At 40.7% G+C, this 144,179-nt stretch overlaps 2 protein-coding genes and 1 pseudogene across 2 annotated transcripts; 2 read left to right on the forward strand and 1 right to left on the reverse strand.

The window, feature by feature from the left end:
* Nucleotides 1-29,982: 29,982 nt before the first annotated feature.
* LOC143407815 (serine/threonine-protein kinase PAK 2-like) lies at nucleotides 29,983-65,840 on the forward strand. The gene is made up of 17 exons (XM_076866999.1): nucleotides 29,983-30,060; nucleotides 30,821-30,990; nucleotides 31,426-31,531; nucleotides 36,147-36,217; nucleotides 36,540-36,678; nucleotides 40,868-41,015; nucleotides 44,157-44,188; nucleotides 44,520-44,620; nucleotides 46,013-46,134; nucleotides 48,211-48,274; nucleotides 49,800-49,848; nucleotides 50,328-50,440; nucleotides 51,961-52,078; nucleotides 54,857-54,956; nucleotides 57,127-57,323; nucleotides 65,183-65,320; nucleotides 65,754-65,840. Exons 1-17 carry the CDS (start codon nucleotides 29,983-29,985, stop codon nucleotides 65,838-65,840), a joined length of 1,833 nt encoding a protein of 610 aa, XP_076723114.1.
* A 572-nt stretch (nucleotides 65,841-66,412) lies between these two features.
* LOC143409010 (M-phase phosphoprotein 6 pseudogene) lies at nucleotides 66,413-66,843 on the reverse strand (annotated as a pseudogene).
* A 15,874-nt stretch (nucleotides 66,844-82,717) lies between these two features.
* Nucleotides 82,718-91,368, forward strand: LOC143642176 (palmitoyltransferase ZDHHC19-like). Its single transcript, XM_077110335.1, has 7 exons — nucleotides 82,718-82,751; nucleotides 83,246-83,385; nucleotides 84,135-84,304; nucleotides 84,740-84,845; nucleotides 90,110-90,180; nucleotides 90,494-90,632; nucleotides 91,312-91,368. Exons 1-7 carry the CDS (start codon nucleotides 82,718-82,720, stop codon nucleotides 91,366-91,368), a joined length of 717 nt encoding a protein of 238 aa, XP_076966450.1.
* The last annotated feature ends 52,811 nt before the right edge of the window (nucleotides 91,369-144,179 follow it).

A 144,179-nucleotide genomic window follows, 5' to 3' on the forward strand; every position in this document is an offset into this window, starting at 1 on the left:
GTATCCACAGTGCTCATTGTTCTGGGAAGAAAAGGGCTTGGTGGCTTTGTGTGTGCTCTCCCCTCCCCTTCTGTCATGAATCTTAAATGTACCCCAAAGGCCCATATGCTAAAGGATTGGTTCCTGGCCTGTGGCCTGCTGGGGCTGTACTAGTGATAACACCTCTAGGAATTGGAACCAAGGAGAAGGAAGTTAGGTCACTGGGGGTATCCCCTGGGAAGGAGATATTGGGACCCTGGCCCCTTCCCCTCTCTCTCTTTTTGCTCCTTGGCTGCCATGAGATGCACAGGTTTTCTCTTCCATATGCTTCTGCCAGTGTATACTACCTTACCACAGGCCCAACACGACAGGGCCAGTGACCATGGACTGAAACTGCTGAAAACAGGAGCCAAAATAAGCTTACCTCTAAGTTTATGTGTCTCGTGTGTTTGTCACACAGATGGAAAGTGGACTAACACCTTCTTACACCTCTTTGCTGTTGCATGTCCAAGTCCCCTATCCTTGGACATGACTCAATAGCATACCATCATCTAGGAACTCAGAAATTCTCTTTCTTTATGCTCTCAAAGACCTTATCCTGACTCTGGCAGAGCCCTTATTCCTGGGCTAAATGATGGTTAACAGCATGTGTGTCTCATCTCTCTGGGCCTTTCCAGTGCCCAGGGCCTAAAGTGACCTTTTGCAGAGGGTATTCAGGATTCTTGGCCTTTCAGAACTCCCAACCCTCCTGCCCAACTCCTAATATTAAGACAAGACTTGTTCTCTCCCAATCCCTTGTCTAGGATTGTTTAAGTGACTTTGATAACAGAAGAGCTTCAGGTAGAAGCAGAGTAGACATGCATTACTTGGAATGAGCAGGAGGTGGCCTCAGAGTGGGCAGAAGTCCTACAGTGAAAGTCACGAATTTCTGCAGAGGAAGGACAAAGAGATCCAAGCTGAAGAGGGTGAAAGTGCATCTCAGGGCTCAGGGTAAGAAGGAAGGACCAGGGCGGATGCTGGGGAAGAAAGACAAACATTTTCATCATTTCTTCATTTAGTCTTCTCATCGACCTTTGAGGTAGGCATTGCTATTACCTTAATTTCAAAGATAATTAATTGGAGACACAAGAAAGGTTAAATAACTAATCCACAACCACACAGCTAGTGGATGGTCAAGCCTGAACTTGAACCCACTCTCTTAGTGCTTAAAACCTGTGTTCTTATCCACAATGCAATTAGGGCACCTAATTTAAAACATCTACTCACATAATTTTTGCCCCAACATAGACTACTCCTACACCAGATATTTTCTTCTAGAGCTGTTTACTGTTAGAGATGAAGAAAAAATTCTCTTTTAGGGGAGAATTCATATCCTTGAAGCTCAAAATAATAATTTTTTGGAGTAATCAACAGGAAAAAAGTCCTCTTCAAAGGACAACCTAAAAAGACTGATACAAGCAATTAAAAATAATTGCATCATCTATTCCAATTATTTCTGAAGGTTTATTACACTGCAATTCATTTTTTTCTTTATTTTACATTTACTAGGACTCAAGTAAATGGGGGAAAAATGACCAAATTTCGTTTGATTGAATGGGAGATACAGAACAATAAAATAAATGCCAAATCGAAAGTGACCTTCAGTCCCACCTGAATGCAAGGAACATGTTTATTCACATCTGCATAGATATTAAACTCATTTTTCTTGAACCTATCTCCATGATCTGAACAGAGGCTGTAAATCAACAGTTGTACACAATCTTTGAAAAAATGAATGCTTTCCTGCCTAAGAATGTGGCTTGTGTATTGGCAGTACATGGAGTTGGGATGCGTCCAGCTGCAAATAATAGAAAAGCCCTGGCTCAGATAGTCTTAAACTAAGGACACATATTACCTCCCACAACAGGGAGCTCAGAGGAAAGGAAAAGCCCAAGCTCAGCTACATCAGCAGCTCTATAGGGTAGACAAGGACCCAAGTTTATTTCAGTCTTTCTCTTTTCAATTTTGTTTGGATGCTAAGATGCCTGCCAGATAGCTGCAGCAGCCCTGGATGTGACATCCAGAAATGACAAATTCCAGGGCACTGAGAGGTGTCTCTTTGAGAAGTAAGAAAATCTCTCCCAATAGGAGCTGGGGACATAGCTCGGTGGTAGAGCACTGGCCTGCCATGTGTGAAGCCCTGGGTTCAATCATCAATACTGCAAAATAAATAAATAAATAAAACCCTAAACTAAAACCAAAAAAAGTCTCCCAGCAGATTCTAGTTGATTGATTAGTTGGTCTGAGTCAAGTGCTTATTCCTAAAGCAATTACCATTTCTTCACCCCATAGCAAACCTTTAATAGTCCATAGAAATAAAATATTTTAAAAAGATAAAACTCCAAAATTTCATAATAAGAGCAGGCATCCAGATTCTCCGGATGATGAATTGTCTCTATCACCTCAAGGATCACCTTGCTTTCCACAAAAACAACGGATTCTAAAGATTGTGAAATATGGCTTTGCTAACCGAATATTATTCTAGACACAACACAGCAGCTGGCTTTTTAAAATAACTATTTGGAGAAATTCTTTTTGATGACAAATGATCAGAACTTCATGTAAAAATGATGTATTGAATGTACACATTCATCTCCTCTTCATCCCTAAACATCACTTAAAAAATGAGAAGTAATCACACACAAGGCACAGGGCGTAAGGACAGAGAGCTAGAAAGGAGCTGTCACCAGCCTTACAGCAGGCAGCAGCAGGGGGAGGAGCAGCAGAGCTCAGAAAGCTGAGGTCTAAGACAGCCACCAGGATCCAGGCGGTAGTTTGCTGCATATTGAAGAGCTCTCAAAAGACTGAAAACATTGGTGGCACTGAGTCCCTCTGGAATGTGAAAGATAGCTCCACTAGGAGGACTGGTTCAAAGTGTGCACCAGGAGTGGCTGTACCTGCTTTCCTCCCCTACTCCACACAGTGGGGACGACCCCTGAGGAAGCCTGGCATTCCCTCTAAAAACTGGAACAAGACAGGGATGTCCTCTGTCACCACTACTATTTAACATAGTCCTTGAAACTCTAGCCAGAGCAATTAGATAGACGAAAGAAATTAAAGGGATACAGATAGGAAAAGAAGAACTCAAGTTCTCGACAGATGCTCAGCCCTGGAGGAACACAGGCGATATCAAGGATAGGAGGATCATCCCCAAAACAGAGCAACCCAGGAAAGCTTGCATCCTGCCTGTGGAGATCACCGACTTCCTTCTCCCACCCATCCCAGTACACTAGAAACCTAAAGGGTATATTCCTCAAGCAGGAAATCAAATAGTGTTCTTTGGGGCAGCTGATCAGAAAAGATCAAAATATATTGATGCTAGAAGTCTCTAGATAGATCACCCTACAGTGAAAAATCACAATTAAAGAGGTCCCTGTTTCCTGAGTTTCTGACTAGTTGTCTTGGTCCATTTCTGTTACTATCACTGAATACCACAGATGGAGTAATGTATAAAGAACAGAGGTTTATTTGGCTTATGGTTCGGGAGTATGGGAAGTCCAAAAGCATGGCACTGGCATCTGGGAAGGGCCTTCTTGCTGCATTATAACATGGCTGAGGGCATCATGTGATGAGGAGAGCAAGTGTGTGTCCTCTTCTCATAAAGCCACCAGTCCCACCACAGGGTCCCACCCAACAACCTTATCTAGTCCACATTCTTTTCAAAGGCACCACCTACAAATACCACCAACATGTAAATTTGTTCCCAGCACATGAAATTGGACACATTCAGACCATAGCCATTGTTTAGGCCTCTCTTTTAAATGTGTTTGGACAGAAAAGGATCATCAACATGGGCAGAAAGTCCTCAGTATTAAAATGTCCAAAAGCTATCTATACTAAGCCCCAGGCCAACATCATTCTAAATGGAGAAAAATTAAAAGCATTCCTTCTAAAAACTGGAGCAAGACAGGGATGTCCTCTGTCACCACTACTATTTAACACAGTCCTTGAAACTCTAGCGAGAGCAATTAGATAGACGAAAGAAATTAAAGGTAACAGGAAAAGAAGAACTCAAATCAGCACTATTTGCCAACAATATGATTCTATACTTAGAAGATCCAAAAAATTTCACCAGAAAACTTATAGAACTAATAAATGAATTCAGCAAAGTGGCAGGATATAAAGTCAACACCCATAAAACAAAGGCATTTCTGTACATCAGTAACAAATCCTCTGAAAGAGAAACTAGGAATATTACCCCATTTACAATAACCTCAAAAAAAGATAAAATACTTGGGAATCAATGAAAGAGGTGAAATATGTCCACAATGAAAATTACAGAACACTAAAGAAAGAGGTCTTCTTTGAGACCTTAGAAGATGGAAAGATCTCCCTTGTTCTAGGCAGAATTAATATTGTCAAAATGATCATACTACCAAAAGCACTCTACAGATTTAATGCAATTCCAAGCAAAATCCCAATGACATTCTTCATAGAAATAGAAAAAGCAGTCATGAAATTCATCTGGAAAAATAAGAGACCCAGAATAGCCAAAGCAATCCTTAGCAAGAAGAGTGAAGCAGATGACATCACTATATCAGACCTTAAACTATACTACAGAGCAATAGTAACAAAAATGGCATGGTATTGGCACCAAAATAGACTTGTAGACCAATGGTACAGAATAGAGGACACAGAGACAAACCCACATGAATATAGTTATCTCATATTAGACAAAGGTGTCAAAAAATATATATTAGAGAAAGGATAGTCTTTTCAACAAATGGTGCTGGGAAAACTGGAAATCCATATGCAATGAAATGAAATTGAACTCCTATATCTCTCCATGCATAAAACTTAAGTCAAAGTGGATCAAGGACCTAGGAATTAAACCAGAAACCCTGCGCCTAATAGAAGAAAAAGTAGGCACAAATCATCATTATGTCGGATTATGCCCCAACTTCCTTAATAAGACTCCTATAGCACAAGAAATAAAATCAAGAATCAATAAATGGGATGGACCCAAACTAAAAACCTGAGATGAATAGAGAGCCTACAGAATGGGAGCAAATCTTTACCACACTCACATCAGATACAGCACTAATCTCTAGGATATATAAAGAGTTCAAAAATTTTAGCACCAAAAAAACAAATAACCCAATCAATAAATGGGCCAAGGAACTGAATAGACACTGCTCAGAAGATGATATACAATCAATCAACAAATATATGAAAAATGTTCAACATCTCTAGCAATTGGAGAAATGCAAATCAAAACTACTCTAAGATTTCATCTCACTCTAGTCAGAATGATAGCTATCAAGAATATAAGCAACAATAAATGTTGATGAGGATGTGGGGAGAAAGGCACACTCATACATTGCTGGTGGGACTGCAAATTGGTGCAGCCAATATGGAAAGCAGTATGGAAATTCCTTGGAAAACTGGGAATGGAACTACAATTTGACCCAGCTATCCCACTCCTCGGTTTATACTCAAAAGACTTAAAAACAGCATACTACAGGGACACAGCCACATCAATGTTTATAGTATCACAATTCACAATTGCTAAACTGTGGAACCAAACTAGATCCCCTTTATTAAATGAATGGATAAAGAAACTGGTATATATGCACAATGGAATATTATGCCCTATGCCTTGTGTTTGATTACTTCTTATTTTTTAAGTGATATTTAGGGATGAAGAGGAGATGAATTTTCAGCACTAAAAGAGAATAAAATCATGGCATTTTCAGGTAAATGGATGGAGTTGGAGAATATTATTCTAAGTGAGGTAAGCCAATCCCCCCAAACCCAAATTCTAAATGTTTTCTCTGATAATGAGGATGCTGATCCATATGGGGATGAGGGGGAAGCATGGGAGGAATGGAGGAACTTTAGATAGGGAAAAGGGGAGGGAGGGGAATGGAGGGGGAGTGGGGGTATGAAAGATAGTGGAATGAGATGGACATCATTACCCTAAGCACATGTATGAAGACATGAATGATGTGACTCTACTTTGTATACAACAAGAGACATGGAAAATTGTTCTCTATATGTGTAATATGAACTGAGATGCATTCTTTTGCCATATGTTACAAAATTAGAATAAATAAATTTAAAAAAATTTTTTAAAACATCCATAACAAACAAACAGAAGTAAAATGAACTAAAGAAATTATATAAGCAGAAAAATACTGTCATTAATAGCATCACAAAAATAAGGTTCTCAAGCCCTCTGCAAGTACTTTTCTTTAGATAACTCACATAATATAAAAGATACTATCCAATTAATATTATCTGTACATTCCACCTCAAAAGACTTCCAAATTTACAAAGAAATGCCCATTTGTAGGCCACAAATCAGAACGATGACACTTTTAAATCTTTTAATCTGTGAAATAAGAATTTCAGTTAGGTATAAAAATTTCTATGATGATGGATGGTGCTCCAGCCATGTTTGATTAAAAAAAAATCTAGATTTTAATCATGACTACAATTATAGAACAAGAAACACATGTTTTGTTTATGAAAATAATTTTCATGTAAAGTATCATGCATATAATTGATCTGCTTATTCATTGAACCCATGCAAATATGTAAACTATTGCCAGTTTATGGAAATGTTGAAAAAATAAAAGATGATGAATTTAATAATCTTGTGTTCTTTGCACATAATGAGCACTGGCTCATTGGTTGAAGGGTAGAAATTTTTTACAAAGATTTGTTGCACTAACTCCAAATCAAGATTTTCTCAAAATAAAAAAAAAGAATTATTGCTAAATATTAAATAGTCAAAGAAAAAATATAGCACTATCATATTATATATGAATGGGTTAAATCTAAAGTTCCCAGGAAATAATTTATTTGTGACCTAAAAATAGAGGTAAGAAAATTTATACTGATATTAAAACTTTTCATAATAAAAATTGGTATTAATGATTATGTACATTTTCTAACATGAATCAATGTGAAGATTTCAATTAAAAATAATAGCATACTAAAACCAAAGTAAACATGCTTTGTTAGTATTGGAAAATTTAGAATTTCTTTTCAATTTATATATCTTAATTCTATGTTAATAAGTTGAATAGAAGTAACTTTGAATAGAAGTTACTTGAATAGAAGTAACTTTGAAACTAACTTTAAAATTTTTTGCTTGGAAATTATGTTGATTCTTTAGAAAAAGATGAACCAGTTTTGTTGATGTAAATATGAGTGTTTAAAAAGTAACTTTTTAATAACTGCTTCCATAAATGGAAACCATTTAAGTGTTTTTTTTTGAAACAACTTGAGCATAAGAATCTCTGTAAATGTCATCAAATTTAAATTCAAATAAAATATTTCCAGTAAAAATTTAGTGCCAAATTAAGATATGCAGTGTAAAAATGCATGCTGGATTTGGTGACTTGGTACCAAGAAAAGTATAAAATGTCTTATTTTAGTTAACTTTTTGTTGCTGTGACTAAAATACCCGACAAGAACAATTTAGAGATGGAAAAGTTGATTTGGCTCACAGTTTTAGGGGTTCCGTCCATAGATGGCCAATTTCAAAACTCTGGGCCCTAGCGAGGCAGAGCATCATGGCAGAAGGTTGTGGTGGAGAAAAGCAGCTCAGAGCATGGCAACCCGGAAGCAGAGAGAGAGAGCTCCAGTTCACCAGGGTCAAAAAATAAACCCTAGAGGCATGGCCCTAGTGTTTCACTTTCTCCAGCCACATCCTGTCTGCCTACAGTTACTACCCAATTAATCCATATCAATGGATTAATCCACTAATTAGGTTATACTTCTTATAATCTAATTATATCATCTCTAAAAATTTTTGCGTTATCCCACATGAGCTTTTGGGAGACACCTCATATCTAAACCATAACATATCTCATTACTATTTTTTTTTTAATTTTGAGAACATGGAAATGGTAATAGATGCATTTTAGATATATTGGATTAAATGTATTATTGAAATTAATTTCATATCTTAATTTTTAATTTTTTAATGTAAGTACCAGAAGCTTTAAACTTACATCTGCACTTCACATTATCATGCTATTGGATAGTACTAGTTGCTGTATTTATTCATCAAGGTTTGTGTCTTAATAACCACAATATATATTAATACATGTTGTATATCAGAAATTGTGCTGAGATTTACAAATACATTGAACCTCAGAACAACTCATTTAACCTCAAAACAACAATGAAATAAGTTTACTGATTAGAAAGTTGCGACTCAGATGTCAAGTCGTTTTCCTAAGTTCACACAGCTAGTAAGTAATATAACCAGACTTCCAACTCAGGATCCCCAAACTTGTCCCTTTAATCACAACTGTGACATCTAGGACAAACCCAATAATTGTGTTCCCATGTAGAAATTTCTTCCCTGCATTTCTTGGGAAATTTATGCTTTCTAAATTCCATATACCAAGAAAAATCAAGAAATTGAGAAAACAGAACAATATATTGTAATTCTTCTATGAGAATCAAGATAACGACTTAGAGACATTTTTGGTGAAAGGTGGTCACTGATGTCAAGTCAAAAGCAGGAGCTGTTAAATACTGAATTTATGTTATTATACTGACTACATTCAAAATTCTCCAATGATAGTTATATTTTCAATTCTACTGTCTATGATGGTAACTTTGTTTTATTTTCTAAGTCCTCACAGGAGATTGATTAAAATATGTAATTTGACACTGCTTTTATCCAAATTATTTCTGATATTTTAATAAAACGATACTATCAAAAAGTCAAAAAAAAAAAAAAAAGCAAGAGCTGAAAGCACAGATTGATGGGAACTCGAAGGAACATGCAGGACAGAATTGACGGTAGCTTCACTGGTCACTCGCTTGAGGCTCTTGACTTGTTATAAACATCCTGCAATTGTCTTGCAGTCTTTGCAGCTAACAGTGAGTGATTCTTTCAAATACAACAAATGTAAATGTGTTTAAAATGTACAGTGAACATCCAACTTCTTTGGGTGGGATTGAGAGAAGGAACAAGCATTGGAAACCATAAGTGACATGGGCTGTTAACCCAGCTAGGAAAGGTAGCGCTGCATTCTTCTATACTACCCACTGCTCTTTGCTGGCTATTTCCAATGTTTGATATTTGCTATAAGCTACAGTTCTTTACAATACTACCAAAATATAAATGCTTTTTAAAATATTGTCAAGTATAAGTATTCTTCAAAGGTTGCTAAATTTAGTATTTCATATTCATTAAATAAAAATTTATAGATATCCATAATAATGAATGACGAGCATGAAAAATATTGGAAAGTGTTTTAAAATTAAGTTATGATTGGAAACTTTCTGAGAATTCCCAAGAATTTCAACGTTTTTAAAAAAATTCCCCAATCCCAAAGATTAATAGCCATCAGAAATTTGGGAATATTTCCCAGCATTTTAAGCCTTTAATTCTGCTCGTTGAAGAAGAGGAAGAGGAAGTGACAATGAGTATCCACAACACTGGGGTGATTCTGACACACAGGTAGGAGAGAGAAGAAGGAAAGAACTGGACTCCAAAGAAAATAAATCTGTAACAGCGGAAAGAGAGATTTGTTTACAGCCTCTTTCTCTAGTAAATTGAAAGTGAGGGCCATTTGCTGAGAGGGGAGCAGGAAATAGCCAGCAGAGGGTCCTTAGGAGACTTTAAAGGTTTGCAATTGCCTGGAAGGGGATGAGAGTCACTGGTGGGTGTGGGGGTGGCCCCTGGAAGGTTTATAAGGCACCCCTGAGCTCTCAGCTGGACCCTGAGTGCTCACTAGAGGGGGAAGCACACAGGGCGGTGGGCTTCCAGGGCTTCAGAACCTGTTGGATTTTCTGAGAGGGCAGACTGAGTACAGCCACAGTCTCTCATAGGCCATGTACAGAACAACACGTGGCTGTCATTAACAAGCTGCTATGCAGCATACACATGGCCCTGTAGTGAGCTGCCACTCAGGGGTGACAGGGGGGAAGTCAGTGTTAACCTGGATGGTCTGCCAGGAGAGAAGTCACTGCAAACATGACTTGACATGAGTGGGGGTGAGGGGAGGAGGAATGTTCCAGCAAATACGGCATTTTGGAGCAACTTGGTTTTAGTGCCAGGAATGGCAGCTTTAGCCACCCCTGCACTCACCCTGCATTTTATCCCTTCCCTACAGGGAACCCAAATTTAGCCCCTTCTCAATGAGGTAAAAGCCAGGTGACCTGGTTTCCAATCCCAGCTGGAAATGAGCTCAGTAGCAATGCTGGGCTTCTCTGGGGCCCGGTTTCCCACTGAATGACCTGGTGAGTGGGCCACTGCTGCAGCCTCCCTTGGTGCTCTGTTGGCTCTTTGGTGCAAGGAACAGCTCCATCAAGTGATGGGGGCTGTTGTGGGAAATCAGAATAATGAAGGAGGTGAGAATCACAGATGAACACAGGCATGGGCCTCAGCTGACCCCAAGGAGCTTGCACTGCAGTTTTGTACCTAGAAGTGTTTAGAGTCCAAGAAGTCCTTGGGTTATTATCCACGTGCAGCCTCACAGGAGCTCACCATCCTTAGCTCTAGTGTTCTATCCTCACATTGGCTAGTTCTGAGTGTGTGTGTGCACAGGTGTATGTATGTGTGTATGTGTATGTATGTGTGTGAACATGTGTGTATGTTTGCTTCTCCTTGGATACCTGCTTGCTTCTGTCTCTTCTGGATCACTCAGAGAGAGAGAATCTAATTGGCTCAGCTAGTCCCAGCTAAGCACCCATCTGTGTGGTTTGGATTAACCTTTGAGCCTAAGCCGTCTCACAGATCAGCTGCCCTCAGCTCAGGTTCCCAAAGCAGCCCTCTCAGCTATGAGCTTGGAAGGCAGGGCCACATGACAGAATGTGGCCACTCTGTGCTAATGACTGGAACAGGCTGCTCCCTCTTGGGGCAGTGAGCTGGCAGTCACACTCCCCCATTCTCCCTCAGGCTCTGGCACCTAAGGAGACTGACCTCTCCCAACCCTAACTCCACCTCCTAACATTTTGTCGTTTAGCCTGATGGTGACAGGCTGAGCTGGCTGGCTTACATTACCCCAGGAAAGGATCTCAACACTTGTCCAAGTTACAGACATTCCTGTCTTTATATAGAAACAGTCTAAGACCAGTAAGGGAAGGACACCTGGATCATGAGTGGTAGAATCAGGGATAGAACATAGGTCTCTGAACCTTCTTTCTTCCCTGCTACCCCATTTCTCCTTGCAAAATCTTTATAAGCAATTTTCCCCTTGGGCCATGAGTCCCAAAGAACAGTTATTGATTTGAGAAGGGCAGCCAGGATGGAATTCTGTCAGCAATCAGGCCAGTCTACCCTTCCAGGGCAACAGCTGGGCCATCACCCAGAACCCACCACAGAAGAAGCCAAACAGCACGTCCCCCTCCAGGCACGACTGGAGGAGCAGAGGAGCAGCCTAGAAATAAATTAAAACAGATGATTATTCTCTGGGTGTAGTTTAAACTGTATCAGAAAAATTGCCTATAAATAAAATTGGAAAGCAGTCTCGGCAAACCAGTGCAAGTAATTATATCAACTTGATGGCAGTAATTATTTTTCATAAAATTCAGTTGCTTCCCACCTCCAATAAATCTACCCTAAGATAATTCTGTAATATGTATTCACTGTACATAAAACCAGGAGTCATTACCAAGTGTGCTATGAATATGCACTGAGTTTCATGCCTTTTTCAAAGACCTTGAACTATCTGCGGTTCCTGTGGCCCATTGCAAACAACCAGGCCTCAGAGATGCCATGATGGTCTTTGGCTAGGACCTGGGGGTTGTGGCATGGCAAGATGTCAACTTTCTAACACTTCTGATTTTTTATTTTTTTTTTGAGAGAGAGAGAGAGAGAGAATTTTTTTTTAATATTTATTTTTCAGTTTTCAGTGGACACAACATATTTTTATTTTATGTGGTGCTGAGCATTGAACCCAGCGCCTCGCGCATGCCAGGCTAGTGCGTTACTGCTTGAGCCACATCCCCAGCCCATGATTTCTGATAAGAAACTGGCAGTGTCAGGGAGGACACACTAATAAGGTGGTGGTAGAAACATTCAGACTCTTAGGAGAGTCAGACAAAGCAAACTCCTTCCTCTGGCTGCCCTACCCTCCAATTCAGGTCTCTCTGCTTAGGGATAGTAAGTGGTGGACCTATAGAGGTCGTTCCCTCCTTTAGGGGGCAGGAGGCTATGAAAGGGTCCCAGCCGGCCAATCATCTTGCCTTGTGACCTTGTTAAGCCTCATCATTTCTTTGGGCATCTGGTACCTCATCTATGGAGGTAAGAATTACAATACTTACTTTTTTATATTAAAAAAGTTAATGACTTTATTTTAAGAGGAATTTTAAGTTCTCAGCAAAACTGAGCAGAAGTTACAAAGATTTCCCCATGTACCTCCTGCCCTTGCACATGTACAACTTCCTCATTATCAATATCCCCCACCAGAGGATGAAATTTGTTATAGCTGATGACCCTACTACCTTGACAATAAATATCACCCCAAGTCCATCATTAGGGCTCACTCTTGGTGATGTATATTTCATGGATTGGGACATAAGTATAATAATGCGAATCTATCATACAGTGTGTTTTCATTGGCCCCTGGATCATCTTACTCTACCTATTCATCTGTCTTAGTCTGTTTTGTGCTGCTATAACAAAATACCTGAGATTCTTTATAAAGAATAGAAATTTATTTCTCACTGTTCTGGAGGCTGAGAAGTCCAAGATCAAGGTGTTGGCAGGTTTGGTTATCTGGGGAGGGCTGCTCTCTGCTTCCAAGATAGCTACTATTGCTGTGAACTCTGGAGGGGAGGAACACTGTGTCCTCACATGGCAGAAGGTGGAAGGGAAAGAGAGTCAACTTTTATGTGAAGCTTTTTTTTTTTTTTTTTTTTTTAAGAAGGGTTTTAACCTCATTTGTGAGGGAAGCAGCCCGCATGACCTCATCACCTCTTAAAGGTTCCATATCTGAATCATCACGTCAGTCATGGAGTTTCAACACCTGAATTTTAGAGGTAACATTTTCAAGCTATAGCATCACTTCTTCCAAAATTAATTAATTTGGTTTATGTGGTGCTGAGCATCAAACCTACTGCCCCGCGCATGCCAGGTGAGTACCAATTTTGTGCCAGGCCCTGTGTGCAGCATTGCAAGTGGTACTTAAGACAGTCCTCAATTTCTTGATTCTTACAGTCCAGTGATGAATATAAACCAAACTTGAACAGGTAATTACAGGTGTGTTATTACTACAATGGAGAAACACAGGGTTCAACAGGGGAATGAGTAACCTAACCTAGCTTGTTGGGGAGGTAGTGACACTTAGGTGAGGGAAACCTGATAGAGTGACACGAAGGTGATACTAAAGCCAGATTTCAAGATAGGTAGTCAGTGTAGCTAGGTAAATTGGGTCTATTTTATACTTCAGCATTCAGGGAAGCAAGGACTCGTCACTGTAACCAGTATTGATACCTAAAGCAGAAAGGAGAGCTCTGTGGCAGTGGAAAAGTGCAGATGGCTTAGCACAAGGAGGTGGCTACCCCCAGACCCTGGCACTCATGGAGGATGAGAATACTGTCTTGACTTCTCCATAAGCCCTGGCTGGAAACTGATAAGCCTTGGACAGGTGTGTGCTGGGCAGATGTCCATCCCTGAACCCATTACAACCCGTGAAGCAGCCACTGTGACCTAGACAATACAGACAGGAAGCTGGTCCAACCCGATAGCCTGCTTTTAGTGGGGCAGCATCTGCCAACTTCCAGACCAGTGTTGTGTCCAGATGCGGGGGTCAGATGAGGTCTGAGAGGCAACAGGAGGTTAGATGGAAGAGCTGCTGAGCTCATGAGAAATGGTGATTCTCACTTCCGTGGCTTTCCTCTGAGTGGCAACCACTGGACCTTTTGCTCCTGCAGCAGCTGCCCAGGTGCCCTGTTTTCTGCTTGGATGTGATTCAGAGCATGGACTTTGCACTCTCATGCTTCCCTTCTCCATCTGTTTTAGTCAGCTTTTTTGCCGCTGTGACTGAAAGACCAGACCAGTACAATTGGAGAAGAGGAAAAGTTTATTTGGGGACTCACAGTTTCAGAGGTCTCAGTCCATAGGCACCAGACTCCATTCCTTGGGACTCAAGGTGAAGCAGAACATCATGGCAGAAGAGTAAGGTGGAGGGAAGTGGCTCACATGATGATCAGGCAGCAGAGAGACTCCACTGGCCAGATACAAAATATATACCCCAAAGGCATGCCCCCAATGCCCACCCCCTCCAGCCTCGCCCTACCTGCTTTTAGCTACCACTCAGTTATTTAATTGATTGTGTCAAGGCTCTCAGAACCCAATCATGTCTCCTCTAAACCTTCTTACATTGTCTCACACATGAGCTTCTGGGGGACACCTCACATCCAAGCCATAACCCCATCTGTGCCTGAAGGGACAGTTCCAAGGAGCAGTCCTCCTTCATGAGGACCAAGGAACTTGCCTGCTTCTCTAACCTCAGACCAGGTTGGGAGGAGTCTCCCGATCCCCACATCAGACCCTCCCAGGAGCTGCCAGGCAATCTCATCAATTGCAGGCAGAAGCATATATTTCCATATTAGTTGATGATTTACCATCCACTTAAAAGACTGACAAATCCCAAACAGAAACACATTATCTCAACTCCATAAACAAAGGTGGCCCTACCATCTCTTTTCAAGTTTGAGCTGGCACTGACAGCCATGCCAGGGGACCTCTACTGAGATTTTAAAGCTTATTATTTCAGAGAAAGTTCCTCTGGTCTTGGATCTTACTTGAAACTAATCTCTCGTCCCTGAAGACCCTCACTACCACCTTCCCCATTTTCCAAGCCAGGGGAACAGAGCATTATTTGAGACAGGATCCAGAGGGAGTTATTCTTTTCCCCCACATGACCCAGATTCTAGACAGACTGTGGCTGTGGTCACTCTCATGTTACCTGTGGCTCTTTCTCTGTGCTACTTGGTGGGTCACAGTGATCTTACCAAATCCAGAAAAAAGTTCACAGGACTGCCTTCCTGGACAGCCCTTCCACGGTTCTCCACTTAATTGTCCCAGTTCTTACAGAAGGTTACAGGCTCCTGTGTGAAAGTAAAACAATATTGAAACAAGGACAACATAATTGATGATGGGGCATTTAGATGATTATGTCTGAAAACCCACATCAGTCAAACTTACGGCAATCGCCTATGAAACAAGAACGTCAGAGAGTCCAGCTTATTTAATAAAAGGTATACAAGGTGAGTGGAGAGAAAAATGCCACTTAAGACAGGATCCATTAAAGTATTCAGAGTTTGATTTGTGGTCTTTCAATGCATTTAGAAGACAGAGTTCCCAGATTGCTGGGTTTCATTAAAACTCTGCACAATACACTGCTGTGTTCCTTGTTCACTTAATTCCAGGCTGGACCACTGTCCTTAGTTGGACTTTTCAAGCCAAGGAAAGAATCAGAATTAGCTCAAACTTTAATGAAGTGACAAAAAAGCTGTACTACAAGATGTGTGATTTTATCTAACTCCTTCCTCTGAGCACTCAGCGGTCAGGACATTGGCCAGCCACTGGTAAGGAGAATATGCTCTAGGGCCAGAGATGGTGTGATCCATCCTCCACCCCTGAGCATATGGAAAAAGGATGGACACTGCCAGCAAAGAACACCATCTCCAAGATCTCCTCCCCCTTGTCCAGGGATCTCTGCAGAGCACAGAGGGTGGAGGGGAAGGTATGGGGGAAGTCCAAGAGGGGAGGAAGGAGTGTTGTCAAGACTGGCCATAATTTGCTCAATCTTAGAAGAGTTGTTTCACTGATTAGGTTGAGGCTTAGAAGAGTCAGGGAATGCAATTCCCGAACACTCAGCTTCCTTGAACACGTTACAGACAAAACTCCATACCATCTCTGGGAGGAACAAACCCAAACATTTCCTTCTCCTGAGTTACAGTGTCCACTCATTTTGCTCCTCCCAGAGAATGCTCCTGTTAAGGCATTCTTCATTAAGCTCCCGTGGGATTTAGTATCACATTGGCATCTGTGAATTTCACGGCCACTTTATTATTTTTTATTTATCCCCCTATACATCTGATAGTTCTCCTTTTAGACACATTCCTAGCTTTTTGGTTTTAGTCTTCTTTCCTCCCAACCCCCTACAGGGGACTGAACTCAGAGGCATGCTATACTACCAAGCTCAGTCCTTTTTATTTTATTTTGAGGTAAGGTCTCCCTAAGTTGCCCAGGCTGACCTCAGATTTGTGATCCTCCTGCCTCAGCCTCCAGGAGTCTCTTGAGATTTTCAGGTGCTCACCACAGCACCTGGCTATTCCACCTTCTTTGATCTCCAGCCCACCAAATCTTTCCAAGAATAGAGGGAGTGAACTTGCACAAAGTTCCCTAATCCATGACTTTCCTCGTCGTGTTTTAAATATGTCTTACAAAGAGCTAAAGTTTGTAATTTTGAAGAAGACCAATATATTTATTTTATTAACTTGTGAAATGTGCTTTCTTGGCTCCAAAAAATATTTTCCTACTTCTAAGGTTGTGAATATTTTCTCCTGAATTTTATTTTATATTTTGGTCTGTATAGTGTGATATAATGGCTAGTATCCACTTTCTCCATAGACATACCCATATAATGGGAGCACTATTTGTTAAAAAGACCCCCTTCCCACCTTGAATTGCATCAACCTTCTGTAGCACACCAATCCATCACGCACATGGGGTTCTACTTCTGGATTCTGTTCTTTGCCATTGATTTCTATGTCTGTCTTCTCATCCATGTGGCACTGTCTTACCTGGTTTTATAGTTAGTTTTAAAATACGATAAAGTCTTACAAATTTATTCATTTTTTAAAAATGACTTTTTAAAAGTTCCTTTGCATTTCCAAATAAATTCTAGAATTAGCTTTCCAATTTGTGCTTTTTAAAATCCTAGTGGAATTTTTATTGAGATTGTGATAAATATGTAGATCCACGTTTTTTTTGGTACTGAGGATTGAAACCAGGAGTGCTCAACCACCGAATCACATCCCCAGCTCTTTTTTTAATATATATATTATATAAATATAATATATATAAAATTTATTTAAATATATTTTTATTAAATATATTTAATATATATATATTATATATAAATATATATTATATATATATAATATATATATTTTGTTGTTGTTGTTGTTTAGAGACAGGGTCTCACTGAGTTGCTAAATGCCTTGCTAAATTGTTGGACTGAACTAGTAATCCTCCTGTCTCAGCTTCTCGAGCCTCTGAGATTACAGGCGTGCACCACCATGCCTGGCTATGTAGGTCACTCTGGGGAGAATTGCCATCTTAACAATATTGAGTCTTCCCATTCTCGAACATGTTGTATCTCTCCATTTATTTAGGGCTTCTGTAATTTCTCTCATTAATTTGTAATTTTCGGTGTATAAGTCCTTGACATATCTTGTTAAATAAATACCTCTGTGATTTATAGCTATGGGGCACGATCATTAATAGAATCATTTTAAAATTTCATTTCCCAGCTATTTGCTGATATTGTACAAAAATGTAATTAATTTTTGTATATTAGCTTTCTGCCTTGAAACTTTGCTAAATCCATATATTAGATGTTACTATGTAGATTCCTGAAGTATTTCTGTATAAACAACCACATCATCTGCAAACAGGGATAGTTTCTTTCCAATCTTTTTGTCTTTAGTTTGTTTTCCTTTTCTTGTTGTAGTATCTAAAACCCTGAGAACAGTGTTCAATCAAGGTGGTGAGAATGAGAATCCTTGCCTCGTTCTCAATCTCAGGGAAAATATTTTGTAATTATGATGTTGGCTTTAGTTTTTCACAGATGATCTTTACCAGTTTGAGACAGATCCATAGTCTTCCTAGTTTCTGAGAATTTTATAAAAAATGAATATAGATTTTTGACAAATGCCTTTTTCTATTGAAATGATCATATGATTTTCTCCCTCTTTCTGTCAATAAATAAATTACATTAATTTGTTTTCAAATGCTCCACTAAACTTGTATTTCTGGGGAAAAAATACTTGCTATTGCATACATCATATACTGTTGGATTCAGTTTTCTATTATTTTGTTAAAGATTTGTGTGTCAATCATGATGGGATGGGTTTCTTGTTTTTAATAATGTTAACGTCAGGTTTGGGAATTAGGTGAATGCTGGATTTATGAAAATACATTGGGCTTGATCCCTCTTCCTCTGTATTCTGAAAACTTTATGCATGATTGGTGTTATTTCTACCTTAAATATTTAATAGAACTCAATAGCGGGAATATCTATACCTGGAATTTTCTTTGTAGAAAGATTTTCATTAACAAATTCCATTTCTTCTGTAGATTTAGAATTATTAGATTTTTATTATATATCACCAGCCTTTTGCTTTGTTAATTTTCTCTATTGTCTATCTTTTTAAAAAATATTTTTATTTTTAAAATGTTTATTATTTTCTTATTTTTTTTTAAACTTGGGGTTTAATTTCCTCTTCTTTGTCTACCTTCTTGAAGTGGAGCCTTAGGTAACTGATTCGTGTTCTTATTTTTAATAGGAATTTAAAGTTGTGACTGTTAGCTATATCCCACAAATTTTGGTCTATCACATTTTATTGTCATTGGGCTCAAAATACTTTGTATCCTTCTTTTTGATCCTTGAATTATTTAAAGTGTGTTGCTTATTTTCCAGATATTTTGGGTTTTCATCAATATCTTATTATTTTGGACATTTTATTTTATTCTATTATGGGCAAAGAGTACGTTCTGTTTGATATTAGTTCTTTAAAACTTAAGTAATATTTCTTTTTTGGCCTTTGACTAAATGACTTCATTCTCTTTATCCTATGTCATAAACAAAAAAAGCAGAATGAAACAAATGAAAATAGATTTCTTCTCAGTTTTTGAGCCAGCTTATAACTTGTGACATATTATTTTATTTATATATTTTACATTTTTAGCTATTTATTTATTTTTAACTTTTTAATTATTTAAATTTTTTCTGATTTGTTATACATGACAGCAGAATGCATTTTATTTCATTGTACACAAATGGAGCACAATTTTTCACTTCTCTGGTTGTACACCAAGTAGGGTCATATCATTTGTACAATCATACATGTACCTAGGGTAATGTCCATATCATTCCACCATCTTTCCTATCTCCATGCTCCCTCCCCTCCTCACCCTCCCCTTTGCCCAACCCAAAGTTCCTCCACTCATCTTATGGCCCCCACCCCGTAGTTTGGATTAGCATCCACTTATTAGAGAAAACATTTGGCCTTTGATTTTTTGGGATTGGCTTACTGTACGTAGTGTGATATTCTTCAACTCCATCCATTTACCTGCAAATGCCATAATTTTATTCTCTTTTAATGCTGAGTAATATTCCATTGTGTATATATACCAGAGTTTCTATATTCATTCATCTATTGAAGAGCATTGAGGTTGGTTCCACATTTTGGCTATTGTGAATTGGGCTCTATAAACATTGATGTGCCTGCATCACTGTAGTATGCTGATTTTAAGTCCTTTTACCAAGGAGTGGGATAGCTGGGTCCAATGGTGGTTTCATTCCAGGTTTTCTAGGGAATCTCCATACTACTTTCCAGATTGGTTGCACTAATTTGCAGTCCCACCAGCAATGTATGTCTTTTCCCCCACATCCTTGCCAACACTTATTGCTGCTTATATTCTTAATAATTGCCATTCTGACTGAAGTGAGATGAAATCTTAGAGCAATTTTGATTTGCAGTTCTCTAATAGCTAGAGATGTTGAACATTTTTTCACATATTTGTTGATCAATGTATTTCTTCTTCTGAGAAATGTCTGTTCAGCTCCTTAGCCCATTTATTGATTGGGTTGTTTGGTCTTTTGGTATTAAGTTTTATGAGTTCAAACTAAAAAGCTTCTTCTCAGCAAAAGAAACAATGAGGTGAAGAGAGACTACAGAATGGGACCAAATGAATTCCATACTTACTTTTTCTATTTCTATGAGGAATGTTATTGGGACTTTAAATGGAATTGCATTAAATCTGTATAATGCTTTTGGTAGGTGTGACCATTTTAACAATATTAATTCTGCCTATTCAAGAACATGGGAGATCTTTCCATCTTTTGAGGTCTTCTTCAATTTCTTTCTTTAGTGTTCTGTGGTTTTCATTGTAAAGTCACCTCTTTTTTTAGATTGATTCCCAAGAATTTTATTTTATTTTTGTGAAGCTATTGTGAACGGGATAGTTTTCTTAATTTCTCTTTTGGAAGATTCATTATTGATGTATAGAAATACTTTGATTTATGGATATTGATTTTATATCCTGCTACTTTGCTGAATTCATTTATTAGTTCTAGATGATTTTTGGTGGGATTTTTTGGGGTCACCAAGTATATAATCATGTCATTGGCAAATAGTGATAATTTTTTTTTCTTTTCCTATTTATATCCTTTGAATTTCTTTCTCCTGTCTAACTGCTCTGGCTAGAGTTTCAATGACTATGTTGAATAGAAGTGGTGAAAGAGGGCATCCTTGATTTGTTTCATTTCCTGGAGGGATTCTTTCAATTTTTCTCCATTTAGAATGATGTTGGCCTTGGGCTTAGCATAGATTGCTTTTAGTGTTGAGGTATGTTTCTACTATCCATAGTTTTTCTAGTGTTTTGAGCATGAAGATGTGCTATATTTTGTCAAATGCTTTTTCTGCATTTATTGAGACAATTATATTATTCTTATCTTTAAGTCTATTCATGTGAAGAATTACATGTATTGAATTCTGTTGAGCCAATTTTGTATCCCTGGGATGAACACCACTCGATCATGATACACTATCTTTTTAATGTGTTTTTGGATGTGATTTGCCTGAATTTTACTAAGAATTTTTGCATCTATGTTCGTAAGGGATATTGGTCTGGTTTTCTTTCCTTGATGTGTGTTTGTCTAGTTTTGATATCAGGGTGATACTAACCCCATAGAATGAGTTTGGAAAGGTTTCCTCCTTTTCTATTTCATGGAATAATTTGAGGAGTATGGGTATTAATTCTTCTTTGAAGGTCTTTTAGAACTTTGCTGAGAATTTGTCTGGTCCTGGGCTTCTGTAAACTGGTAGGCTTTTGGTGGCATCTTCTCTTTCATTGTTTGAAATTGATCTGTTTAAATTGTGTATATCCTCCTGATTCAGTTTGAATAGATCATATGTCTCTATAAATTTGTTGATGCCTTTGAGATTTTCTATTTTATTGGAGTTTAAATTTTCAAAATAGTTTCTAATTATCTTCTGTATTTCAATAGTGTTTGTTGAGATATTTCCTTTTACATCATGAATTTTAGTAATTTGAGTTTTCTCTCTCCTTCTTTTTGTTAGGGTGCAAAAGGGTTTATCAATTTTATTTATTTTTTCAAAGAACCAGCTTTTCATTTTGTCATTTCTTCAACTGTTTCTTTTGTTTCCATTTCATTGATTTCATCCCTGATTTTAATTATTTCCTGTCTTTAACTACTCTTGGTGTTGAATTCCTTATTGAGTTCTTGTTGGCTTGGATCACAACAGTGACAGAATGTTTTGGCTATAGACAGGAGAAAGCAATACATATATCATGTCTGACCTTCAGAAAAGTTTTGGATTCTATGATAAGTGCTACTTCACTCAGAAAGCCAAAAAGCTAGTTGTCTTCATTACATAACAGATGGAGGGCTCAGGAGGTCTCACCTGTTTGCTTCCAATTCTCATAATCCTGAACCAAATAGTTGGGTCTTCTGAATATTTAGGGGCATGGGACATTCTTGTTGATGTCCTTTTGGCTTTCTCCTTACACTGTGGCTTTTCTGGCTTATCTGTGAATGATCCAGATATGCTTTTCAGCACTGAATCTCCCTGGTGTTTTCCCAGATATAGCATTCATTTTTATAAGTTTCACATAAGTTTTTCCCACAGAAAATATGAGTATAGAGTGGTGGCAGAAGATAAAATAAATAGGAAAAATTTAAAACTATGAAGACAAGCTCAGTATCTCAATGTCCCTGGAAAATTAACTCAACAACTTAAATTCATAAGTTGATAATCAAAAATTTTGTCATTATCTCGACCTGCAACTAAAGTAGTCCTCTTTGATATCATTTCTGGTCCAAGATAGATTGCTGAGGAGCGATACAGGTGACGTATTAAATAGAGACTTAGTACACCAAGGTTATGTTACTTATGTTGAATTGGTGATTAGGCAAGTTTCCAGTTTTCAATATTTTATTCTTCATTTGAACAACATACATTGATGCACCACATAATTTTCTAAGCAGTTGACAAATAAAGGAGTTGACTTTGAAGACTCTAAAGTTCTTTCTCTCTATCTCTCTATCCCTTGAAAAGTGAATGCTTTTTGGCCTTTCTGATATTCGAGGCTAAAGAAGTTGCTTGGCATCTTCATTTCTTTTCCGGATTTTTTTCTTTTCTTTTATTCTGACATGTTTCATTCTGCAATAATCACAGATTCTAACTAAACATGTACTTTTAAAAGCTTAGTTAATTTACATAGGTTTTCTTTAACTAAAAAGAGATATGTGCCATTTACCATTTCCCAGTACATCTTGCACATACAATGCTCTGAGTAAGAAAAGTTTTCACTTTTATGTTCTTAATATTTAATGATCACAGATTTTACGGTTTGGATGTGAGGTGTCTCCCAAAAGCTCACATGTGACACAATGCAAGAAGGTTCAGAGAAGAAATTATTGGATTACGAGAGCCTTAACCTAAGCAGTAATTTAATCCCCTAATAGGGATTAACTGAGTGGTAAATGAAGTGATAGGGTGTGGCTGGAGTGGGTGGGAATTGGGCATGGCTTTGGGGCATATATTTGTATCTGGCAAGTTTATTCTCTCTGCTTCCTGATCATGTGAGCCATGTCCCTCTGCCACACTCTTCTGCCATGATGTCCTGCCTCACCTCGAGCCCTGAGGAATGGAGCCAGCCTTCTATGGACTAAGACCTCTGAAACCATGAACTCCCAAATAAACTTTTCCTCTTTTACAGTTGTTCTGGTTGGGTCTCTAAGAAACAGCAACAAAAAAGCTGACTAAAATAACAGGTTTACCCCAAAAGTTCATGAGGGAAATTATTATGTCTTAGGCTTCTTGACAGCCATATCTATACTTTTTGTATATACAGTCCATTTTGTATTGGTCTTATTCAATAGTCTAAGGGTACAGCAGGATTTGAAAGCAGGCTGCTGGGACCAGAGTTCTCCCATCTATATGAATGTCTCCCATTTATAGATATATTAAAAACTTTTGCCCTATTATGAGCTGAAGAATGAATTGAAACTTTTTCAAAATTAGTGCAAATTATAGTACAAATAATTATCAAGAAAAACAGAAGTTTTGAACTCACAAAAGTACAAATGTGATGGCAGAGATTTTTTGGCAAATTTAGATTAGAGGCTGTTTGCTATTCTACTGGTTTTTTTTTTTCCCCCTAAGGATAAATTTAGTACCATGCGGGAAAAAAAATGCACATTACACTCTTTTGATGCAATAATATCTCACAAAAATTTTATTTGCACGAAGTCAATATTGTAAATAAAGCATATATATTCAGTTTCATTTTTTTAAAGTGATGAATAGCACTTCTTGAGCTTATTCAAGTTTCTTGGATTTAAAACTTATATAATAGGATAAATTAGCAAGATGTGGTGAGACATGATGGCGGATGCCAGAGAAAATTAAGTTTTTGATGGGCATAGAAGAGAACTCCACATGTAACATGGAAATAAGAAAAACCATAGATTTTCAAATAAGATGCTAAACTTTTTTAAAATTTTCATTTATTTATTTATTTTTGGTGGTACTGGGGATCAAACCCAGGGCCTTGTGCATGCAAGACAAGCACTCTACCAACTGAGCTATATCTCCAGCCCAAGTTGCCAATCTTATTCTCTTTGTAGCCACTCTGTTTATCCTGACCTGAAATTTTTATGATGTTCCAGTTTTAGGTGTCACTAAAACAAAGACTGGCAGAATCAAGAATCCTATCATATTGTATTATAGTTCAGTTAGGCAGAAAAATGTTTATAAGGGAATAAGATAAGAACTGAGAAAGATACTTTGAAGAGGATTCCTAACCGAAAGGCACAGAATGGAAGTCAAACCTAAATAATTGTGTCTAGTGTGTGTAGGTATATGGGAAGAGAGAAGGAAGAAGAAGAGAGAGTGGGAGAAGATTTATTGAGAGACAAAATTGAGAGGGGTGAATGTAGATAAGTATGCTTCAAATAGATTTGATCTAGAGGCTAATACTGAGAGCGCAATTAGAGATAGACAATGAGCACAGTCATGAACCTTGTTTCCTTACTAGTTAAGCAATTTGTGCAAATCCAAGAAAAGTACTTTTTGTGCTAGAAAAAAATCACAAAATTGTTAAATTTAGAATTTGTGCTTATTAAGAAATATATACATATATAACTCTTCATGTTTCAAAAAAGAGAAAATATAGGTTCTGAAGTATATAAAGATAATAAAAAAATGTAGAAACCAGTGATTAAATAAGATGACTTTGTAAACCAAATAAAAAGAGCTTTATGTCTCTCTCATATATTCTTAACCAGTGTTCTCTGATACAAACACATGAGAGTATAATTGTCAAACTATCAACAGTGAGGGTTGTGGTTCAGCCCAGCATGAGTGAGGCATTGGGTTTTATTCTCAGCACTGCATATAAATAAATGAATAAAATAAAGGTCCATCAACATCTAAAAAATTTTTTTAAGTCAATAGTTTCTTTAAACCAAGAAACAATATATTTCATTCTTTCTATCCAAAAAATAAATTATTGTGTTTAAAAATATAGTAAAGCAGGGGCAGTGGTGCATGCCTGTAATCCTAGCAACTTGAGAGGCTGAGACAGGAGGACCACAAGTTCAAGGCCAGCCTCAGCAACTTAGTGAGGTCCTCAGTAACTTAGTGAGACCTTATCTCAAATAGAACATAAAAAGAACAAATAAAAAGTTAAGAAAAAAGAACTGGGGGGATATAGCTTAGTGGCAAAGAACTCCTGGGTTTTATCTCCAGTACTACTACTACTACTACTAATAATAATAATAATAATAACAAAAGAATGGATTAAATTCTCTTCATTACCCCATTTGACTGCTGAGGTAGTGTTTAGGGAGGAACTTTTTAAGAAAGCAGGGTAGTAGAGTGTAAGAGCAGATAAGGTAGCCAGCCATTTAGGTCCCACAGTGGCTTGAATTTAAAAGTGATGTTTTTTTTTTTCTTTAGGTCTCAGACCAGTCCTCTGCAAGACTTGTAAGTCTTGCAAGCTCTGCATTCTTTAAGCCTTGGATAGATAGAGATCTGGCAGAAGCTAAGAAGCAAGGGAAGCTACTGTTCTGAGCTTGAGAGGCAAAACCTCATTCACAGGACATTTTAACCATTTTTTCTTTTGAAAAATCAGTCTCTTAAGGTGTGGTCTTAAGGAGCTTATCCTAGTTTAGTTTATGTTTCCTCCAGAGACAGTTTTCATTCCCCTAGTTGATAATCAGGCCATGTTTGAAGCAGAACATTATTAGACATCTCCTTTTTCCAACTGTGAGTAGGTCATTTCCCAGGCCTAGCAGCCGAATAAAATGAGGTGCTTTTTGAGCATCCAGCTCCCAGAGACTCTAGCAGCCAGCAATTTCAACCCCTCTTTTTTGAAACAAGAAAGACTCTTCTCTGAACTGCATGAAAAAAATCCCATTTTTTTTTTCAATAGGCTAGTAGTGAACCAAACATAACTATTGGGAATGAAGCTCTCATCTGAATATGAGAAAATAGAACTCAGGCTCCTGTGCCAGAGAAAACTCCATTTTTTCTTTAGGCCATAAGAGCTTCTTATAGCCAGCAAACACTTCTCTCACCACGTGGTTCTGATAAATCTATTGCTGGCATCATTGGCCAAGTGAACAGGGGCCTTCATTTGGCCTCATGCCAAAGACCCTAGAAAGTTCAGACTTAGAGGCAGGACTGACCTCTCCTGCCACTATAAACTTTAAACGTGATAACCCATTGGGAAAAAAAAAGACCTATGTGTGGTATATTTCTCTACTCTGTGGGCCAAAGGAATCTCCAGAGGGTAAGGAGGGCATCTAATGATGGTTAAATGCTTAATACCCTTTTCCCAGAGGAGTTTAAGAAGGGGTGCATTGAGAATGCCTCCCTTTTGCAGCCAAAGAAAACTAGTGGAGGACACAAACAACAATAGGGAGAAGCCCTACAGGCTCATGAAGGCTTAGAAGGGATCCCAGGCATTTCTGTAAGAACCACTCCATGTTAAATGTCCCTCTCTCAGTGACTAGAGTCTGATCAGAGAGAGGAGGGGACTGCTTGGCAGGAACGAGTATGAGAGAGTGCAGTTCAGCTCACCAGGAAGTGTGTGTCACTGGGGTTTTACACAGTAAAATTGACCAATCACCACAGGATACCCCATAAGGGCGATCAGGAGAGGAGCTGGGGGAGAGATCTCTGTGGTTTTCCCGGGATGTGGCCCTGGCTAGAATTTCAAAGTTATTCAGAACCTTTGTCCATCTCCACCCATCCAAAGGCAGACTGGGACTAGGGACACTGGGTACTCATGCCAGACATGCTCTGAGCCTGGATAGGTTAGTGAGAATCCAACTTGCCCGACCTGCAGGACAGGTGATTAGGAGTCACCTAGGCCATGAATCCTGCCACCCAAGTCTTGTGGAATGGCAGATTGCACTAACTGCATTCAATGAACTCATGGGTGCCCATTTTTGTCCTCAGGAAAGAAAGGTGCAACTCAGAAGGATGTGAGGTGTGGAGGAACTTATCCTAGTAATCATTCCTGCAGAGCCCCATCTGAAATCGGTCTGAAAAATCAGGATCAGGTCCTATCCACACACACCCCCCCACCACCACCCCGTGTTGAAGATTAAACACCCAAAAAGCACCAAGGTAAGAGCAAGAGAGAGACCTCCCGAGAGGAGGGATTCCAGTGCTGGTGCCCAAGAGAGTGGGGGTGTCCTGTATCTTTTATAGATTTCAGGTTTGCTTTCTTCTAATGTCTCTCTCTTCTGATCCTGCCTATATGGCCAAACAGAGGAAAGAAATCATCCAGGGGGTACTTCTCCCTATTTTCCGTATCTGCCTAGTAAGGCAGAAAGGGAACCGCCCAGGAGGTGCTCATTAACAACTCTTTCTTGGAGGCAGAAAAACTTGGCAGCAGGTTGGAGTAGGGAGAGGTGCTCTGGAGATACTGGCATTTTATTTAGTTTTGAATCATCACCCATATTCCTGACCCGAACAAACATTATCAACACGACTGTCCTTTTGCCACAATCTCAGTGCCACCCACCCCTGATCTATTTTTAAATGAATTTAATTTTCTTGGCCAGGCATGATTGGCCCATGCCTGTAGTCCCAGAGGCTTCAGAAACTTCGAAAGGAGGATCGCAAGTTCAAAGCAAGCCTCAGCAACTTAGTGAGACTCGTCTCAAACTAAAAAGTGCTCAGTTCCCCTGGGTTCAATCCCCAATCCAAAAAGGAGGCCGGGGCACTATATATGGGCATTGGACATCTGTGCAGCTGCTACTTCTCAACACAGACTTCTCAGTCGGTGGGAACAGTTCTAGAGTAAAACTGATGTCACCTGGATCACAGGCCTCTGTAATCCTGTGAGAGAAGCCACAAGTATCTGCCCATTTTCAGCTCCAATTGGGAGCTGTCCATCCCTTACTAAGACTTATGGTGGGAAGAATTCACCAAACACAGAGGGTTTCAGGTGATCAGTGGTCAATACAATCTCACACGTCAGTGTAATAGAAACCCAGTTAATTTCTCATAATACACAGCTCAGGGGGAGACTGTTGAGGGATAGAACAGAAACTCAGTCATTTCTCAAGTTGTATCTGGGTAGCATGACATGTTGCCTAAAGGGTCCCAGGTGGCACCCCATCCAGCAGGTCTAGCTTCAAAACAAAAAGCTCTTTTCTTTTAAAGAAAAGGTGACAGCTTTTCCAGAAGTGCTCAATAGACATTTACACTCATCTCTTTAATCAGGATTGTTTCATAAAGCCCACCCTAGAAGGAAGGGAAACTAGGAGGTTATTTAGTTGGTAGATTGCTACGTCCTTCCCCAAACTGGAGCTCTGTTAAAACAAAAAGGAAGAAGTGGAGCTAGGATAAGCGAGGAGCACTGCCTACTTCCATTAGCACTGGGCCTGAAAGGGGGATAACTAACCATCACCAACCTTCTCCCCTAAACCATATGACATCGTCTCTGTATTAGCTGCTTTCTGTTGCTCTAACAAAATACCCAAGAATGGGTACTTTATAAAGGGATGAGATTTATTTAGCAGAGTCCAACATTTGGCAGGCCCTGAGACTGATCTTTGGTGACAGTGATCACAACATGGTGAATGGCATCATGGTGGGAGGATATGCAAGGGGTCGAGACTTAAAGGCCAGAAACTGAGGAGGATGAGTCTTGTTCTCTTTATAACACTCCCCCCTCACAGGAACTAACAGGGACCCATGAGAAGGTCATTACTCCCTTCCAAGGGCCTCATCCCCAGTGGCCAAATTACCTCCCACTAGGCCCCACCTCTTGCAGTTCTACCCCCTCAACATGGCTGCACCGAGGACCTAGCCTCCAGCCTATGAACCTTTGGGGGATAAACTACATCCATCCTCACAAGCTCCAACAAAGCCACCATTGTAAGAGCGGGATATCCCCATCCAGAAGTGTGTATGTGAGGGCAGGGGAAGGTTGACATCAGTGGGCACAGGAAGCAGCCAGAGCCCCCATTCCGGAACCTCTCTGATGTCACACTTGTAGTCATGGTACTCTGGGGGCCAACCCAGGAGAAGGAGCGGTTGGCTCTCATTTGTTTGAGAGCAGGCATCACAGCATGGCTGTGTCAAACAATTTATTGTCCCCACCCCCACCCCCAGCCAGATCCTGGCTATTTTCAAGCCTCTGGGCTTGTCTCACAGTAGCAGGCCTGGTGTGTCTAAGTGCTGTGTTCTTTACATTTCCGTGAGTCTCCGGGCCAGCTGTCGGGTTCTCACCAAGAGAAAGAAGGGAAATAGACAGTGAGAGTGCAGAGGCAGGGAGGTGGACAGAGGCCAGGAGGGGAAGGAGGATATTTAGTGGGAAGCACAGAGATGTGGGGAGGCTGAGGCTTTGGGGGACTGTGGGAGGCTGGTAATGCTGGTGACATTTGGTGGAGGGAATGGGGTCTGTCTCTAGCCTGGATATTCAGATCCGTCCTTAAGGTGTGTGGGTCTGAGCTCAGATGAGCCAGGCCTCGTAGGCGCTCAGGGTTCCCCCCAACTAGAACTGAGTCTGGCTCTGATTTCAGAGGCCGAGCACTGGCGCAAGATGGAGACTGGGCCTACCCAGTGGTCTCCGGACTTCTCTGAGTCCTGAGTTTCTATAGCCTCATTGGCATGAATTTTTCGGACCCAGGAATTTTACATAGAGGTAAGGCCTCAGACTCCTCGGAGAGGGAGGTGGCACCCCAAGGACTGGTGCCTACAGGGGTCATTTGTAAAGGGCTGACCCCACCTGTGCCTCAGGATCCCTTCTTACCCTGTCCTTATTACTTGGGCCCTGGCACTTCATTTCCCAAAGCACTGAAGTGTGAACAACAGAATCCTGGAGGTTTTCCAGTTGCTTTAGAAGGGAGGACCCGGCAAGAGAGGCAGCAGGCTCTTCCAACCACGCAGTTCACCTTCCTCCTTCCCATTTCACACCCGACTCCAAGCACAAGGAGGAGCTCCATGTAGAGCTCCTGTGGCTGGACAGCCCTTCTCTCTGACTGCCGCCCATCTGAGTGGTCAGCTTGCTCAACAGGGACTGGGGTTCCCCTGCCCACCTCCTCCCCACTTTCTGATGCCCAGTGATGCTATGGGGCTGCCCCGAGCATCAGAGTGATACAAGGGCCTCCTCCACTGCCCACATCTCTCCCCCTGCCAGGCGCCTTCGAGCAGGACCCTGAGGCACCATACATGGCACGAGTGAATGGCAGGTTGTATCACATGCCGTGGTGTCCCACGTGTTATTTTCACCGCCTGCCCCGAACCTTCCACTGTGAAAGGTGTGACATCTGTGTGGAGGTGAGTGCTCCTCCTCCCTGTCCACTCACCAACCTATCTCCGGGCCCCTGGCCAGGACCAGGAACCTCACATCATGAGTGGGCCAGGTGGGGGTATCAGACCATGTTTCCAGAATGCTTCAAGTGGCTCTCAGCCACTGTTGGTCACTTACATATGTCATCACCTCTGTGTCTGCACCTGTCCAGGGAGGCTGGCCTTGCTTGCAAAGGTGCTGACATACAAAGGGCATCCCATCTGTGCTGAGCCTGGTGGAGTCAGGGGGAGGAAAAGCAGTGACTGTCCCTCCCTGGCTTGCTGATACTAGATCCCCAGCCCTTTAGGCTGACTGCTGCCCTGTCCTGGGAATCTTTGCCTGTCTTGGTCTGGGTGTCCCAGTTGGAGGGTTTCCTGGTTCTGAGTGTGTTTCTCGGATGTGCCCACCCTGCTCGGGTTCACAAGTGCAGACGGCTGGTAGGGGAAGGGCATTTTTTTCATCCTTTTCCAGTACTTGAGGAAATGGAGGCCCAGAGTTTTCATGTCCTGGTCCAAGTGACACCAGGCAGGTCTTGTCTCTAAAGACCTCACTCAGGACAGGTGACCTGATGAGCCATGGGTCCTAACTGTGCTCTCACCATGGAAATGCCAGGTTCTCGCTGAGATGGGAACCCTTATGTAAGGTCAAGAGCAGGCGGCCTAGAGGGCTGCATAGGGGAGGCCTCAGGATTAGGGGGTGATGGAGGCCATTCCAGAAGGACCCTCTGACCTGCCTGCTCTCCCCTAGGAGTTGGACCACCATTGCAGGTGGGTGAATAACTGCGTGGGGCACCGAAACATCCGGCTCTACCTGCTACTCCTCGTGTCTCTGTGCCTGTATCTGGGTACCGTGCTGGCCACCTGCGTGGTTTTCATCATACGCAGGAGGAACATGGCGTTTTTGGACAAAACCATGACGTATCCACACAGTCCCAAGGGCCCACACTGGGAAGAGCTGGGATGGTGGGGAGGGAGGGGCAAACAGCCCAGGAGGGTCAGGATGACAGGGGAGGGGCTGACGTGGGCGGGGCTAGAGGGAGAAGTCACTTGGCAGGACCTGTGAAGGACATTTGGAAGGCCAGTGGGGTCAGGGACATGGGCGGGGTAGGATGCCTGTGGAGTTAAGAATCTAGGAGCCCACAGAGTAGGGTAATGAAAGTTGAAAAGGGACAGCTGGGAGGACAGTGTGGTGGAGGGAGGCTTCCCTTGGGTGTACTGGACTGTCCAGTCCAGGGAGGGAGAGCGGTGGGCGGTGCTAGCTGGGGCGGGAGGGAGGGAAGGAGGGAGCAGTGGGGTCGAAAGCGGGGCCAGGGAGGAGCTCTTCCATGGCTTCCCTTCTTAACCTGTGCACAGCATCCTAGTGGCTGTACCCGCTGGGGCCCTCCTGGTCCCACTCATCCTGCAATTGTTTATTAAGGCAGTGGCGGTGGGCACCGCCAGGCGACCCTATGAGGAGAAGGTAAGCGGTGAGGCGTGTGCCCTTGGCTGTGTGGAGGCATCTTGCACCTCTTCAATTAGACACTTTGTGCACTTTCTCCACTGCCTTTGGCCCTCATGATGCCTCATGAGTCCTTCCAGACCCACCTCTGAAGATGCAGCTCAGATATTTCTATACCCTGGAGCTTGGGGCCATTCTGCCTCCTGGGTGCATTGCATTGCAAGCCTACTGTGTGCTGGGAGTGCTAGGTGGTGGTTATTTGAGGGATGGGTGTAGGGGTGAGTAAGCACATCATGCACTTGTGTTGATAAGCAACCTGCCACCAGAATAACACCGGGAGACACCAGGAACACTCTGAGAGAGGGGTCAGTCCTGAGTGGTGTAGCGGACTGGAAGAGACGGGGAGTTTGGCGAAGCCCACACTGTAGAGGAGAACATGCCACCCTCTGTGTCCTAGGTGTGCTTTTGGAGAGGCAGACAGGAGGGCATTGACTGTGAGAGGTACAATTTTGTAGAAAGGCACAGAAATCTGAAAGTAGGGTGTTAACAGAATGATGAAGAAATGGATCCTATTTCAAGCACAAGGTGACATGGGCAATGAGGTTGACCCCATGGGGGTCAAGATGAGAAAGGCCCAGAAAGCCAAGCTTGGAATTTTGTTTGGAAGAACTGGAAACCTGGGAGCCATGAAAAATTTTGTGAAAATGTCATTCATTGAGGGGTAATTACAAACAGTAAATTCACCCTTTCTCATCTATAGTTAGGGATTTTGACAGATGACATTGTGTACTCTCCACCAAGATCAAGGTTAACCAGTTTCACTACCCCAGAAAATCCTTTCATCTCTTGTTGTCATTTTCTCTCCCTGAGTCCTTGTGGTTTTTCTCTTTCTGGAATAATGCATAAATGGTGTTGTGGGCTTTCTAGTCTGGCTTCATTCACTGAGCACGATGCATTTGAGATTCATCTATGTAGTTGCTCACAGCAGTAGTTTATTCTTTTGTTTCTGTGTAGTATTGTATTTCCCTACAGACCATTTGTACATTCACCAATTGAAGGATTTTTAGTTTGCATCTAGGTTTTGGCAGAATTTTTGTTTTGTTTTTGTACCAGGGATTGAACCCAGAGGTGCTTAACCACTGAGCAACCATCCCAGCCTCACCCCACCCCACCTCCAGCACCCTTATGTTTTCTTTTTTGAAAAATTTTTAAAATTTTGAGAAAGGGTCTTACTAAGTTGCTTAAGGCCTTGCTAAGTTACTACGTTACTGAGGCTTTGAACTTGCCACCCTCTTGCCTTAGCCTCCCAAGCCATTAAAGTCATGGGGAACTGTGCCCAGCCAGTTTCAGGCAGTTATAAATAAAGCTGCTACAACAACCATTGATGCATAGACATGTGGACATAAGTTTTCATTTCTTTTGGGTAAATTGTTAAGGGTAGCATTGCTGAGTCATAAGGTAAACATGTGGGACGTTTTAGAAAACAACTGTACTGTTTCTACTTTGTACCAGCAATGAATGAGAATTCCAGTTGTTCCACATCCTCACTAGCATTTGACACTGTCATTGGTTACTGGTTTTTTTTTTGTTTTTTTTTGTTGTTGTTGTTGTTTTCAAATTGTAGCCTGTCTAATAAATGAGTAGTAATATCTCATTAGGGCTCCAGTAATATTTTCCTAATGACTAATAATGTTGAGCATATTTCATGTCTTATCAGCCATGGGTATATTGTTGGTGAAGTGTTTGCTCCAAACTTTTGCCCATTTAAAAAAAACTGAGTTGTTTTCTTATTGAGTTTCAGGAGTTCTCTGTACTAGATTTAGATTTATGTGTTTCAAATTTTATCTTGCAATTCATGGCTTGTCATTTCATTTTCTTGTCATAGCATATTCCAAAGAGCAGGAGTCCTTAGTGTTGATGTTTTTCCAGCACTGGCGATTGAATCAGGGGTGCTCGATCACTGAGCTTCTTCCCCAGCATGCGTTGTTGTTCACTCTGAATGCAACCTCATGTCCTGTGTGAGGAACAGTTTCATTGCTTTCTTCCCCATTGTGTCTTTATTGCTTTTTCTTTGAGCATCCACTAGGAATGATAGGAGTGGGCATCTTTGCCCTGGTATTCCTTTAGTATGGCAATCACTTGACTAAAGGCTCTTTCAGGAAGACTGGTGGGCAGCATCAGTCGGGGAGGGGAAGCTGCAGACCCTGAGACAGCTGAACAGAGAGAGGAGCCTGTCTGCTCATCACCTCCCATCCTTTTAGTCAGCACCCCACCACTGCCATATGTGGTTCCCTCCCACCTGTGACTCCTGTGCTTGGCCCTTATTCCTCAGCCCTGTGGTCTGCTGGTCTCCTCCTCTCTCCAGCTTCTAGTATCATCATTGAGTTTGCCTGACAGCCTTTTCCCTTCCTCCATCCTGTGGTTCTTCCAGCCCTAGGTCAGACCATAGGCCATCGCCCTTCCTCCTCTGCTCAGAGTGAGGCCCTCCAAGTCCAGGATCCCCAAGTCTCAAGGGACCTAAATGTGGTCTGCCCTCTAAGATTCACCAGACAGGGCTCCTTTCTATTCTTGGCTGCACTAATTTCAGGCACTGATCCCATGCTCCAACTTTCACTCCCACTGAAAGTATTCTGGCCATGCTGTTTGCAGGGTGCTTTCCATCTCCAGTGCAGTGATGGGACTTTGTTTTTTTGCTAATTGGTATTAAACCCAGGGGCACTTTACCACTGAGCTACATCCCCAGTCCCTGCTACTTTTTATTGTGAATCAGGGTCTCACTAATTTGCTGAGGCTGGTCTCAAATCTGCCTCAGTTTCCCAAATCACTGGGATTACAGGTGTGTGCCACCATGCCTGGTTGGACTGAAGCATTTTTGATGCCCTGAAATATTTCTGATGGGGGTGCATCTCAATGTGTGCTTAGCATGTGCAAGGCCCTGAATTCTTTAATTGCCAGCACACAGAGAAAAGATCTCTGAATCAATGAGTTAACCAACAAGCAGAAGAATCAACATTTGGGGATAGAAGAAAAGAGGAAAGGAACCAAGAGAAGCCTGGTGCCCTGACCCCCCAGGATAAGGGGAAGAAGGAGAGGCAGCAGGAAGTTGGGCAGAAGATGGGGCAAGAAGAAGGTGCAGCTACATTTTGGTCCTGTGGAGTGTGAGGGTGTTTGAGACACAGAATTGGAGCAGGAGCCCCAGGAGTAGAGCCAGAGCGAGATACTGGTCTGGGTGCCTCAGAGCTGTTGGATTCTAGTGGTGTGTGATAGGGTTCCATGTGGGGGCAGGATGGTATTCACATTTACTGCTCAGTTCTTAGAAATTTACTATCATTCCTTAAGCATTTTCTATACTTTATGTACAATCAATATTTTCTATACATGATATATATCTAATCAAATATTCTTTCTCTAAGTTTATGGATTCTATAATTTTTTAATGCTCCGCTATTAATTAATTTATTTCTTCTAGTACTAGGGATTGAACCCACAGGTGCTTTAACCACCAAAGCTGCATCACTAATCCTTACTGTATTTTGTTTTGAGATAGAGTGTCACTAAATTGTTGAGGGCCTTGCTAAGTTGTTGAGACTGGCCTTGATCTTGCGATCCTCCCACATCAGAATCCCAATTCCCTGGGATTACAGGTGTGCGCCACTGTACCTAGTAATATACTCATTTCTTAAGAGCTGTGAACACCTTAAAGGAGGCAGAACCTCATAGAAGACATTGATTCGAGTTGCTTTTTGGACATATTCCAGAGCTGTTCTGATGTGGAATCGTCTTTCCTTCTGAGGGAGAAGAGTGTTGAAGATGAAAGTCTTCATGTGTAGACCATCAGAGACTTGGGGTGGATAGAGGTGCTCTGGGCCAGTTTCCATTATAACAGAGTATTTGCTACCTAACGCTCATGAAGTGGGGGTGAAACTCAACCTGGTCTGGAAGGAGGAGGGGTCGAGGCTGATAGATGGACTCAGGAGAAAGAGAAAGTAGAATAAGGGAGAGAGGAGAAGCCAGTCAGTGTCCTGGGAAGGTCATGACCTTTGAGCTTGACCTTTCCTTTTGTGTACTGAAGGTCTTCAGCTCAGATTTTCCTGGAAAATCTGATTTTTAATTAGGGAAATATGTCTGGGCATCCTCTGCTGGCACTGGTCTCCCAGATAGTGAAATTCAATGAAGGTAGATTTTTAGAAAAAATCGAGAGGTAAGATAGTCAAGTGGGAGTGGGGTGGTGACACCGTCTTTGGATCAGTTGAGCAGAACAGCATGAGACAGACCTTAAAAGGTACCTGGAAGGATGAAGTGAGAGGACAGGTTTGGCCAATGGAGACAGAGCAAGGATCCTGCAAAGGGAAGCACTAGGGGTTGAGGAGCCCTGAGAAGGCAGGAGAGGTGGGTGCTGGGTCAGCACTGTCTGGGGACAGCTGCTCACAAGTGGGTCGAGGGAGATCACTCTTCCTGCGAGCCTGGGAAGGCAGGAGGCCCTGGGCCTCTCTTGGGCACCCCTGTACCTAGAGCCTGGCCACAGGCCCAGGTTGAGCCCTGGCTTAACTGACCAACTTAGCGAGGGTCCCTGGGAGATGGCCTTGCCCAGTCCTGCTGATACTGAACTTCTCTTCCCTTCCTCATCTCCCTCCAGTATGACAACGCATTCAATGAGGGCTGCCCAAGAAACTGTTACATCGCATTGTGTGCACCCTTGGGACCCAAGTAAGTTGGTAAACCAAGGGCTCAAGTGGTGGACCCTGGGGCTGGTGGGGTGGGGGTGAAGAAGCTGGGTCTATTTCCCTGGTCCCTGTCCCCATCTCCCAGCCTTAACACTCCCTGTTCCTTTCCTTTGGGGTTTTCTCCAGGGCACTCTGGGAGTTTCTGGGAATTTCACTCTTCCGTGCTCCAGGGGAATGGCAGCCTGGATAAGGCTCCTGGATGAGAGCCCTGGGCTCTGTGCTTTCCCAGCTGAGGGGTGAGAGTGGTCAGGGAGACCAGGCCAAGGTGGGTAGTGACTCCTTGCATTTGGCCTGTTGCTTCCCAGGTACATGTCCGAGGCAGTCTGCCTTCAGGTGGAGCAGGGGACCAACTGGGGGCCAACACAATACTTTAAAGATCTCCTTTGGCCCAGGTCCCTCACTCAGGCCCCCCCAAGGAGTGGCAAGTCCGCACCTGTACAGAAGGTAAGGAGTATGGGGTGAGCTTTGAACCATGGGGGTCTGTGGTTGCACATGTGTTGGGGGAACCCCCCATGTTGGGTAGACCCTGAAGCTGAAGCACTTGGAGCATAAGGAGTGGGATTATGGACCTGGAGAGTGCAGGGTCCAGGTCACAGGGCTTCAGAGCACACCCAGGTGTCCCTGGATAGAGAAAGAGAAAAGACTGAAACACTAACTTTCTGATTGGCTTTGGGCCAGTCCTTACTTTTTTGGTCCCCAGTTTCCTCAGCTATTAATGAGGACTGAGACTACTCCAGTGGTTTATGTTTTAAAGAAAATTCTGTTTCTTTTGTGTGTGTGTGTGTGTGTGTGTGTGTGTGTGTGTGTGTACATATATAAATATCAGTTGTAGATAAATACATATATTTATTTTGTTTATTTTTATGTGGTGCCGGGGATTGAAGCTAGTTCCTCATGCATGCTAGGCAAGCACTCTACCCCTGAGCCACAACCCCAGCACCCCCAGATTCTTTTTATATGGAAATTTTTGATGTATGATGTGAAACATTTGTGTGAAACATTAGGTGTACAGTGGGGTGGGTAACCCACAGTGTTCCCCATGGTCCCTTGCAGTGATGTGGTGCCAGCCCTCTCCCTTATCCTGCTTCTAGTCACCCTGTGACTTGACTGTGAGCTGTGGGGTGGAGGTTAGGGAGAACCCCATGTACTGACTCTGTGTTTAGCTTCTCATCAGCCCAGTGGTGCATTGGGAGGCTTCCAAGGGAGGCTTGGCCTCCTATTCTCCCTTCACACACAGCAATGACAGGACACACACCAGAAGTCCATCTCCTGAGCCCATGTGGGGGTCTCTTGTGCCTGAGCCCTCACTCCCCTGTTGAGAGTGCCAAGACCCCCACGTCTGTTATATACACATATTTTTTCCTGCTTCCTATGGCAGCTGTGCCTACGTGTCCTAGGTTCAGGGAAGTGTGGGTGGAGGCTCAGAGGGGCTGGGACAGAGCCCTCCTGGAAGGGAAGATCCTTGCTCTCTGGAGACTGAAGCTCGTGAACCAACACTGCCTGACTCTTTGCCCTTGGGCAAGACATTCAGCATGTCTCTCATCCTTCAAATGTGGCAACAGTAATAACCACAGTGACTGACCTGGCTGGCTTCCTGGCAAGGGCTGCAGATGGACAATACCCACCAGCCTGGATAATACCAAGTGCGCCGGAAAGGATTCCATATAATAGGAAGGGAACTTGTTTATTATGAGTCCTAATAGGCTAGTAGATTACTCAGAAATTACAAAGTTTCAGTTAAACATGAGTAAGTTTCGGAGATACAATGGTCAATAAGGTTGTTACAGTTAATTTACTGCACACTTGAAAACTGATAATAGAGTTGGGTACAGGGGTGCCCATCTATAAGCCTAGCTACTCAAGATGCTGAGTCAGGAGGATCACAAATCAAATATCAGTAACTTAAAGAGAATTGTTTTCAGTATATATATATATAAAGTACTGGGTATGTAGGTCAATGGTAATACACAGACGTGGAAAAGGAAAGAAAAATTGACCATCAGTTTTGTGGGTTTTCTGTTTGTTTGAGGTGGAGTTCCCAGTATGTTGGCCAGGCCAGTCTTGAACTTCTGAGGTCAAGCAAACCTCCTATGTCAATGTGCTGAGTGCTAGAAGGCAGGTGTGCACCACTGGAATGGCTAGAAAAGGGATTATAAACTGGGTTTGGTGACACAACCAACTTAGGAAACTGAGGCAGCTTTAGACCACCCTCTGCAATTTAGCAAGACTGTATCCCAAAATAAGAAGAGCTAGTGATAAAGCCAAGTGGTAGGATGTCCTTGGGCTCAACCCCCCAGTGCTAGGGGAAAATGTGTGTATACACACACACATACACACACACACACACATAGATATAAAGATATATACACACATATATATATATATTTCATTATATAGAAGGATTTGGAGATTTTAGATTTCTGCTTTGGGGCGAGTCTGAATAAGCATGAAAACTACTGTCCTTGAGCATGCTAGGCAAGAGCTCTACCATTGAGCCACACCAGAGACCTTACATTTAAATTTGGGTTATTTTCTCACTGTTAGTTATTGGAGCACCCCACTTTTATCTTTTTTTCCCATTTTCTTTGGACATGTTTTGGGGATTCCTCTGATTCCCACACTGGTCTCTAATTTGTGAGCTCCAGCGACTCTCCTGCTCCTGCCTTCAGAGCAGGGGAGATTACAGGTATATGCCACCACACTTGGCTGTGCAATCTCATATTGATAAGACATTTTACATGTGATAGGAAACCCAGAATAAAAAAACAGCAATTTAAGATGACTAGGCATAGTGACTTCTGCCTATCATCCCAGCAGCTCAGGAGGCTGAGGTATAAGGATCATAAGTTTGAGACCAGCCTGGGAAGTTTTAGCAAGACCCTATCTCAGATTTAAAAGGCTGGGAATGTAGCTCAGTGGTATAATGCTCCTGGCTTCAATACCTAGTACTTCCAAAAACAAATTAAAGAATAAAAACATTAGGCTGGGGGATTTAGCTCACTGTTACAGTGCTTGCCCAGCACGCATGAAGCCCTGGGTTAGAGCCTTAGCACTACATAAAAATAAATAAAGGTATTGTGTCCATCTACAACTAAATATTTGTTTTAAAAAAATAAACATGAAAGCTGGGCTTTGATGGCACATGCCTGTAGTTGTAGCTACTCTGCAGACTGATACACAAAGATCACTAGAGTCCATGAGTTTCAGATAAACTGGGGGGAAATGGTGAGACCATATGTCTCAAAAACAAAAACTAAATAATAACAATAATAATAATAATGATTTGTGAAGCCAAGCACTTTGGTTCACGCCTGTAATCCCAGAGGCTCCCGGTTGAGGTAGGAGGATCACAGGTTTGATGCAGGTGTTGGGGTCTTAACAAGACTCTTGTCCCAAATTTGCAAAAGGGTGGGGGGACTGGGGATGAAGCTCAGTGTTAAAGCACCCCTGGATTCAGTCCCCAGTACGGGAGATGGGGGAGGAAACAAGCCAATTTGACTCCATATCATTAAGACCTTGGGACTAGAGGTAACTTGTGGTAGTGTTTAGCAGGTGCTTAGCAGTTTAAGGCCCTGGGTTTAATCCCAAACACCAAAAAACAAAACAAAACAAGACAAAACAACAAAAACAAAAACAAAATTTTAAAAAACCCTTTATGTATATATCCCAAATCACAAATGAATATGTTACTTTCACCTATTTACCTTCTGACCCAGAAATGTAATTTTTAGCATGTGTGTCCTAAGGGAACCATAGAACAGCATGGATTATGGGTTTTGTCCCATTATTTAGATAGCAAAATGTAGAAAAAAAATCAAATCAAATATCATTAGTAGTAAATTGGTTAAAAATAGGGCATGACCATTTAATGTAGTAGTAGATTATTTTAAATGGATTTAGGGGGGAAAAAAAACCTGTAATATATTGCTGGATTCAGTGGAGCATGACTGTAATTCCAGAGCTTGTGAGACTAGTTTAGGAGGTTTGCAAGTCCAAAGCCAGACTCAGCAACTAAGTGAGGAACTAAGCAATTTAGTGAGACCCTGTCTCAAAAAATAAAAAGGCTGAGGGTATGGCTGAGTGGTTGAGTGCCCCTGAATTCAATCCCTGGTAGGTACTCCTCCTCCTCCCCGCCTAAAAAGATCTGAAACAGTAAACACTATATGAAGTGGGTTCTTGGTTTCAAAACCCTACATTTGTATTCCCTGAAGTGCTGAAGTTGGAATGGGCCTGCCGCCCTGTGCTCTCTGTCTAAAGCCTAGAGCAGAGCCAAACATAAGCAAGCATCCTTCTTCCTGTTTGCTGTCCCCTAACTTTTGCTCTTGACTTAAGCCTTTTCAATTAGGAGCTACTCTGGTGGGTGATGAACAAGAGGAAATACAGGTTTGACACTTCTGTCCATCTCCCCAAACAAACCTAGCACTCCATTCCATTCCTCTGTTTGGATCTTTCCTGTTGATTTGCAAAATAAATATGGAAAAGTAGAGTTTTAGAAAATGAGACCACTTAGAATTTAGTCAAATCTAAAATTATGTGTATGGGTTTGTTTTATGTATGTTGATATTTATGTCTGAAAATCGATAGTATTAGAGCAATTCAAACCACAACTCATTTCTGAATTTCTCTTTGTTAGGGCCTGCCAGAGCAGCGGGCTCAGTTGCCACAAACCTTCAGGGTCCTCAAAGGAAAGCCAACGGAGCATCCTCTAGCTGTGCAGGGTGTCAACAAGTATTATAACGCCAGCAACTTGAGGCAGAAAAATCTCAGATTTCCTCCATCTGGTGACACATCAGACAGTGGTAAAAGACTGAATCCCATGGAAACTTGTGAAGCACTGATAGATAAAAAGATCATTCTGGAAACATAAAAGGCTAAACTGTATTGTTCCTACTTTCTCCTACATAGATAACTGCTTTTTGTCAACTGTCGGGATGGCTCTTGAACATCATCTGGAGACTGAGGATTTCATTGATTTCATAATTTTGTTAGAAATGGAATTGGATGTGTTACATTTTTTCCCATATTTCTTATACATAATAATTCAACATGGTAGTGGGATTCACACTTGTTCCATGTTGTTACATTTACTTGGGTTTTTTTTTTTTCCTCCTCACGGATTTAAATGATTTTCAGTTTAGAAGGAAAAAGTGTGGATTTCTAGACATGTTTATGCTAGAGATATGTTCATTGTCAGTGGCCTAGAAGGAAGTTTTGCTTTACAAATGCAGAGACCTTGAAATAAAAAGTATTTTCTATTCAAAAATTACATGCAAATACATAAAAATAAACCTTATAACTAAAAGGATTTATTCCTCAGAATTAGAATCTAAGTGGGTAAGAATTGGAATATACTGGATTTTTATAAATAGTTTGTGTAAGGCAGTATTAGAATGAAGTCCACGTGGTGCAGTTGGTTGAGCGATCCCTGGAATGTCTTTGGAGATTTAGTTAGACTCTCCTTCCCCACGCTGGTTCTCGTGCTTTCTCTTCTTTGCATTGTACATTAAAAGATGCAAAATCATTTCTCCCATTTCTCTCCGTGTAGATTTTGCCCATTACAACCACAAGATCTATAATTTTTATTTAATATGTTTTCCGTCTCTAAAGTCATATATATAGTTTTCAAAAGTAATCTATGTATGCAAAAATCATATGTGGTTGGATTAATTGTATTTAGTATTTACATCATCCCAGAGATAAAGGCTATGTTCAAAAAAAGAAATAGACTTCTTTGCAAGTAATACTGATCTTGACTTTTTCTATAAATAACTTACCTGGTATCCTTAGGAAAAGGTTAGACTTTTACCTAGAACTTCTGTGTCAACTAGTAAGTTGCATTTTACAAAGAAAGAAACCATGTCAAAAATAATTCTTTTCCCAGTTGCCATGTTTGGTGGCTTTTATATCCTTTTGCTCTTTGGTAGGCAATTCTCTGGAGAAAGTATCTTAAACAAGGAATGTTTTATTTTAATACAGCTTGAATGGGTATGGTGTTCATTACACTTTGCTGGGGGTGGGGTACCAGGGTTTGAATCCAGGGGGGCACTCAACCCCTGAAGCACATCCCCAGCTCTATTTTGTATCTTATTTAGAGGCAGGGTCGCATTGAGTTTCTAAGCACCTAGCTAAATTGCTGAGGCTGGCATTGAACTCAAGATCCTCCTGTCTCTGCCTCTTGACCCACTTGGATTATAGGCATGGAATTATCAGGCCAGGACTCCATTATATTTTAATAACTTGATTGAAGTATAATTTACTACCATGAAATTCAATCATTTGAATGATCAACTCAGGTTTTTCAAAATGTATTTTTAAGGTTTCACTAAGTTTATAGATGGCTCTTGAACATCATCTGGAGACTGAGGATTTCATTGATCTCATAATTTTGTTAGAAATGGAATTGGATGTGTTACATTTTTTCCCCATATTTCTTATACATTATAAGTCAACATGGTAGTGGAATTCACACTTGTTCCATGTTGTTACATTTACTTGGGGTTTTTTCCTCCTCACGGATTTAAATGATTTTCAGTTTAGAAGGAAAAAATGTGGATTTCTAGACATGTTTATGCTAGAGATATGTTTATTGTCAGTGGCCTAGAAGGAAGTTTTGCTTTATAAATGCAGAGACCTTGAAATAAAAAGTATTTTCTACTCAAAAATTACATGCAAATACATAAAAATAAACCTTATAACTAAAAGGATTTATTCCTCAGAATTAGAATATCAGTGGGTAAGAACTGGAATATACTGGATTTTAAAAAAAGTTTATGTAAAGCATCATCACAATGAAGTCCACGTGATGCAGTTGATTGAGCGATCCCTGGAATGTCTTTGCAGATTTAGTTAGACTCCCCTTCCCCATGCTGGTTCTCCTGCTTTCTCTTCTTTGCACTGTACTTTAAAAGATGCAAAATCATTTCTCCCATTTCTGTTCGTGTAGATTTTGCCCATTACACTCCCAGGATATAATTTTTATTTAATATGTTTCTCTGTCTCTAAAGTCATATATCTAGTTTTTGAAAATAATGTAATTATGCAAAAATCATTTGTGTTTTGTATTAATTGTTTTTAATATGTTACATCATCACAGAGATAAAGGCTACATTAAAAAAGAAGTAGACTTCTTTGCAAGTAATACTGATCTTGACTTTTTCTATAAATAACTTACCTGTATCCTTAGGAAAAGCTTGTACTTTTACCTAGAACCTCTGTGTCAATTGGTAAGTTGCATTTTGAAAAGAAACAAACCATGTCAAAAATAATTCTTTTCCCAGTTGCCATGTTTGGTGCCTTTATATCCTCTTGCTCCTTAGTAGGCAATTCTCTGGAGAAAGTATCTTAAACAAGGAATGTTTTATTTTAATACAGTTTGATATGGATATGGTTTTCTTACACTTTAGTGGGGGCAGAGTACCGGGGATTGAACCCAAGGGCACTCAACCCCTGAACCACATCCCCAGATCTATTTTGTATCTTATTTAGAGGCAGGGTCACATTGAGTTTCTAAGCACCTAGCTAAATTGCTGAGGCTGGCTTTGAACTCAAGATCCTCCTGTCTCTGCCTCTTGAGCCGCTTGGATTTTAGGCATGGAATTACCAGGCCGGGACTCCATTACATTTTAATAACTTGATGGAAGTATAATTTATATACCATGAAATTCAATCATTTTAATGATCTATCCAGGTTTTTCAAAGTGTATGTTTAAGGTTCCATTAAGTTTATAGAGTTAGTAGCTGAGTCTTTTATAAATTATTATTTCTATATTACTATTTCTATCATATTTCTACAGAAGTGATTCTACTTAAAATGAAATCAGCTTTAAGACATTTCACTTGCTCCAATTTTATATTATTTTTCTTTTTGTCATAGAAAAGTTTTCTCTGTGAATTGTTAACATTCCTTTCTCTTTCATTTTCAGAGAAGGATTGCTTCCCTTCTGGAACACCAGCAGTAAGTTGACTTATTTCTTATAGTTCTTGTTCTAATTAAGGTAACCAAAAGAAATCATTTTTATTTTGCTTTCTAAAATAAGAGCTAAAGAACTATTTAATGTTTCTAAATAGTACTCAAGAATATTTATCACATATGTTTATTTACTTTTCCATATTTCAGAAAATCACCTTTACTTTTTAATTGATTATATTGGAACCAGTGAGGTTTAATCATTTAAAAGTTAGCTATTGAAGAAATAGCTTCTTAAAGTTTGTTTTAAAAAAAGAGACCTGGTCCCATTTTAATCTTTGACTTTTCCTGGCTTGTCTTCCTTTGCTCCTGAACACAGCTGAACACCAAGAGGCTGGAAACATCAGCAATAGTAATGGAGGAAGATGATGGTGATGGAGAGGTCCAGCCTGTCACTGCCCCACAACATGATCATGCAAGACCAGTGAGTGACTAATGACCTGGTGTGCACATCTGTGCATGTGTGTTCGAAAAACAGCTGTTTGTGTTTGACTTTCAGAGATAATTTCAAAAAGCCTTCAAGTTTAAAATATTTTACTATGAGAAAATTAAAATTAAAATAAAATTTTTACCTAAAGAGTACTCATCAAAAACCATTTTTTTGAAAAATAAAAATCTATGGCTTCTTTAAAAGTTAGAATACTTAACTCACTGGGTTTTTTCTTTCCATGTTTTGCCCCGTTTTCCAGAGAGCTCATCTATTGCTCTGTTTTTTCTCTGTTTCATAATGTGGGTAACTCTTCTACCTAAAACTTAGATCTTTCCTCTTCCCCAGATTATGTACTTCATTTCTCTCATTTTGACATTTCTCTCAAAGCCTTGATGGCATTCTAAAGACAGTTGAGAGTGAAATTCCTCCCCAGCTGAGGAGAATTTCAGCAGTAAAGAGCTCAGATGGAGCCAGGGAGAGAAGTACTAAGGGGACTGGACAGTGATGTGGTGGCTCCTAGGACTGCCATTGTATTCCCATCTCATGACAGATGGCTATGTTTTCTATATTCCTTACAACTGGCTCTTTGAAGTGAGAGAGGGGGGAGGGTAGGCATTATAGTTGTGTAAAATGTTTTGTGGAAATTAGTTATTTCAACGTCAAGATTTCTAGTCTTTTGCATTTTATCTTTTTATGAAAAATGTTAGTTTTAAAGTGTGCTGCTATGTTGTTTTACTATTTTATCTTTTTAACTTTAAAAAAATGTATTTCGTTGTAGATCGACACAATACCTTTGTTTTATGTAGTTATTTTTTCTGTGGTGCTGAGGCATGAACCCAGGACCTCACACATGCTAAGCAAGCACTCTACTACTGAGCTACACCCCCAGCCCCTGTTATACTATTTTATATCTGGGCACACAGAGATTTTATTCATAGACCTGCTATTTTGCTAGTTATACTTTTTTTTTTTCTTTTTTCTTTTTTTTTTTTTTGGGCACTGTGGATTGAACCCAACGACACTTAACTACTGAGCCACATTCCCAGCCCTCTTTTTTATTTTTTATTTTGAGACAGGGTCTCGCTAATTTGTTAAGGCTGGCTTTGAACTTGGAATCCTCCTGTCTCAGTCTCTCAAGTTGCTGGGTTACAGGCATGCACTGCTGCATCCAGCTGCTAGTTATACTTTTAAATAAGTTCATGCTATGGCAAAGAAAAATGTTGCACATATTTTTTCACTATATGATTTTTGTAAGTCTGAAAGTATGGCTTTCTTTAGAACAAGAGAAATAACTTAGTTTTGGTTAAAAATTAAGAAATTCTGAGTAGTGTTAGAATATTTGAAAATATTTGTTTTAAATCTCATTCATGAACAATATCTCTGCATATTTCCACACAGTCTATAACTGATACTCTTCCTGCACCTCTTGGTGATGGGACTGTGGGCAGTGGTGCCAAGAGAAAGAACACAAATTTGACCGATGAGGAGATTGTGACAAAAATAAGTATGTTATCTACTTTTCATATTATTTATGAGTTAACATTTCTTAAAACATTTGACCCACGTCTGGGGATAGAGCTCAGTAGCAGAGCACTTGCCTGGTGTGTGCAAGGCCCTGGGGCCTTCCATAGCACTGCAAAAAAAGAGACCCAGTTGAATTGAAATATATACCTTTTATTTTAGCTTAAGGCAGAAAGACTGTTTCTTATAAAAGTAATTGCTTCAATTCAAATGTAGTGAGCTGGGCATGGTGGCACATGAATATAATCCCAGCAATTTAGGAGCTTGAGGCAGAAGATTTCAAGTTCAAGGTCAGTCTGGGTGACAGTGAGACTCTGTCTCAAAATAAGATATAAAGGGCTGGGCATATAGCTCAGGGGTAAAGTGCCCCTAGATTTAACCCCCAGTACCACCCTCAAAAAGTGAAGGCAAAATATTATTCATTTTGTTTGCTATTGCATTTGAAATATATTATGCATTGATAGTGAAGTCAGTCCCTTCGGGAGCAATAATATTTCCTATGAGCCAAATGTAAAGGGTACGAACATGGACATAGTTGGAAACCTTATCAAAGGAGGTTTGTATATATTTGTCCAGACCTATAGCTTTTCAAAATAGAAACATTTAGTCATAAAATATATTCCAAGGAAAAACATGTTTTCCATGTCTCTTTTAAATCATTTACTATTGTAAAACATTTTTTCCATGTCTCTTTTAAATCATTTACTATCAGTAGCCCGAATCAAGCATTATAAATAATGTAAACAGTTCAAGGAAGGGGGTCACAATAATGTCTGATTACAAGCCCCCAGTAACTATAGTTATAAAGAACAATGTGATGAAGTAGGCTCAAGGAAAAATACTTTAGAGAAGATAGGTGTTATAAGCACTTACGTATTCAACGTTTATTTGTTCTGGATTTCTCAGTATTTTCCAATGTAAAACTGCTTTAACTGTGACATCCTAGGGATATTTGTATATAATAATCTTTATCTTAGGAAGGGCTGCTGCTTTAAAAAATAAACTAAAATTAGTTTAGTGTGACTATTCATTTGTGACCTTTAGTTATCACATCCCCTGTCTTTATGCCCTTAGCTTCTTGGCTTGAATCTTAGTAGCTAACTTGAGATTGAATACCTACATAAGATTATTTATGTGAGTTTCCTTACATGGCCCTGTCTTCGTTTATCTTGAGGTAGTGAAATTTTAATGTGATTTTCTTATATTTTGACTTACTGGTCGTAAGAATTCACACTAGGTTTTTATATCCAACCTCCTAATTTTACCATTTCGTCGTCATTACTTTGAACATTGCTAAAATAGATATATGATTATTCCATAGTAGAGTAATGTCTGTAGTAGGAGGTGGTTTCCTAAATATATTGAAAAAAGATATCCTGGAATAGTCAGAAAAGTCAGTTAGGATTATTCATTTGACTATCACTCATTTATTATTACTGATAGTTGTTTCATAATTTATCAATAGTATATAATACATGCAGTGAGGAAGAAATGTAGAGTGTGGAATTTCCCATGAATTGCCAAGTTGTTGTTTGTTTTTGATCCTAGGGATTGAACCCAGGGGTGCTGTACCACTGAGCTACACTCCAAACCTTTTCATTTTTTTTGTTTGGAGACAGGGGTCTCACTGAGTTTCCAAGACTGGTCTCCAGCTTGTGATTCTTTTGCCTCAGCTCCTGGTTATTTGGGATTTCAAGCATGTGCCACCATACCCTGCTGGAATTGCCATTTGGAAAGCTGTACATCCTGAGAGTCCCCTTAATTCTCAGGCAGACTAGAACATTCAATTGTTCTGAAATGTCATGATGTTTGCGAAAGTGATTAGTTAGGAGTCCCAACCTAATGGAGAGTATGTATCTTCTTGTTTCGAACACACTTTTGCTTTTCTTAAGTTTCTTCAGAGTTTTGTTTGGAACCATTTATTGTTGAAACTTGATGTGTTTGAAAACCACTGTTTTAAAATCAGTACTGAGTTTATTAAAAGGAATCATGATACTAAAATTAATTTGTTTTTAAAATTCTTGACTGAAAGAATTCAATGTTGTTTTTGTTTAACAAGGAACTATGGTGAGCATTGGTGACCCTAAAACAAAATATACAAGATATGAAAAAATTGGACAAGGGTAAGTGTTTATGATTGTATTGTTATAATATTCACTACTTACTGGGTATTCAGCATGAGCTCTCTTCCCTCCCCACCAAGGACATTGAGCACTTACTGTATTCTATGAGTGGTACTTTAGGGGATTTGTGTAAATGCATAATGCAATTGTTCAAAAACCTTACATGTTAACAATGACTTTACATCATTGTTTCTTCTTGAACGTTATTTCTCTTAGATGGTAAGGTGTTATTAGATGGAAAAGTTGCCCATGACATATTTAAAAGCCAACTTTATTGCAGGATTATAGGCCATCAAAACTCTTGACTTGGGGCTGGGTATGAAGTTCAGTGTAGAGCATGTGTCTGAATTACATGAGATCTTGGCTTCTGTCCCTGGCATTGCAAAAACAAAAGCAAAGCAAAGCAAAGCAAAAACCCACACATTGATCTGGGCTTGCTGGTGCACATCTATAATCCCAGCAACTCAGGAGGCTGAGTTAGGAGGATGGCAAGTTTTCAGCCAGCCTCAGTAATTTAGTTAAAACCTAAGATAAAAAGGACTGGGGAGTTAGCTCAGTGCTAAGGTACCCCTGGGGTTCAATCCCAGTACTAAATAAATAAATACACAAAATGTTTTTGAATCCTATTATTGAGTATTGATCTTTGAGTCTGCCACTCTGATTCAGTAATTTGTTTTTAAACTATGCTAAGCTCTTTCCTTTATTGCTTGAGAGTAAATGAACATGAATTTTTATTGTTACTAATCTCTAGAAAATGTTCTGTGAACTTAGAAAGAATTAGTAGGATTTAGAATGAGAATTTTTGGAAACATCCTGAATTTCTTTTTTAACAACTAAATTCAGTTCAGTACTGATTTTAATACTAACAAAAAATTGAAAATCAACTGAATATTTTGAACATGATAATATGTTGGATAATTAATAATGAGTGAATAAGAATCATACCTATGTATGTGGATAAGTATCAGAAATCCAGGTGAATTATTTATTAGTTTGTTTGTGGTCCTGGGGATTGAACCCAGAGGCGCTTCACCACTGAGCTAGTTCCCCAGCCCCTTTACAGGTGTGTGCCACCATGCCCAGTCAGATGAATTTTTAAAAGCAAATTGCAGAGAAATACCTGAACATTAACTTCATAATTGAAAGTATAGGAAAGCGCTTGGAAAGTCGCACATCAAATACAGGATGAACACCCAATGCAGGTTCCCTGAGGTGGAGGGAGAACGCTGCAGGCAAGGGCACACCAGAAACTTCCAGGTGCAGTTGTTTGTTTCTTAATCAGGGAACTGTCAGAATGAGTGTCTGTTATTCACTCTTTTCTTTATCTTTTCCCCTATATTTTTGTAGGTTTGAAATATTTCAAATCAAAGTTTTGGCTACAAGGATTGCCTCCTCTTTTCCCTTTCCTTTTCCTGTTTTTAAGATGCTAAATCTAAAAATTAACCGTGAGAAGGGAAAGTCTTTGGCTATTATAAATGGCAGTGATTTAAAAATCTGAATTCTGACTGTGTCTTGTTTCCCCTAGGTTTTCTGGTACGGTTTTTATTGCTATTGATGTGGCTCTGGGGCAAAAGGTAGCAACTTTTTCATACTTCTAGATGTTCTATTAGATTTTTGTTTAGGAGAAAAACTAGATAAAGCTCAGCATAATCAATAGGAATATACTTTTTAGTTGGATATGTTGTAAAATTAGTCTATATAATTTTATAGCCATTCTCACATGACGGTGAACAAAGAAGGAATTATGTCATAAATAAGCAAATATTTTTTTAAAAAGTTTTCCCAGATTGGAGTGAGAAAGGGTTAATTCCTGGCACTGGACTGATCTGAGGTTGGTTAATCAACTTCAAAATAATTCTGAACATATTTAGGGTTCAGGTAGTATAAAACACTGAGCATAGTCAGTGTGCAAGTGAAAATACTAATTATTTGTCAGTTGTAATCTCACTATGTAATATCATGTGCTACTATAAATTAGTGACTGGTTGGTGTTTGTTACTTTGTAAGAGAACTAGAAAAACCATTTTTTTTTTCAATTCTGTTTCCATTATAGGTTGCGATTAAGCAGATTGATTTAAAGAAGCACCCACAGAAGGAACTGATCCTTAATGAACTTTTGGTGATGAAAAAACTAAAGAATTCCAATATAATTCACTTCTTGGACAGGTAAATATGTTTGAAGTTCTTTTAAACATTAGGATAAAAATATGGAAATTTATATAGTCTGGTGGTTCAACAGAGGCTAGCCACTTTGAAGTGTCAATAGTGAAGAGTAAACTTAAAAGAGAAAGAGGAGAGGTGAAACTAGCCTACTCCAAGTTAGAAGGTCCTTCTGTTACAAGGATATTACTTGTCAAGTGAGAGAAGGCAGCTAAATGAAGTACATTGCAGATGATGTGTATATTCGTGCAAATGACCAGAAGCAGAAACATTTAAGAAATGGTCAGCTGGGATTCATGTCTTAATCCACAGAGCTGACTAGCAGTCAATTCTTCAACATTTAGAAAATCAGTTTTTATTTCAAATGCTGTTCTTTGTGTACAAATTGTATATGTTTATCAAAAGCTCATGTAGGCTGTGTGTGTTGGTCCATGCCTGTAATCCCAGTGACTGGGGAGGCTGAGTTAGGAGGATAATGAGTTCAAAGCCAAAATTTAGCAAGGGCCTAAGCAACTCAGTGAAACCCTGTCTCTAAATAAAATACAAAATAGAGCTGGGGGTGTGGCTCAGTGGTTGTGTGCCCTGAGTTCATTCCCTGGCACCCCCCCTCCCCCCGCCGCACCAAACAATAAAAAATTCATATATATTAGCAATTGATGTTAAAAAAAGAAAAAACAATGGAAAATTAAGTATACTATTAATTTTTTTAAAGAGAGAGAAATTTTTTAATATTTATTTATTTAGTTAGTTTTCGGTGGACACAACATTTTTATTTTATTTTTATGTGGTGCTGAGGATCGAACCCAGCACATAGCATGCCAGGTGAGCATGCTACTGCTTGAGCCATATCCCCAGCCCCCTATTAAATTTTTTAAAAACACTTATAAAATATATGAATGAAAGACAACTGGTAAAAAATGGTAATAGCAGTTGTATTAGAAGGTTACAGGTGATTTTCTTCCATATATAAATTTGTTTAGGATGGAAAAATGATAATATATTTTGAGACTTTAGCCTGAATCATGGGATCTGGGGGTCTGCATTCATGGAAATAAATTTTTAGGTACATTTCTCTGCTTTTTAAAATAATATTTCAAGTCAGCATGGAATGCTAGTTAAGATAAGCCATAGGCATTGTAATCGTTAGAATTTGACTTCAGATGCTGATTCTGTTACTTTCTATGTGATTTTAGATGAGTTACTTCACCTCTCCAAGCCTCTGTCTCTGTATCTGCAAAACAAAACCAATAATCCTTATGTGATAGAGTTATTTTGGTTGGAAAACTCCAAAATATACACCAAGACTACTATTATGGGCCAACTATGACTTAAAAATCATAATGAATATCATAATGGCCCTTGGACTTTTTTGTGCTGTTACATAGTAACTTTCCAGTGTTTTTCTTGGCTCTCAAACTATCAGCTCTGTAGTTTTATTATTATGGCGCTTAACATTTGAACTCTTGAACAAAGAGTGTCATATGTTTAAAAAAATAAAAGGTATGTTTTGTATGTTCTCTTTTTAGTTACCTGGTCGGAGATGACTTGTTTGTAGTGACCGAGTACCTTGATGGTGGGCCACTCACTGATGTTGTAACCGAAACCTGCCTGGATGAGGCGCAGATTGCTGCTGTGTGCAGAGAGGTGAGTTTGCTTTCTTTGAGATAAAACAGGGTGACGTGTGGTCAGCAAGAGATGAATTAAAGGAAAGTTGTTCTGCACAGGGAATTTTTGTTGTACACATCCTCTGCAAGTTATCCCATATTGTTTCATCTCAGATGAGCATTTCAGGCCTTCATGTGTAGGATACATTGGGAATGGGGTTTAGGCCCTTTTTTATTTATTTATTTTTTTTTTTTGCAGAATTGGGATTGAATCCAGGGGTGCTCCACCACTGAGCTACATCCCCAGTCCTTTTTATTTATTTATTTTTTTATTTTGAGACAATCTCAAAAGTTGCCTAGCTTGGCCTTGAACTTGTGATCCTCCTACTTCCACCTCTGGTGTATCTGGGGTTACACGCATGCCTGGTTAAGGTCTTTGAAGAACTAAATTCACCTGCAATCTCCTTATAGTCATCACGATAGTTTATCATCCAGACAGTGCACTTTTGAGAACAAAGTGGGGTGCTTTTAAAAATATACCACTCATCCAGGTGTGGTGGTACATGTCTGTAACCCCACTGACTCAGGAGGCTAAGACAGGAGGATTTGCAAGTTCAAGGTCAACCTCAGCAATTTAGGGAGGCCCTAAGCAACTTAGTGAGACCCTGTCTCAAATGAAAGTGTAAAATAGCTGGAGATGTCGTTCAGTGGTAAAGTCTCTCCGGATTAAATCTCCAGTGTCCCTTTTCTGGCATCCACCCCTACCCGCACCCCCCCTCCCAAAATAAATTGGGAACTAGAACTGTCACAGACAAACAAGGCACATTTACCTTTAATATCAGTAAGTCTGCCTCTGGCTTTATTGAGCTCACGGAAGGTGAAGGAACTGGTGGTTTCTTTATGTTTTTTAATTAATTTCTTTTTGCTGAAGCTAGTAAAATTTTCCAAATTGCCTAAGTCTAAGCCAAAAACAAGTTCCATCTGTTTCTCCATAACTTGTTCTGTAGAGGAGACTGGGGATAATTGTTTGTTTATTGTCACTGAAACTGATACTACTTTGACCTCATGTCACAGGATCATTTTCATAAATGACAAAATTATAAAAGTTTATGATGGACTATAGTGTAAAACATAGTGAATTATAAACTTTGTATAATATTTTCATTAAGGTAACATTCTTTGAAAATTTAATTCTGAGTTGTATTTAACTGAAGTAATTAAAGGAAGGAAATCAGAACTCTTTCATAGTTCTGAATATCACATCCCTTAAAAAAGTTTATTTGGTCACTAGAAATCTAATCACATCTTAAGAATTCATTTATTTATACTTAATTGTTTTTCTCAATTTTTCATAGTTGATATTAAAATATATTTTAGAAGTTCTAACTGTATTCACTTAGGTGTTCTTTTATGTGCCCCAAATTTAACTTGAGACTATAGTTCATTTCTCCTTATTTGTATAAGTATTTTTCTGTGGCTTTAAAAAATTCTTTCCAAGAATCTGATTAAATGCCTGGTAAATATAACATGATAATACCATTTATATGCTTTTCTTTGTATAATAGTATAATATTTTGAATGGTATTTTTATTGGTTACAAATAATGTACAGACTTTGTTGTTCTACTCTGATGGGAATGAGAATAAAAATACAACTAACTTTCCCCAAGTGTATAATTTATGTTATCAGTTTGTATTCAAAAATCATAGAGCAAAGAAATTTTTTAAATCTCATTTTATTCTTGTTTTTAAGGAAGGGGGGGAATTTATCCTTACTTTTTAAAAAATATTTTTAATTGTAGATGAACACAATAATGTTATTTTATTTATTTGTTTTTAATTGTGGTGGTTATTTTGTTTCTTTGTTTCGGCTCTGGGGATCAGACCTACCTCAAACATGCTGGGCTCTACCACTGAACTCTACCCCTAGCCATATATTTTCCTGGTTGGTGTCAGGCTGTGAAGATAGCTTGACCTAAAATCTACCAGAGAAGAAATGAAGAGGACAGAACATTATATTGACAACCCCCCTCAATGCAACCAGACCACCCTCCATCTTGCCTGCTTCTCTTAGTGGCTCACAATGATGAGACTTCTGAGTACCTCAGGTTTCAAATGCAAATAACCACAAGTTTATCCTCTACTGTGGAAATAATTTCTAAAGAATTTAGGCTCGTTTACCAAGTGCTGTGTACTACTAGGCATTTAAACCTGAAAAGGCCTAGAAGGTTTATGGACTCATTCTTCATTTTATAAGAAATCATTGAAGACTAAGTTTTAAAAATCCATGGTAGAGACTGGGGATGCAGCTCAGTTTGCCTAGCATACACAGTGCACTGGGTTTGATTCACAGCACTGAAAAAGAAAAAAAGAAAAAAAAAAGAAGAAAGAAAAGGAAAATAATCAGTGGTGGATGAGTTGGGCACAAGACAGGTATCTGCAGTCTTAGTATCTGCTTAGAAAGCTGAGGCAGGAGGATTGTTTGAGGCCAGCCTGGGCAACATAGAAAGGCCTTGTCTTAAAAAAAAAAAAAAAAAAAAAATCATTGGGAAAAAAAGGACTTAGTAAGACATTATTTAATAATGCCTCTAGATGAGATCAGAGTGTGGGAGGGGATCTTCTTACTAATTAAGGTATTATGTCTTCAGAACTCTGCATATGAGGGATGTTTTTCTTTATAAATGTTAAGTATTGCAGGGTCTTTGGCTAAAGACTACAGACAGTGCTCAGGCCACAACTACTGCTGTAATGACTCTGTGTGAGCTTGTGAATGGAACTTTCCAGGACTGTTTCATTAATATGTGTTTTCTTGTGTTCAGTGCTTACAGGCATTGGAGTTTTTACATGCCAATTACGTGATTCACCGCGACATAAAAAGCGACAACGTACTTTTGGGGATGGAAGGATCCGTCAAACTTAGTGAGTAACAAGTAAAGGAAACGCATTCATTGTTTATCTTTTATTATGCTTTCTTCCTTTTTAAATTAAAAAACCCTTGTCTGTTAATATTTTTGAAAATTAAAATATGGAAGGGGCTAGAATCTAGTGGTAAAGACTATGAGCTAGGAACTGAACTGGGTTTAAATAGCAGAGATGCTACTACTTGCTCAATAATTTTGGGCAAGTTAATTTCTTTGTGTGTCTTTTCTCATTTATTCACTGAGGAAGATAATGGAACCAATCTCAGGATTTTTTTGGAGGTTAAACATGTAAAGGACTAAGAAGCAGTGCCTGGGCCTGTGCTAATGTGGATGCTGCCTTAGAGATCAATTTGCATTTGTTTCCGCCGTCTGTTAGTTTTTCTCGTGGAACTCTTCAGCATTCTCAGAGTTTTACTCAGGATAGCCTTTTCAGGAGAGGGCTGTATGACCCTGACCTCAGGGATGACAAGGAAAACATCCGACTTTTCCAATGTTCTTCTGTATGAGACACAGCAGAGTCATGCAAAACAAGTGAACTTCGTTCCCCTGTGTCCATGGGTTTCTGGGTTTCTGCCATGCCCTCTGGAGGAGTCAAGCAGAGCTATTAAAGTACATCCTGTAAAAGTTATCAATCAGGTCATCAAAATAAAAGATTCTACCTTTAAATTATCTTAGTGGGCAAGTTGGGAATAAATAATCACATTGTTGGTGGAGACATATGAAAATGGAATTAGATTTTTTTGGATCATGTTTTGTGGTGACTCTGCCACTTACTAGATAAATGATCTTAGGTGAATTAACTAAAAACATATATGCCTTGGTTCCCCTATTTGTAAATGAGAATAATTTAAACAGTAAGCATACCTGGGGCTGGGTTTTATGGAGCATGCCTATACTAACTACAGCGGTTTGGGAGGCTGAAGCAGGAGGATCACAAGTTCAAAGCCACCCTCAGCAGTTTAGCAAGGACTTCAAGCAACTTAGTGAGACTTTGTTTCAAAATAAAACATTTAAAAAACCTGGGGATGTGGCTCAGTGGTTAAGCACCAGTACAAAAATAAATAAATAAATAAATAAAATTTTTTTAAAAAGGAAATTACCCAGAACAAATTTTTTAAAATTTACCCTATCTCAAAGGGTTATCATGAGGATTACATATTTTTACAAGGTACTTGAATAGTACCTGAGTTTTATAAACACTCTTTTTCATTATAAATATTATTTTACATAACAGTTGCTCTTTTCAGTATTCACTCCTATAAAATTACTAAATATATGCACCATAATTAGTAAAAGGATATTCTATGCAACATGGTAAAGAAAAACTAAAACTATCTTTAATGTCAAACAGTAAAGGAATAGTAATCTGGTATGTTAATACACCATAATATATTATAGTTTTTAAAACAGGCAGATAAATGTATTATTATGGAAGGATCTCTTCTATTAACAGTTTACAAAATATCCTAGTTAGGTAAAACAAACGAAGCTTAATATTCACTCTTATGCAAATATCAAACAGTCTAAAGATTACAGACCTGATACCCGTAGTTACATAAGTACTTGAATGGCTTTAACAATAGAAGGGAAGAAAAGATTATAAATTCTCATCTTAACCTTTCCACAAAATTAACATCAAGTACTAAAGTTTTCTGTTTCTTAGTTATAGTGGAGATAGTTGGAGTAGATGAAGTCTAGTAAGTACCTTGTCAGTATAATTACACTCAAATGTGTTCGTTTTCTAAAGTCCCTGCTAACTTGTATGCTTAGTATAGCTTCTCTTTATTTCATTTAAAGTAGTTTCACTGACCTGATGTTTGCCTGATTCATTTCATTTGGGTTTGATATCTACCTTCAGTGATTTTCTCCCCTTTTTGGACCTCTTTCAATTTTACTAAAACTTTTAGGATAAAATATGTATTACTGAGAATAAAAGCCCACCTAATAATCTGCACTCTGTTGTAGGAAGAAGAAGCAAAAAGTGGCAGTATATAACATCACCAAAGTATTCTAATCCCAGTCTGGATAACTTTATTATTAAATTCTTTTAATAAAATAAATAAGCCCAAATAGTCCAAATATGAGTATGTCATCTGAGGTGAACTCTTCTACAAAACCATATCTAGAAGCTATTAACTCTAGATGTTTTGTTTTTGTTTGTTTCTTAGCCAACTTTGGGTTTTGTGCTCATCTCACCCCTGAGCAGAATACATGCACTGGCATGCTTGGAACACCCTACTGGATGGCACCAGAAATGGTGCTGGGGAAAGCTTATGGCCCTAAAATCGACATCTGGTCCCTAGGGATCATGGCCATTGAGATGCTAGAAGGAGAGCCTCCATACATGAAAGAAGATCCCACACAGGTAAGACCAGTGTAACACCAGCTTCACCGCAAGAACAATACTTTCCCTTAAAGTGTAGTCGGAACTTCCTTGTGTTGTTCATTGGCCAAGAATTTAGGATCAAATCTTGATAAAATCTAACCTCTGCCCTTACTTTGTATCTGCAAGTCACACTGCTTCTGAGTTACAGAGCTGACCATGTTAGCTAAGGAGTGTAGGAGTTTGTTAGTCGCTGTGTGGTTTCCTGTTTGGGGTGTAAGTAAGCATGGACTCACCTTTCTACGTAGTTGAAGTCTCCTAGGTATGTGCCTCTCTCTACACAGTGAAGGTACTTTTCTTACCCATTTAAGTACCCTGGATATAGAAACCAGGTTATCCACTTTGAACTTCAGTCTCTGATCCCCAAGGTCCAGAAAAGAGGAAAGCAAGAGGACTCCTCTGAGAAAGCTGTATCACTGACAGTGTTCAAGCCCATTTTCAAACAGAGTAGACTTTGAACAAGTAAATATTCTTGCAACTGAGGTGAATTTCAACCATCCTCCCATCTCCTTTTCAACGACCATATGTGGCCCAACTCCATTAGTAATTAAGGAAATACAAATCAGAACCACGGGACACCTCTTTACACCTAATGTCAGACAATAATCAGTGCTGGTAAGAATGTGGGAAAATTGGAATTGTTGGCCAGGCAACAGTTGTAATCCTAGGGATTTGGGAGGCTGAGTTAGGAGGATTGCAAGATTGAGGCCAGCCTGGGCAATTCACAAAACTCTGTGTCAAAACAGAAAAACACCGTGGATGTAACTTAGAGATAGAACACTTTTGACTTCAATTCCTAGTACTACAGAAATACAAATGAAAAAATTATTGGAACTCTCATATATTGCTGGTGGGAATGGAAAAGGTTGCACTGCTTTAGAAACAACTTCACAGTTCCTCAGAAAGTTAATATTGGGTTACCATATGACCTAGCAATTCCACTACTAGGTATATATCCAACAGAATTAAAAGCATATGTCCAAGGCTGGGATTGTGGATCTTGGTAGCGTGCTTGTCTTGCATGCATGGGGCACTGTGTTCGATCCTCAGCACCACATAAAAAAAGAAGATTAAATAAAAGAAATTTTAAAAAAGCATCTGTCCATGGAGTGGGAGATGTAGCTCAATGGTACAGTGCCCAGCAGGCCCTGGGTCAGTTCACAGCATTGCCAAAAGAAAAAAAGGCAATAAAAGCACATGTCCACACAAAACGAGCACAAAGTGTTCACAGCAGTGTTATTTAGAATAGGAAAAAGTAGAAACAACCCAATTATGTGTCACGTGATGAGCAGTAGAGTATTATTTGGCCATAAAAGGGAAGGAAGTTCTGACACATGTACACATTGACATTTGAAAGTATTATACTTAGGAAAACAGGCCAGACAACAGAGGGAATTGGATTTGCATATTCTTTCCTGAATGCGTTTTGCCCCATTGCCAAAGATTCCAGTTGAAGTAAGCAGTTAAAATAGTTTTAATAGGAGATTTGTTTAGAACACTTTTCAGAGCAATTTTCAAAACCCTTTCATTTCATATATTTATTTAGCCAATATTGAATTAAGTCCCTGCCTTGTGCTAGGCACTTGTTTAAGTTGCTGCCTAGAGAACCCACAAAAATTCCTGCCCTGTAGAACCTACATTCTAGTGGAAGGAGAGAAACCAGAAGGGAAATCAGAATACTACACTAAGTAATGGATTCTTTAAGTGCTGGACTAGCAGGAGAGAGAGCGTCAGGGGTTTGTTTTTAAAAGGGTCCTTATGGAGGGCTTCACTGAGGTGACATTTGGACACAGGATGTGGGAGTGGTGCTTATTTACCTAGGGAAGAGCAGGGCAAGCCGAAGAAACAACAAATCCAAAAGCCCTGAGGCAGGAATGTTCCTGGAGCAGTGAAAGATCCTGAAGGGCTTTAGCAGAGTCACAGTGCACTGAGCAAGCAGTAGGCGGTGAGGGTCAGTGAGGGGAGGCCCTGGGTATTGCTTTATGGGGCTTCTGGCTTCCACAGAATGGGAAAACCAGTGGAAAGTTCTGAACAGAGGCGTCAAATGGTGTTACTTAAATTTTAAGAGGCTCACTCTAGTCAATTTGTTCAGAAGAAATTCTCAAGGAAGGCCAAGGCAGAAGCAGGAAGACCAATTAGGAAGCTGTTGCAATAATTCAGATGAGAAATGACAGTAATGTAGACAAGAATGGCATCAGTGGAGGTGATGAAAAAAATAGTTAGATTCTGGGTGTATTTTGAAAGGAGCATCTATGTAAAAAAGGAGTGAGGAGAGTTCCAAGAGTTATGGCCTAAGAATGGGAATGATGAACTTGAAGCTTCCCTTAGTTGAGATGGGAAGGACTGCAAGAAGGGTGGAGGGGTTGGGGTGAAATTGGGAGTTTAGTTGACAACATTTTAACTTGTTTTAGACATGTAAAAATGAAGACACCTAGAAAGATGTTCAAGTGGATATGTTGATGAGGCTGTTGGGTATGCAAGTCTTGGATCCAGGTTAGAGAGAGAAAATTGAGGCTCCTTAGTTACAGATGTTTCCTACAGCTGCCAGGCAAGATGAGGTCACAGGGTCAAGTGGGTATAGATGAACAAATATACCTGGCATCCTGACACAATCTATAACTAAGAGTTGATGAGGCAGAGCAGCAAGGAGACCAAGAAGGAATGGCAGGAAAGACAGGGAAATCTAGATAAAGATACACCCTGAAATCTATAGGCAAGAAGTGAGGGAGAGATCAGCTTGGCAGAAACCATGGTTACACTGAGACTTGATCAGTTGAGATGTAATGTTGGTGAAAACTTGATGAATGGGCACATCTGCTTTCTAACAAAATAAAGTAACAGGGACCAGATTAACCCTTCTTGCTGGAAACGATACCAAGGAACTAGATTATATGAAACAGTGATTTTCAAGACACTATCAGATTTTGAATGAAGGACAGTGATGTCAGAAAGTGAGTACTAACTGAAGTGAACCCTACCACTGCCCCAGTTTCCAGGCCATGTACAGAGAGGGACAACCCAGATGGGACATTGCTGGAAAAGCTGTGAAAGAGGAAAGATGGAGACTCTCGAGATCTTTGGAGGCCCCCCTTAAGCATTCAACAGAGATTGGTGTGAAGAGCCACTATAAAGACTGAGGCTTTACAAATCTGATAAGATTGGCAAGAACTGGGCTGAAGTGTAGTTCAGTGGCAGAGTGCTTGTCTGGCCTGCACAAGGTCCTCGGTTCAATCTCCATCAGTAGGAGCAAACCCTGGGGCTGAGCATGATGGTGCACAACCACAGTCCCAGCTAAGTTGGAAGGTTGAGGACCAGTTGAGCTCAAGTCTGGGCAACATGGTGAGACCCCCAGATCAGAAGAACAAGATTGGAAGGAACAGCACCTGCCACTTATGTAGGCTTGGGAGTAGTGCCTGTTTCTATCAGCCATCGTGGAAAACCTTATCACTCACAAGAGATTGTGTAGAAGACTGAAAAGAGTCTTGTCTCAATGATGGGAAATAATTACCCTTAACACTGTTTCAGTTCCACCTAACAAATCTTACAAATAAGACCCAAATAGCTTAAAACTGTATCCCAGAACAAAGCTCAAGAATATTTTTAGGGCCACAACCACAACCAAAGTTCTACTCGTGCCTCAGAAGGGGCTTGTCTTCAGCGTCCTCTGCTGTGGATCTGAGGAGACTCCAGTGAAACCAGCTATATCCCAAATGGTGCCAACTATCAGTAGATCCAGAAGGTGATCAAAGATGGGCTGGTCATCCATGAGCTTGCTACTGTCTATTCCCTGGGCTCAATCTGGAAAAACACCTTGGCCTGCAGGTAGAGCAGTCACATGAGCATAGGCTAGAATAGGTAACCTGGAGGAGAGGGTGAGAGTTGTGCACCAGGTTCTCATAAGAGACCGTGAATCTAGATATTTCCACTTGTACCAGAGCCTGTACCTGGAGATGAAGGAACATGGCCCCAAACAAAGCAGATTCTCATGGAGCATGTCTACAAGCTGAAGGCAAATAAGGCCTGTGAGAATCCTGACTGGCCCAGCTGAGGCCATGGGTCTGACATCAGGGAAGACAACCACCTTTGTGAAGAGCATCTCCAGGCCAAGAAAGGAGGAGGAGATCATCAAGACTGTCCAAAGATGAAGAGGCCCAGAAATGAAGCTCTACCTCCTGTGTGGCCTTCTTACTTACATAGACCAGTCATTCAAATAAAAGAAGCCTTGATCTGTGTGGGGAAAAAAGTCAGAGAATATTTATAGGAATCCAGAAGTGGCCAGGAGCCAACAGGCACCCAGACCTCCAGTCAAAGCTTTAACAGAAAGACAAAGGGGTAGAATAATTAATGTCGTCCATAATGAGGAGAAAATATTCAGGTGAAATCAACCCATACCTGACACAGATAAAAGAATTAGCACACGAGGTCATGAAAATAATTTTTATAATTATGTTTCAGGCTTTAAAAAGTTAGACATATGGAAGGCATATTTTTAAAAGACCCAAATTAAGCTTAGTTATGTGTTGTGGTTTGGGTGTGAAGTGTCCCTGAAAAGCTCATGTGTTAATGCACGGATATTTGTAAGTGAAATGATAGGATTGTGACAGCCATAACCTAATCACTCTCTCCTAGTTTGAATGAGCGAGGTGGTCACTATAGGAGTGTGGCTGGAGCAGATGGGACACTGGAGGTTGCCCTCAAAGGGTTTTTTGCCCTGTACCCCTTTTCCCCTTCTCTACTTCGATACTTCCTGGTCACCTTGAGCACAGCTCTCCTCCACCATGCCCTTCTGCCATGATGGTCTGCTTCACTTTGAGCCCAGAGCAGTGGACTAAACCTCTGAAACTGTGAGCCAAGATACCTATTCCTCTAAGGTTTTCTTGTCAGGTATTTTGGTCACAGTGACACAAAGCTGACTAACACTCTATGGAAACTATAATATTTGAGACTGGATTAATGATAGATTACTGTAGTGGAAACCACCACAGTGAAACATAAAGATAGAAGTGAAAACAACTTTTAAATGCAGTAGCATCAGTGAGCTGTGAGACAGTTTCAAGGGTTTTCATGATGTGTAATGAAGTTCTGAAAGAAAAAACCAACCCAGAAATCTATCTCCCAAAAGCTAAATAACAGCTTCCTCAAATACAGTAAAGTCAAAAGTAGTTCTAACTATCTGAATAAATAAATGTCGGTCTGTTATAAAAATATCTTTAAAAGATAAAACCATTTAAATAAAAATAACAGTGGAGACAGGAGATATGCATACATAAAATGACAATAAGAGCATCCGGGTCAAGAACAACAACCCTAAGATTCTTGTCCTGTGTGACATGGTGTGTCATGTGATGGTCGAGTGTGATCACTGAAAGATGCAAACATTCAATAATAAGAGGGAGTCTTACCTAATCACTAAGGAAAGGGAATAATAAAAAAGTGAAAAATGAGAGATGGAGCAACAGGAACGCTCCTTCTTTGCTAGTGGAAGGCTCCATTCCAGAAGAGGGTTTTTTCAGTTTCCCACAAAATGAAACATGACCTTACCACATAACCCAGCAATGTGTTTCCAGGTATTTACCCCATGCATTAAGACGTGTCCTCACAAAAACCTGTGCAAAATTTTTATAGCATCTTTATTCATATTTGCCAAATCTGGAACCAAGATGTGTTTCAAAAAGTGAATGTGAGGACTGTGTGTAGCTCAGTGGTAGAGCACATGCCTAGCCTGCTGAGGCCCTGGGTTCCATCCCCAGCACCACAAAATAAACAAAGGAAATCCAATGTATGTGCTACATCCATACAACAGAATAGTATTCATGGATAAAAACTGAGATATCATAACACCAAAAGGCATGAAAGAATTTTATCTATTTATTTATGACAGGGAAATAACATGGATAATTGATACATGCCTATGGTGTGGGCATATTATTCTCTGAAAGATCTTTAAGAGCATAGTGCTTAGTGGTGCCCTTCCATCTAAAGGGGCTAGATGCTCTCCAATTGCAAGTGTAGCCTGTGGGCTAGAAGTGTTCATCCATGCTAGGGCACTTGCCTAGCATGTAAGTTTAGGACATCTCAAGTATGAGGAGTTTTAAAAAATCATTTAATTGCAGGAATCAGGTAGTAGTAAGTTTTTAGAGCAGTGAATTTATTCACTATGATGTTATAATGGTAGATACACAGGACAATATTCATTTTTCAAATCCCATAGAATTATGTAATCCAATACAAAGAGTGAACTCTAATGTCAAGTGTCAGCTTTGGATTAATAGAAGTATATTCGTATTTGTTCATTTGAGGTAGAGTGCTTGCCTGGCATGCACGAGTCCCCATGGTTCAAGCCCCAGCACTGCTAAAAAACAACAAAAGTGTATTAATATATAGATATGTATCCACAATAGGTATCATTGTAGTAAGTATACTTCACTGTAATGCAAGATATCAATAAGAAAAAGAGGGGCCAACATGGGAACATTTCAGGATCCACATTTTAAGACCCAGGATGCATTTGGAAAAAGCATTTGCAAGGCTATCTAGTTGTCTTTTCAGTTTTGAAGAAGGTCAGTGAGATCCCTTAAAGTGTTCTTCCTGTGTCACAGGCAACTCAGCGAGGGTCCCTATTGTCTGCTCACTTTTAAAACCTAAAATTTATACTAAAAAATCCATTAATTAGAAATAATTTCACTTCTAGAAACTTAAAGGTAATAATCAAAAGTTAAAAGAATACAAAGATTTTCTAAAGGGGATTGGTTAAATTATGAAAACACCCATATTAAGGCACGATTGAAGTTAGCCATTAGAATCATTTTATGGTCAGTTCTTAGGAATCATGTAACTGGTACATAGCTTTTGAAGGAAAAGAGTTTCAGTAGATCCAAATTGTTTTGAAATGTGACTTTTAAAAAGCTTGCGAAGGTTTAGTAGGTAGAAGGATTGTCATCATTTTTCTTTATACTTTTATGCACCCCAGGTTGATTTTGTTTTCTTTAAGCAAATGTATTGTATTTATACTTTACCCAGAAAAGATGAAGCTGCCAGGCCTGGGGGCACACACCTGCAATCTCATCTTCTGGAGAGGCTCAGGCAGGAGGATCTCAAATTGGCGCCTGCCTGGGCAACTTAGAGATACACTGTCTCCAAATAAATGACAAGAGGCTGGTGTATAGCTCAGTGTAGAGCACTTATTTGCCTAGCATATTCCTGGACTCAATTCCTGCACCACCCCCTACAAAGAAAGGGCAGGGGGGGCTTGGTGAAGAAAGGAGTGAGGGAGGGAAGTCAAAGAAGGAGGAGGAGGAGGAGGAGGAGGAGGAGGAGGAGGAGAAACAATAAAGGAAGGGGAAGGAGAGAGGATACAAAATTCAAGCAGGAAGAGATAATGATAACCTCATTTTACTCACTGTAGTATTTATAGTGATTGTCTTTGTAGAATTCAGAGGGGCTGGAGATGTTGTTCAGTGGTAGAGTGCTTTCCCAGCATGCACAAGGCCCTGGGTTTGGCTCTAACACCACACACACACACACACACACACACACACACACACACACACAAAATAGTTCCATAAACTTGATAAATTACATTATAACTTGTTGAGCTACCTTAAAAATGTCATAAATGCCATACCCAATGGTTGCACACCTGTGATCCCAGTGACTGGGGAGGCTAAAGAGGGAGGATCACAAGTTTAAGGCCAGCTCAAGAATTTGGTGAGACCCTATCTTAAAAATTAAAAAGAAGGGTTAGGGATGTAGCTCAGTGGTAAAGCCACCCTTGGTTCAACCCTTAGTATTCCACCCCCCCCCCCATAAAAAGAATGTCACAGATGTCGTTCTATTTTTAGGCCTTACACCTCATTGCCACCAATGGAGCGCCAGGACTTGCGAACCCAGAAAAAATTTCCCCGGTTTTCCTGGACTTCTTGAATAAATGTCTTGAAATGGATGTGGATAAGAGAGGTTCAGCCGGGGAATTACTAGAGGTAAATTTGGAAATGATGTGATTTGGGGGAAATATTGACTCTTTTTGAATAACCAACAGAAAGTTTTCATTTCACTATTCATTGATCACTAGCAATAAGGCAGCTGCTACATTTTAGGGTTTCATCTGCCAGGAGTAAAAGTTTAATTTCATGATAGTTTGTTGTGGTATATTATCAAATATCAGGTCCATTCAATGCTGGTGTGAGTATATTAATGGGCTGTTTAACTGTCGATCTTTAGAATTTAGAACAATTAAAAACAACTGTTTTCAAAACAGCTTATGAAAGTTTTGGTTGTGACTTTGAGAGTTTGGGCAGGTATTAAAATTTGGGTTGTTTAAGTCAATTGTATTCATAAGTAGTCTTCAGGCCTTAGTTGAAAGAACATGTTTTGCTTCTAAATTATGCACTTTTTGTTTCCTTTCTTTGGCAGCACCCATTCCTGAATATGGCGAAACCACTCACAAGTTTAACGCCACACATCTTGGCAGCCAAGGAGGTTCTCCAGAAAAACTACTGAAATGCCATTCTATTCTTTTTTGTGTGTTTGGAAACAGATGTTTATTAACATACCATTTTTAAAAAATTAAATGCCTTAAACAAAAAACAATACCATAAAGTGAAAGACCTGGTAGCATGCAAATACTTCAGGTTGGAGAGGCATGTTTGCTCTTGATGAATGTACATATAATAAATTCCTATGACATTTGACTCCAAAATTAATGTATGAATCAGTTGGACATGATTATATGACTAATATTTTAAAGTAAAGCATAATCTTAAAGGCAATTTAAACACTGGCATTAATCTACACTGACCATTCAAGGTCAGTGACTGGAGAGCTATATAAAAAGAACGCTGTGCCTATGTACATCTGTAAGATTCAGGCTCAACTTCTGCTTTTGACGAACCTGATTTGGAAAAGGATGTATAACATCCATTACACACCTGTTTAAAACAGAGTCTGTTTCTAAAATTACACATCTCTTTGCAAATAAAATCAACTATTAATAGCTAAAAGAAGCCACTGGGATGGGCTCTGAAGTCTGCTGTTCTCACTGCCACCCCGAGACATATTTTAAGGCACCATTTTTAATCTTGGGGCTTTAAGAACATCTTCTTTGCTTTAACTGGTTCTAGGTCTCCAATTTCATCTTCTTCATAATTGGCATGGTCTCCTTTCTTGGCAAACTTTTTTCCAGTTGTCCCCCCAAGGTCTCATATCTTCTAGCCATTTCCTCACCTGACACATCAAGCTCTACTATTTCATCTTCATCTTCATCTTCGGCTTTCTTCTTAGCATTCCTCTGAAGCATCAATTTCTCAACTTCAGGATTAAATCCTCTGAATGACATTCCTCCACACAGATCTTCACACTGCTCCTCTGTTATGACACTTTTTCTCTTTAAGCTCTGGCAAATCCAAGTTCCAGTGCTCTTCACTGATGATCTTTTTTCTTCTTCCTCTAGTTGTTTCTTGGTTTCCGAGTCCAGTCCCCTTTGCATGAACTTCATGCGCAGCAGGTTCTTTCATGAAGTTGGTCTTGCGCTCAGCTGCTGTGCTGACTGCAGCTGCCGGCATCCTATTCTTTAATTTTCTGAAAAGAAAATTTTTTAAAACTTTATTATAATAAAGTGTTCGTTGTTGTAAAAGACTTGTACCATAAAATTTGCCATTTTAGCCCTGTTAAGTGGACAACTCAGAGGCATTCATTACACTCACAATATTGTACAACCTTCTGTTTAAAGAACAGTTTTGTCCCTCCAAACAGAAGCTCTGCCACCATGTAAGTAAGAACTCCCATTCCTCCTCCTCCACCCCCTGGCTGCCACCATTCTTTTTTTTCTTTTATTTGTTCTAATTAGTTATACATGGCAGTAGAAGGCACTTTGACACATCATACACAAATGCAGTATAGCTTCTCATGTTTCTGGTTGTACGTGATGTAGAGTCACATCAGTCATGTGGTCACACATGCACCTAGGGTAATAATGTCCACTCTTCTTCGTACCCCATACCTGGCTCCCCTCCTTTCCCTCCCCTCTGTCTAATCCAAAGTAATTTTATTCTTCCATAGCCACGCTCCTTATGGTGAATTAGTGTCAAAATATCAGAGACAACATTTAAACTGTGGTTTTTGGAATTAGGCTATTTTGCTTAGTATGATATTCTCCACTTCCACTCATTTACTGGCAGATGCCATGACTTTGTTCTTCTTTAAAACTGAGTAATATTCCATTGTGCATATTGACCACATTTTCTTTATCCGTTCCTCTGTTGAAGGACACCTAGGTTCGTTCCATAGTAAAGCTATTGTGAGTTGAGCTACTTTATAGCATTGATGTGGCTGCATCTCTGTAGTATGCTGATTTTAAGTCCATTGGAAATAGACTGAGAGGTGGGATAACTGGGTCAAATGGTGGTTTCATCCCAGGTTTTCTCAGGAATCTCCATACTGCTTTCCATGCTGGTTACATCAATTTGCAGTCCCACCAGCAATCTATGAGTGTGTCTTTTCCCCCACATCCTCACCAACATTTATTTTTGCTTGTCTTCTTGATAATTGCCATTCTGACTGAAGTGAGATGAAATCTGAGAGTAGTTTTGATTTGTATTTCTTGAATTGCTAGAGATGTTGACCATTTTTTCACATATTTGTTGATGAACGTACATCTTCTGAGAATTGTCTGCTCAGTTCCTTAGTCCATTTATTGATTGGGTTATTTGGTTTTGGGGTGTTAAGATTTTTGAGATCTTTATATATCCTGGAAGTTAGTGCTCTATCTGATGTGCGTGTAGTAAAGATGTTCTGCCACTCTGTGGGCTCTCTCTTCACATTATTGATCATTCCCTTTGTTGAGAAGAAGCTTCTGAGTTTGAATCCATCTCATTTATTGGTAAGGAATATTGTTTTATGGCCCAGAATATGATCTGTTTCAATGAAAGTGTGAAGTGCCCTTAAAGGGAAAGGAGTTCTGTAGTTGTTGGGTGTTGTATTCTATAACGTCAGTTAGGCTGCGGTGGTTGATACTGTTCATCCAACCTTCTATTTGCCCATTTAATGTATTTACTGAGAGACAGGTATCAAAATCTCCCACGATGGTTGGTAACTGTTTCTCCCTTTCATTCTGTTGATTTTTGCTTTATATATTTTGAAGTTCTGTTATTAAGTGCAGGAGCATTAATTATTGTCGTATCTTTCTTCAGGATTTCTATTTATGGTAATACTTTTGCAGTTTATTTTATCTGATATTAATACAGCAGTTCCAACTTTTTGTTATTCATTTTTACATTATTGTTTTTCTGACTTTTTAACTTTCAATCTATCATATATCTTTAGATTTTAAGCACATCTCTTGTAGACATGATTAAGTCTTGATTTTTTTGACCCATTCTGATAATCTCTGCCTTTTAACTGGGTGTTTAATTCTGTCCAATGTATTACTGATATATTTGGACTTAGACCTCATATTTTGCTCTTTGTTTCCTGTTTGTACCATCGGACCTTTGCTCTTCTGTTTTTCCTTTTCTGTAATCTTAAATTTTAACCATCAACTTAGAGTTAATGTTTTTATTTAAAATGTAAAAAACTTCTAAGACCATCAATATTACTTTATTTTTTTAATTTTTTTTGGTACCAAGGGGGTACCCAGGGGCACTTAATCACTGAGCCACATCCCCAGCACCCCCCCCTTTTTTTTAATTTTTAGAGACAGGGTCTCAGTACATTTTTTAGGGCCTTGGTATGTTGCCGAAGCTGGCTTTGATACTCCTGTGTCAGCCTGAGTCTCTGGGATTGCAGACACATGCCACCACACTCGCCTAGTCCATACTAATTTTAACCTCCTATTATATGCTGCAGTTCTGACAAGAATTCCATTTCCATACCTGATAAATCCCACCATACGATGCTGTCATTTTTCTTTAAACTGTAGGATATTTTTAAATGAATTAAGAGAAAAAGTGATAGTTTGAAACTATGCTCCTGCATAATTTACATAGTTACCATTTCTGACACTCAAATCTTTCTGAGGATCTGATCATCTACTGGTACCACTTTCCTTTAGTCCAGAGACCTTCATTTAGTGTTTCTTGGAGTACAGATCTGATGGTGATGGGTTCTCCCAGCTTTCCTTTATCAGAAATTGTCTCCATTTTCTCTTAATACTTTATATATGTATTTCAATATATAAAGTGTATACACATATAAAGTATATACATATATACACACATTGTATGTATTCATGTTAATGTAGTCATTTGGTTTTTTTGGCTTGATATAGAATTCTGGTTTGACAATTTTTCCTTTCAGCTCTTGTTTAAAAAAATAAACTTTTTTATAGAACAGTTTTTTATTTAAAGAACAATTGCATAGATATAATGACATAGTTCTCCTATGCTCTACACCCAGATGGCCTTATTATTACACCTTTTGTTAGTATGGCACACTTATTCAAATTGATGAACCAGTATATTCTGGAAGAGAAGATGGAGAAATAATACACCATTGAGGTCACTTCTTTTTTCAAATTTTTCATAGAATTCACCAGCAAAGCCAACGAAATCCGATGTTTTCTCTTTTAGAAGGTTATTAGCTTTTAATTTATTTTCCTTAATAGAAACTAACCTATGCACATTGTCTATTTCTCCCTGTGTGAGTTTGAGTAGTTTGTCAAGGAACCCATCATTTTAGCTGAATTATCAAATTTGTGGGCATAGAGTGGTTTGTAGTAACTTTTCTATTGTTTTAATTTTATTGATTTTTCTATTTTTTTTTTTTCCTTTTTGCTTGCTTTAGGCTTAAATTGCTCTTTTGCTTTGGCTTCTAAAACCTAGATTACTGTTTAGCTCCCTCTTCTCTCGTCTGTGTCTTCAGTGCTATAAATTCCCCTAAGTGCACTAAATGCTTACACAGTTCATTGGATAAATTGTGTAATTTTGATAAATTGTAATTTCTTTTGTTCAATTCAAAACATTAAAAATTACCCTTTTCTACTCATATGTTATTTACAAATGTATTATTGAATTCCCAAATATTTCGGGATTTTTCAGTTCTCTTTCTTTTGGAGATTTTCAGCTTAATTTCATTGTGATATAACAATATATTTTATTTGATTTCTAATCCCTTAAATTTATTGATGACTATTTTATGACACACAGGACATGGTGTGCCTTTATGAATTTTATGTAAACTTGAATAGAATGTGTACTCTATTTTTTGGGGGGTAGAGTATTTTAGAATTCCAATAAGATCAGGTTGATTGACAGCGCTATTCTGGTCAACTATATCCTTATTGATTTTCTGCCTGCTTCATCTATCAAGCCCTGACAGAAGTGTTTGGAAGTTTCCAATTATATAGTAGTGAATTTTGTCAATTTCTCCTTGAGTTATATCAGTTTTGGTGTCATATATTTAGATTTCTGTTGCTAAATGCTTACATATAGAATTCTATGTCTTCTTGGAGTTTGTCCCTCTATATTGCTGATAATTTTCCATCTTCTGAAATGTACTTCATGTAAAATTAATATAGCTATTGCAGATTCCCATTGATTAGTTGGTATAGTGCATCTCTAATTGTATCTGGGTGTTCATAATCAAAAGTGGCTTTTTTACAGACAATATATGGTGGAGTCTTGTTTCTTTATTCATTTTGACACTTTTTCTTTTAATTGGCATATTTAGACTAGTCATATTTAAAGTGGTAGAGTTTATTGGTAGAGTTGGAGTGTAGTATTTGTTGTATTTATAACTGCTTTTCTCTATTTTGCCTTTGTTCTTTACGCATTTTCCCATTTCTCTGGTTATATGAGCATTTTATGATTTCATTTTATTGCCTCTCTTAGAATATCAAGTATCCTCCTTTATCAGATGTTTAGTGATTGCCCTAGAGTTTGCAATGTACCTCATAAGAATATAAGAACATCCTCAAATAATACTCCACCCTTTCACATGTAGGGCAGGTACCCTATGATAGTCTCATTAATTTCACTTTTTTCTTTGCTATAATCACCCAATATATGTTACTGTTACCACTCTAAACACATGGTTATCTTTTATATCAGGAATAAGACAAAGAAAAGATGGCATTTCACTTTCATTTCTTCTCCAGTGCTCTCCTTTTCTTTATATATATCCAGGTTTCTGATCTACATCATTTTCTTCTCCTTGAAGAACTTGTTTGAACGTTTGCTCAGAGCAGGTTGCTGGTGACAAATTCCCTTTGTTTTGTTCATATGAGAAACTCTATTTCTGCTTCACTTTTGAAGAATAATTTCACTGTTTTAGTCAGCTTTTGCATCACTGTGACCAAAATACCCAACAAGAAACAATTTAGAGGAGGAAAAATTTATTTTCGCTCACATTTTCAGAGGTTCAGTCCATGGTCAGCTGACTCCATAGTGCTGGGCTCAAGCTGAGTCAGAACATGAGGGCAGAAGGTGACAGAGGAAAGCAGCTCAGAACATGACGTCCAGGAAAAAGAGAGAGGAGAGAGAGAGAGAGAGAGAGAGAGAGAGAGAGAGAGAGAGAGAGAGAGAGAGAGAGAGAGAGAGAGAGAGAGAGAGAACTTCAGTTCACCAGGAACAAAATACAAGTCCCAAAGGCATGCCCCTAGTTGACCCATCTGTATACACATATCACTGGGTTAATCCATATCAGTGGATTCATCTACTGATTAGGTTACAACTCTCACAATCCAACTGTTCCACCTTTGACATTCCTGCATTGTCTCCCACATGAGCTTTTGGAGGACACACCATATCTAACCAAGATACACTGGATAGAGGATTATAGGCTGGTAGGTTTTTCTTTCAAAATTTCAAAATTTCACTCAACTCTCTTTCTAGCACATTTTAGGAGAAGTCCATTAAGATTCTTATCTTTGCTCCTCTAGGAGTAAGATTATTTATTTCTTTGAACACCATCTCTTTGGCTTTGACATTCAGCAATTTGAAAGATTCTAGGTGTAGATTTTGGGTATTTGCCTTGTTTGATGTTCTCCGAACTCCCTGGATCTATTACTTTAAAAGTTTTCCATCATTAACACTCGAAGTTTTTTCCTCAACTCTGTTCTATTTTGCTTCTCCTCCTCCTATTCCAATTAGTATGTTTATCTTTTGTAATTGCCCTGTAGTTCTTAAATTTTCTGATCTAGTTTTCCTTTTCTCTTTGCAATTTTGCCCGAGAAGTTTCTTCTGACCTATCTGCACTAATATTCTCCTCAGTCATGTGCAGGGTACTGGTGAGCCCATCAAAGGTGTTAAGCATTTATCTTAGTGGTTTTGATTTCCAGTCTTCCTTTTTTTTCTTGTTTACCATTTCCATCATCAGCTTACCTTATCTATCTTTTCTTTAATATTCTTGTTCAGCTATAACCTCTATAACCCTTAGCATCTCAATCACAGTTGTTTCAAATTCCCTATCTGATAATTCCCACAGCCTCATCATCTGAGGGTCTCATTCTAATGCTTGTTTACGACCTTAGACTTTGTTTCTTCTTCCCTTTTAGTATGTATGTCTTATAATTATTTTTGATTGAAAGCTAGACATAGTGTACTGAATAATAGGAACTGAGGTAAACAGGCCATTTATTTGTTGAGATTTTGTGCTAATCTGACTAGAAGTTCGGTCAGATTAGCACAAAATCTTTAGTGGCTTCTGTTGCCAAAGAGGCCAGAATCTTCCAGATTCCTATAATGTGTTTATGTTCATTTCTTGCCCAGAAGGAATTAGTGTCTTCAACTCTTTCAGCTGTAATTCTCTAGAGTTGTGCGGAGGCTTTTTGGTATAGTGGCACAGTAGAGAGGAAGGAAGGATTCTGTGGTCTGTGATTAGATCATGGTGTTGAGTGAGCTGCATTGCTGGGGTGTGACTTTCACTGGTGTTTCCTACTTTTCCACCACCACTAGCCCCTTGCATGAGACAAGAGCCTGGAGTAGGAGAAACGCCTTCGCCCTCGAGGGACAAGGCTCTGGTGAAGTCCTTGTCCTTGGAGAGTAGGTTTCTGTTCTGGAGAATGGCTGCCTGAGCCATGAGGGTATCTTCATTGGCTCTTCAGCAAGAGAAGCTAGTAAGGTTCCTGGAGGATGCCTGAGGGGCGGGGGCTCTCTAGGGCTGTGTCCCAGGGGTTTCTCACTCTCACACTAATTTACCAGCAATTTATCAGAATTACCATTAGGAGTTCCTACCAGTTGATGGTTCCCGTGGCTTCTGCTTCAGGGGAACAGAGCTGTCTCATGACCCTGGATTCACCTCTTTCTCCAGGTTTCATGGTGGCAGTGTGCCCTGCTACCTCAGTTCCCTGGTGGGGATGTAAAAGTTGCTGGTTTTCCATTTGTTCCTCTTATAAGGCTGGAAGTCACAACTTCCAAGCTCTTCACATGTTGGAGCTGAAACCAGAAGTCTCTTTCAGCACTTTCAAGATCCCTCTCACTATCTTCTGACCTCTATGGCTTCTGGCAGGAATCCAACCATTGTTATTTACATGTGATGTTATCATTTTTCTCTGGCTGCTTTCAAAAAATTTTGGTATTCAGTTTTTAGCTATCTGATTGTATCCACTCAGGTCTGTTTTGTTTGTATAAATTGTTGGTAAATTAGTGTGAGAGTGAGTAATTTGTGGAGGATACAGCCTCCAGGACTCTTTAATAATGTCAGTGCTCTATAAAAACTAAAAGTCAGAGAACCATTATAGAATCTAAAGAAACATGACAAGCACATGTAGCATGTGATCCTTGATCATATGCTGTATATTTTTAAAATCCTGTTAAAATGGATTTAGGAAATTTTGAATATCAGTATTATATACCTGATTATAGTTTCATATCAATAACAAATTTCCTCAAAGGGATATTACTATGGTGGTACTAGAGAATTTCCTTTTTGTAGCAAAATATTAAAATTGATGAATTTAGCTTAATAATATATGGGTGTCATACTAATCTTCATATTTGCTTGACATATCATACTCATAGAGAAAATTATACAAATTATGGTGCACATCATTTTACTATTCTTGAAATTTTCCTATAGAAGTGAATATTTTATAATAACATTTAGTGGAAAAAGAAAAGCCGTGTTGAGAGGCAAAGTTCTACATAGTCTGAGTTAGTTGCACATACCTAAGCACACAGACTCTAAAACTAACGCTGCTTCTACCAGATGGCTCTTCTACTTGGGGCAGTGCTCTGAGGTCAAGGTAAATTGCTTTGCCTCTTACTAGCCCTTGCCTCAAGCCTCAAAAATCTGTGGGAAGTAAAACAGTGAAACATCACAGGTCCACTATGTCTTGTGAAAGCTTTCTACCATAGACAGAATTCTCCATAGCCAAGGAGAAGTGTTACACCTATGATTGTTTTGGAGATTTTCTCAGCCAGGTGTGTGTCCCTCCTGCACCCCACTGCCCTACCTGAGGGACAGGGCTGGCAAATTTGCAGAGGTCAGGGAGCTCAAAAGCAATCCTGATTTCTTCCTTTTGGAAATTCACATGTTGGAAGTTCTCTGGTGGGCTGAGATGACCAAGTGTGGGGTCAGCTGGCAGGAAAGCACTCCAAGTAGCTCCTTCCACCTCCCTGCAAGCTCCCACAGAGAGGCCAAGAGAAGCAGCATATGCAGTCAGAAAACAAAGGACCCCAGTCTTCCCCAAGTGTGGGCTCCCTGCACTGGTTGGTGTGTAAGACTGAGGGGAAGCAGGGGGTCTCCTCAGGCAGGACCTGTGGGTTTCTTCCTTCCACTCTTTTGCCAGCACCAAGCTCCTAAATGCAAAGAGAGCTGGAGAAAATTATTGGGCAAACCCAGTGGGAAGTCCTGAAGGAAACAACATTGCTTCTGAACTTGCCTGGGGGGTGGCACAGTGATTACTTAGAACTTTACAAACAGACGCTGGCATGTTTGTCTTCCAAGCTTGTAAAGCAAGTTTTAGTGTAGCAGGGGTCAAAGTCATTTTCAAAGTCAAATGTTATCAGTCTATTCTCCATCTGCCAATCATACACCCATGCACTCAAATCAAGGACATATGTTCAAATGCTCAGTTGCCTCCCTCCCCCTCTCCCATCTCTCCATGCTTTGCCTTCCTCCCAGGTGGACAGGCAGCGGAAGTACTGACTGTACCCAGTGAGAGACAGGAAGTTGAGTCTCAAAGAACCTGGAGCTTGCTCTAATAACTTGGCTTCTCCTTCAAAGAGCCTTCTAAACTCCCTCCACTCCCCTCCTCCCACTCAATGAAGAACAGTAGAGTTCATATTTTGCATAAAATTCTGTTCTAATAAAAAAATCTGTCCACTCTTATTTGTAAAGCAATCCAAGAGAAGGATTATGCATTTGATTGAATTGGTTGGTTTTGAATCAGGTCTCTGAGACAGGACAAACATTTTAAGTGAAATCACACATTCAAATTTTGTTTGTATAGGCCAGTTTCACCTGGAAAAGTCAGTATGCTACTAAGAATATTTTCTCCCAACTTCAAAGTGGTGAAGTATTTAGAGGCCAGTACCCAGGGTTGTGAATTCTGCCCTCAATTTCATTATTACATTGTTTCCTTTGAGCTTCTTTATTGCAATGTAAATATACATATTTCAACATAGAGGATAATCCATCCAAGAGTCCATCCCAGACAACAGCAAACTTTTATAATTTTACTCTTGACAACATCTCTATGGCACCGACTAGAAAGGGTTTATGTTTACCCTGGGAAGAATATCAATTAAAAGTCAAATGTTCTCAAAACTTTTTACACTTACGTTGGAGCTAAATAGCACAAGAGCTACCAGAGTTCTTCCTGCTACTAATATCATGGTTTCATTGTAAGACCAGGCACAGTATGTAGAAATAATCTCAGTAGCAAAGGTAGGTCCCCAGCTATGGGGCTGCCCTGAGCAGCAGAGTGATAGAAGGGGATCTTGTCAGTGCCCAAAACTTTTCCCATGCCAGGCTCTTTCAAGCAGGACCCTGAGGCAGCATACGTGGCCTGGATGTATCAAAGGACCTTTCAAATGCCCTGGTGCCTACATTGCTCCTCCCACAGCCCACCCAAGACCTTCCACTATCCCTGTTGTAACATCTTTGTGGACATGAGTGCTCCACCTCCCTGTCCACTCACCAACCCATCCCTGGACACCTGGGCAGGACCAGGAAACTCTCAGCATAAGTGGGCCACAGGTGGGTATGAGACCATTTCCCAGTCTGCTAAAAGTGGCTCCCAGCCACTCTTGGTCACTTCCATCTGTTATTGCTTCCAGTTCTGCACCTGTCCTGGGAGGCTGGCCTTGCTTGCACAGGTGCTGACATGCAAAGGGCATCCCCTCTGTGCTGAGCCTGGTGGAGTCAGGGGGAGGAAAGGCAGTGACTGTCCCCTCCCCTGGCTTGCTGATACTAGATCCCCAGCTCTTTAGGCTGACTGCTGCCCTGTCCTGGGGATCTTTGCCTGTCTTGGACTGGGTGTCCCAGTTGTAGGGTTTCCTGGTTCTGAGTGCGTTTGTCTGATGTGCCCACCCTGTTGGGGTTCACAAGTGCAGACGGCTGGTTGGGAAAGGGTATTTTTTTTATCCTCATCCAGTATCTGAGAAAACTGAGGCCCAGAGTTTTTATGTCCTGCTCCAAGTGACACCAGGCAGGTCTTGTCTCTAAAAACCTCACTCAGAACAGATGACCTGATGAGCCATGGGGTCCTAACTGTGGCCCAACCATGGAAATGCCAGGTTGTCCCTGAGATGAGAACTGTGTGTAGGGCCAAGAGCAGGCACCTAGAGGGCTGAGTTGGGGAAGACCTGAGCATTTGGGGGTGATGGAAGTCAGGTCAGATAGACCCTCAAGGTCTGCCTCCTCTCCCTAGGAGTTGGACCACCACTGTGGGCAGGTGAGCAACAGCTTGGGGTATCTGAACATCTGGCTGTTCCTGCTGCTGCTTGTGTCCCTTTGCCTGTACCTGGGTGCCCTGTTGGTGATGTGCGTCGTCTCCCTTGTGCCCACCACAGTGATGTCATTATCCTTGGACAAAGCCATGGCTATCCACACAGTCCCAAGGGCCCACTCTGGGAAGAGCAGTCCTACAGAGTATTTATACATTCACCAATTGAAGGATTGTATCTAGTTTTTCCACAGTGTTTTAGTTTTGTTTTGTTTGTACCAGGGATTGAACCCAGCGGTGCTTAACCACTGAGCTACATCGCTGATCCATCTGCCCCCTTTATTTTTCTTAAATGGTTGTTTCTTTTGAGTCAGGGTCTCATTGAATTGCTTAGAATCTTGCTAATTTGCTGAGGCTGGCTTTGAACTTGCAATCCTCCAGTCTTAGCCTCCCAAGTGGTAGAACTTAGGCACGGGCCACTGCACCTACCTAGTTTTTCACAGCTATAAAGAAAGCTGCTACAAACATTGGTGTACAGGCATGTGAAACTACGTTTTCATTTCTGTTGCGTAAATTCTTAGGGGTGGCATTGCTGATTCATAAGATAACTGTAGGTGGAACTCTGTAGAAAATTGCCAAATTTGTCTTTCAAAATCACTGCACCATTCCTAATTTCTACCAGCAAAGTATGAGAATTCCAATTGCTCCACATCCTCACCAACATTTCACACTGTCATTTGTTCTTGTTTTGTTTTCTCTTTTTATTGAAGCGTTTCTAATAAATGAGTAGTGGCATCTCATTTAAGGATCCAGGTTGTGTTTTCCTAATGAGCAATGATATTGAGCTTATTTTTATGTCTTCTTGCCCATTGGTAGGTCTTTGGCAAAGTGTGTGCTCCAATCTTCTTCTCTTTTAAAAAAAATGTTGTTTTCTTTCCTTACTGAGTTATAAGAGTTCTGTACACTATATTTTGCAAATCTTTTCTTGCAATCTGTGGCTTTTCATTCAATTTTCTTCATAGCATCTTCCGAAGAACAGAGGTTCTTAGTGGTGATGTTTTTCCAGTTCTGGGGATTGAATCGGGGTGCTCTAACACCGAGTGTTGTTATTTATTCTACTTGGAAAATCATGTCCTCTGTGAGGAACAGTTTTATTTCCTTCTTTCCAACATGTGTGTTTTTATTTCTTTTTCTTTTTAGTGTTGACTAGGAATGATAGGAGTGGGCATCTCCACTGTGAGATTCCTTTAGTATGGCAATCACTTGACTAAAGGCTCTTTCAGGAAGACTGGTGGGCAGCATCAGTGGGGGAGGGGAAGCTGCAGACCCCGAGACAGCTGAACAGAGAGAGGAGCCTGTCTGCTCATCACCTCCCATCCTTTTAGTCAGCACCCCACCACTGCCATATGTGGTTCCCTCCCACCTGTGACTCTTGAGCTTGGCCCTTATTCCTCAGCCCTGTGGTCTGCCTGTCTTCTCTCTCCAGCTTCTGGTATCATCATTGAGTTTGCCTGGCAGCCTGTTCCCTCCCTCCGTCCTGTGGTTCTTCCAGCCCCAGGTCAGGCTGTAGGCCATCACCCTTCCTCCTCTGCTCAGAGTGAGGCCCTCCGTGTCCAGGATCACTATTCTCAAGGGAACTAAGTGTGGTCTGCCCTCTGGGATTCCCCAATCAGGGCTCCTTTCCATTATTGGCAGCACCCATCTCAGGCACTGATCCCATGCTCCAACTTCACTCCCTTTCTACTCTGCCCCCTGACTGCAACTCCTCCTGGAGTCCCTTGCTTGGTGGTTGGTGGCAAGGACTCTGGAGCCAGAACTCATAAGTCCAAATCACAGCTCTAGAATTAACCAGCAGGGAGACCTTGGGTAGCTACTTAGCCCCGGGTCACTCAATTTCCCTATCTGTAAAACAGGAATTGTGGGTTAATTCATGTAAACCACATAGAACAGTGGCTATACCAGAAAGTGCTCTGTGTGCTGAATACAGACCACAATAAATGTTGATGAGGATGTGGGGGGAAAGGTACAATCATATACTGCTGGTGGGACTGCAAATTGGTGCAACCAATCTGGAAAGCAATATGTTGATTCCTTAGAAAACTTGGAATAGAACCACCATTTGACCCAGCTATCCCTCTCCTAGGTCTATACCCAAATGACTTAAAATCAGCATATTACAGAGACACAGCCACATCCATGTTTATAGCAGCTCAATTCACAATAGTTAAACTGTGGAAACAGCCTGGATGCCCGTCAATAGACAAATGGATAGAGAAACTGTGGTATATATACCTAATGGAATATTACTCAGCATTAAAAGAGAATAAAATTATGTGCAGGTAAATGAATGGAGTTAGAGGATATCATGCTAAGTGAAGTAAGCCAATCCCCCAAAACCAAAGGCTGAATGTTCTCTCTGATAAGGAAAAATGGAGGAACTTTGATGAGGCAAAGATGAGGCAGAGGTGAGGAGGGGGCATAGGGGTAGGAAAGATGGTGGAATGAGATGGACATCATTATCCTAGGTACATGTATGAATGCACATATGGTGTGATGCTACATCGAAATGCTACATAGAAATGTAAAGTTGTGCTACTACAGGTGTGTACAATGAATTAAAATGCATTGTGCTGTCATATATACCTAATTAAAAAAACAAAACAAAAAAAGAAAACCTAAGGCTAGCATGGTCTGCTCCAAAGCTCAATAGACCTGGTAGTTATGATTCTAGTACCACTCCTGACCTTTTTCCATGACCCAATGCATGACATCCATTCTTCTTGTGCTACAACAGAAATTGACATAAAATTTGAAGGTAGACTGTGACTCAAAAATCATTGCTTTCTCAGTAGGAACACAATTGACCAAGAGAAATCTGAAAAAAAAAAAAAAAGTTCAACATTACTAATCCTTAGAGAAATGCAAATTAAAACCATAATGAGATACCCTCTCACACCTATTAGAATGGCTATTATCAAAGAGACGAAGGAACCAGTGGCACAAGCCTTAATCCCAGTACCTCAAGAGGCTGAGGTGGGAGTATTATAAATTCAAGGTAAACCTCAGCAACTTAGTGAGACCTGATCTTAGAATAAAACTTTAAAAGGTCTGCTGTTGTGTGTCGGGGTAACATACCCCTGGGTTCAAGCCAAGTATAAATAAAAGAAAAAGAAAGACAAAAGATATTAAGTACTGGTCTGGATGTGCATAAACTAGAATTCTTGTACAATGTTTGGAGGAATGTAAATTAGTGTAGTCACTATGGAAATCAGTATGGGAAGTTTCTTTAAAAATTAAAAATAGAGCTCAGTTGGTAGAGTGCTTGCCTTGCAGGGACAAGGCCCTGGGTTCAATCCCCAGAAACAAACAAACAAAAAAATTACCCTATGGTCCAGCCATCCCACTACTTGGTATATATCCAAAGGAAATGGCATCAGTGTGTTAATAGACATCTGCACCCCATGTTCATTGCAGCAATATTCTCAGAACCAAGAAATGGGAAAAGCTGTGTCTATCAGTGGTTGAGTTGATACAGAAAATGTGGTTAGAAATATAAGGGGACACTATTTAGTCTTTAAACAAAAATTAGGATGTCCTGTCCTTTGTGACATTGAATGAGGCCAAAGGACATTTTACTGGGGGAAATAAGCCAGGCACAGAGCAACTATCACATGATCTCACCTACATGTGGAATCTACAAAAGTTGAACTCACAGAAACAGAGAGCAGAATGGTGACTGCCAGGGGCCCAGGAGTGGCTAGGGGGTGGATGGGGGAGATGCTGGTCCCAGGAGGCCAAATTACACTTAGATGAGAGGGATGAGTTTAAGGGATATATTGTACAATAAGATGACTACAGTTAATAATAAAATACAACAGAATGAATACAGTTGATAATGTTATATGCACTTCAAAATGACTCAGAGAGTAGATTTTAAGGGTTCTCAACACAAAAAAGAATATGAAATGATGTATATGTATACATGTTTCAAAATATGTTTTATGCCATAAATATCCACAAATTATTATCATTATGTCGTCATCATCATCATCATCATCATCATCATCATCAGGGATTGTACCGAGGGTTACTTAACCAAAGAGTCACATCCTCAGCCCATTTTATAAACATAAAATGTTTATGTTTATGTTGAGACAGAATTATGTCATAAAGCCCACCCTGGAAGTGAGGGAAACTGGGAAGATATTTAGTTGGTAGCTTGCTACCTCCTCCCCAAACTGGAGCTCTGTTACAACCAAAAGGAAGAAGTGGAGCTAGGATAAGCGAGGAGCACTGCCTACTTCCATTAGCACTGGGCCTGAAAGGGGGATAACTAACCATCACCAACATCTCCCCATAAACCATATGACATGGTCTCTGTATTAGCTGCTTTCTGTTGCTCTAACCAAATACCCAAGGATGGGTCCTTTATAAAGAGATGAGGTTTATTTAGCACAGAGTCCAACATTTGGCAGCCCCTGAGACTGATCTTTGGTGAGAGTGCTCACAACATGGTGAATGGCATCATGGTGGGAAGCCATGCAAGGGGTGGAGACTGAATGGCCAGAAACTGGGGAGGATGAGTCTTGTTCTCTTTATAACACCCCCGTCTCACAGGAACTAACAGGGACCCATGAGAAGGTCATTACTCCCTTCCAAGGGCCTCATCCCCAGTGGCCAAATTACCTCCCACTAGGCCCCACCTCTTGCAGTTCTACCCCCTCAACACGGCCGTACCCGCACCGAGGACCTAGCCTCCAGCCTATGAACCTTTGGGGGATAAACTACATCCATCCTCACAAGTTCAACAAAGCCACATTGTAACAGCAGGATGTCCCATCTATAAGTGTGTATGTGAGGGCAGGGGAAGGTTGACATCAGTGGGCACAGGAAGCAGCCAGAGCCCCCATTCCGGAACCTCTCTGATGTCACACTTGTAGTCATGGTACTCTGGGGGCCAACCCAGGAGAAGGAGCGGTTGGCTCTCATTTGTTTGAGAGCAGGCATCGCAGTATGACTGTGTCAAACGATTTACTGTCCCCACCCCCACCCCCAGCCAGATCCTGGCTATTTTCAAGCCTCTGGGCTTGTCTCACAGTAGCAGGCCTGGTGTGTCTAAGTGCTGTGTTCTTTACATTTCCGTGAGTCTCTGGGCCAGCTGTGGGTTTCTCAAAAAGAAACAGAAGGGAAATAGACAGTGAGAGTGCAGAGGCAGGGAGGTGGAGGGAGGCCAGGGGGGGAAGGAGGATATTTAGTGGGAAGCACAGAGATGTGGGGAGCCTGAGGATTTGGGGGGACTGTGGGAGGCTGGTAATGCTGGTGACACTTGGTGGAGGAAATGGGGTCTGCTCTAGCCTGGATATTCAGACCCGTCCTTAAGGTGTGTGGGTCTGAGCTCAGGTGAGCCAGGCCTCGTAGGGGCTCCGGGTTGCCCCCGACTAGAATTGAGTCTGGCTCTGATTTCAGAGGCCGAGCACTGGCGCAAGATGGAGACTGGGCCTACCCAGTGGTCTCTGGACTTCTCTGCGTCCTGAGTTTCTGTAGCCTCATTGGCATGAATTTTTCGGACCCAGGAATTTTACATAGAGGTAAGGCCTCAGACTCCTGGGAGAGGGAGGTGGCACCCCAAGGCTGGTGCCTACAGGGGTCATTTGTAAAGGGCTGACCCCACCTGTGCCTCAGGATCCCTTCTTACCATGTCATTATTACTTGGGCCCTGGCACTTCATTTCCCAAAGCACTGAAGTGTGAACAACAGAATCCTGGCAGTTTTCCAGTTGCTTTAGAAGGGAGGACCCGGCAAGAGAGGCAGCAGGCTCTTCCAACCACGCAGTTCACCTTCCTCCTTCCCATTTCACACCCGACTCCAAGCACAAGGAGGAGCTCCATGTAGAGCTCCTGTGGCTAGACAGCCCTTCTCTCTGACTGCCGCCCATCTGAGTGGTCAGCTTGCTCAACAGGGACTGGGGTTCCCCTGCCCTCCTCCTCCCCACCTTCTGATGCCCAGTGATGCTATGGGGCTGCCCCGAGCACCAGAGTGATACAAGGGCGTCCTCCACTGCCCACACCTCTCCCCCTGCCAGGCGCCATCGAGCAGGACCCTGACACCATATACATGGCACGAGTGAATGGAAGGTTGTATCACATGCCGTGGTGTCCCACGTGTTATTTTCACCGCCTGCCCCGAACCTTCCACTGTGAAAGGTGTGACATCTGTGTGGAGGTGAGTGCTCCTCCTCCCTGTCCACTCACCAACCTATCTCCGGGCCCCTGGCCAGGACCAGGAACCTCACATCATGAGTGGGCCAGGTGGGGGTATCAGACCATGTTTCCAGAATGCTTCAAGTGGCTCTCAGCCACTGTTGGTCACTTATATATGTCGTCACCTCTGTGTCTGCACCTGTCCAGGGAGGCTGGCCTTGCTTGCAAAGGTGCTGACATACAAAGGGCATCCCATCTGTGCTGAGTCTGGTGGAGTCAGGTGGAGGAAAAGCAGTGACTGTCCCTCCCTGGCTTGCTGATACTAGATCCCCAGCCCTTTAGGCTGATTGCTGCCCTGTCAGCAGTCTTGGTCTGGGTGTCCCAGTTGGAGGGTTTCCTGGTTCTGAGTGTGTTTCTCGGATGTGCCCACCCTGCTCGGGTTCACAAGTGCAGACGGCTGGTAGGGGAAGGGCATTTTTTTCATCCTTTTCCAGTACTTGAGGAAATGGAGGCCCAGAGTTTTCATGTCCTGGTCCAAGTGACACCAGGCAGGTCTTGTCTCTAAAGACCTCACTCAGGACAGGTGACCTGATGAGCCATGGGTCCTAACTGTGCTCTCACCATGGAAATGCCAGGTTCTCGCTGAGATGGGAACCCTTATGTAAGGTCAAGAGCAGGCGGCCTAGAGGGCTGCGTTAGGGGAGGCCTCAGGATTAGGGGGTGATGGAGGCCATTCCAGAAGGACCCTCTGACCTGCCTGCTCTCCCCTAGGAGTTGGACCACCATTGCAGGTGGGTGAATAACTGTGTGGGGCACCGAAACATCCGGCTCTACCTGCTACTCCTCGTGTCTCTGTGCCTGTATCTGGGTACCGTGCTGGCCACCTGCGTGGTTTTCATCATACGCAGGAGGAACATGGCGTTTTTGGACAAAACCATGACGTATCCACACAGTCCCCAGGGCCCACACTGGGAAGAGTTTGTGTGGTAGGGAGGGGCAAACAGCCCAGTAGGGTCAGGATGACAGGGGAGGGGCTGATGTGGGCGGGGCTAGAGGGAGAAGTCACTTGGCAGGACCTGTGAAGGACAGGTGGAAGGCCAGTGGGGTCAGGGACGTGGGCGGGGTAGGATGCCTGTGGAGTTAACAATCTAGGGGCCCACAGAGTAGGGTAATGAAAGTTGAAAAGGGACAGCTGGGAGGACAGTGTGGTGGAGGGAGGTTTCCCTTGGTTGTACTGGACTAACTGTCCAGTCCAGGGAGGGAGAGCGGTGGGCGGTGCTAGCTGGGGCGGGAGGGTGGGAAGGAGGGAGCAGTGGGGTCGAAAGCGGGACCAGGGAGGAGCTCTTCCATGGCTTCCCTTCTTAGCCTGTGCACAGCATCCTAGTGGCTGTACCCGCTGGGGCCCTCCTGGTCCCACTCATCCTGCAATTATTCATCAAGGCAGTGGCGGTGGGTACCGCCAGGCGACCCTATGAGGAGAAGGTAAGCGGTGAATCATGTGCCCTTGGCTGTGTGGAGGCATCTTGCACCTCTTCAATTAGACACTTTGTGCACTTTCTCCACTGCCTTTGGCGCTCATGATGCCTCATGAGTCCTTCCAGACCCACCTCTGAAGATGCAGCTCAGATATTTCTATACCCTGGAGCTTGGAGCCATTCTGCCTCCTGGGTGCATTGCATTGCAAGCCTACTGTGTGCTGGGTGTGCTAGGTGGTGGTTATTTGAGGGATGGGTGTAGGGGTGAGTAAGCACATCATGCACTTGTGTTGATAAGCAACCTGCCACCAGAATAACACCGGGAGACACCAGGAACACTCTGAGAGAGGGGTCAGTCCTGAGTGGTGTAGCGGACTGGAAGAGACTGGGAGTTTGGCGAAACCCACGCTGTAGAGGAGAACATGCCACCCTCTGTATCCTAGGTGTGCTTTTGGAGAGGCAGACAGGAGGGCATTGAGTGTGAGAGGTACAATTTTGCAGAAAGGCACAGAAATCTGAAAGTAGGGTGTTAACAGAATGATGAAGAAATGGATCCTATTTCAAGCACAAGGTGACATGGGCAATGAGGTTGACCCCATGGGGGTCAAGATTAGAACGGCCCAGAAAGCCAAGCATGGAATTTTGTTTGGAAGAACTGGAAACCTGGGAGCCATGAAAAATTTTGTGAAAATGTCATTCATTGAGGGGTAATTACAAACAGTAAATTCACCCTTTCTCATCTATAGTTAGGGATTTTGACAAATGACATTGTGTACTCTCCACCAAGATCAAGGTTAACCAGTTTCACTACCCCAGAAAATCCTTTCATCTCTTGTTGTCATTTTCTCTCCCTGAGTCCTTGTGGTTTTTCTCTTTCCGGAATAATGCATAAATGGTGTTGTGGGCTTTCTAGTCTGGCTTCATTCCCTGAGCACGATGCATTTGAGATTCATCTATGTAGTTGCTCACAGCAGTAGTTTATTCTTTTGTTTCTGTGTAGTATTGTATTTCCCTACAGACCATTTGTACATTCACCAATTGAAGGATTTTTAGTTTGCATCTAGGTTTTGGCAGAATTTTTGTTTTGTTTTTGTACCAGGGATTGAACCCAGAGGTGCTTAACCACTGAGCAACCATCCCAGCCTCACCCCACCCCACCTCCAGCACCCTTATGTTTTCTTTTTTGAAAAATTTTTAAAATTTTGAGAAAGGATCTTACTAAGTTGCTTAAGGCCTTGCTAAGTTACTACATTACTGAGGCTTTGAACTTGCCACCCTCTTGCCTTAGCCTCCCAAGCCATTAAAGTCATGGGGAACTGTGCCCAGCCAGTTTCAGGCAGTTATAAATAAAGCTGCTACAACAACCATTGATGCATAGACATGTGGACATAAGTTTTCATTTCTTTTGGGTAAATTGTTAAGGTTAGCATTGCTGAGTCATAAGGTAAACATGTGGGACGTTTTAGAAAACAACTGTACTGTTTCTACTTTGTACCAGCAATGAAGGAGAATTCCAGTTGTTCTACATCCTCCCTAGCATTTGACACTGTCATTGGTTACTGGTTTTTTTTTTTTTTTTTTTTTCAAATTGTAACCTGTCTAATAAATGCGTAGTAGTATCTCATTAGGGCTCCATGTTGAGAATATTTCATGTCTTATCAGCCATGGGTACATTGTTGGTGAAGTGTTTGCTCCAAACTTTTGCCCATTTAAAAAAAACTGAGCTGTTTTCTTATTGAGTTTCAGGAGTTCTCTGTACTAGATTTAGATTTATGTGTTTCAAATCTTATCTTGCAATTCATGGCTTGTCATTTCATTTTCTTGTCATAGCATCTTCCAAAGAGCAGGAGTCCTTGGTGTTTCTGTTTCTCCAGCACTGGGGATTTAATCAGGGGTGCTCGACCACTCAGCTTCTTCCCCAGCATGCGTGTTGTTCACTCTGAATGCAACCTCATGTCCTGTGTGAGGAACAGTTTCATTGCTTTCTTCCCCATCTGTATCTTTATTGCTTTTTCTTTGAGCATCCACTAGGAATGATAGTAGTGGGCATCTTTGCCCTGGGATTCCTTTAGTGTGGCAATCACTTGACTAAAGGCTCTTTCAGGAAGACTGGTGGGCAGCATCAGTGGGGGAGGGGAAGCTGCAGACCCTGAGACAGCTGAACAGAGAGAGGAGCTTGTCTGCTCATCACCTCCCATCCTTTTAGTCAGCACCCCACCACTGCCCTATTTGGTTCCCTCCCACCTGTGACTCCTGTGCTTGGCCCTTATTCCTCAGTCCTGTGGTCTGCCTGTCTTCCCCTATCTCCAGCTTCTAGTATCATCATTGAGTTTGCCTGGCAGCCTTTTCCCTTCCTCCATCCTGTGGTTCTTCAGGCCCCAGGTCAGGCCATAGGCCATCGCCCTTCCTCCTCTGCTCAGAGTGAGGCCCTCCAAGTCCAGGTTCCCCAAGACTCAAGGGACCTAAATGTGGTCTGCCCTCTGGGATTCACCAGACAGGGCTCCTTTCTATTCTTGGCAGCACTAATTTCGGGCACTGATCCCATGCTCCAACTTTCACTCCCACCATACTCCATTCCCTGACTTCAACTCCTTCTAGAATCACTTGCTTGGTGGTTGGTGGCAAAGACTCTGGTGTAAACCACATAAGTCCAAATCACAGCTCTAGAAATGACCAGCAGGGAGACCTGGGGTATGCTACTCAGCCCCTGGTCACTCAGTTTCCCTATCTGTAAAACAGGGAATTGTGGGTTAATTCATGTACACCTCATAGAACAGTGGCTGGTCCCAGAGAGTGCCCTGTGTGCTGCTGTTACGTCACTACCATTCCTTCCCATGGTCATCTACACGTGTTTGTGCTCAGATTAAAAGTCATACAAGTCCCAGTCTTAACATCCCAGGCCCCCACTCCACCTGTTGTACCTTCTGGGCCTTATTTCCTGAAAGAGTTGACCTTGTTCACTAGCTCCCCCTTCACTTCCTGGCCCAACTCAGCCCAGCCCTTGCTGTCAGGATGATGCTCTCATTAATGGCCAAGTTCAGCAGACATCTTCAGACTACTCTTTCTGGTCTAGACACAGCCTCTGAAACCAGAAGTCGCTGTCTCAGCACTTAACTCTCTGGGCTTCTCCTGTGCATGCACCTGGGTGCTGTGAGCTGGGTTGCCTACATGGTTCTCATGATTCTCTCTCTCTGCTCTACCCTTTCCACTCCCCTTGGTGCACAGGGCCTCGGTTTGTAGCTGCCCTCACCACTGAAAGTAGGCTGGCCATGCTGTTTGCAGGGTGCTTTCCATCTCCAGTGCAGTGACTGGGCTTTGTTTTTTTGCTACTCGGTATTGAACCCAGGGGCACTTTACCACTGAGCTACATCCCCAGTCCCTGCTACTTTTTATTTTGAATCAGGGTCTCACTAAGTTGCTAAGGCTGGTCTCAAACCTGCCTTAGTTTCCCAAGTCACTGGGATTACAGGTGTGTGCCACCGTGCCTGGTTGGACAGAAACATTTTTGATGCCCTGAAATGTTTCTGATGGGGGTGCATCTCAGTGGTAGAGTGTGTTTAGCCTGTGCAAGGCCCTGAATTCTTCAATCGCCAGCACACAGAGAAAAGACATCTGAATCAATGAGTGAACCAACAAACAGAAGGATCAACATTTGGGGATAGAAGGAAAGAGGAAAGGAGCAGAGAGAAGAATGGTGTCCTGACCCCCCAGGATAAGGGGAAGAAGGAGAGGCGGCAGGAAGTTGGGCAGAAGATGGGGCAAGAAGAAGATGCCGCTGGATTTTGGTCCTGTGGAGTGTGAGGGTGTTTGAGACAGAGAATTGCAGCAGGAGCCCCAGGAGTGGAGCCTGTGAGAGAGGCTGGTCTGGGTGCCTCAGAGCTGTTGGATTCTAGTGGTGTGTGATAGGGTTCCATGTGGGGGGAGGACGGTATTCACATTACTGCTCAGTTCTTAGAAATTTACTATCATTCCTGAAACATTTTCTATACTTTATGTACAATCAATATTTTCTACACATTATATATATCTAATCAAATATTCTTTCTCTAAGTTTAAAGATTCTGTAATTTTTTAATGCTCCTCAATTAATTAATTAATTTCTTCTAGTACTAGGGATTGAACCCAGAGGTGCTTTATCACCAAAGCTGCATCCCTAATCCTTGCTCTATTTTGTTTTGAGATAAGGTGTCACTAAATTGTTGAGGGCCTTTCTAAGTTGTTGAGGCTGGTCTTGAACTTGCAGTCCTCCAGCCTCAAAATCCCAATTCCCTGGGGTTACAGGTGTGTGCCACTGTACCTAGTAATATACTCATTTCTTATGTACTGTGAACACCTTAAAGGAGGCAGAACCTCATAGAAGACATTGATTCGAGTTGCTTTTTGGACATATTCCAGAGCTGTTCTGATGTGGAATGGTCTTTCCTTCAGGGGAGGAGAGTGTTGAAAATGAGTATTCATGTGTAGGCCATCGGAGACTTGGGGTGGCTAGAGGTGCTGCTGGGTCACTTTCCATTATAACAGAGAATTTGCTACCTAAACTCATGAAGTTGGGGTGAAACTCAACCTGGTCTGGAAGGAGGAGGGGTCCAGGCTGAGGGATGAACTCAGGAGAAAGAGAAAGTAGAATAAGGGAGAGAGGAGAAGCCAATCAGTGTCCTGGGAAGGACATGACCTTTGAGCTTGACCTTTCCTGCTTTGTGTACTGAAGGTCTTCAGCTCAGATTTTCCTGGAAAATCTGATTTTTGACTAGGGAAATATGTCTGGGCATCCTCTGCTGGCACTGGTCTCCCAGATAGTGAAACTCAATGAAGGTAGATTTTTAGAAAAATCGAGAGGTAAGAGAGTCAAGTGGGAGTGGGGTGGTGACACCATCTTTGGATCAGTTGAGCAGAACAGCATGAGACAGATCTTAAAAGGTACCTGGAAGGATGAGGTGAGAGGACGGGTTTGGCCAATGGAGACAGAGCAAGGATCCGGCAAAGGGAAGCACTAGGGGTTGAGGAGCCCTGAGAAGGCAGGAGAGGTGGGTGCTGGGTCAGCACTGTCTGGGGACAGCTGCTCACAAGTGGGTCGAGGGAGGTCACTCTTCCTGGGAGCCAGGGAAGGCAGGAGGCCCTGAGTCACTCTTGGGCACCCCTGTACCTAGAGCCTGGCCACAGGCCCAGGTTGAGCCCTGGCTTAACTGACCAACTTAGTGAGGGTCCCTGGGAGATGGCCTTGCCCAGTCCTGCTGATTCTGAACTTCTCTTCCCTTCCTCATCTCCCTCCAGTATGACAGGGGATTCAATGAGGGCTGCCCCAAAAACTGTTACATCGCATTGTGTGCACCCTTGGGACCCAAGTAAGTTGGTAAACCAAGGGCGCAAGTGGTGGACCCTGGGGCTGGTGGGGGGTGAAGCTGGGTCTATTTCCCTGGTCCCTGTCCCCATCTCCCAGCCTTAACACTCCCTGTTCCTTTCCTTTGGGGTTTTCTCCAGGGCACTCTGGGAGTTTCTGGGAATTTCACTCTTCTGTGCTCCAGGGGAATGGCAGCCTGGATAAGGCTCCTGGATGAGAGCCCTGGGCTCTGTGCTTTCCCAGCTGAGGGTGAGAGTGGTCAGGGAGACCAGGCCAAGGTGGGAGTGACTCCTTGCATTTGGCCTGTTGCTTCCCAGGTACATGTCCGAGGCGGTCTGCATTCAGGTGGACCAAGGGACCAACTGGGGGCCGAAAGAACACCTTAAAGATCTCCTTTGGCCCAGGTGCGTGACTCAGGCCCCCCCAAGGATTGGCAAGTCCGCACCTGTACAGAAGGTAAGGAGTATGGGGTGTGCTTTGAACCAGGAGGGTCTGTGGTTGCACATGTGTTGGGGGAAGCCCCCGATGTAGGGTGGCCCTGAAGCTGAAGCAGTTGGAGCATAAGGAGTGGGATTACGAACCTGGAGGGTGCAGGGTCCAGGTCACAGGGCTTCAGAGCACACCCAGGTGTCCCTGGATAGAGAAAGAGAAAAGACTGAAACACACTTTCTGGTTGGATTTGTGCCAGTCCTTACTTTTTTGGTCCCCAGTTTCCTCAGCTATTAATGAGGACTGAGACTCGTCCAGTAGTTTATGTTTCAAAGAAAATTCTGTTTCTTTTATATGTGTGTGTGTATGTGTGTTGTTTGTGTGTGTGTGTGTGTGTGTGTGTGTGTGTGTGTGTTTGTGTGCATATCAAAATATCAGTTGTACATGGACACATATATTTATTTTATTTGTTCATTATTATGTGGTGCCATGGATTGAACCTAGTTCCTCATGCATGCTAGGCAAGCACTCTACCCCTGAGCCACAACCCCAGCACTCCAGATTCTTTATTTATGGAAATTTTTGACATACAATGTGAAACATTTGTGTGGAGCATTAGGTGTACAGTGGGCTGGGTAACCCACAGTGCCCCCCATGGTCCCTTGCCGTGATGTGGTGCCAGCCCTCTCCCTTGTCCTGCCTCTAGGCATCCAGGGACTTGACTGTGAGCTGTGGGGTGGAGGTTAGGGAGAACCCCATGTAGTGACTCTGTGTTTAGCTTCTCATCAGCCCAGTGGTGCATTGGGAGGCTTCCAAGGGAGGCTTGGCCTCCTATTCTCCCTTCACACACAGCAATGCCAGGACATGCACCAGAAGTTCATCTCCTGACCCCATGTGGGGGTCTCTTGTTCCTGAGCCCTCACTCCCCTGTTGAGAGTGCCAAGACCCCCACGTCTGTTATATACACATATTTGCTGCTGCTTCCTATGGCAGCTGTGCCTATGTGTCCTAGGTTCAGGGAAGTGTGGGTGGAGGCTCAGAGGGGCTGGGACAGAGCCCTCCTGGAAGGGAAGATCCTTGCTCTCTGGAGACTGAAGCTCGAGAACCAACACTGCCTGACTCTTTGCCCTTGGGCAAGACATTCAGCATGTCTCTCATCCTTCAAATGTGGCAACAGTAATTATCACAGTGACTGACCTGGCTGGCTTCCTGGCAAGGGCTGCAGATGGACAATACCCACCAGCCTGGATAATACCAAGTGCGCCGGAAAGGATTCCATATAATAGGAAGGGAACTTGTTCATTATGAGTCCTAATAGGCTAGTAGATTACTCAGAAATTACAAAGTTTCAGTTAAACATGAGTAAGTTTTGGAGATACAATGGTCAATAAGGTTGTTACAGTTAATTTACTGCACACTTGAAAACTGATAATAGAGTTGGGTACAGGGGTGCCCATCTATAAGCCCAGCTACTCAAGATGCTGAGTCAGGAGGATCAGAACTGAAGGATCAAGTAACTTAAAGAGAATTGTTTTCTGTATCAAAAAAAAAAAATGTTTTGGGGATGTAGGTCAATGGAAACACCCCCCTGGATTCAATCCTCAGATGTGGAAAAGGAAAGAAAAATTGACCATCACTTTTGTGGGTTTTCTGTTTGTTTGAGGTGGAGTTCCCCGTATGTTGGCCAGGCCAGTCTTGAACTTCTGAGGTCAAGCAAACCTCCTATGTCAATGTGCTGAGTGCTGGACGGCAGGTGTGCACCACTGGAATGGCTAGAAAAGGGATTGTAAACTGGGTTTGGTGGCACATGACTAATTCCAGCAACTCAGGAACTGAGGCAGCTTTAGGCCACCCTCTGCAATTAGCAAGAAGGTATCTCAAAATAAGAAGAGCTAGGGATAAAGCCAAGTGGTAGGATGTCCTTGGGCTCAACCCCCCAGTGCTGGGGGAAAATGTGTGTATACACACACACACACACACACACACACACACACACTCACACACACACACACATAGATGTAAAGATATACACACACACGTATATATATATTTCATTATATAGAAGGATTTGGAGATTTTAGATTTCTGCTTTGGGGCTAGTCTGAATAAGCATGAAAACTCGTGTGCTTGAGCATGCTAGGCAAGAGCTCTACCATTGAGCCACACCAGAGACCTTACATTTAAATTTGGGTTATTTTCTCACTGTTGGTTATTAGAGTACCTCACTTTTATCTCTTTTATTTTCCATTTTTTGGGGCATGAGGTGGGGCTTCCTGTGATTCCCACACTGGTCTCAAATTTGTGGGCTCCAGTGACTCTCCTGCTCCTGCTTTCTGAGCAGGGGAGATTACAGGTACATGCCACCACACTTGGCTGTACAATCTCATATTGATAAGACATTTTACATGTGATAGGAATCCCAGAATAAAAAACAGCAATTTAAGATGACTGGGCATAGTGACTTCTGCCTATCATCCCAGTAGCTCAGGAGGCTGAGGTAGAAGGATCATAAGTTTGAGACCAGCCTGGGCAGTTTTACCAAGACCCTATCTCAAAGTAAAAAGGGCTGGGAATGTAGCTCAGTGGTATAATGCTCCTGGCTTCAATACCTAGTACTTCCAAAAACACATTAAAGAATAAAAACATTAGGCTGGGGGATGTAGCTCACTGTTACAGTGCTTGCCCAGCACGCATGAAGCCCTGGGTTAGAGCCTTAGCACTACATAAAAATAAATAAAGGTATTGTGTCCATCTACAACTAATATTTTTTTTTAAATAAACATGAAAGCTGGGCTTTGTGGCACATGCCTGTATTTCCAGCTACTCTGTAGACTGATACATAAAGATCACTTGAGTCCATGAGTTTGAGATAAGCCTGGGGAAAATGGTGAGACTGTATGTCTCAAAAAAAAAATCCCGAATAATAATAGTAATAATGATCATCATCATCATCATAATAATAATAATAATAATAATAATAACTTGTGTAGTCAAGCACGTTGATTCACCCCTGTAATCCCAGAGGCTCCAGATTGTGATAGGATGATCACAGGTTTGATGCAGGTGTTGGGGTCTTAACAAGACTCTTGTCCCAAATTTGCAAAAGGGTAGAGGGACTGGGGATGAAGCTCAGTGTTAAAGCACCCCTGGATTCAGTCCCCAGTCCAGCAGTTGGGGGAGGAAAAAAGTCAATTTGACTCCATAACATTTAGACCTTGAGACTACAGGTAACTTGTGGTAATGTTTAGCAGGTGCTTAGCAGCTTGATGCCCTGGGTTTAATGCCAAATATCAAACAGCAAAAAAAAAAAAAAAAAAAAAAAAAAAAAAAAATTAAAAACCCTTTGTGTGTATATCCCAAATCACAAATGAATATGTGAATATGTTACTTTTTCACATACATACATTTTGACACAGAAATGTAATATTTAGCAGGTGTATCCTTGGGCAACCAGAGAATAGCACATATTATGGGTTTTGTCCCATTATTTAGCTAGCAAAATGTATTAAAAAATCAACTCAAATATCATTAGTAGTAAATTGGTTAAAAATAGGGCATGACCATGTAATGTACTAGTAGATTATTTTGAATGAATTTAGGGGAAAAAAACTGTAATGTTTTCCTGGGTTCAGTGGAGCATGATTGTAATCCCAGCAGCTTGTGAAACTGATTTAGGAGGTTTGCAAGTTCAAAGCCAGACTCAGCAACTAAGCGAGGAACTAAGCAATTTAGTGAGACCCTGTCTCAAAAAATAAAAACGCTGAGAGTATGGCTGAGTGGTTGAGTGCCCCTTAGTTCAATCCCTGTTACTCCTCCTCCTTCCTGTCAAAAAAGATTTGAAACAGTAAATACTGTATAAAGTGGGTTCTTGGTTTCAAAACCCTACATTTGTATTCCCTGAAGTGCTGAAGTTGGAATGGGCCTGCCACCCTGCGTTCTCAGTCTAAAGCCTAGAGCAGAACCAGACATAAGCAAGCATGCTTCTTCCTGTTTGCTGTCCCCTGACTTATGCTCTTGGCTTAAGCCTTTTCAATTAGGAGCTACTCTGGTGGGTGATGAACAGGAGGATATACAGGTTTGACACTTCTGTCCCTCTCCCCAAACAAACCCAGCACTCCATTCCCATTCCTCTGTTTGGATGTTTCCTGTTGATTTGCAAAATAAATATGGAAAAGTAGAGTTTTAGAAAATGAGACCATTTAGAATTTAGTCAAATCTAAAATTATGTGTATGGGTTTGTTTTATGTATGTTGATATTTGTGTCTGAAAATTGATAGTATTATAGAGCAATTCAAACCACAACTCATGTCTGAATTTCTCTGTTAGGACATGCCAGAGCAGCAGGCTCAGTTGCCACAAACCTTCAGGGTCCTCAAAGGAAAGCCAACGGAGTTTCCTCTAGCTGTGCGGGGTGTCAACAAGTATTATAACGCCAGCACCTTGAAACAGAAGAAGCTCAGATTGACGACTCCTGGTGAGACCTCAGACAGTGGTAAAAGACTGAATCCCATGGAAACTTGTGAAGCACTGATAGATAAAAAGATCATTTTGGAAACATAAAAGGCTAAACTGTATTGTTCCTACTTTCTCCTACATAGATAACTGCTTTTTGTCAACTGTCGGGATGGCTCTTGAACATCATCTGGAGACTGAGGATTTCATTGATCTCATAATTTTGTTAGAAATGGAATTGGATGTGTTACGTTTTTTCCCATATCTCTTATACATTATAATTCAACATGGTAGTGAGATTCATACTTGTTCTATGTTGTTACATTTACTTGTTTTTTTTTTTTTCCTCCTCACGGGTTTAAATAATTTTTAGTTGAGAAGGAAAAATTGTGGATTTCTAGACATGTTTATGCTAGAGATATGTTTATTGTCAGTGACCTAGAAGGAATTTAGGCTTTATAAATGCATAGACCTTGAAATAAAAAGTATTTTCTCTTCAAAAATTACATGCAAATACATAAAAATAAATATCTTACCTCGAAGGAATTATTCCTCAGAAATAGAATCTAAGTGGGTAAGAGTTGAAGTACACTGGATTTTTAAAAACAGTTTGTGTAAGGCAGCATCAGAATGAAGTCCACGTGGTGCAATTGGTTGAGCGATCCCTGGAATGTCTTTGGAGATTTAGTTAGACTCCTCTTCCCCACGCTGGTTCTCCTGCTTTCTCTTCTTTGCAATGAACTTTAAAAGAGGCAACATCATTTCTCTCATTTCACTCTGTGCAGATTTTGCCCATTACAACCCCAAGATATATAATTTTTATTTAATATGTTTTCCATCTCTAAAGTCATTATATAGTTTTAAAAAATAATCTAAGTAGGCAAAAATCATATGTGGTTGGATTAATTGTATTTAATATGTTTACATCATCACAGAGATAAAGGCTATGTTCAAAAAAGAAGTAGACTTCTTTGCAAGTAATACTGATCTTGACTTTTTCTATAAATAACTTACCTGGTATCCTTAGGAAAAGCTCATCCTTTTACCTAGAACTTCTGTGTCAACTAATAAGTTGCATTTTACAAAGAAACAAACCATGTCAAAAATAATTCTTTTCCCAGTTGCCATGTTTGGTGGCTTTATATCCCCTTACTCCTTGATACTCAAAAATATTTATCATATCACCTTTACTGTTTAAGAAAGTATCTTACACAAGGAATGCTTTATTTTAATACAGCTTGGTGGGTATGGTTTTCATTACACTTTGGTGGGGGCAGGGTACCGGGGATTGAACCCAGGGGCACTCAACCCCTGAACCACATCCCCAGCTCTATTTTGTATCTCATGTAGAGGCAGGGTCGCATTGAGTTTCTAAACACCTAACTAAATTGCTGAGGCTGACTTTTAACACAAGATCCTCCTGTCTCTGCCTCTTGAGCCCCTTGGATTATAGACATGGAATTACCAGGCCAGGCCTCCATTACATTTTAATAACTTGATTGAAGTATAATTTACATACCATGAAATCCAGTCATTTGAATGATCAATTCAGGTTTTTCAAAATGTATTTTTAAGGTTTCCTTAAGATTAAAGAGTTAGTAGCTGAGTCTTATATAAATTTTATTTTTAAGTTACTATTACTATCATATTTCTAGAGAAGTAATTCTACTTAAAATGAAATCGGTTTTCACACATTTCACTTGCTCCTCTTTTATATTATTTTTCTTTTTGTCATAGAAAAGGTTTCTCTGATGAATTTTTAACATTTCCTTCCTTTTCATTTTCAGAGAAGGATGGCTTCCCTTCTGGAACACCAGCAGTAAGTTGATGATTTATTTCTTATAGTTCTTGCTCTAATTAAGGTTAACAAAAGAGATCTGTTTTTCTTAAAAAAAATTTCTAAAATAAGAGGTAGAGCTGGGGTTGTGGCTCAGTGGTAGTGTGCTTGCCTGGCATGCATAAGGAACTGGATTCAATTCTCAGCATCACATACAAATAAATAAAATAAAGGTTCATCAACAACTTAAAAAATTGTTTAAAAAAATAAAATAAGAGGTAAAGAAATATTTAATGTTTCTAAATATAGTACTCAAGAATATTTATCATATATGTTTATTTACTTTTCCATATTTCAGAAAATCAACTTTATTTTTTAATTGAATATATTGTAACCAGTGAGATTTAATCATTTAAAAATTAGCTATGGAAAAAATAACTTCTTAAAGTTTGTTTAATAAAAGGAGACCTGGTCACATTTTAATCTTTGACTTTGCCTGGCTTGTCTTCCTTTGCTCCTGAACACAGCTGAACACCAAGGGGCCGGAAACATCAGCAATAGTAATGGAGGAAGATGATGGTGATGGAGAGGTGCGGCCTTTCACTGCCCCAGGACATGGCCCTACAAGACCAGTGAGTGACTAATGACCTGGTGTGCACATCTGTGCATGTGTGTTTGAAAAACAGCTATTTGCATTTGACTTTCAGAGATAATTTCAAAAAGCCTTCAAGTTTAAAATATTTTACTATGAGAAGATTAATTTAAGATTAAAGTTTTTACCTAAAGAGTACTCATCAAAAACCACTTTTTTGAAAAATAAAATCGATGGCTTCTTTAAAAGTTAGAATACTTAACTCACTGGGTTTTTTTCTTTCCATGTTTTGCCCCCTTTTCCAGAGAGATCATCTACTGCTCTGTTTTTTCTCTGTTTCATAATGTGGGTAACTCTTCTACCTAAAACTTAGATCTTTCCTCTTCCCCAGATTATGTACTTTATTTCTCCTTTTGACATTTCTCTCAAAGCCTTGATGGCATTCTAAAGACAGTTGAGAGTGAAATTCCTCCCCAGCTGAGGAGAATTTCAACAGTAAAGAGCTCAGATGGAGCCAGGGAGAGAAGTACTAAGGGGGCTGGACTGTGATGTGGTGGCTCTGAGGACCGCCATGCGATTGAATTCCCATCTCATGACAGATGGCTATGTTTTCTATATTCCTTACAACTGGCTCTTTGAAGTGAAAGGGAGGGTAGGCATTATATTTGTGTAAAATGTTTTGAGACTGGATTAATGATAGATTATTTTAGTGGAAACTACCACAGTGAAACATAAAGATAGAAATTAAAACAACTTTTAAATGCAATAGCATCAGTGAGCTGTGAGACAGTTTCAAGGGTTTTCATGATGCGTAATGAAGTTCTGATAGAAAAAACCAACCCAAAACTCTATCTCCCCAAAGCTATTAACAGCTTCCTCAAATAAAGTGAAGTCAAAAGTACCTCTACCTACCTGAATAAATAAATGTCTTGTCTCTTATAAAAGTATCTTTAAAAGATAAAACCATTTAACTAAAAATAATAGCAGTGAAGGCAGGAGATATGCATATAAAATGACAATAAGAGCTTCCAGGCCAAGAACAACAACCCTAAGATTTTTGTCCTGTGTGACATGGGGTGTCACATGATGGTTGAGTGTGATCATGGAAAGATGCAAACATTCAATAATTAGAGGGAGTCTTACCTAATCACTAAGCATCTTAAGGCCCTGGGTTTAACCCAAACACCAAACACCAAAAAAAAAAAAAAAAAAAATTTTTTTTTAAATCCGTTGATGTATCTATCCCAAATCACAAATGAATATGTTACTTTCACCTACATACCGTTTGAACCAGAAATGTAATTTTTAGCACGTGTGTCCTAGGGAAACCATAGAACAGCATAGATTATGGATTGTGTCCCATTATTTTGATAGCAAAATGTAGCAAAAAGTCTACTCAAATATCATTAGTAGTAAATTAATTAAAAATATGGCATTACCATTTAATGTACTAGTAGATTATTTCAAATGAATTTAAGGGAAAAAAAAAAACCCTGTAATGTATTGCTGGGTTCAGTGGAGCATGACTGTAATCGCAGAAGCTAGTGAGGCTGATTTAGGAGGTTTGCAAGTTCAAAGCCAGACTCAGCAGCTAAGCAAGGAACTAAGCAATTTAGTGAGACCCAAAAAATAGAAAGGCTAAGGGTATGGCTGAGTGGTTGAGTGTCCCCTGAATTCAATCCCTGGTATTCCTCCTGCTCCCCGCCTAAAAAGATCTGAAACAGTAAACACTGTATAAAGTGGGTTCTTGGTTTCAAATCCCTACATTTGTATTCCCTGAAGTGCTGAATTTCGAATGGGCCTGCCGCCCTGTGTTCTCCATCTGTGTAAAGTGTATAGCAGAACCAGACATAAGCAAGCATCCTTCTTCCTGTTTGCTCTCCCCTGACTTATGCTCTTGGCTTAAGCTTTTTCAATTAGGAGCTACTCTGGTGGGAGATGAACAAGAGGAAATACAGGTTTGACACTTCTGTCCCTCTCCCCAAACAAACCCAGCACTCCATTTTCATTCCTCTGTTTGGATCTTTCCTGTTGATTTGCAAAATAAATATGGAAAAGTAGAGTTTTAGAAAATGAGACCATTTAGAATTTAGTCAAATCTAAAATTATGTGTATGGGTTTGTTTTATGTATGTTGATATTTGTGTCTGAAAATTGATAGTATTATAGAGCAATTCAAACCACAACTCATGTCTGAATTTCTCTGTTAGGACATGCCAGAGCAGCAGGCTCAGTTGCCACAAACCTTCAGGGTCCTCAAAGGAAAGCCAACGGAGTTTCCTCTAGCTGTGCGGGGTGTCAACAAGTATTATAACGCCAGCACCTTGAAACAGAAGAAGCTCAGATTGACGACTCCTGGTGAGACCTCAGACAGTGGTAAAAGACTGAATCCCATGGAAACTTGTGAAGCACTGATAGATAAAAAGATCATTTTGGAAACATAAAAGGCTAAACTGTATTGTTCCTACTTTCTCCTACATAGATAACTGCTTTTTGTCAACTGTCGGGATGGCTCTTGAACATCATCTGGAGACTGAGGATTTCATTGATCTCATAATTTTGTTAGAAATGGAATTGGATGTGTTACGTTTTTTCCCATATCTCTTATACATTATAATTCAACATGGTAGTGAGATTCATACTTGTTCTATGTTGTTACATTTACTTGTTTTTTTTTTTCCTCCTCACGGGTTTAAATAATTTTTAGTTGAGAAGGAAAAATTGTGGATTTCTAGACATGTTTATGCTAGAGATATGTTTATTGTCAGTGACCTAGAAGGAATTTAGGCTTTATAAATGCATAGACCTTGAAATAAAAAGTATTTTCTCTTCAAAAATTACATGCAAATACATAAAAATAAATATCTTACCTCGAAGGAATTATTCCTCAGAAATAGAATCTAAGTGGGTAAGAGTTGAAGTACACTGGATTTTTAAAAACAGTTTGTGTAAGGCAGCATCAGAATGAAGTCCACGTGGTGCAATTGGTTGAGCGATCCCTGGAATGTCTTTGGAGATATAGTTAGACTCTCCTTCCCCACGCTGGTTCTCCTGCTTTCTCTACTTTGCACTGTACATTAGAAGATGCAAAATCATTTCTCCCATTTCTCTCTGGGTAGATTTTGCCCATTAGAGCCCCAAGATATATAATTTTTATTTAATATGTTTTTAATCTCTAAATTCATATATATAGTTTTTAAAAATAATCTAAGTAGGCAAAAATCATATGTGGTGGGATTAATTGTATTTAATATGTTTACATCATCACAGAGATAAAGGCTATGTTCAAAAAAGAAGTAGACTTCTTTGCAAGTAATACTGATCTTGACTTTTTCTATAAATAACTTACCTGGTATCCTTAGGAAAAGTTCATCCTTTTACCTAGAACTTTTGTGTCAACTAGTAAGTTGCATTTTACAAAGAAACAAACCATGTCAAAAATAATTCTTTTCCCAGTTGCCATGTTTAGTGGCTTTATATCCCCTTACTCCTTGATACTCAAGAATATTTATCATATCACCTTTACTGCTTAAGAAAGTATCTTAAACAAGGAATGCTTTATTTTAATACAGCTTGGATGGGTATGGTTTTCATTACAATTTGGTGGGGGCAGGTTATCGGGGATTGAACCCAGGGGCACTCAACCCCTGAACCACATCCCCAGTTCTATTTTGTATCTTATGTAGAGGGCAGGGTCGAATTGAGTTTCTAAACACCTAACTAAATTTCTGAGGCTGACTTTGAACACAAGATCCTCCTGTCTCTGCCTCTTGAGCCCCTTCGATTATAGACATGGAATTACCAGGCCGGGCTTCCATTATATTTTAATAACTTGATTGAAGTATAATTTACATACCATGAAATCCAGTCATTTGAATGATCAATTCAGTTTTTTCAAAATGTATTTTTAAGGTTTCATTAAGATTAAAGAGTTAGTAGCTGAGTCTTATTAAATTATTATTTTTATGTTACTATTACTGTCATATTTCTAGAGAAGAAATTTTACTTAAAATGAAATCAATTATAAGACATTTCACTTGCTCCTCTTTTATATTATTTTTCTTTTTGTCATAGAAAAGCTTTCTCTGGTGAATTGTTAACATTCCCTTCCTTTTTGTTTTCAGAGAAGGATTGCTTCCCTTCTGGAACACCAGCAGTAAGTTGATGATGTATTTCTTATAGGTCTTGCTCTAATTAAGGTTAACAAAAGAGTTCTGTTTTTTTTTTCTTTTTTTTTTTAATTTCTAAAATAAGAGGTAGGGCTGGGGTTGTGGCTCAGTGGTAGTTTGCTTGCCTGGCATGCATGAGGCACTGGGTTCGATTCTCAGCATCACATACAAATAAATAAAATAAAGGTTCATCAACAACTTAAAAAATTGTTTAAAAAAATAAAATAAGAGGTAAAGAAATATTTTATGTTTCTAAATATAGTACTCAAGAATATTTATCATATATGTTTATTTACTTTTCCATATTTCAGAAAATCATCTTTATTTTTTAATTGAATATATTGTAACCAGTGAGGTTTAATCATTTAAAAATTAGCTATGGAAAAAATAACTTCTTAAAGTTTGTTTAATAAAAGGAGAGACCTGGTCACATTTTAATCTTTGACTTTGCCTGGCTTGTCTTCCTTTGCTCCTGAACACAGCTGAACACCAAGGGGCCGGAAACATCAGCAATAGTAATGGAGGAAGATGATGGTGATGGAGAGGTGCGGCCTTTCACTGCCCCAGGACATGGCCCTACAAGACCAGTGAGTGACTAATGACCTGGTGTGAACATCTGTGCATGTGTGTTTGAAAAATAGCTATTTGCATTTGACTTTCAGAGATAATTTCAAAAAGCCTTCAAGTTTAAAATATTTTACTATGAGAAGATTAATTTAAGATTAAAGTTTTTACCTAAAGAGTACTCATCAAAAACCACTTTTTTGAAAAATAAAATCGATGGCTTCTTTAAAAGTTAGAATACTTAACTCACTGGGTTTTTTCTTTCCATGTTTTGCCCCCTTTTCCAGAGAGCTCATCTATTGCTCTGTTTTTTCTCTGTTTCATAATGTGGTAACTCTTCTACCTAAAACTTAGATCTTTCCTCTTCCCCAGATTATGTACTTTATTTCTCCTTTTGACATTTCTCTCAAAGCTTTGATGGCATTCTAAAGACAGTTGAGAGTGAAATTCCTCCCCAGCTGAGGAGAATTTCAACAGTAATGAGCTCAGATGGAGCCAGGGAGAGAAGTACTAAGGGGGCTGGACTGTGATGTGGTGGCTCTGAGGTCCGCCATTGGATTCCCATCTCATGACAGATGGCTGTGTTTTCTTTATTCCTTACAACTGGCTCTTTGAAGTGAAAGGGAGGGTAGGCATTATATTTGTGTAAAATGTTTTGAGACTGAATTAAAGATAGATTATTTTAGTGGAAACTACCACAGTGAAACATAAAGATAGAAATTAAAACAACTTTTAAATGCAATAGCATCAGTGAGCTGTGAGACAGTTTCAAGGGTTTTCATGATGTGTAATGAAGTTCTGAAAGAAAAAACAACCCAGAAATGTATCTACCAAAAGCTAATAACAGTTTCCTCAAATAAAGTAAAGTGGTCAAAAGTACCTGTGCCTACCAGAATAAATAAATGTCCTTATAAAAGTATCTTTAAAAAATAAAACCATTTAACTAAAAATAATACCAGTGGAGGCAGGAGATATGCATATAAAATGACAATAAGAGCTTCCAGGCCAAGAACAACAACCCTAAGATTTTTGTCCTGTGACATGGTGTGTCACGTGATGGTCGAGTGTGGTCATTGAGAGATGCAAACATTCAATAATAAGAGGGAATCTTACCTAATCACTAAGTAGCTTAAGGCCCTGGTTTTAATCCCAAACACCAAATACCAAAAAAAAAAAAAAAAAAAGAAAAAAACACAACATTTTTACAATCCCTTTATGTATATATCCCAAATCACAAATGCATATGTTAGTTTCACCTATATACCTTTTGAACCAGAAATGTAATTTTTAGCAAGTGTGTCCAAGGGAACCGTGGAACAGAATAGATTATGGGTTGTGTCCCATTATTTAGATACCAAAAAATCAAGTCAACTATCATTAGTAGTAAATTAATTAAAAATATGGCATGACCATTCAATGTACTAGATTATTTTAAATGAATTTAGGGGGAAAAAAAACTGTAATGTATTGCTGGGTTCAGTGAACCATGACTGTAATCCCAGAAGTTAGTGAGGCTGATTTAGGAGGTTTGCAAGTTCAAAGCCAGACTCAGCAACTAAGCGAGGATCTAAGCAATTTAGTGAGACCCAAAAAATAGAAAGGCTAAGGGTATGGCTGAGTGGTTGAGTGCCCCCTGAGATCAATCCCTGGTACTCCTCCTCCTTCCTGTCAAAAAAGATCTGAAACAGTAAAAACTGTATAAAGTGGGTTCTTGGTTTCAAACCCCTACATTTGTATTCCCTGAAGTGCGGAAGTTGGAATGGGCCTGCCACCCTGCGTTCTCTGTCTAAACCCTAGAGCAGAATCAGACATAAAGCAAGCATCCTTCTTCCTGTTTCCTGTCCCCTGACTTATGCTCTTGGCTTAAGCCTTTTCAATTAGGAGCTACTCTGGTGGGTGATGAACAGGAGGATATACAGGTTTGACACTTCTGTCACTCTCCCCAAACAAACCCAGCACTCCATTCCCATTCCTCTGTTTGGATCTTTCCTGTTGATTTGCAAAATAAATATGGAAAAATAGAGTTTTAGAAAACGAGACCATTTAGAATTTGTCAAGTCTAAAATTATGTGTATGGGTTTGTTTTATGTATGTTGATATTTGTGTCTGAAAATTGATAGTATTATAGAGCAATTCAAACCACAACTCATGTCTGAATTTCTCTTTGTTAGGGCATGCCAGAGCAGGGGGCTCAGTTGCCACAAACCTTCAGGGTCCTCAAAGGAAAGCCAACGGAGCATCCTCTAGCTGTGCCGGGTGTCAACAAGTACTATAACGCCAACACCTTGAAACAGAAAAATCTTAGATTGGCGACTCCTGGTGAGACCTCAGACAGTGGTAAAAGACTGAATCCCATGGAAACTTGTGAAGCACTGATAGATAAAAAGATCATTTCTGGAAAAATAAAAGGCTAAACTATATTGTTCCTACTTTCTCCTACATAGATACTCTTTATGTCAACTTTCTGGATGGCTCTTGAACATCATCTGGAGACTGAGGATTTCATTGATCTCAGAATTTTGTTAGAAATGGAATTGGATCTGTCACATTTTTTTCCATATTTCTTAAACATTATAATTCAACATGATAGTGGGATTCACACTTATTCCATGGTGTTACATTTACTTGGGTTTTTTCCTCCTCATGGCTTTAAATGATTTTCAGTTGAGAAGGAAAAACTGTGGATTTCTAGACATGTTTATGCTAGAGATATGTTTATTGTTAGTGGCCTAGAAGGAATTTTTGCTTTATAAATGCATAGACCTTGAAATAAAAAGTATTTTCTCTTCAAAAATTACATGCAGATACATAAAAATAAACATCTTACCTGAAAGGATTTATTCCTCAGAATTAGAATCTAAGTGGGTAAGAATTGAAGTATACTGGATTTTAAAAAACCATTTGTGTGAGGCAGCATCAGAATGAAGTCCACGTGGTACAGTTGGTTGAGCGATGCCTGGAATGTCTTTGGAGATTCAGTTAGACTCTCCTTCCCCACGCTGGTTCTCCTGCTTTCTCTTCTTTGCACTGTACATTAAAAGATGCAAAATCATTTCTCCCATTTCTCTCTGGGTAGATTTTGCCCATTACAAACACAAGATCTATAATTTTTATTTAATATGTTTAATATGTTTCTCCGTCTCTAAAGTCATATATATAGTTTTTAAAAGTAATCTAAGTATGCAAAAATCATATGTGGTTGGATTAATTGTATTTAATATGTTTACATCATCACAGAGATAAAGGCTATGTTCAAAAAAGAAGTAGACTTCTTTGCAAGTAATACTGATCTTGACTTTTTCTATAACTTACTTACCTGATATCCTAGGAAAAGGTCAGACTTTTACCTAGAATTAGTAAGTTGCATTTAAAAAGAAACAAACTATATCAAAAATAATTCTTTTCCCAGTTGCCATGTTTGGTGGCTTATATCCTTTTGCTCCTTGGTAGGCAATTCTCTGTAGAAAGTATCTTAAACAAGGAATGTTTTATTTTAATACAGCTTGAATGGGTATAGTTTTCATTACACTTTGGTGGGGGCGGGGTACCAGGGTTTGAACCCAGGGGCACTCAACCCCTGAACCACATCCCCAGGTCTATTTTGTATCTTATTTAGAGGCAGGGTTTCACATTGAGTTTCTAAACACATAGCTAAATTGCTGAGGCTGACTTTGAACTTAAGATACTCCTGTCTCTGCCTTTTGAGCCACTTGGGTTATAGGCATGGAATTACCAGGCCGGGACTCCATTACATTTTAATAACTTGATTGAAGTATAATTTACATACCATGAAATTCAATCATTTGAATGATCAATGCAGGTTTTCAAAATGTATTTTTAAGGTTTCATTAAGATTATAGAGTTAGCAGCTGAGTCTTATATAAATTATTATTTTTATGTTACTATTACTGTCATATTTCTAGAGAAGTAATTCTACTTAAAATGAAATCAGTTTTAAGACATTTCACTTACTCCTCTTTTATATTATTTTTCTTTTTGTCATAGAAAAGTTTTCTCTGGTGAATTATTAAAAGTCTTTTCCCTTTCACTTTCAGAGAAGGATTGCTTCCCTTCTGGAACACCAGCAGTAAGTTGATGATTTATTTTTTGTAGTTCTTGTTCTAATTAAGGTAACGAAAAGAAATCTGCTTTTTTATTTTTTTAATTTCTAAAATAAGAGGTAGGCTGGGGTTGTGGCTCATTGGTAGCGCGCTTTCCTGGCATACATGAGGCACTGGGTTTGATTCTCAGCACCACATACAAATAAATATAATAAAGGTTCAGCAACAACTTTAAAAAAATGTTTAAAACATAAAATAAGAGGTAAAGAACTATTTAATGTTTCTTTATCATATATGTTTATTTACTTTTCCATATTTCAGAAAATCACCTTTACTTTTTAATTGAATATATTGGAACTAGTGAGGTTTAATCATTTAAAAACTAGCTATGGAAAAAATAACTTCTTAAAGTTTGTTTAAAATAAAGAGACCTAGTCACATTTTAATCTTTGACTGTTCCTGGCTTGTCTTCCTTTGCTCCTGAACACAGCTGAACACCAAGGGGCCGGAAACATTAGCAATAATAATGGAGGAAGATGATGGTGATGGAGAGGTGCAGCCTTAAACTGCCCCACGACAAGGCCATACAAGACCAGTGAGTGACTAATGACCTGGTGTGAACATCTGTGCATGTGTGTTTGAAAAACAGCTGTTTGTGTTTGACTTTCAGAGATAATTTCAAAAAGCCTCCAAGTTTAAAATATTTTACTATGAGAAAATTAAGATTACATTAAAGTTTTTACCTAAAGAGTACTCATCAAAAACCACTTTTTTGAAAAATAAAATCGATGGCTTCTTTAAAAGTTAGAATACTGAACTCACTGGGTTTTTTCTTTCCATGTTTTGCCCTCTTTTCCAGAGAGCTCATCTATTGCTCTGTTTTTTCTCTGTTTCATAATGTGGGTAACTCTTCTACCTAAAACTTAGGTCTTTCCTCTTCCCCAGATTATGTACTTTATTTCTCCTTTTGACATTTCTCTCAAAGCCTTGATGGCATTCTAAAGACAGTTGAGAGTGAAATTCCTCCCCAGCTGAGGAGAATTTCAACAGTAATGAGCTCAGATGGAGCCAGGGAGAGAAGTACTAAGGGGGCTGGACTGTGATGTGGTGGCTCCAAGGACTGCCATTGGATTCCCATCTCATGACAGATGGCTGTGTTTTCTATATTCCTTACAACTGGCTCTCTGAAGTGAAAGGGAGGGTAGGCATTATATTTGTGTAAAATGTTTTGAGACTGAATTAATGATAGATTACTGTAGTGGAAACCACCACAGTGAAACATAAAGATAGAAATGAAAACAACTTTTAAATGCAATTGCATCAGTGAGCTGTGAGACAGTTTCAAGGGTTTTCATGATGTGTAATGAAGTTCTGAAGGAAAAAAAAAACAACAACAACCCAGAATTCTGTCTCCCAAAAGCTAAAAAACAGCTTCCTTAAATACAGTAAAGTCAAAAGTACCTCTACGTACTGAATAAATAAATGTCTGTCTGTCATAAAAGTATCTTTAAAAGATAAAACCATTTAAATAAAAATCATCACAGTGGAGGCAGGAGATATGCATACATAAAATGACAATAAGAGCATTGGGGTCAAGAACAACAACCCTAAGGTTCTTGTCCTGTGTCACATGGTGTGTCTCGTGATGGTTGAGCATGATCATTTAAAGATACAAACATTCAATAATAAGAGGGAGTCTTACCTAATGACTAAGGAAAGAAAGAATAAAAAAGTGAAAAATGAGAGATGGAACAACAGGAACAGTCCTGCTTTGCTAGTGGGATGCTCCACTCCAGAAGGGGATTTTTTCAGTTTTCCACAAAATGAAACATGACCTTACCGCATAACCCAGCAATGTGTTTCTAGGTGTTTACCCCCATGCATTGAAAGCTGTCCTCACAAAAACCTGTGCAAAATTTTTATAGCATCTTTATTCATATTTGCTAAATCTGGAACAAGATGTGTTTCAAAAAGTGAATGTGAGGACTGTGTGTAGCTCAGTGGTAGAACATATGCCTAGCCTGCTGAGGCCCTGAGTTCCATCCCCAGCACCACAAAATAAACAAAGGAAATCCAATGTATGTGCTACGTCCATACAATAGAATAGTATTCATGGATAAAAACTGAGAAACCATAACACCAAAAGGCATGTAAGAATTTTATCTTTTCTATTTATTTATGACAGGGAAATAACATGGATAATTGACTATATGCCTATGGCGTGGGCATATTATTCTCTGAAAGATCTTTAAGAGCATAGTGCTTAGTGGTGCCCTTCCATCTAAAGGGGCTAGATGCTCTCCAATTGCAAGTGTAGCGTGTGGGCTAGAAGTGTTCATCCATGCTAGGGCACTTGCCTAGCATGTAAGTTTAGGACATCTCAAGTATGAGGAGTTTTAAAAAATCATTTAATTGCAGGAATCAGGTAGTAGTAAGTTTTTAGAGCAGTGAATTTATTCACTATGATGTTATAATGGTAGATACACAGGACAATATTCATTTTTCAAATCCCATAGAATTATATAGTCCAATACTTTGTATTGAGTGAACTTTGAGTGAACTCTACTGTCAACTGTCAGCTTTGGATTAATAGAAGAACTTACATATTTGTTCATTTGTGGTAGCATGCTTGCCTGGCATGCATGAGTCCCCAATGTTCAAGCCCCAGCACTGCTAAAAAACAACAAAAGTGTATTAATATATAGATATGTTTCCACAATAGGTATCACTGTAGTAAGTATACTGCACTGTAATGCAAGATATCAATAAGAAAAAGAGGGGCCAACATGGGAACATTTCAGGATCCACATTTTAAGACCCAGTATGCATTTGGAAAAAGCATTTGCAAGGCTATCTAGTTGTCTTTTCAGTTTTGAAGAAGGTCAGCGAGATCCCTTAAAGTGTTCTTCCTGTGTCAAGGCAACTCAGCGAGGGTCTCTATTGTCTGCTCCCTTTTAAACCTAAAATTTATACTAAAAAATCCATTAATTAGAAATAATTTCACTTCTAGAAATTTAAAGGTAATAATCAAAAATTAAAGAATACAAAGATTTTCTAAAGGGGATTGGTTAAACTATGAAAACATCCATATTAATTCACTATTCAATTTAGCCATTAGAATCATTTTATGGTCAGTTCGTAGGAATGATGTAGATGGCATATAACTTTTGAAGAAAGAGAGTTTCAGTAGATCCAAATCATTTTGAAATGTGACTTTTAAAAAGCTTTTGAAGTTTTAACAGGATTGTCCACATTGATAGAAGGATTGTCATCATTTTTCTTTATACTTTTATGCACCCCAGGTTGATTTTGTTTTCTTTAAGCAAATATATTGCATTTATACTTAACCCAGAAAAGATGAAGCTGCCAGGCCTGGGGTCACACACCTGCAATCTCATCTTCTGGAGAGGCTCAGGCAGGAGAACCTCAAATTGGCGCCTGCCTGGGCAACTTAGAGATACCCTGTCTCCAAATAAAATGAAAAGAGGGCTGGTGTATAGCTCAGTGGTAGAGCACTTATTTGCCTAGCATATTCCTGGGTTCAATTCCTGCTCCACCCAGTACAAAGAAAGGGCAGGGCGGGGGTGGAAGAAAGGAGTGAGGGAGGAAAGGTGGGAAGTTGATGAAGGAGGAGGAGGAGGAGGAGAAGGAAGAGGCAGAGGATGAAGAGAAGAAACAATAAAGGAAGGGAAGGAGGGTGGATACAAAATTCAAGCAGGAAGGGATAATGATAACCTCATTTTACTCACTGTAGTATTTATAGTGATTGTCTTTGCAGAATCCAGAGGGACTGGAGATGTTGTTCAGTGGTAGAGTGCTTTCCCAGCATGCACAAGGCCCTGTGTTTGGTTCCAACACTACACAAACACACACACACACACACACACACACACACACACTCAAAATACTTTCATAAACTTGATAAATTACATTATCACTTGTTGAGTTACCTTAAAAATGTCATAAATGCTGTACTCAATGGTTGCACACCTGTGATCCCAGTGACTTGGGAGGCTAAAGATGGAGGATCACGAGTTTAAGGCCAGCTCAAGAATTTGGTGAGACCCTATCTCAAAAATTGAAAAGAAGGGTTAGGGATGTAACTCACATTTAAAGCCACCCTGGGTTCAATCAAATAACTTGTCCATTTGATGCTGGTGTGAGTGTATTAATGGGAAGTTTAACTGTTGATTTTTAGAATTTAGAACAATTAAAAACAACTGTTTTCCAAACAGCTTATAAAAGTTATGGTTGGGACTAAGAGAGGTTTGGGCAGGTATTAAAATATGGGTTGTTTAAGTCAACTGTACTCATAAGTAGTCTTCAGGCCTTAGTTGAAAGAACATGTTTTGCTTCTAAATTATGCACTTTTTCTTTCCTCTCTTTGGCAGCGCCCACTCCCGAACATGGCGAAACAGCTCACAAGTTAACTCGGCACATCTTGGCAGCCAAGGAGGTTCTCCAGAAAAACTATGAATGGCATCCTACTCTTTTAATTTTCTGGAAAGAAAAATGTTAAAAATTTTAATAATTAAAGTGTTCATTGTTTTAAAGGACTGGTACCATTAAATTTGCCATTTTAGCCCTGTTAAGTGGACAACTCAGAGGCATTCATTACACTCACAATATTGTACAACCTTCTGTTTCCAGAACAGTTTTGTCCCTCCGAGCAGAAGCTCTGCCACCATGTAAGTAAGAACTCCCATTCCTCCTCCTCCACCCCCTGGCTGCCACCATTCTTTTTTTTTTTTTTTCTTTTATTTGTTCTAATTAGTTATACATGGCAGTAGAAGGCACTTTGACACATCATACACAAATGCAGTATAGCTTCTCATGTTTCTGGTTCTACGTGATGTAGAGTCACATCAGTCATGTGGTCACACATGCACCTGGGGTAATAATGTCTACTCTTCTTCCTACCCCACACCTGGCTCCCCTCCTTTCCCTCCTCTCTGCCTAATCCTAAGTAACTTTATTCTTCCATAGCCACGCTCCTTATGGTGAATTAGTGTCAAAATATCAGAGAAAACATTTAAACTGTGGTTTTTGGTATTGGCCTATTTTGCTTACTATGATATTCTCCACTTCCACTCATTTACTGGCAGATGCCATGACTTTGTTCTTCTTTAAAACTGAGTAATATTCCATTGTGCATATTGACCACATTTTCTTTATCTGTTCATCTGTTGAAGACACCTAGGATGGTTCCATAGTATAACTCTTGTGAGTTGAGCTACTTTATAGCATTGATGTGGCTGCATCTCTGTAGTATGCTGATTTTAAGTCCATTAGAAATAGACTGAGAAGTGGGATAACTGGGTCAAATGGTGGTTTCATCCCAAGTTTTCTTAGGAATCTCCATACTGCTTTCCATGCTGGTTACATCAATTTGCAGTCCCACCCAGCAGTCTATGAGTGTGTCTTTTCCCCCATATCCTCACCAACATTTATTTTTGCTTGTCTTCTTAATAATTGCCATTCTGACTGAAGTGAGATTAAATCTAAGAGTAGTTTTGATTTGTATTTCTTGAATTGCTAGAGATGTTGAACATTTTTTCACATATTTTTTGATGAACGTACATCTTCTGAGAATTGTCTGCTCAGTTCATTAGTCCATTTATTGATTGGGTTATTTGGTTTTGGGGTGTTAAGATTTTTGAGATCTTTACATATCCTGGAAGTTAGTGCTCTATCTGATGTGCATGTAGTAAAGATGTTCTGCCATTCTGGGGGCTCTCTCTTCACATTATTGATCATTCCCTTTGTTGAGAAGAAGCTTCTGAGTTTGAATCCATCCCTTAATTATTGGTAAGGAATATTGTTTTATGGCCCAGAATATGATCTGTTTCAATGAAAGTATGAAGTGCCCTTAAAGGGAACGGGAGTTCTGTAATTTTTGGGTGTTGTATTCTATAAAGTCAATTAGGCTGAGGTAGTTGATACTGTTGCTCCAACCTTCAATGTCTTTATTAATGTTTTTGCCCATTTAATGTATTTACTGAGAGACAGGTTTCAAAATCTCCCACGATGGTTGGTAAGTGTTTCTCCCTTTCATTCTGTTAATTTTTGCTTTATATATTCTGAAGCTGTGTTACTGGGGTTTATTATTAATTATTGTCGTATCTTTCTTCAGGATTTCTATTTTTGGTGATACTTTTGCAGTTTATTTTATCTGATATTAATACAGCAGTTCCAACTTTTCTTTCTTAATTTTTGCATTATTATTTTCCTGACTTTTTAACTTTAAATCTATCTGTATCTTTAGAAAGCACATCTCTTGTAGACATGATTAAGTCTTGATTTTTTTAACCCATTCTGATAATCTCTGCCTTTTAACTAGGTGTTTAATTCATTCTGTCCAATGTAATACTGATATATTTGGTCGTAGGCCTCCTATTATCCTCTTTGTTTCCTCTTTGTACCATCTGACCTTTGCTCTTCTGTTCTTCCTTTTCTGTAATCTTAAATTTTAACCATCAACTTAGAGTTAATGTTTTTATTTAAAATGTAAAAAGCTTCTAAGTTCATACTATTTTATTTTATTCTTTGGTACCAGAGGGGAACCCAGGGGCACTTAACCACTGAGCCACACACCCAGCCCCCCTTTTTTTTTTTTTTAATTTTTAGAGACAGGTCTCAGTACATTTCTTAGGGCCTTGCTAAGTTGCTGAAGCTGGCTTTGATACTCCTGCCTCAGCCTGAGTCACTGAGATTGCAGACACATGCCACCACACTCGCCTAGTCCATACTAATTTTAACCTCCTCTTATATGTCGCAGTTTTGACAAGAATTCCATTTCCATACCTGATAAATCCCACCATACAATGCTGTCATTTTTCTTGAAATGCCGCAGTCTGGCTGGGCACAATTCACATTTCTTGACAAAAGAAATGAACTTTATTTTTGTAACACACACCGCACCACACAGCTCTTCAGGAGTTCCCTCAGAGCCCAACTACCACCACTGGCTTCCCACAAGTCTCTCAACCTCCCCCACTTCTCCTGCTCTTGAGGCCGATTGACTGGGTTGCATGGGCAGAGCCAAAAAAGTCCCCCAATGAGTAGCTCCATGGTCTGAAAGGGTGGGGAAACAGCCCAATGAGCATCACCGCAGAGGAGCCAATCAGTTGGCAGCTATAAGTTTGCTGGGGCCGCTGTGAGCCAATCATCAGCTGGCAGCTGGATGTTTGCTGGGGCCCTTTGGCTGTGGCTCTCAACATCTCCCCCTCTCTGTTTAAACAACAAGCATGTGGCTTAGGGACTATGCCTGCCTTAGGTTGTCCAATACTACATATGGTTCTTACCCATCATTGGATGAGCTGACCTCAAGGCGTCAGCCTCCTGTCTTAGGTTGGTACCATTGCAATTGGATCTTACCCGTCATTGACTACCGGTCCAGCATACAGCCACACCTATGGATAGGTCTTTGTACCAGCGGGGGTGGGGGGTGAGGTTTTTTGCCTAACCTCTGTTGGCCCCCAAATTTTAGCTGAACGACCATCACAAGCAGAAGGGAGGAAGATACACCAAGCCAATTGACGGCTCCTTTTGGAAAAATTGTACCACCAATGACACCATCAGCAAAAATACCCCAACACTACCACAAGTCGCTGCACCAACAGATAGTTCACAATGCATCCATAGTCCAGGCAACTTCTGCACACAGTTCAGTGATGGTTCCTTTTGGAAAAATTGTACCACCAATGACACCACCAGCAAAAATACCCCAATACTACCACAAGTTGCTACACCAACAGATGGTTCACAATGCATACAATTGAGTTCACAACGCATACAAGTGATACATAGTCCAGGCAAGTTCTGCAAGTAGTTCAGTGGTGGCTATTGCAGAAGCTGTAGATTGGTTTTATCTTTGTCTTCACCAGCACTGGGATGAAAATAGGAATTCTGGCAATAATGGCTAAAGAAAAAATTATGTAACATTCCAGAAGGCACTAAAACCAATTTTTTAACAATTTACATTATCTTGAAGAGAATTATTAAATATAATGAAAAGGAAAGGTGAAAGTAAACAAACAGATCTGTTAACCTCCTTTTTTGTTCACATATTAAAACAATCCTCAACAGCTGTTTACCCAATTTAAATTAAACCATTTAAATCACGTGAATAAAAAAAATTTGGATCCATTTTTTCATGAGCGCTCATCATATATGATATATAAACATACGTACATACAAACATACAACATAAAACACAAGTGTGCACACATAATATAATACAACACATAACATAATGGTAAAGGCCTTATAACTTTTCACAGGTGAAATCTCCATTGCAATGTTTAAAAGCTTTATAGTCAAAAAATAGAACTGATCAGCAGAACATTAACCTAAGTCTGTATGAGCTCAAAAAACAAAATAGAACTTCATGATGTGGGAAAGGGTAATAATAAAATAGATATTGAAAAAAGCATCCTGGTTCTGTCGCAGATGTAAGGGTAGCCAAACTGGAGTTTTGGATATCAGCTATTATGGATTTGAGCCAAATCATCTTCTTTTCGGTCTGTAGAAATCGCTTTAGTTAATCTCTCTGGAATCCAAATCGGCTGCTGTTCTCCCTGTGGAAACACACAAATAGACCCCTGACTCCAGACAATCACTGGGTCAGAACCTTTCCATTGTCCTGTTAGAATATCCTTCCAAAGTACCTTGGGCTTATGTACATTTTTTGGACACATATGCCTTTCCGTTGCACTAAGTCCTGATGAATCCAAATTTTAAAAGTTTAGAGTAAAAAGGGTTATTTTAAGTTTATCTTTGGGGAATATATACCCCTTCCCAATTCCCTCTTTTTGCTTTAATAAGTACATTTTAATAGTTTGATGAGCTCTTTCAACTATGCCTTGTCCCTGTGGATTGTATGGGATTCCTGTTATATGAGTAATGCCAAATGATGAGCAAAATTGTTTAAAAGACGTAGAAGTATAACCAGGGGCATTATCTGTTTTAAACTGTTTTGGAACGCCCACACTGGCAAAATTTTGTAAGCAATGAGCTATAATATCTTTAGTTTTTCCTCCAGCATGAAGGGAGCCCATCAAAAATCTGGAAGAAGTATCAACTGTAACATGCAAATATTTTAACTTTTCAAATTCTGGTAAGTGTGTGACATCCATCTGCCAAATATGGTTAGGTATCAGTCCTCTAGGATTGACTCCAAGATTAACTTGTGGTAAAAAGGTCACACAATTTTGATATTGTTTTATTATTTGTCTAGCTTGTTCCTTAGTTATTTTTAAACGCTTTTGTAAAGTATTAGCATTGACATGGAACTTTTTATGAAAATTTGTAGCTGATTCTAGTGTAGAGTAAATATGTATGCCATGTTTAGTTTTATCTGCTAAATCATTGCCCAAACTAAGGGCTCCAGGCAATCCTGTATGTGCCCTAATATGTCCTATAAAGAATGGATCTTTTCTGTCCCAGATTAGACTTTGTATAGTGGAAAGCAAAGAGAAAACAGTAGAGGAAGGGGAAATCCTACCAGCATCTTCAAGGGATACTATAGCATTAACTATATACTGACTATCGGTAAATAAATTAAATACAGAATCTTTAAACATCACAAAAGCTTGTAATACTGCATAAAGCTCTACCTTTTGAGCCGATTGTTTGGGTACTAAAAATGTAAAAGTTTGATCAAGTGTAACTATTGCTGCTGTACCATTATTTGACCCATCAGTGAATATATTTGGAGCTTTCATGATAGGTGTTTTTCTTGTCATTTTTGGAAAAATTACAGGATGCGATGACCAAAAAGACAATAAAGGATTAGATGGTAAGTGGTTATCAAATGAAACATTAGATTTGCACATGATTATTGCCCAAGTATTTAACTCGTTAGCTAACTCATCAATTTGATCCATAGTACATGGAGTAATAATTTTATTGGGAGAAATTCCAAATACTCCCTTTGCTGCTTTTATTCCTTTGAGTATTAATTGTCCTACAGCCTCAGGATACCTAGTAAGAATAGTGTTAGGAGAATAAGATAAATGGGGCTGGGGATGTGGCTCAAGTGGTAGCGCGCTCGCCTGGCATGCGTGTGGCCCGGGTTCGATTCTCAGCACCACGTACAAAGATATTGTGTCCGCCGATAACTAAAAAATAAAAAATAAATATTTAAAAAAAAAAGATAAATGTATCCATAATAATGGACTTTCTTGCCAAAATACTCCTGTAGGAATATTTTTTGTTGGTAGTACAATAAATAATAAAGGCAAATTATTATATCAATTCTATCCAAATGCATATTTTCCATATATATTTCAATGATTTTTAATGCCTTTCTTGCTTCAGGCATTAACATTCGGGGTGAATTTGGATCTGATGGACCTTTTAGGATATCAAATAAAGGTCCCAACTCTCCTGTTGGTATACCTAGATAAGGCCTTATCCAATTTATGTCTCATAATAACTTTTGAAAGTCGTTAAGTGATTTATGTCTCATAATAACTTTTGAAAGTCGTTAAGTGATTTGAGTTGATCTACTCGAATTTGAATTTTTGGTGGATGGGCCATGGTTGAGGATAATAGAACTCCCAAATAATTAATTGAAAAATTTAATTGTACTTTATCTATTGCTATCTCTAGATTATAATTTTTTAATAAGTTTGTAAGTGTGGCAGAACATTCTAGAATGTGTTTTTATCTTTGTGTGCTAATAATACAGCATCCATATAGTGAAATATTTGTAGTTCAGGATTTTGATTTCTAAGTGGCTGGATTACTTTGTTAACATAAATTTGACACATAGTTGGGCTGTTAGCCATCCCTTGAGGGAGTAATTTCCATTCATATCTCTGATCAGGACCTTCATGATTCAGTGCAGGGATATTAAATGCAAAACGTGGACTATCCTTTTTTTCAATTGGAATTGAAAAAAAACAATCTTTAATATCTATAACTAAAACATACCAGGTTTTTGGCAAAGCAGACAATTGAGGAATCCCCGATTGAGCAGGTCCTATAATAACCATCTCATTATTAATGGCTCTTAAATCTTGCAATAATCTCCATTTACCAGATTTCTTTTTGATGACAAAAATGGGAGTATTATGGGGAGATACAGAAGGTTGTATATGTCCTTCCACTAATTGTTGTTTGACCAGGCTGCTTGTATCTTTTCTTTAGTCAGGGGCCACTGAGGAACCCATACTGGTCTTTCTGATTTCCAAGTAATTTTTATTGTCTCAGTGACCCCTTCTGAAAACCCAATCCATGTCTGTCTGTTCCTTGATCTATTTGTATTGGTGCTGCTATACCTTGTTCTTGTTCTCCTAATCTTTTTCCTTTCCTAAAACCTTGTCTAGCCATAATTGTGGGAGCATTTGGATTGATGTTATTTGTTAATGTTAGTCCTAATTGATCTAGGACATCTCGTCCCCATAAATTTACGGGAAAATGATCCAATACATATGGCTGTATAGTTCCTTCACATCCTTCAGGATCCTTCCAATCTAATACCATTGCACTTCTATGGGGATTAGTCGCCACTCCTAGGCCTCGAAGCGTTTGAGTGGCTTGATGTAATGGCCAATGTTTTGACCATTCTTGACGAGAGATGATGCTAAGGTCTGCACCTGTATACAGTAGCCCATTAAATTCATGTCCTTGAATATTTAGTTTTACCATGGGGCGAGAATCTAAATTTAAAGAAAGCATAGCCCAATCTACACCTGTGGAGCCTAATCCCCTGGAACCTCTTTCTACAGTACAACTGGAAAATTTATCATGTAGGCTTGGGTATTATTAGTAACTGTGCTATTCTATCTCCTGGTGAAATTACTGATATACCCTTTGGAGAACTGGCTATAATTTTTATTTCACCTTCATAATTGGGATCAATTACCCCAGGACTTATCATAAGTCCTTTTAGAGTAGAAGAACTGTGTCCCAATAATAAGCCTACTGTTCCTTTGGGAAGAGGTCCTTTTACCCCTGTGGGAATGATTTGAACTCCCATCTCTGGAGTTAGTACTGTTCTGGTGGAGGCGCAGATGTTCAATCCTGTGCTTCCTCTAGTTTGTCTAGTGAGGGATTTAATGGGCAATGTGTCCTGGGCACTACCCTGATGGGGTTGCTGGGTTCCTCCAGTGCTCCGTATATTTGTGGTCTTGGGCCCTGGAGCATTGGGGCCCCCCTGTCCATTTTTTGGCAATGGAGCCCGATGCCTTTCTCCATGATATCGTGGATAAACACCTGGTCCTTGTTCGTTTTTTGATAATGGAGTACCCTCTATGGTGGTTTGAGAACGGCATTCATTAGCCCAATGTCTCCCTCTATGGCATTGTGGACAAATACCTGGTATGCTACTCCTTTGATACCTAGTTTTGTTAAACCCTCCTCCTATGGGGCAATTCCGTTTAAAATGTCCTGTTTATTCACAATTGTAGCATGTTTTTGGACTGGCATCTAAAATCTGTTGTACTGCATCTGCCACGACTTGCCCTTGTTCATTAATGTCTACATAATTTAATATATGTGTTTAAATCTTCATGTTTCCATGGTCTAATGACTTCTCTGCACCAACAATTCGCTTGCTCATAAGCCAGTTGTTTTATTAATGGCATTGTTTGTTCTGTATTCCCCAAAACTCTTGTAGCTGTTTGAATAAGTCTATCTACAAATTCAGTGTAAGGTTCATTAGCTCCTTGTATTACCTTAGATAATTGACCTTGTAAACCTCCATATCCTTGTAAAGGCTTCCATGCCCTAACTGCATCAACAGCCATTTGTAAGTATACACCCGGATCATGTGCAATTTGTTGCTGTGATCCTCATAAGGTCCCTTTTCTAACAACATATCAAGATTTCTCTGAGGATAACCAGCTGCTGCATTTCGCCTAGCCGTCTCCTTGCAAAATTCCTTATTGGCAACCTTTCATAACAGGTATTGTCCTCCATTTAGCACAGCTTTACACATATTAGACCAATCTGCTGGCGTCATGTTCAAGTTGGTAATGGATTCGACCATGCTTACAGTGAAGGATGCTTGAGGACCATAGGGCATGAATTAAAAGAAAAAGTGATAGTTTGAAAGTATGATCTTGCATAATTTACATAGTTACCATTTCTGGCATTCAAATCATTCTGAGGATCTGATCATCTACTGGTACCACTTTCTTTTAGTCCAAAGACCTTCATTTAGTGTTTCTTGGAGTACAGGTCTGCTGGTGATGGGTTCTCTCAGCTTTCCTTTATCAAAAATTGTCCATTTTTCTTAATGCTTTATATATATATATATTTTTTTTAATATACAAAGTACATACATATATAAAGTATATACATATATACATACATTATGTGTATTCATGTTTATGTAGTCATTTGGATTTTAGGGTTAATATAGAATTCTGTTTTGACAGTTTTTCCTTTCAGCTCTTGTTTAAAAAAATAAACTTTATTTTAGAACAGTTTTTTACTTAAAGAAAAATTGCATGGATATAAAGACATAGTTCTCCTATGCTCTATACCCAGCTGGCCTTATTATTACACGTTTTGTTAGTATGGCATACTTATTAGAATTGATGAACCAGTATATTCTGGAAGAGATGATGGAGAAATAGTACATCACTGAGGTTATTTCTTTTTTCAAAATTTTTCATAGAATTCACCAGCAAAGCCAAAGAAACCTGCTGTTTTCTCTTTAATGTTGTTGGATTTTCATTTATTTTCCTTAATAGAAACAAACCTATTCAGATTGTTTATTTCTCCCTGTGTGAGTTTGAGTAGTTTAGTTTTTTAAGGAACCCATATATTTTAGCTAAATTATCAAATTTATGGGCATAAAGTGGTTTGTAGTAACTTTTCTATTGTTTTAATTTTATTGATTTTTCTTTCTTTTTTTCTTTTTGCTTGCTTTAGGCTTAAATTGTTCTTTTGGCTTTGGCTTCCACAAGCTAGATTACTGAGTTTAGCTCCCTCTTCTTGGTCTGTGTATTCCGTACTATAAATTCCTCTAAGTGCACTAAATGGTTACACAGTTCATTGGATAAATTGTGTAATTTTGATAAATTGTAATTTCTTCTGCTTAATTCAAAATATTCAAAAATTTCCCTTGAGACTATTTTTACTTATTTGTTATTTACAAATGTATTATTGAATTCCCAAATATTTCGGGATTTTTCAGTTCTCTATTAATGATTTTCTGCTTAATTTCATTGTAATATAAGAATATATTTTATTTGATTTCTAATCCCTTAAATTTATTGATGACTATTTTATGGCACAGGACATGGTGTGCCTTTCTGAATTTTATATAAACTTGAAAAGAATGTGTACTCTATTCTTTTGGGATAGAGTATTTTAGAATTCCAATAAGATCAGGTTGATTGACAGCGCCTTTCTGGTCAACTATATCCTTATTGAATTTCTGCCTGCTTCATCTATCAAGCCCTGACAGAAGTGTTTGGAAGTCTCCAACTATAGTAGTGAATTTTGTCAATTTTTCCTTGAGTTATATCCGTTTTGGTGTCACATATTTAGATTTCTGTTGCTAAATGCTTACATATTTAGAATTGCTATGTCTTCTTGGATTTTGTCCCTCTTTATCCCTGATAATTTTCCATATTCTGAAATGTATTTTATGTAAAATTAATATAGCTATTGCAGATTCCCATTGATTAGTTGGTATAGTGCATCTCTAATTGTATCTGGGTGTTCATAATCAAAGTGGCTTTCTTATAGAGAATATATGGTGGAGTCTTGTTTCTTTATTCAGTTTGAAACTTTTTCTTTTAATTGGCATATTTAGACTCTTCACATTTAAAGTGATTATTGTAGAGTTGGAGTAGTACTTGTTGTATTTATAACTGCTTTTGGACTGGCTCTAGCTCAGCGGTTCCTTCGACAGAAAACTTATAATATAACTGCTTTGTCTATTTTGCCCTTGTTCTTTACGCATTTTCCCATTTCTCTGGTTATATGAGCATTTTCTATGATTTTGTTTATTCCCTCTCTTAGAATATCAACTATACTCCTTTAACAGATTTTTAGTGGTTGCCCCAGAGTTTGCAATGTATATCATAAGAATATAAGAACATCCTCAAATAATACTCCACCCTTTCACATGTAGGGCAGGTAGCATATGATATTGCTCCCATTAATTTCACTTTTTTCTATGCTATAATTACCCAATATATGGTTACTGTTACCACTCTAAACACATGATTATCTTTTATATCAAGAATAAAATAAAGAAAAGATGGCATTTCACTTTCATTTCTTCTCCAGTGCTCTCATTTTCTTTATGTAGATCCAGGTTTCTGATCTACATCATTTTTCTTCTCCTTGAAGAACTTGTTTGAACGTTTGCTCAGAGCAGGTTGCTGGTGATAAATTCCCTTTGTTTTTGTTTATGTGAGAAACTCTATTTCTGCTTCACTTTTGAAGAATAATTTCACTGTTTTAGTCAGCTATTGCATCACTGTGACCAAAATACCCAACAAGAAACAACTTAGAGGAGGAAAAATTTATTTTCGCTCACATTTTCAGAGGTTCAGTCCATGGTCAGCTGACTCCATAGTGCTGAGCTCAAGCTGAGTCAGAACATGAGGGCAGAAGGTGGCAGAGAAAAGCAGCTCAGAACAGGACAACCAGGAAAGAGAGAGAGACAGAGAGAGAGTGCGTGCTCCTCAGTTCACCAGGTACAAAATATAAGCCCCAAAGGCATTCCCCTAGTTGACCTACCTGTGTTCACATATCACTGGGTTAATCCTTATCACTGGATTCATCTACTGATTAGGCTATAACTCTCACAATCCAACTGTTCCACCTTTGAACATTCCTGCATGTCTCCCACATGAGCTTTTGGAGGACACACCATATCAAACCATGATACACTGGGTAGAGGATTATAGGCTGGTGGGTTTTCCTTTCAACACTTCAAAATTTCACTCAACCCTCTTTCTAGCACATTTTAGGAGAAGTCCACTAAGATTCTTATCTTGGCTCCTCTATGAGTAAGATTATTTCTTTAAACACCATCTCTTTGGCTTTGATTTTCAGCAATTTGAAAGATGCTAGGTGTAGATTTTGGGTATTTGCCTTGTTTGATGTTCTCCAAACTCCCTGTATTTATTACTTTAGAAAAGTTTTCCATCATTAATACTCAAAGTCTTTCCTCAACTCTGTTCTATTTTGCTTCTCCTCCTCCTATTTCAATTGCGCATGTGTATATCTTTTGCAATTGCCCTGTTGTTCTTAAATTTTCTGTTTCAATTTTTCTTTTCTCTTTGCAATTTTACCTGAGAACTTTCTTCTGACCTATCTGCAAGTCCATTAATATTCTCCCCAGTCATGTCCAGGGTACTGATGAGCCCATCAAAGGTGTTAAGCATTTATCTTAGTGGTTTTGATTTCCAGTCTTTCCATTTTTTTTTCTTGTTTACCATTTCCATCATCAGCTTACATTATCTATCTTTTCTTTACTATTCTTGTTCAGCTATAACCCTCTATAACCCTTAGCATCTCAATCATAGCTGTTTCAAGTCCCTATCTGATAATTCCCACAGCTTCATCATCTGAGGGTCTCATTCTAATGCTTGCTTCATGTCCTTAGACTTTGTTTCTTCTTCCCTTTTAGTATGTATGTCTTATAATTATTTTTGATTGAAAGCTAGACATAGTGTACTGAATAATAGGAACTGAGGTATTAGGCCATTTATTTGGTGAGATTTTGTGCTCATCTGTGTAGAAGTTCAGTCATGTTTAGTGTTTTCTGTCAACAAAGAGGCCAGAATCTTTCAGATTCCTATAATGTGTTTATTTTCATTTCTTGCCCAGAAGGAATTTGTGTCTTCAACTCTTTCAGCTGTAATTCTCTAGAGTTGTGCGGAGGCTTTTTGGTATAGTGGCACAGTAGAGAGGAAGGAAGGATTCTGTGGTCTGTGATTAGATCATGGTGTTGAGTGAGCCTGCATTGCTGGGGTGTGACTTTCACTGGTGTTTCCTACTTTTCCACCACCACTAGCACCTTGCATGAGACAAGAGCCTGGAGTAGGAGAAACGCCTTCCCCCTCGAGGGACAAGGCTCTGGTGAAGTCCTTGTCCTTGGAGAGTACGTTTCTGTTCTGGAGAATGGCTGCTCTTTTCACAATGGTTACCTTTCTCCAACCCCTGCCTGAGCCATGAGGGTATCTTCATTGGCTCTTCAGCAAGAGAAGCTAGTAAGGTTCCTGGAGGATGCCTGAGGGGCGGGGGCTCTCTGAGGCTGTGTCCCAGGGGTTTCTCACTCTCACACTAATTTACCAGCAATTTATTAGAATTACCATTAGGAGTTCCTACCAGTTGATGGCTCCCGTGGCTTCTGCTTCAGGGGAACAGAGCTGTCCCATGACCCTGGATTCACCTCTTTCTCCAGGTTTCATGGTGGCAGTGTGCCCTGCTACCTCAGTTCTCTGGTGGGGATGTAAAAGTTGCTGGTTTTCCATTTGTTCCTGTTATAAGGCTGGAAGTCACAACTTCCAAGCTCTTCACATGTTGGAGCTGAAACCAGAAGTCTCTTTCAGCACTTTCAAGATCCCTCTCACTATCTTCTGACCTCTATGGCTTCTGGCAGGAATCCAACCATTGTTATTTACATGTGATGTATCATTTTTCTCTGGCTGCTTTCAAAAATTTTTGGTATTCAGTTTTTAGCTATCTGATTTGTATCCACTCAGGTCTGTTTTGTTTGTATAAATTGTTGGTAAATTAGTGTGAGAGTGAGTATTTTGTGGAGGATACAGCCTCCAGGACTCTAATAATGTCAGTGCTCTATAAAAACTAAAAGTCAGAGAACAATTTTGGAATCTAAAGAAACATGACAAGAACATGTAGCATGTGATCCTTGATCATATGCTGTATATTTTTAAAATCCTGTTAAAATGGATTTAGGAAATTTTGAATATCAGTATTATATACCTGATTATAGTTTCATATCAATAACAAATTTCCTCAAAGGGATATTACTATGGTGGTACTAGAGAATTTCCTTTTTGTAGCAAAATATTAAAATTGATGAATTTAGCTTAATAATACATGGGTGTCATACTAATCTTCATATTTGCTTGACATATCACACACATATAGAAAATTATACAGATTATGGTGCACATCATTTTACTATTCTTGAAATTTTCCTATAGAAGTGAATATTTTATAATAACATTTTAGTGGAAAAAGAAAAGCAGTGTTGAGAGGCAAAGTCCTACATAGTCTGAGTTAGTTGCACATACCTAAGCACACAGACTCTAAAACTAACGCTGCTTCTACCAGATGGCTCTTCTACTTGGGGCAGTGCTCTGAGGACAAGTAAATTGCTTTGCCTCTTACTAGCCCTTGCCTCAAGCCTCAGAAATCTCTTGGAAGTAAAACAGTGAAACATCACAGGTCCACTATGTCTTGTGAAAGCTTTCTACCATAGACAGAATTCTCCATAAGCCAAGGAGAAGTGTTACACCTACGATTGTTTTGGAGATTTTCTTAGCCAGGTGTGTGTCCCTCCTGCACCCCACTGCACTACCTGAGGGACAGGGCTGGCAAATTTGCAGAGGTCAGGGAGCTCAAAAGCAATCCTGATTTCTTCCTTTTGGAAATTCACATGTTGGAAGTTCTCTGGTGGGCTGAGATGACCAAGTGTGGGGTCAGCTGGCAGGAAAGCACTCCAAGTAGCTCCTTCCACCTCCCTACAAGCTCCCACAGAGAGGCCAGGAGAAGCAGCATATGCAGTCAGAAAACAAAGGACCCCAGTCTTCCCCAAGTGTGGGCTCCCTGCACTGGTTGGTGTGTAAGACTGAGGGGAAGCAGGGATCTCCTCAGGCAGGACCTGTGGGTTTCTTCCTTCCACTCTTTTGCCAGCACCAAGCTCCTAAAGGCAAAGAGAGCTGGAGAAAATTATTGGTCAAACCCAGTGGGAAGTCTTGAAAGAAACAAGACTTCCTGTGAACTTGCCTGTGAGGGTGTTGTAGGGATTAGTTAGAACACTACAAATAGTCATATTTTTCTTCCATGCTGGTAAAGCAAGTTTTAGTGTAGCAGGGGTCAAAGTCATTTTCAACGTCAAATGTTATCAGTCTATTCCCCATCTGCCAATCATACACCCATGCACTCAAATCAAGGACATATGTTCAAATGCTCAGTTGCCTCCCTCCCCCCTCTCCCATCTCTCCATGCTTTGCCTTCCTCCCAGGTGGACAGGCAGCGGAAGTACTGACTGTGCCCAGTGAGAGACAGGAAGTCGAGTCTCAAAGAACCTGGAGCTTGCTCTAATAACTTGGCTTCTCCTTCAAAGAGCCTTCTAAACTCCCTCCACTCCCCTCCTCCCACTCAATGAAGAACAGTAGAGTTCAGATTCTGCACAGAGATTCTTGCTCTATGAAAAAAAAAAAAAAAAAATCTCTCTTTTTCATAAAGCTATCCAAGAGAAGGATTATGCATTTGGTTGAGTTGTATCAGGTCTCTGAGCCAGGACAAACGTTTTAAGTAAAATCACATATACTCAAATTTTGTATAGGCCAGTTTCACCTGGAAAAGTCAGTATTGCTACACAAGAAATTTTTTTTTCAACTCTAAAAAGGTGAAGTATTTCGAGCTCAGTACCCAGGGTTGTAAATTCTGCCCTCAATTTCATTATTTCATTTGAGCATCTTTGTTACAATGTAAATATATGTATCTATTTTGACATACAAGATAAACCATCCAACATTCCATCCCAGACAACAGCAAAATTTTATAATTTTACTCTTGGCAACATCTCTATTGCACTGACTAGAAAGGTGCTGGGTAGAATATCAATTAAAAGTAAAATGTTCTCAAAAACTTTATACACTTATATTGAAGCCAAATAGCACAAGGGCTACCAGAGTTCTTCCTGCTGCTAACATCATGGTTTCATTGTAAGACGAGGCACAGTATGTAGAAATAATTTCAATACCCTGCTTGATGTTTTGCTGTAGCAAGGCTTAGTGGCATAAAGGCAGGAAGACAGCCAAAGGCAGGTCCCTCTTCTAACAACACTGCCTGCATTCCAGCAGCCAGCCTCACTGGGCTGCATCTGCTCACAGGACACCTCCAACAAAATCTTTAGTGGCAGAGAAAAACACCAAGGGTTGGGTGTTAAGATCAGGAAGGAGCTCTAGTGTGGATAAGTGTAATTTGCGGCTAGCCTGAGGACAAACTCTACATCCTCTTTCTGGAGGAGGTGAAAATGGTTCCATTAAAAATACTGTATTTCACATTCTCTGAATATTTGAGCTTCCTGACAGGCATTCTTCCTGGAGCTGTAGAGGAAGCTTGACTCAAAGCAGCTCTGTGGACACATGAAATCCTGAGACACAGGCTCAAGTCAGGGTAGCCTCTACAACACCCAGGGGTCAAAAGAGCTCTGGGCAGTTCTAGCTCCTCCACAGCGTGGGGCCAGTGAAAGGGGCAAGAGAGGAACAGAGTGGGGAATGTTAGTGGTAATAGAAAGCCAAGTTCATTGTTCTGGTTCAGTCATTCCTTCCTGGAAAGAGAGCTTTTTTTTTTTTTTTTTTTTTTTTTTGTGCTTAACCTCATGGCCTCACATTTCCAGGACATTGCTGGCTCCCTGCAGCTCTCTGGGGCCTGTGCATTCGCCAGGCTTCTAGGCCCAGGGACAGAAGGATGCAAGAGGAAATTACTCAAGTGGGACACAAAGAGAAACCAAAGGCAGAGCAAAAGCTTTTAAAATGCCGCTCACACACGTTTTCCAGTGCAAATTATAACCAATTAAACAGATGCCATATTTTTATTGCTTGAAATATACTTTAAAGTGTATTTCACGGATCTTCTATTCTATTTTATTTTTTCAAAAAGTATCATTTGGAGAAATGCCAAAATGGTAAAGGGAAGAGAGCAAATTTATAACTTCTAGAAGACTGAACTTAACCTTTTCAAGCCCATATCTGAATATGCTCAAATAAGTGCAGATTTTCCTTGAAGTGATCAACAGTGAGAGGACAAAGTCTCTGCCAGGAATCTTTGACAGTCCCTCCTACATGACGTTGGGGTGATTAGATCAAGTCAGCTTGTGTTTTAATGTAGGGCTTTGTAGCACATGGGCAGCACTCTGAAAAGCATAGTCCTCACAGTGAGGACAGCACTGGGCAAATGACCTTGGACAGGTGGAGAGGGCAAGTGGCATGAGGTAGAGGACCTCTATGGGGTAGGCAGAAAACTGGAGATGAGCAGGGTCTCCCAGCAGAAGGTTCAGTCTGCTTTCTAAAGGGAAGACTCAATCCATTTCTGAAGGTCTCCCCTGGTAACAAAGGGGTAGATTTGTACTGTGGCCCAGAGGACCAAAGGATGAACAAAAGGGAAACAGGGTTTTGTTCCACAAAATGAAAATGATTTTTCCAGGGTCCCTCAGGAGGCAGTGCAATCTCTGTTATACTTTGGTTCTGGAACATTTCCCTCTCTTTCTCTTTCTTTGCTTCCTGGTCCCCAAGATCTAATCATCACTATTCTATCACATTCCCCACCGTGATGTTCTGCCTCACCACAGGCCTAAAAGCATCTGACCACAGATGAAAAACATCTGAAACCAGGAGCCAAAATAAATGTTTCCTTTTTAAAATTGTTTCTATCAGGTATTTTGTAACAGGGATGGCAAGCTGGCTGACATATTGACCTTAGCATCTCTCTAGCGCACTCTGGGTGATTATTGCTGGGAAGGTTGTGGAAGGTGCTCTTGAACTCTGCGAATGGCAGAACCAGACTAGAAAGTCTACAGTAAGCATTGTCAGGGAAAGATAGGCCCATAAAAGGATATTTCCTTCAGGAAGGCAGTTCCTGGTATCAGCATTTCAAGTTCCCAACAAAAGAACATTCTGAAAAGGTTATTGCACAAAAGCACTGTAACTTCCTAAGGGTAGGGACCACATTTTGTGTTCCTCTATAGTAAGTGGCACAATGTTTAATAGATGAATGAATGAGTGAAAAAATAATAAATATTGATCTATTCTATAAGGAAGATGATGGGATACCATGTACCCTAAGTGCTGGGGACAAGCAGAGTTGAGGTGGGAGAAGGCTGGATAAGTATGTTGGAGCAACATTATAAAACTAGTTAAGTACTAAGTGGAAGAATTTGCATTTCATATGGCAAACTAGAACCCACCCTAGCTTAAACAGAGGAAATGGTCAGTTCAGACTCCTGAAATCTCCCTCAAATAGCTTCATACATTCCAAGTCTACCCCACTTCACACACTAAGTCCCCCAAGGTCACATACATATGTTCTCTAGCTCAGGAAGGTTGTGAAATATTCAGTGGAGTCTTTTCAATATTTTACCTTTGAAAAGAAAAAAAAAAAGACTTAATCCTTGCTAGGACCAATTGATCAAAATCATTGTCTATCCAATCCTTCCAAGGACTGTGGCAGGGATAGGTAGCACAACACAAGATGGGGTTCTCTTTCCAGAGTGTCAACTTATTGCTTCAAAGCAGGTTTTCTGCTAGAAACTACACTTCCCAGTCTCCTTTGCAGCTATGTGGACCCACATGACTAATTTTCACCAATGAAGTAATAAAAGAATCAGTGTGTTTCAATGATATGCTGTTGTGGTTATGAAGTAAGTATGCCTTCTCCACAGCTATTTCCTCATCCACAAGCTGATTTAAAAAGACTCTAGCCTAGCAAGAGGGAAGAGTTCAAGACAGAACACTAGAAGAGAGAGTTTTGAATGAACATAAGGAAATGATAAATGTCTGAGGTGATAGTAACCGTGATCTGATCATTATGCATTGAATATATGCATTGAAATGTCACACTATACCCTATAAATATGTACAATTGCTGTGTCAATTAAAAGTGAAAATATCTTTTAACAACAGAAAGATCCTGGCTTATAGAAGTCTGCCAGGAATATCAGTATTTGATTATGGCATGAATGTAAGTGTTAAGGTGCTGAAAAATTGAAGTTATTTATCAGACTTATGTTATCCCAACTCACAGAGACAATGTGGAATTATCAGAGACCCAAGAGACCAGGATCAAGGAGCACCTAGGAGTGCCCAGAACAAAGGAGTTTAATAAACACTTAGTGGATAAAAAAAAAAAAAAAATTCTCTGTACCCCCAACACTTGGAAGAGGTGCTGAGGAAGAGACCTCTGTTGCTCCTGAGGAATGGGATCTCAAGTCCATCCTAGCTTTAGAGGAGGACATAATGAGGGACAGCAAGTGAAAACAGGCCCTTCAGAGAGGGAGAAGCTCATAGTTACAAGAATCTCAGGTATAGACCCTTCCAACCTCAAATTTGGCAATAATTTTTTTTGGTCCTCCCTGAGTGACTTCCCTTTGCCCATGACCCTAGCTGCTGCACTGACCACCTGGCTGCCAGCTGCAAAGCCCATTTCAATCCAAAAATATTTAGTGATACCTACAACATGTCAAGTGCTGAGGACAAATGAATAACTGAGATCTGGTCCCTGTTCCAAGGAACATGAGGATGTGAGGGCCTGAGCAGAAGACTTCAGAAAGGATGAGGCCGTCGAGTTACATGGAAGAGCTAGGACTCCAAAATTATGATTTATCTTGAACCATCAGCGAACTGAAGTTTCAGGGAAACCAGCAGCCTGAAATCTAGGAAAAGACAGGTGCTGCTGACACCTGTAATCTCAGCTACTCAGGAGGTTGAGGCAGGAGGATCACAACCTTGAGACCAGCCTCAACAACTTAGTGAGACCCTATCTCAAAATAAAAAAGAATGTAGCTCAGTGACAGAGTTCCTGTCTTCAATTCCCAGTACTGATTTTTTTAAGTATTTCCAAAAGGAGATAATATCTAGCCTTAGTTCACCTATGACAAAGCACGGAAGGAAGCAATGGCAGGTGCAAGAGGAATTCAGCTAATACTTCACAGAAATCACTAGAGAGTGAGTGAGAGTGGACTAGCAGTTGCAGAGACAGAGACAGAAGACCCAAAGGAGTTCACCCATGTAAGAACCACCACCAAGTACTCTTAAGGAAGACTGGGCAAGTGGGACAAAAGTGGAGAGCCTCCCTCTGTGGTTCAGTTCTGGGTGATGCTGCAGGAAAAGTTCTGAAGCCTTATCCAGAACTTTCTTCCCTATAGCTGGCAGCGGCTAGGAGTTGGGCCGACCCTGTTGCCTAGGAACTCTTCACAAGTGGAGAATGATACACACGTGGACATGTAGTTTGGCTATTGTGAACTGTGTTGCCACAAACATGGGTGTGCATGTATCACTAGAGTGCGGTGACTTTACTTTTCATTGAGTGCATTTTTTTCTTACCAGTATTTTCAGCTCAGGAGGGAACCCTTCACAAGTTGAAGAGTATGTCTCCATCCAATGCCTCAATGAGTGGAAGTTACAAGTCAATAAAAATGGACAAAACCATGGGTAAAGGACAGGAATAGGAACCCATAAAAAAAATGACAATGAAATACATAGAAAGATATTGAACCTTATTCCTAACTAAATAAAAACAAATTTAAACAATCCAACAATTTCCTGCCTTCCTGATTGGCAAAGATGTGGGGAAGAAGATCCTTGAATTAGGGACCTAGTTGGAGTTGAACTGATGTGGACTTTTTGACAGCAATTAGACATTTATCAAAATTACCAAAATGAAGTGTCATTGAACTTATCCATTTCATTCTTATATGGTTACCCAATATATAGAATTTGTAGAGTCCAGAGGTTCATGAAAATAGATATAAATATCTATGAATATATACCCACTAGGTATTCATCCCATGCACCAACCTATGGAATCTGTTTCCGAATTGCCAGAAAAAGAAGGCCCAGTGTGCCCCCAAGCACAGGATCGGATGAGAGCCCAGCAGCACAGCCCTGCATGCAAAGTGATGAGGAGCTTTGTGTAAAGCCTCCCTCACAGACTGCCTGAGAAGGCAGAAGGGCAGTTCTGTTTCCAGCATCATGTAGATTCTCAAAGGCTGCGCAGTCAGAGTGCTCCAGGAAGGCCTATCAGATTTGAGGGAACTGTGAATGCCAAGAGCCACAGCCAAGTAATATAATACATGGCATTTTTGGTTGAAAGGTGACCCCAGCAAGCCATTGAGATGATATGATTATGTTAAGATTTGCATTCATATGGATATTGGACTCCTGCTGTCCACCTCGGCCTGCTACGGGACTCCTGGAAAGTTCCCATTGGTTGGGGAAGTGCGATAAGAGGGAATTCCGGAGGAGGAACCACCTCTTGGGTTCAGGGAGAACACCGCGTGGAATCTTCCCGGGGCTCGTACGGGGCATTGGCGGCAATTTCAAAAAATAAAGTTTGTTCCTGCTTGAGTGGCTCGTGATTTTGTGCCCAGCCAGATTGCGGCATGTGAAGAATAATTTTGCCAAATAGCTCCCAGTCTATTAAGAAGCCCCACCTTCCAACCAGCAGGTTGTGTGTGAGAAACCATAAGGAACTAACTGCCTGCATTTTTTTTCTGGGAGGGTCAAGAAGACACAAGAGCTTTGAAGAGTGCCTTGGGATGCTCTGAATCCTTAATTAAGTCAGCACTAAAAATCTCAAGACCCCAAAGGCTGCCTCTCCATGCCAGAGCAGTTCCCACAGCTGAGTCTCCCATGGCAGCTTTGAGTTAGCTGAAGGCTTAACCTTAGGGAAAATTAATCTCAAATAATTGCTGAAAAGTTCTTTCCATTGTTTCAAATATGATCACCTTAACTTCTTTTCCAGCTAAAGGATCATTTCCGCTCCAATTTTTTAAAAAACATTTTTTGGAGCTCTGTGCTTATAAACCAAATATCAGGCATCTCCAACTTCTCATGATCTCACCTGGAGATCATATGAGTCAGGAAATGAAATAATTTGCCCTCCTGATGAGAATAACAGGTACCCTCCAGGCTTCATTTGCAGACTTCATTTGCAGTCGCCACACGCACAAACCAGCCTGGGAGGAACTGACTACCGGTATAGACTAGCAGCTGAACCAGAGTTCCATTATTTGATGATCTATTTCTCCTCATTTTCTTGTTTGCATAGACTCAACCTCAGAATTTTGCATGGACTTGGAGCTTACCATGAGTCTTTAACTCCCTAAATGATAAGTCCCACTTAATTTTCTCCATAGAGGAAATTTACCTTTCATGTGGCCTTAAAAGGAGAGATGGATTTAGGCAGGCCTGGGTTCAAGTTCTGGCTCTGTCATTAATCAGGTACAGTGACTTTGGACACATGATTTCACTTCTTTGAACCTCAGTCACTTCATCTGCTAAGTAAATGATGTCCGTCTTACAGGAGCTTGAATTAAATGAGATCATACAGCATGAAACAATTATGGAAGTTTCTGTAACCAGGACTCAATAAATATTAGCTGTTAATGTCAAGGTCATGAAGGAAGACCCTCCCACTGATGACCTACTCCTAGAGGAGGTGTTTCCATCTCTGTAAAATCAGGCAGTGAGACATCTTCAAGGACTCTTCAGTCCTGACAACTGAGGGGTTATTGCTGAGCCCCTGGCCCAATTAATTAAGCCAGTGGTCCTGGCTCCATAGTTCTGATTTCCTAGGAAGTTTCTGCTGGATCCAGCTGGGAAATCACTAAATAACTCCCCACATTCACACCAGCTGTGCTGTCTTAAAGAGGAAGTGAGCTCTCTATCCACAAAGGAATGCAAGCAGAAACTAACTACTTCAGGAAATTCAGTAGAAAAGATTCAAATGTCAATAGAGGTCAAGTTCTAAGAAGTGGGGATCACTTCTAAGTCAAACTTCCCATAATTCACATGGGCTCAACTCCCCAGGAATTGTTCTTTTTTGTTAAAACCAAGTCATCACTTAGAAAAGCTATGAGTCTGTCAGCCAGTGCCTGTTTGTCCATCCAGGTTGAAGAAACATTACAAAACCCTAAGCCAATCTGGCTGCTACAGGCAAGAGGGTGGCAGAGGTCCAGGTCAGATGCTTTGCCCAATGAACTACAGGCTGGTACACTTGGCTGCCCCACCCAGGAACTCATAAGGATTCGTGGCTGCATTCAGGATATTGGGGAAAGAGCCAGCACCCCTGTTTCTCAGTGAAAAGCTGATAAAAGAGTGAGATGTCAGGTAAGAATGACAGAAGGCTGGGAGTTTCATCTACAAGACTGATACCCTCCCCTTGGTTGCATTATTGAAGTTTGGACTTCCTTATTTTATTGTCTGATTTGGTTTCTCATAAGGAATTGAACGCTGAGTCCTGGGAGACAAGAAGGTGGACCCATAGCAGGAGGTGTGACATCATCAGGCAGAACAAGCCCAGGCCTCATGGCTGTGACCATACCATCTAATGTCACTGCATCAACATGGCCCCCTCAGGGAAATCTTGGTCTCTGTGAAGTCTGGGACCTGTCCATGCCCACACTGCTTCTGTGAGATGACTTCCATCTCTTGGGCCTCCAAGCACTCGGCAAAATGCCCTTAGAGAATTCCCGCTGCAATTACTTACCAAGATCCCCTCCCTTCTGCCAATGAGGAAGCAGCCCAGGTTGCACGTGCGTGTTCCTTGCTGCTGACAGTAGGGTTTTAAATATCAGACAGAAATAGCAGCCTTTGCAATCGATGATCGTGGGTCCAATCCTATTTATTATCTGTGTGTTCCTAGACAAGTTATTTATTTAATCTCATTGTACCTCAGATTCCCCAACTATTAAATGAGGATGAGAATAGAAATCATTTCTACTCAGAAAGCAGAGGCTCCCAAGTTCAAGGCCCACATGGACAACTTAACTAGACCTTGTCTCAAAATACAAATAGAAAGGGCTGAGGGTGTCATTCAGTGATAGAGCACACCTGGGTTTAATCCCAGTACTACCAAAGAAACAGAGGTGTTATTAACATCTGGAGCCAAGCACAGTGCTCGGACGTGGTAGGAGCAGCAGATAATACTGTCACAGGTGCTGACATCACTCACAGGACCCCAGCTGTGACAGAGAAGAACAACTTTATAAGTAAATAGGAAGAAGATCCCTGTTCTCCAAAGGAGCTGTGGCTCAAAGACCCACCCTCCTGGGCCACCTATATCCAGACTGGCTTCTTCTCCCAGCTCAGAGCCATCCCCTGCTCCCTATCAGACTAAGAGGGGGTTTAAGGATCAGCATGTCCAGAATGGGAACATTCAAGGCAACCAGAAAAGCAAGAGAGGCTAAAGTCAGGAGCTAGATCTACTTTTCCCCTGGAAGGAGCAGCTGTGGAAAAGCCTTCTATGCTGCCTCCCCTCTTGATAAATGGCCTTGGCTTCTTTGGCCATTGCCTCTGCCCAAACCAGCCTTGCTCTGGGTTATACATTTTCCTCTGAAAAATTACCTACGCACAGCCTGTCTAGGGATTCAGAGTGACCACTGGGAGAACTGACAGCCCAGAAGGCACTGCCTCTTCCTAGCTCTGCCCTCCAGTAGGGAAGAAGACTCAACCCCGTCTAGGGGAGGAGAGGGACTGTGAGGGCTCAGGGACCCATGAGCCCTCCCAAATGCTGATGACCCACTGTCTGGGTGCCTCCAGGGTGGAGCCCCCAAAGCTTATACCAGCATTCACTGGTGCTCAGTGAGGCCAAGGCACTCTTCTGTGCTGCAGGGTACAGGGAGGAAGGCAAGGGAGCAGGGAGGGGCATGTCTGCCTGGAAGGGCTGAGCAGACAAGGACACAAGCAGCCATGAGCCAGGCTGAGGAATATGAAGTGACCCATCACTTCTAATTGGAGAGATCCCAGAAGGTCTCATATAGATACAGGATTTGGGCTGGGCAGAATTGAGATGTGCTGAGATGAAGCAGACACTCTCCACACTGCAGGAGCAGGGGTGTGCTGGGGAGGAGGGAATGGGCCAGCGTAGCTGGAGCACAGGTGCCTGAGGGAGCTTGTGGGAAATGGTACTTGTGAATGGAATTTTCCATTGCTAGGGTTCTTTAGGAGCGGATGAGGAGAGCCTGAAATGTTTGGGGCTGCCCTGGATTGAGGGAGTATAGGCCATCTGTTGGATCCTGAATTCCAGTACTCCTCCTTGTGTCTTAGTGACAGGCCTGGGTCACTGGCTGCTGAACAGGTGATATGAGCAGAGCACATTGATTATGAAGGGGACAACAGGCCTGCAGGACCCTCCAGGGTATGTATACCCTCCTCCATCCCATCCCCAAATCTTCCTTCCAGTGTGAGGGGCCCTGCCTACCCCAGACCTGGCCCAAGGATTAGGACAGCTGTGCCTGGTGATGTCCCTAGAATGGGCCTTAAACTGCCCCTTTCCTTCTACATTCAAGGGAGCTGTGAGCTGTGTTTTTGATAATTGGTTTAAGCAGCTCTCTCTGGCAGACAGTAGCCTTGTCAACTCTCTGATCACAATGCCTATTCCCTGATGGCTCTGATTTGCAGCAGGGCCTCAGGTGCCTCCCTGGCCTCTCTGGAACTCTGGTCCTCTGTCTGATCCTGCAGTGGTGAGGAGAAGCACTAGCCAGTCAAGGTCAGGAGAGCTGCTCAAAGCAGAAACTGCTCTAATGCCTGGGTAAGCAAAGCTTTTTCCCCAGATGTCATCTTTTGGTCAAGAGCAGCATCAGAATAATGCTGTCTGCTCCAGTCCCTGCCCTTGGCTCCGCCTGTAGCACCCCTAGCAATTACAGATGTCAGCCCACAGCTGATGCCTATGGCAGGCTCAAAGGGCCTGAGGCTGCAGACCCCACTTGAGGGTCAATGTGGCATGATAGTGGCATTCAGGATGGTGGCATAATGCTCTGTGCCTAAGCTCAGGAAGGCAGGGGAGGCGGCTCTAGGGAGGGCAGTGCTCTGATTTAGGAGTGGGTATTCAGTTTAATTGATTGAAACTCAATTTAAGGTTTACTGAGTGCCTATAAAAATCAGTCTCTGGGCCGGGTTTAGACATAACCAGAAGCAGATCTGTACTCAAAGGGTCACAGTGAGCAGTTCAGGGATAAGACAGGAACAGAGGTGACAATGACGTGAGGCTTCTGCACACCCCACACCCTCTGTCTAGAACACCCTTCCCGTGCCTCTTCACCTAATTCACTTTCCCTGCTCCTCCCTCAGCTTTCAGCTCAATGTCATTTCCTTGGAGAAGTGTTCCCTGCCTTTGGTGACTCAGGCAATTCTCCTGTTATATGCCCTCTTGGCCCCATGTTCCACTCTAGCAGCTCCTGCCACTGGTGAAAATGTACAGTCATCTGCTTGATTACTTTATTATTGTGTGTCGTGCACTGTTACAGTTCGAACGAGAGATGTTCCCCCAAAGCTCACGTGTGAAACAATGCAAGAGAGTTTAGAGCAAAAATGATTAGGTTATGAGAGCCTCAACCCAATCAGTGAATTAACTAAGTGGTAACTGAAGACAGATAGGCTGAGGCTGGAGGAGACGGGCATCGGGGTGATGCCTATAGGGTATATATTTTGTATCTGGCAAGTGGAGTCTCTCTCTCTCTGCTTTCTGATCATCAAGTGAGCTGCTTCCCTCCTCCACACTCTTCCGCCATGATGTTCTGCCTCACCTTGAGGCTCATGGAATGGAGCCAGCTATCTATGGATTGAGATCTCTGAAACCCTGAACCCCTGAATAAACTTTCCTTCCTCTACAACAGTTCTTTTGGTCACAGCAGAGAAAAGCTGACTAAAACACCCAGCAAGGCTGGTGGGAAGCCCCACGAGGGGAGGACAAGGGCCTCTCTGCTCTCTGTTGAGTGCCTGGCATAGCGAGGACCCCACAGACAAATGCTGGGAGAATACATTAAAATAAATGGGAACAAGGCAAGGTCACTGTTAAAGCTTTGCAGATGGAAAGCTGAGAGCATCTAAAGGGCTGGGGCCTAGTAGAGGTTGAGAGGTAGAAAGGGTTTTCTGGAGGAGCAGGCAGGTGAGATGGGGGAAGTGTTCCTGGGGAGGGTAAGTACTCAGCAAAGCCTCAGTGGGAAGGAAGCATCACAGAATGTGGATGTGGTGGGAGCTGGATTTATCTGGAGCACCAGAATTGAGCACAATGGGAAATGAGAAGATGGGACGACAGGCTTTAGATGACAGTCTAGGGCTGGGGCTGTGGGGTACCCCTGCTGGCCTGAGAGGCTGGCCTTAGGAGGAACAGTTATAAGGCAGTGGCCGCAGCCCAGCCAGGAACTGAGGGGATGGGGGCTGCAATGTTGGGGGTGAGAACCAAGAGGGAAAGAGGCCATGGGCATCCAGCCAAGGAAAGGGCTCTGCTCCATCTCTCAGCCAGGATAGGAGGGGCTGTAGGGGGAAGGAGGTGACTCAGGCCCCTGCCCCAACCTATTTTGTGACCCTGCAAAGTTTGGACCAGGCAAGGGGTCCACTGCCCCCACTGATGTACCAGGTCTGTGAATTTTCTCCTCTCTACCCTGGCCTGTGGGAAGACTGAGGTGTCTGATCCCTGGGACAGCAGATGTATGGGTACAGAATGTACTGGGTGTCCTCTACTCTGCCACTCCTGACCTACGCTCAGCCCTTCTCCACCCTGCCCTGTGCCTTGGGAGGAGACTCCGTGGACTGTCAGCCTGGTTGACTCACCTTTGGGTTCTACTGGGTTCCCTCTGTGTGGATAATAAAAACTCTATTGGGTCTTTGTCCCCAGGTTGCTGGCACGAATCTCCTGTGGCCCTTGGAATTTCCTGAGTGATAAGAAATGTTTTGTTATTCATAATGAGTCCATTTTACCTCACCAGAGTTTATGCTAATGAGGTGACTCACGCTGGGGCCTCCAGAGGCTTTTGGATAAAGATTGATCATCAGAACAGACCAAACATGTCATTAAAAGGTGGGAACCTTCAGCCCTGTCCTGACCTCCACCGAGGGGAGTGGAGCTGGAGACTGGGTTATAAATGAGATCTGGGAGCTGGGAAGATGGCCTGTCCAGGGGAAGCATGGAAGCCATGGAAGTTTCTGTACTAGGCCCCCATAGCTCCTATAGCCCATAATGCCTCCCCAGCCCATTTCTTCCACTTGATTGTTCCTGGGTTCTAATCCTTTATCATAAACTGCTGAACACAGTATTTTCCTGAGTTCTGTAAGTCATTTTAGTGGGTTATTAAACCTAAGCAAGGATGAGGGGAACTCCTGGATTGGTCGCCAAGTTGGACAGAAGAGTAGAAGCCCTGGGACCCGGAACTCATACTGACATCTGAAATAGGTGCAGTCTTGTGGGACTAAGACTTTAAGGGGGGGCGGGGGGGGCATCTGGGCTAACTTGGGAGTTGGTATCAGAATTGAATTGAATACCCAGTTGCTGTTGGAGAATCAGAGAATGACAGAATTGGTGTGGAAAACCATACAAGCTACTGGAAGGATCAGCAATAGACAGGTGGCAGAAGAGAGTTCAGGGTTCTAACACCCTCAGCTTCCTCCTGCAGGGTCACTGCAGGCTAACTGAACCTCCCACAAAGATGCAGCTCCTGCTCAGTAGCCACAGCCAGCTTGAGTTCTTTCTTTTTTTTTTTAGAGAATTTTTTAATATTTATTTTTTAGTTTTTGGTGGACACAACATCTTTGTTTGTATGTGGTGCTGAGGATCGAACCCGGGCCGCACGCATGCCAGGCGAGCGCGCTACCGCTTGAGCCACATCCCCAGCTCCAGCTTGAGTTCTTGATACTCCCTTCCTTACTTGTCCATAAGGGCCCAGGGGTCTTTACCATCCCACATTGGTTTTCTTTAATCCTGTCCAGAATAACAGATCGTTGGTTTTATCTCCGGATTATGGCACAGTAAGTGTAGGACAGGGTCCAGATCTCCCTGGAGACTGTTAGGGCTGTGAGGAGGAGGGGGAGGTCTCCTGGGCCCCAGGACTGGCACAGGGACCATACTTTCACTTCTTGAGCCCCAAACAAGGCTGGGGAGGGTATGTGAGGAACAGTGCTGGTCTGACAGCAGGGGAGGGTCTGTCCTGAGGCCTGAGGAAGGTCTCCCCTGCACTCTCTTTCCTCTCTTCCACTTTCTAGAAATTCTCACTCATCGATTTTCTCACAATTTGGTTTTCTACTCCTTCCCTCATCCATCACCTATTCTACTTATTTCAACTCCATCTAAAACCTTTATTTATCTCATTTTTTCTCTTGACATTCATCTCTGTATGTCCATGGTGCTGAAAACCAATGGATAACAAATGGCTCTATTTCAGAGCAGAGGCATTCTGCTGAGTTCCTTCTTGGCCTCAGAGGCTACCTACAAGTGACCTTGGGCAAGGTGGCTCTTTGCAGCTGAGATAATTCTTGAAAAGGCTAAGAGTTGAAAGCTGTCAGTATCTATGTATATTGTCTCCCTTACTCTCCCAGTGGTGTTTAATTTTTCATGACAAATTTGTCTTGTATTCCCAGTTTCCCTGTGAGTGTCTTAAGGAATGGGCCCCAGAACCTACTCTCCTCAAGGACACCTCATTTTTAGTCCTTCCTGATGGGCCAGAATGCAGTGCTCAGGAAATAGATGTGGAGAGTTGACTTCTGCTCTTACCCACCACCCAGGCATCCTTCCTTCCCTGCCTGGTGGAACTCCTCCAACTGGAGGTAGTGACACAATCAAGGGCACCTGGAACAGGTTTTACTCCCTAGTAATCTCCAGTGTCAGCCCCAAATAAGAACACTGTAGGTAAAAAGAACACCATCTAGCAAATATCAGCTCAAGATGAATCAATAAATACCCATATCCCCCACCACCAGTTTTCTATTCAAGTCTTTCTTTCCTACATAAAAATTCAGGACTGACCCTTAGTCTCAGAAGCTCTTTCCTAGTATTCTCAAACTATTCATACTATTTATGTATTCACCAATAAGGGAGGGGAGAGAGAGAGAGAGAGAGAGAGAGAGAGAGAGAGAGAGAGAAGAGAAGAGAGAGATGATTGTCAGGCATTCAGCTAGGAGTTAGTGACAAGGCAGGGTGACCATATAGGCTTTGTCTTTGAGGAAGTTATGACCTGGCAAAGGAGAATGGCAAGTGTGCAACTATATTTAAATAGACATTCATTTAAAATGTATGTTGGGGAACACATACTATGTATCAAGCACCATTTGCAGATGCTGGGACCACAGCAGAGAACAGCAAACAAGTACAATACTAGAAAAGAAACTTAACAGAAGTACTTATGAATGTAGCCATTGCTGAAGGATAGGTTCTCCCAGGAAGCTGCCTCTGAGATGGAGTTTAATGTGCAGGATGTCTCTTGGGGAGTGTCTCTGGGATTAACACCTGTGGGAAAGAGGGGGACAGTTGTAATAAGTCATTGAATGTGGACTACCCCGGGAGGGACTTGACCTTGGGCGAGATGGCTCTTTGCAACTGAGATGATTCTTGAAAAGGCTAAGAGTTGAAAGCCCTTCTTACAGCTGGGGCAACAATTGCTTCATTAAAGGGAGTATTGAGTGACCTACTTCTGTGTCCATAACACTTGTAGCATGGGAGACCTCAGGGGTACCCAGGGGTATGCAGGGAATGCTTCCACACACTGCTATGTGTGTCTCATTTCCTTCCTGGGAGATTAGTAAACTGAATTTCCAAGTGAGGCCAAGAAAATAACTCTTGCCAATGGATAGGCCATTTCAGGCTTGCCCTAAATTTAATGAGCTTCTTTTTAAAGCTGCAGATGGACACAATATCTTTACTTATTCATTTATTTTTTATGTGATGCTGAGGATCGAACCCAGTGCCTCATAGGTGTAAGCAAGTGCCCTACCACTGAGCCCCAGCCCTAGCCCCTCTAATGAGCTTCTTTGTGATGCTCTTTCCTCACCTGCAACCAGATATCAGAATTCACAAAGGGATCCAGTGTTCTAAGAGATACTCAAGTCGAGCAATGGGAAGAGCCTGAATCCCTGAGTGACAGCATGGAGCAGAGCTCTTGCTTCTCCCACTTCCACCCTGAGTCAATCAACATTGTGCGGTTGACATGAGGAAGAACAAACCTTTATTTGTATCAGTTGTTATATTCACCGAGATTTGGTAGCTATTTGTTTCAGCAGTTAGCATTCTCTGACTGATAACAAGAATTTTCTTCTTGAAGAGAGGTACTTCTATTTTTAAAAAATGAAAATATGAAGCTAGACAAAGAAAAGAGATATAGCAAATAGATAACCAGAGATCTCTGGTAGCCTCAGATAACATATTTGGTAAAAACTGTTGCCTGGGATATCCTGGAAGTCATACAGTCTCTGGGGGAAGAAGATGAAAACCAGTGCCGTGCCATGTCTGTTGACTGCAATCAGAAAGATATTGTAAGAAAAAGATGAGCTCAATAAAGAACTGATCAGTTCCCAAGAAGAAAGGAAATGAAAAAGAAAGAACCAGAAACCAAGGGTCTGCAGCAATGGGAAAAAAAAGGTAACTCCTATGAAACTCTCCTGTTTGGACTCTTTCTACCCCCCCAAATAAAATTAATCCCTGTATTAGTGGGGACCTACTAACTTCTGTAACAATCCCCAAATCTCAGGGGTTTCATTCAATAGAGGTTTCTTTCTCAGATACTGTTCAATGTCTGAATTTTAATAGATTTTGAGCAATGAAGACCCAATGAATTTTTTCTTCTCTAGTAAACACAGAGAATTAGGCCTGAGGCAAAAATCAATTCTTGGATTCTACCTTTCTTCCCAAGCCTAATAGCCTCAAGCTAGCCACCATGAAGTTGAGAAAGAAGGCCTGAGGAAGCAAACCAAAATAAGGCACGGTCCAGAATTCTGATTCAGGGGAAAACAACAAACACCGGGTGGGGGCAATTACTAGCTGTGAGGATGGCCTTAGGCCTGAGCCAGAGCAACTCCGTATAAAAAAACTCCAATTTGAAAACTCCAGCCTCGTTAGGCACGTCTAACAGAGCCCTCCAATATGGCCCTCAGACAAGTCACTTCTCCTCACCCTGATAAACAGAGTGAAGCCCCTGGCAGGCTGTCCTGCCTGATCCGAGGGAGAGTCAAGAAGATCAGGGTAGAGACCAACAGACCAGATGTTTCTGACCCCAGGGTAAATGATGTCATGGAGAAATCCTGTGATAGCTGATAAGGATTGAAAGGGGAGTCAAAAGCCCCCAAATTTAGTATAAATAATAGAGCAAATGATCAGGGATTCAGGCAGCCGAAATAAGGATGCACTTGAGCTAGAGAGCCTGATGAGGACCTGACATGCCATCACTTATCATTGTTTTCCTGATCCTCTGTGTGATCCTCACCACTCTCAAACTCTACCACCTTGTCTGGACCCTGATGAGAGCCACAACTTCTCCATAAGACCCTCTCCTCAACTGGTCATCCACTCCACACCAGGAAAAGCCTACCTTGGTTCCGGACCTGATCACCGTGGTCTGAGTGAGTGTGCATCCCTTAAGACTTTTGAACTTAGCATGCAGGGGGAATGTCTGTCATTAGCCTGTCATGATTAAGTGTGTTTGCGCTGCTTAAAATTAATCTAGACTTTTTTGCTGTGAATCAATTAATCTAGAATTGTTTGCTGTGAATTGATTTTGTCTATTGCAGTGCCTAGCATTAAGGATTGTTTCCTTGATTAAGAACCTATAGAGTGAAATTGTATGAAGTAATTTGAGTGAATAAAGCATTGAACAGGGGCAGAAGCATGTGGACATTCTTTATTTCTCTCCCTCAACTGCATACGTTGCAATTTTGCCCCCTCGTGACACTAGCACAATTGACTGAAAGCAAAGTGACTGGAAGCCTCCTAAGTTTTTGAGAGAATTATATAGTTGAAGAAGCCAGGAGCCTGGGTTTAAAGGCCATTGACTCTTCCAACATACCCAAAAGTCCTACATGTTGAGCTAGATGCAGGGGCTGGCTGGGATTTTGCTTGTCCTTCCTAGGCAGAGGATGGAGAGGAAGGGAGCAAGGGGCTGAACTGCAGCAGAGATAGCTGAGCTCTCCCATCTGGGGCTCGCTGCTAGAGTAGGGTATCAATAGTGTATCAATCAGGTTGCTCTAACAAAACGCCTCAGGCCCCAGTCCCCTAAACAACAGACACTTACACCCTCATAGTTCTGCAGGCCAGAAGTGCAAGGTCAATGTGTCATCAAGTTAGGTGTCTCCTGAGACCTCCCTCCTTGGCTTGCTGATGGCCACCTTCTCATTGTGTCCTCACATAGCCCTTCCTCTGTGGGTGCCAGTCCTTGGAGTCTCTCTGTGTCCAACTGTCCCATTCTCAGGGACTGAGGCTGTAGCTCGGTGGTAGGGTGCTTGCCTAGCAAGCCTGAGGTCCTGGGTTCAATCCCCCATACCTCAGAAAAATAAAATAAATAAATAAAGAACACTAGTCAGATCGTAATAGGGCCTACCCAGAAAAAAGTCATTTAAACTCAATCAACCCTTTAGAGGCCATATCTCCTCAAGCAGTCATCTTCTGAGGTACTGGGGGGTTAGAACTTTAATATGTGAATTTGGGGGGGGACAAAATTCATCCCATAATAGTTCTATTTTCCAGCCTTCTTACATCTACATGGCTACATGATTAGTTCCTACCAAAGGATGTGGGCACATGTAACATAGTCCCCATTCTGCCTGCCTCTAAGTAACCTGTGACTTAACCCCTGCTCCCTTGCCTGCCAGACTGCTGAAGCCGCCGGATGACTCCAAGGCCAGGCAGGTGAGGAAGTCACACAAAGGGAGGAGCCCAGGTCCTGAAAGGAGATGCCTGGCAGAGCCCTCCACCCCTAATCTGCCCTGGACTGTGCCTGAGAAAGAAGCTGTCACTGAGTTAAACCCCTGAACTTTGCGGGTGGGGGGGGGTTGTTCCAGCAGGTGGCAGATCCCCACTAATATCAACAGAGATTCACCAGGCCCCGTGAGGCAGAGCAGAGAAATGAGCGTGTCGACACCTGGCACGCTTCTGAGTAAGTTATGACTGGAGTCGTATGGGCTTAGGCAAAAATTTCCAAACACTGAGTGAGCAAATCTGGCAGCCGTCCTCTCCAACTGCACACTCCAAGCAGCAATTAAAAAACAAAATAAGCATCCTCCTTCCTGCTGGTTGTGGAGGAGTACGTGAG

Source organism: Callospermophilus lateralis, chromosome 10 (genome assembly GCF_048772815.1).
Source record: "Callospermophilus lateralis isolate mCalLat2 chromosome 10, mCalLat2.hap1, whole genome shotgun sequence".
In the NCBI taxonomy this organism is placed as follows: Eukaryota; Metazoa; Chordata; class Mammalia; order Rodentia; family Sciuridae; genus Callospermophilus; species Callospermophilus lateralis.

Coding starts and splice junctions, on each gene's coding strand:
- LOC143407815 (XM_076866999.1), top strand. CDS start 29,983: ATGCCGTGGTGTCCCACGTGTTATTTTCACCGCCTGCCCCGAACCTTC. Junction 36,679..40,867: donor AGTCCGCACCTGTACAGAAG/GTAAGGAGTATG, acceptor TCTCTTTGTTAG/GGCCTGCCAGAGCAGCGGGC. Junction 48,275..49,799: donor TATGAAAAAATTGGACAAGG/GTAAGTGTTTAT, acceptor TGTTTCCCCTAG/GTTTTCTGGTACGGTTTTTA.
- LOC143642176 (XM_077110335.1), top strand. CDS start 82,718: ATGAATTTTTCGGACCCAGGAATTTTACATAGAG. Junction 84,846..90,109: donor GGCGACCCTATGAGGAGAAG/GTAAGCGGTGAA, acceptor ATCTCCCTCCAG/TATGACAGGGGATTCAATGA. Junction 90,633..91,311: donor AGTCCGCACCTGTACAGAAG/GTAAGGAGTATG, acceptor TCCTGCCTCTAG/GCATCCAGGGACTTGACTGT.